The 144,179-nt window shown below is 41.8% G+C and overlaps 3 protein-coding genes and 1 pseudogene across 5 annotated transcripts in view; 3 read left to right on the forward strand and 1 right to left on the reverse strand.

Moving 5' to 3' along the window:
- The first annotated feature begins 17,727 nt into the window (after positions 1-17,727).
- LOC146577940 (NACHT, LRR and PYD domains-containing protein 12-like) lies at positions 17,728-51,727 on the forward strand. 3 transcript variants are annotated; one of them, XM_085268458.1, is made up of 11 exons: positions 17,728-17,840; positions 17,950-18,078; positions 23,703-23,821; positions 23,922-25,842; positions 27,587-27,763; positions 29,435-29,611; positions 35,393-35,566; positions 36,394-36,561; positions 44,508-44,681; positions 50,076-50,122; positions 50,271-51,727. In XM_085268458.1, the coding sequence occupies exons 4-11, from the start codon at positions 24,122-24,124 to the stop codon at positions 50,801-50,803; spliced, it is 3,171 nt and encodes a 1,056-aa protein (XP_085124584.1). In that variant the 5' UTR covers positions 17,728-17,840; positions 17,950-18,078; positions 23,703-23,821; positions 23,922-24,121; the 3' UTR covers positions 50,804-51,727. The 3 variants fall into 3 exon arrangements, with proteins under 3 accessions (XP_085124584.1, XP_085124585.1, XP_085124586.1); XM_085268459.1 differs by having other exon boundaries at positions 23,925-25,842; XM_085268460.1 differs by lacking the exons at positions 17,728-17,840; positions 17,950-18,078; positions 23,703-23,821; positions 44,508-44,681 and having other exon boundaries at positions 23,975-25,842.
- A 27,348-nt stretch (positions 51,728-79,075) lies between these two features.
- On the forward strand, positions 79,076-138,181 carry LOC146577941 (GTPase IMAP family member 8-like). The gene is made up of 5 exons (XM_085268466.1): positions 79,076-79,170; positions 79,333-79,395; positions 81,411-81,470; positions 125,726-126,913; positions 127,023-138,181. Exons 2-5 carry the CDS (start codon positions 79,365-79,367, stop codon positions 128,609-128,611), a joined length of 2,868 nt encoding a protein of 955 aa, XP_085124592.1. The 5' UTR covers positions 79,076-79,170; positions 79,333-79,364; the 3' UTR covers positions 128,612-138,181.
- Positions 138,182-139,636: 1,455 nt separating this feature from the next.
- On the reverse strand, positions 139,637-143,105 carry LOC146577942 (uncharacterized; annotated as a pseudogene).
- Positions 143,106-143,660: 555 nt separating this feature from the next.
- The window catches only part of LOC146577943 (uncharacterized), a 9,004-nt gene continuing 8,485 nt past the window's right edge, over positions 143,661-144,179 (forward strand). Inside the window, exons 1-2 of the mRNA XM_085267737.1 lie at positions 143,661-143,727; positions 144,084-144,179. The exon at positions 144,084-144,179 is cut by the window's right edge and continues 23 nt beyond it. Coding sequence (XP_085123863.1) covers positions 143,688-143,727; positions 144,084-144,179 — 136 coding nt within the window. The 5' untranslated portion in view covers positions 143,661-143,687. The remainder of the gene's footprint in view (positions 143,728-144,083) is intronic.

Here is a 144,179-nt window from a genome sequence, read left to right on the forward strand (position 1 = left end):
TATTAAGACGTTATCACCTACCACCTTCTGGTGTTGGCCAGAGGGGCCGATGGCGCGATATGGCAGCCTCGCTTCTGTCAGTCTGTCCCAGGACAGCTGTGGCTACACCTGTAGCTGCCTCCACCAGTGTGTGAGAGTGAATGAATAGTGGCATTGTAAAGGGTCTTTGAGGGTCTCGAAAAGCGCTATATAAATGTAATCCATTATCATTATTATTATTATAGGATATTATGGTCAACAGTATCGAATGCTGCACTGAGGTCTAGCAGGACAAGCACAGAGATGAGTCCACTGTCAGAGGCCATAAGAAGATCATTTGTAACCTTCACTAAAGCTGTTTCTGTGCTGTGATGAGCTCTGAAACCTGACTGAAACTCTTCAAATAAACCTCTGCAGATGATCTGTTAGCTGTTTGACAACTACTCTTTCAAGGATGTTTGATATGAAAGGAAGGTTGGAGATTGGCCTATAATTAGCTAAGACTGCTGGGTCTAGAGATGCTTTTTGAGTAAAGGTTTAACTACAGCCAGCTTGAAGGCCTGTGGTACATAGCCGATTATTAGAGATAGGTTGATCATATTTAAATTCAAATTGAAATGTTATTTGTAACGCACATAATCATACACAGTACGACATGTAGTGAAATACTTATTGCTGTGCAATGCCCAACTATTTAAGTACAGTAAAGAAATTTACAACATTTACAGATTGAAAATATAGAAATTTACAGTAAAAAACAAAATAATGTGCAAATAACAATTTAGGAAGTGCTAATAAGAATGCATGCAGTGACGTGAAGCATTACAGTCAAGTCCTACACCTTGTTCAGGGCCCGGACAGCGTGGGTTGGTGCTTCCTGCTTTAGCCTTTGTTTGTAAACAGGCAAAAGGAAGGTGGCGGCATGGTCCGATTTTCCAAATGCCAGAAGACACTGTGCTTTGTAGCAGTCCTTGAACAGAGTGTAGAAGTGGTCTAATGTCTTAGTGCTCCTGGTGGGGCTGGTGATGTGCTGTTATAGATTATGAAGTGTGTTTGAGATTTACTCTGTTAAAGTCTCCCATAATAGTAAGCACGGCGAAGTGAATGAAGTGCTTGTTGTTGTGTGACAGCCTCAGGTAGCTCAAATAAGGCAATGACCACAGTGAAATCTTGAGAGAGATAGAAAGGGCAACTTTTAATAATCAAAAGTTCCGGATTGGGTGAGCAAGAGCATGTCAGTGGAGAATTGCTTGCTCTGTCCCACCATTTGCGAGCTGCAAGACGTAGTCCAGTATCGCTGGTTTTAGCCATGTCTCACTGAAGCAGAGGTGGCAGTCCCGGATGTCTCTCTAGAATTAACTCTGGTCCTGAAGTCTTCAAGCTTGTTCTTGATGGACTGAACTTTGGGTAGCAGGATACTGGGCATGGGCGCATGATGTGCAAGGAGCCTGTAGCTTGTTACTGATGCCAGGTGCGTCCTTTGTTCTCTCTCAGGGTCCCCCTTGGCCAGGATGGGTCCAGAGTTAAACACCTTGAATATTGTAGACCAAGAGAAACAAGAGTATCTCTACTATAGCAGATTTAAGGCAGCTAGACCATAAAGAGCATATGGGAGAAGGACGCAACCCATAACGGCAATGCTCAGTGGCTAGTGGATCTGAGGGCAGACCACAGCAACCTCCCTGAACAGGGTCCAGTAACCATCACAGTGGCAGATATCCAAGAAAGGGTCTCCAGTATGAAGAGTTGGACAGCACCAGGGCCCGACATGGTTCACGCCTACTTGCTAAAGAAGCTGACTGCACTCCAAACCAAATGAACCAGCTGCTAGTTAACGAGAGACACCCGGAATGGCTAACCGAAGGTCGGATGGTCCTGATCCCCAAGGACCTGTTGGGATGCAGAGATTCTTTTATTGCTACCATATAATTTGCCTTATGAAGAATGTATTAATAACATGTTTCACAGTATCATTTATCAGTAATATTTCCTACAGGGCTTATATTGCATTGAATATGTCTGTCATCACATTGACCTTTCTATTTTTATAGGTTGAGTTCATTTTATACACAATGCATAAATGTGCTTGGTTAGAGTTGATGTTCCATTCTAGAAGGTTTTAAGCTTCACTGGTGAGAGTGTCCAGGTGATACATGCGGAGGGAAACTAGAACATAGAAGGATAACTGCAATGCATGCTTACAGTACATATAATACATATAATCTAGGAATAGGCCTGAGCAGAGGCCCCAATGTTTCCAGCTTCTTGTTGCAAACCTGTTGCATTTTATTCTACTTGGTAACAGATGAGCAAAGTCAATAATTAGCCTCAGAGACCCTGAGGGCTTAAGATTATTACCTTGTATGGAAGGTGTTATAGAAAAGAGAAGTTCTATGTCTGCTTATAGCTATTAAAAGATGTACAAGATGTACGATTAACTGTGACTAAGGTCTGGAACCTATTCTAATCTGTCATTGACGCCATGGGGGGGCGTGTACCCCACTGCTTTATAAGTATCCACAACATGTATTTTGGTCAGAAGACATATGTTGATGTTTTCTCCGGGCTGTTAATAAACTCATCGTTTGATTGCACTTTTCCGGAGCCTCCGTCGTTTGTTGTCTGGTCTAAAGTTGATCGATCTCGCAGCATTTGGTGGAGGATGCGGGCAACTGAGGATCAGTAGAACGAGGTTCAGGTGTTGGTTGTCGGCGGAGGTTCAGGCCGGATCAGTGGATCAGACGGCAGACGTCACGGTGATCAATTTGACTATTGGGCCCACAGAATAAAAAGGTAAGGCACAAACCTCTTAAACAGAAATTGTGCTGTATTGGAGTATAATTCTAAAACAAGTAGTCAAGTGGTCATCCGTTGATCTCTGTTTTGAGTTTTGTTTAAAATAGAAATCTTTATTTGCAACGAAAGTGAAACTTGAGAGAATTGTTGCATTCACGGTTCACTAGAAAAAAGCAGTACTGAGCTAAAAGTAACTTGAGACGTCGTTGATAAAGAAATAGAGAAGAGAGACTGAGTTGTGTGTAAGGAATAAAGGGATTAAGAAGTGTCTAAAGTCACGGAACCGAAGGATTCCACCCCCGGGAAAGACGTTTCCTGGGTATTAAACTAGGGGTGGGGCCCCGCTGAGACTTTGTGGCCTCAGATATAGCCCTGGTAATCGTAGAAGGATTATCTTGAGAGACACTTAATAAATACATGTTTTAAGAGTAAATGCCGGACAGAAGCTCCGAGGAATTGTGACATGTGTTGAGAATAAATACCAGACAAGAAGGTCCGAGGTGTTGATATATGATTGAAGAGAAACTCAGGCCAAGCCGTGAGCTTGAGGTTTTGTAGTGAAGTGAGCTGATTATTGAAAGTGAGAAGTCTGATAATAAAATACTGTGAGCGTGGCCGTACTGGAGATTGACCATCTACCAAGACTTGGGACCTTGGTTTTAAAATAGGTTATGATCAGAGGATCATTTTGAGAGACACTTATTTGTGAGAAAAGAGTAATACCGGACGCAGAGGTCCGAGGAGTTGACATGTGATTTAACAGACTCAAGCCAGCTGTGAGCTTGAGGGGAACAGTAAACTGAGTTTGAAGCAAGTCAAGGTTTATGTGTTGAAGTAATTTTGATAATAATGCAGCAGGGGCTGTAGTAGTTTCATCCGTATCTAGAGAAAGGCATGCTCATTTCGGGATTGTGCCAAATTGAATATTCACGTACAGGGGATCTTCTTTACATGAAATGTATATGTTGTGGTGAAACGGAAGAAACACCTTGTGGTTTTACAGTGGCTGTAGAAATAAGACGGTCAGACTTACCTAGCTTTTTGTTCCGGTGTTTCCTTAGATTTAGATGCTTGGTAATGTACAGAAGGCAGAGAGGGCATTTTCTTCCTTCTGCGAGCGTGCATTTAATGAGTTTGAAATTCAGTATCAATAGACAGGGTAGATTACGCGTTGCCGAATCAGAGAACGACTAGTAGCGTCTGAGGGGAGCTCCGCCGCTCCATATCCGGATCAGCTGTGATCCACGAGTTAAAGTTGAAAACAGGGACGTAAGAAACCGTCTGAAGTAATTAAAGTGCTGCTGGCTGCAGGCTGGCTGTGTGAGGCTTTTTAAAAGTCTCTTTTTCCTTTCTTTCCTCTCTGGCGAAAAAGTGCGCAGTTAAAAATTTGGGTGCGCCAGCACTGAAGGCCTCTTTAAGATTAAAAGAATAACGTTGCTTGTCTCCTGGTGATTTAAAAATAACAGGCCTTGCTGAACGGTGTGAGTTTGACTTTAACAGAAAGAGAAGAGAATTGTTTTTAACTTGGTGCAGGTCTAAGGTAACTGAACTATAGAACTGCGCAGTTTTTGGGTTGGCCCGCACTTCCTCTTTTTACTGAGGATCGGTCTACAAGTTGCATGAAGTATAAAAGCTCTGTGATTGGTTTTTAGAGCAAGAGTTGCAGCTGGTGTGGTGTGTTTATTTTGTAGCGCTGATAATTGTGGCTGTTTTGAGAATTTATGAAGCAAATGCTGTTCTGACCCAGTGCTGGTTATATCAAGCAGGGTACGAAAAGAGGAAGTGACTGCTCGGGCTGCCACAGCGCTTCTGACGAAAAGAGGAAGTGACTGTTCGGTGGCTGCAGGACATCTGATAAAGAAATAGGGAAGTCGCCTCAAGGAGCTTGCTAGGAGGAGTCATATAGCAGCCATTTTGGGGAAATCTCAGAGGAACCAAGATGAAGAGCTCAACTATGACATCTAGTGAACCAACGCTATATAAGCCACTAAATGATCAGCTGGAGGAGCTGAGCAAAGCCATCCACATGTCTTGTTCAAGAACAACTAAAGCAGCAGATGAAGAATTCAAAGCTGTAAGGAAATATGTGGAGAAATTATGTGCTGCCCAACAAAAACTTTGCAGGACAGACAGCCTCTATACTTGATCTTCAAAGAGGAAGTCCGACAGAAAACACCTGGTGCTGTCAGGATGTTTAAGTGACACAGAAGTTCAGAAAATCGAGTCAGAAATGTTTCTGTGGCTCTTGGTAAACTGATTTTGAAGGAAAATCAGTGTTTATTGTGCTGAAGTAACAGATCCGGCGCGGTCTGATGGGAAGAATCAGCTGTACAATTCTGAGTGTGCAGCTTTGTTGATATTAACAGAATCAGAATCAGAATACTTTATTGATCCCTGGGGGAAATTATTTTTTGTTACAGTGCTCCATTTTAAACCAACATTAAGACAAGACAGACAATACGCTAACTAAGAATAGTACAATATATACATATATATACATACATACATACATACGTCACTCATAAATAAATAGTTGGAAAAAGATCCGACGTGGTCTGAGGAAGAAATAAATCAGTGAATGGTTGATATACCTACATGAATTTTGGTGGATCCACTGAGGTCCAGAAAAATAATCAATGCAGACTGTGTTGGTTTGGATGTTGATAAATGATCCAGAAAGAATTGCCCTGCGTCTGTGTGTTGTTCAGTAACAACATGCGCAGTTAAAGTTGGGCGCTCTTCCTTACTCTTTTAGTTTCAAAACACGAAGGGTGATTGTTTCACTTTAAGGTTGGATTAAGAATTACTGTGTGAGGAACGGTTTCACTTTTGACTAGGGAGATAATATGCTTACTTTTGGGTCTATGAGAATTGCATTACAGTGAGAAGGGGATCTTCTGAATGTGCAGGCTGTTGGCTACTGTGAGACAGTGGAGAGAACTTACGAAGTTCCCTTCCTTCACCAAGTAGGAGTGGAAGATCTCGTAACATTCTGGTGGAGATGCCGGGATAAAAAGCGTGAGATCGGACGAGGAAGTCCGAGAAAAGGACTCCGTGAGTTGAGCAAGGTGTTTAACTGACTCAGGATTCAGAGAATCGAGTCAGCTGTGATCTTGAGTTCTAATGGTAAATTGATTTTAAAGGAAAATCAATGTTTATTATGATGAAGTAATTCTGAAGATATTACTAGATGTGCTGTGATACAAGTGAAGATTAAGTTGTGTACATGAGGATACACGATTGTGTCGATATTGCTGGATCGGCTGCGGTCCATTTGATAAATGAATGCTGACAAGAAACTGTTTTAAATCCTCACTGGCAGCGGTGAGATACATGTGCTGAAGATTACTGGACCAGGCGAGGTCCATTTGATGAAGTTCTTGGGCAGATAAATGACAAACAGTTCTTCAAGTGTGTGGAGAATTTAAAAAAAAGAAGAAACTGAACTTGCAGGTTCTCTGTACTGTGTGGACTCATATCAGAGTTATAAGTCCAAAGGTTATGCCCTGGAGGCCAAGAGTTGTGTATAGAGAAGAACATGACTTAGAAAAGGACATTTAATGTCACATTTTGTCTAAGATGGGGAGAATTGTCCCATATGTGTTGTCAAAGTATTTTTGCTTTTAAAGGTTTTATTATTAATATAATAATCAGCTAAGAGTGTTTATATTTCTGTTTTATACTCAACCAGCTGCATATTTTAATTATTAACTGTTTGCCTTCACATTATCTGTTAGGAGCAGGAAACCGCCACCCAAGAGTAAGAAACAACCTTGTAAGAGAACACGAAGTTTTTTGATAAACCACACCTGTTTTCTTGACGTGATAAGGATGATATTTCCTTTTTTGTATGCTTCATGATGTGTATAAATAAAGCCAGACTGCACCAAGGAGGTGTGAATCTCTGCTGAGATTTCACCCGTGCACATTAAACTGCTGAAGAGTCTGAGTGTCATTTCATTGCATCTGAGTACTTGTTAAAAGAATCTCTAACATGTGTTTATTTCTCTTCTCTTTTAAGAGGACGATGCAGTTACTGAGTGTTGTCTACTTCCTCTTTCTGATTCTTGAAAGCATGTTTGATAAAATACTCTTAGGAAAGCGTATTTTGAGTGATTCTAAGTGTGTGAATGCTGTGAGTACTCGATTTGAATGATTCTGTGTGATTTGTACAAAATAATAAATAACTAATAATAACTCATAGGCGAGTGTGTGAACAGAGGAAGTCTGAGAGAGAAGTGTGTGCGTAGGCAAACTGCAGAGTGTGTGCGTGAAAGAGGGTGTATTGTTTTTACATCAAGATTTAGTAGAACTAAAGTAGAACGTCACAAACAAACAGATAAAAAAGTAAAATAAAGAGAGAAAATAACTGACAATTACATTAATGAATAGAAAACACACATACACAAAGTGCCATATGTGAAATTATTCTAGGAAAGAATCAGAAGTGAGATAGTTTAATATAAGATGCAATGAAGGAAGCAGCTTACACTCCTTTAATTTCCAGAGCCAGTGTGTTCCCTCCCCTCATAGCACCCCTGCCCACTTGGCCCCCGTATCAGGCGAGTATGGAAGGCTGGTTAGCCCATGACGGGTAAGATCCCACCTCGAAACCCTGGGACAACCTAAGGCAGGCACAGTCACGATTACTCGGCCTCAGTCCCTGTGAGCTCAGACTCACTGGTGAGATGAAGTGAAGAAGATGGGACCTCAAGGGTAAAGCCGCTGGGCTGAGGCAGAGGGGGAAAGTGGCAAGTGGAGCCCTAACTTCTGGCTGAGGACAAGGAATGCTGTTATTCAAGGTGGGAAATCAGAATTTGGGTTAGTAAATTTGGGAAGGAGAAAATTGACTGTTTAAAGGCAAAATTATGAAGGAGTCTGACACACTGCAAAAGCAACATATGCAAATTCACATACACACAAACAGAAAATTCATTAACCTTATAAAGACAAGACAAGCTCATGGAGATTAATGCATAGACACTGATTAAACCTGGCTTAGAACACAAAGATACCCAATGAAGATCAGCTTGCTATTTGTCTGAGTGACAGAATGGTGTGAATGGTTAATAGAATACACTTGAGTTTGAAGCTGAGGAATAACTCAAAAGAAGCTATATGACAAAGGGAGTTATGGAAAAGAAACGGTGATTAAAGTAGTTTTAAAAGAGTGACAGGAAGAGAAGCCAACCCCCAGGTAACTCAAACAAAGAAAGATGTATTAATATAACATAAAACAGAACTTTGACCTTGCAAGGTTAATATGTGTGCACGCCATATAAACATTGGAAGGTGTGATGGAAAAATGAATACATTTAATAAAGAAACGATATTGAACAATAAATAGAATATTTTAAAGTAGTGACTGTAAATTAAACTAAAGTGAATCAATGGGTGGTGAGGTGTGGAGCTTACCATGTGTGGCATGCCATCACAATTGCCCACATGAGCCTTGAGGTCCTCTGGTAGGATGAGAGAGTCCCCAGGTGGAGCACCCTCAAACACCCCACACAGGTACTCCAAGAAGGCCAGATACTCTAAACTGTCATTTGGTGCATTAGCGCAGACAACAGTCAGGATTCATTCCCCAACCCAAAGGTGCAGGGAACAAATTCTCTCATCCACCAGGAGAAACTCTACCGTACAGGCAGCAAGCTGAGGACATACTAAGATACCTACCCCAGCCCAACTCCAAACTGCGACAGAGTCCAGCCCTTCTGTAGAAGACTGGTTTTAGAGCCCAATCCATTTGTTAAGGTTTGGGCTCAACTGGCCAGGCCCCATGGGGTAAGGTTATTTTGTTAATACCGTCGCCCTGAGAATCTGTATTTAAGTCCTCATCTCCACACCTATGACACATGTCACTGATTCAGTATCATTTTGTGTCTGATGGTATTCCAATCACAGAAGAATCCATTCAGAAAATGTCAATCCTAACTAAATCCTAAATAATCCAGATGAAACAGACCAGAATCTCCTGTTAAATGTCCTTAATAAGTTACTAGAACATGTGATGAGACTCACTGACTCAGTGTTTACAGTTGGATCATGGAGCAGAAACAAACTGAGAGCTCATTTCAGTTTCTCTGTTTGCTTACTGTCACGGTCTCGCTGGCAGACCGTGGGGATGTGGGGAAAGGAGGACCCAAAATGCAGGACTCTACAGTGCAACAGTGTTTATTTACAGTGGTGACAATCCAAACAACAATAAATCCCCCGTGCGATCCCAACTCCCGTTCCGTGTCTTCTCCTTTATCCCGTGCTCCGTGCTCAGTCTCCGTTCCCTGTGTACTCTCCGTGTGCTGCCTCCTGGTCGCCACAATTCCTCCTGAGGACACACGCATACAAAAAGCAGCCGTGAGTACAAAACCTAACAGTAGACTTGCACTAACCTTGCACATGGATTAAAGACTGATGGGAAGTCACTCAACGATCCAGCGTCGAGGAGCTCTCAGCCACACTGTTTTGAAGCTCCTCTGACGAGGCTTGATCGGCGCCAGGTGTGTGTGGATTCCTGGGTGGGACCGGTCAGCTGGCAGGGCCACACCCACCAGGCCTAAAAGTGCCTGCCACGACTGCACCCTCACATACACATAAACACCTGACAGTACACCAACACGGACAACAGGACAGCAGACACAACCATAATAACAATAACCACAATAATAATGATAATAACTACAATAGCAGTCCAGACTGCTCACGGACCCTGAATCCCCGGAACTGGGTCCGTGACACTTACACAACCCAGCTGAAGGACAACAGGGTGAGGAGGACAGTCACATGATGACTGATTCAACCACTGATCAAAGGTTTCTTTGAAATCTGATAGTCTGACATGTAAAGAAGGCCTGTGTCACAAATGTGGTGCTTAAAAAGTGTTTCTGTGCACATGAATCCTTGAGAAATTAAACTCTGTGTGGTTCTTTATTTCTGTACCACGGAGTTTAACCGCTCTCATTTCATATCACTGCCCTGCCCACTCTCCTTTATCAAACAGACTCTCAGTCTCAGCATGTTAATGTGAAACTTACATTTAAATCATCGCTGGTGTGCCACCAACTTCCCCTGCACCTGCGCAAATAACCCCACCCTGTCACCACATATTTCACCTCTGCTCTCAGGCTTTACTTCACAGGTGAAGGTAGAACGTGTGACTGGATCTATAGACTGGAAACAGAGAAACTGTGAATGTTTGGAGTATAAATATTTAAACTGCAAACAAAGCAAACAGTGTGGGTGTGTCAGAGCTGATCTGGGATCAGTGTGTTCACTCTGCAGCTACAACAAGATTTCATGTCAAAAAGTGAACTTTACTCTAAAATAGTCTGACCACTTTGAAGGCAACATTGAATAAAAAGTACAAAGACATTTTATTACACATTCAGTAAAGTCTGTACAAAGATCAACATCTATGAAAATGATGGTGTGATTTGATTTCTCTTTACCAAAGGAACATTTTTCTTGTTTCCATGAATCATTGATTAAATTACTCACTGTAGTTAAATAAAGTGATTATAAATTACAGTTTAATACAAAGGTTGATATTTAAGATCAGCTTATAAAGAAGTGAAAGTAACTTCTGTTCATTACACTCTCTGTTTCCTGTTTTTATGTATGAGCAGCAAAATAATCTCCGAGGTCTAAAAGTCAAATCAGTAAAGATGACATCATGTGTGTGGCAAACAGGTCTGTAGTAGAGATGAACATTCAACAGGACAGACAAAAAGAAGAGGTCAGTCACATCTGAACACAGAGACACACACGGGGACATCAAATGCAAATTTAATGTAAATGAAAGAGGAAGAAACCAGAGAAATGTTCCAGTGTCCAGTCAAATGAACTCGGCTGCTCCTGCTGAGCCCCTCCCACCTGTCCTGCTGCCTCCTTCCAGGAAGCAGCTCACCTGTGTGTCCGTGTTTAGTGTCCAGGTGTGGAGTGGCGCTTGTTGTTGGTGTGAAGAAACTGTAAGTTTGCTTCGTTTCCTCCTTTAACAGTTTGTCTTTAGGAACTTTACTGTTTGTTCAGCTCATGTTGGATTTATTCACACAACAAACTGTGTGTTTGTATTTCCGGTCTCTCCGTTAAAGTCAGTGTGTAATGTTTTCTAACCAGGCCGAGTGTGTCCGCCATTTTTTGTTAGTGTGTGATCAGACTCCGGGAGTCGGACCAAACACATTGAATGTGGTCTGAGCTCGGCCGGAGAGCCTCTGAGCTCCGGGTGTTTATATTTACAGGGACAGCAGGATATTACTTAATATTTAGATATATTTGCTTACATTAATATTTAGGATAGAAGTGTGCTAGATACAGATTCAACATGGCGGTCTTAAAAATACTGCGCCACAAACAGTTGGCTCCGCTCCAACAGGAAGAAGTTTTACAGAAGTTATTGTAGTTCACTAAAACTGAACTCACAACTAAAACTAGAGCTCAAAAAGTTCAAACAGAAATAAAAACTAAACACAAAAAATGAAGCTAAATTATTGATAACAATAAATGAAATTAATTTGGAAGATTAAACAACGTTTTATAGGAAATGTCCTGTTAGTGTTTTTTAGTTTGGCTAAAAAAAACAACAAAAATGAAAAACGTGCCTCATTATTTTTCAATAGACATTTATTTATGACAATGAAGGCTATTCTATTCTATTATTTAGATGTTGGATGTGAGTCACGGCTTTCAGAGTTCAGTTTGTAATGGCTGCATTAATCTCTGACACAGACCCTGAATACATAATAAATAAAACTAACATCTAAATTTAAAGAAGCAAACAAAACCTGATTAAACTGTAATATAAAGTATAACACCTGTGCTGTCTGTGGATATGTTTTGGGCTTCAGCCATCACAGACGTTCATCAGGACTCTGTGCTTAGTTTCTAGCCAGTCCTTGGTGGATTTGCTGGTATGCTGACTTCAGTCTAGCCTTAATGTTTCTCGTGGCGATCGTGGCTCAAGAGTTGGGAGTTCGTCTTGTAATCGGAAGGTTGCCGGTTCGAGCCCCGGCTTGGACAGTCTCGGTCGTTGTGTCCTTGGGCAACCAGTCATCGACACATTCACACACTGGTGATGGCAGCTACATTGTAGCAAGACACTTCCCCCGTTGCCTGCTGGTGGTGGTCAGAGGGCCCGGTGGCGCCTGTGTCTGGCAGCCTCGCCTCTGTCAGTGCGCCCCAGGGTGGCTGTGGCTACAATGTAGCTGCCATCACCAGTGTGTGAATGGGTGGATGACTGGATGTGTAAAGTGCTTTGGGGTCCTTAGGGACTAGTAAAGCGCTATACAGACCATTTACCATTTTCTCAGAGAGCAGCGGTTTTCTCCTTCCACAGCTCCTGTGAAAGTCAAACTGGTGTAGTCTCTGTCTGATAGTAGAGTTGTGCACTTTCACATCGAGCCAGAGCCTGCTGTAGTTCCTGTGATGACATTTTAGGATTTTTGATGACTTCTTTGAGCATCTTGCACTATGAATATGCAAGAATATGCTTGGACGGTGTTAAGGTTCAAAATATTGGGGATGGAGACAAGAGAAAAAACCACAATAACAACACTGGTCCGGCCGGGTTGAGTCAAACGATGATTTAATGATCACACACGTGGGAGATGGACACTGATGCAGACAGCCTCAAAATCTCAAAATGGTGGAGCATTGCTCAAACTTTTATAACCTCTGGTGCCTCCACCTTATCATAAAAAGCCTAAACATTCACATGCTCTCTCTCACACAGCGCCTAAGCTACGACCTTGGCTCCCTGTTTATCTGCTCCTGCTGAAATGGGGCAGAAAACTCCAGCACACTCTGTTCTCTTCTACTCAGACAAATTAGACAATAACCTTCTGCGAACAGTATTTCTTATAACTCAGCAATATAATGCATCATAAAACAATATCATTCATTCACAACAAGTCAGCAATTTAATGTAATGCAAATCAGTTTAACTAATGCAATAGTTATCAGCTTCTTCTAATTCAGGAGAATAATGCAAACTAAAACTACATAATAATTCACAATCTTTAATTAGGGGTATAACATGGCATAAAATAATATCATAATTTTACAACGGCCAGACCTGGGCATGGTGGCAGTTGTTTTGAATGTCCACCACTTATAAACAATCTTCCGGATGGTGGAAGGGCTGATGTCAAATTCTTTTGAGTTGTTTTTAAACCCCTTACCAGTCTTTCTGAGGGCATCACACAGCTCTTTAGATCTCACCATGGCGCTCACTTCGACAGTCAGGAGCACACCAAACTCAATCTGAGGTTTAAATAGGGCTCCTTTAAAATGCTGGGTAACAATCTACTGATCGTGTGCACCTGACGTGATGTCTAACCAGTTTAAGTAGGATGACACGTGGGGGTGTACTAATTTAGTCCTTACCAGAAATTGCATTCTTTCTAAATTACATTTCACATAAAGTTTTAAAAAGGATTTTCTTATTTTTTAGTTGTTTAGTTATGTTGTTTGGATCCCTCAGTATGATTTTAATTGATATTAAATATCTATATGTCCAAATATGTTGTACAATATACAGGTTTTCATAGGGTGTCCTAGTTTTCTCATGTGACTGTCCTCCGATGAGTAATTTAGCCAGTAAATGTTGGATCTACTTCAACAGGGAGTCATTATCACCACCAGTCTATGACAGTACACAGAGGTGGTTGCTTCTGTTATTCAGACTGACGTCTTTAGACCGAACAAAATGATTATATTACTGGGAACATGAACAGACATATGAGCTGTCAGGTATGTCAACAGGTGAAGTCAGATGTTGAGACAGAAGAAAGATGTTGCAAATAAATTGTCATGAACTGTGTGGAGCAGGCAGGACTGTGGCTCAAAAACATCCAGCTTTATTGCGTGAAGGAAAAATAAATACAACACTCGACCAGGATAAAACACAAAACTCAACTCACAAACGAACACACAGCCATGAGGGAGGTCGCGATGCAGCACAGAGGGAGACACACACATAAATGTGGGCAAATGGGGACGGCAGCACAGCTGAAGGTGAGCTAACTTACAAAACAGGCAAACAAAGCTGAACAGGAAGCACACCAGACTACCAAAAGTAAAACAGGAAACACTATGGCGCAGCCTAACTCACACAAGAGGTTGCTTTTGTGTGGAAAAGACTTTCAGGGTTAGGGAGATAATGGGAGGAGACAGCGAGGCGATGTGGAAACGGTTAATGGAGACGAAATTCAAATTCAAATTTTATTTGTCACGTACACAGTCATACACAGTACGATATGTAGTGAAATGCTTGGACAACTGCTCGTGACCTAAAGAAAACAAAAAAAGGAAAAGGCTATGAATAAGATAGGAAATAAATATGAAAAATTAAAAAGGGTAAATTTAACTAGGAAGGAATAAAATATAAATTAAGGTTAAAAATGAAATAACTGTACAACACAAATTAGAATGAAGGGTAAATTTAACTGGGAGAATAAGATAAAATATATAAATTAAAGTTGAAAATAAAATAACTGTACAACAAAATACACAATATAGAACTATATAAGAATGTATGAAGAAATCTAAATATAAATAAATATATACACAATGACAGCAGCTGTACAAGTATTAACTGGAAATGAAGAATATAGTGACCAGTGTTGTGCAAAACCAAAGTCCAGAAAGTCCAGTGTGTGTGTAAGAACCATATGTGTGGGTCAGTACTGTGTGGTGGTGTGATTGAGAGACCGTATCGCCTGCGGGAAGAAGCTCCTCCTCAGTCTCTCTGTGTTGGTCTTCAGGGAGCGGGGAGCGGAGACAGAGTGAGGAGAGATTGAAGCATCAGGAGAGACATGAGAACAAACTCAAGGACATAAACACAGAGACACAAGGGGAACCAAAGAAGAATATTAGAAACTCAAGTCAGACTAACCTAAAGACTGCTAATGTAACTAAAAAAATGGTTTAAAAATAAAAATGCGAATGAGCCGTACTCTAATGTATTTCTATATGTTAAAACCAAGTAACACTTACTGATTTCTGTTTGTACACAGACATGATTTAAGTGACAAGTGCAGACGTCAGGACCTTATTAGTGTTTGACCCCAGCTCTTGGTCTCTCACAGATACAGTGTAACAGACCTGTAAAAGACCTTTCTATAAGATACAGTGGGGCAAAAAAGTATTTAGTCAGCCACCGATTGTGCAAGTTCCCCCACTTAAGATGATGACAGAGGTCAGTAATTTGCACCAGAGGTACACTTCAACTGTGAGAGACAGAATGTGAAAAAAAAATCCATGAATCCACATGGTAGGATTTGTAAAGAATTTATTGGTAAATCAGGGTGGAAAATAAGTATTTGGTCACCTCAAACAAGGAAAATCTCTGGCTCTCACAGACCTGTAACGTCTTCTGTAAGAAGCTTTTCTGTCCCCCACTCGTTACCTGTATGAATGGCACCTGTTTGAACTCATCATCTGTATAAAAGACACCTGTCCACAGCCTCAAACAGTCAGACTCCAAACTCCGCCATGGCCAAGACCAAAGAGCTTTCGAAGGACACCAGGAAAAGTATTGTAGACCTGCACCAGACTGGGAAGAGTGAATCTACAATAGGCAAGCAGCTTGGTGTGAAAAAATCAACTGTGGGAGCAATCATCAGAAAATGGAAGACATACAAGACCACTGATAATCTCCCTCGATCTGGGGCTCCACGCAAGATCTCATCCCGTGGGGTCAAAATGATCATGAGAACGGTGAGCAAAGATCCCAGAACCACACGGGGGGACCTGGTGAATGACCTGCAGAGAGCTGGGACCAAAGTAACAAAGGTCACCATCAGTAACACACTACAACGGCAGGGAATCAAATCCCGCAGTGCCAGACGTGTTCCGCTGCTGAAGCCAGTGCATGTCCAGGCCCGTCTGAAGTTTGCCAGAGAGCACATGGATGATACAGCAGAGGATTGGGAGAATGTCATGTGGTCAGATGAAACCAAAGTAGAACTTTTTGGTATAAACTCAACTCGTCGTGTTTGGAGGAAGAAGAATACTGAGTTGCATCCCAAGAACACCATACCTACTGTGAAGCATGGGGGTGGAAACATCATGCTATGGGGCTGTTTTTCTGCCAAGGGGACAGGACGACTGATCCGTGTTAAGGACAGAATGAATGGGGCCATGTATCGTGAGATTTTGAGCCAAAACCTCCTTCCATCAGTGAGAACTTTGAAGATGAAACGAGGCTGGGTCTTCCAACATGACAATGATCCAAAACACACCGCTCGGGCAACAAAGGAGTGGCTCCGTAAGAAGCATTTGAAAGTCCTGGAGTGGCCTAGCCAGTCTCCAGACCTCAACCCCATAGAAAATCTGTGGCGGGAGTTGAAAGTCCGTGTTGCTCGGCGACAGCCCCAAAACATCACTGCTCTCGAGAAGATCTGCATGGAGGAATGGGCCAAAATACCAGCTACTGTGTGTGCAAACCTGGTAAAGACCTATAGTAAACGTTTGACCTCTGTTATTGCCAACAAAGGTTATGTTACAAAGTATTGAGTTGTATTTTTGTTATTGACCAAATACTTATTTTCCACCCTGATTTACCAATAAATTCTTTACAAATCCTACCATGTGGATTCATGGATTTTTTTTTCACATTCTGTCTCTCACAGTTGAAGTGTACCTCTGGTGCAAATTACTGACCTCTGTCATCATTTTAAGTGGGGGAACTTGCACAATCGGTGGCTGACTAAATACTTTTTTGCCCCACTGTACGTGTATTCTAGCTAAAGTACTTCTGGATGGATGCAAACTGCATTCTGTTGCCTTGTACTTGTGATGTGTGCAATGACAATAAAGTTGAATTCTATTCTGTTCAGATTCTGATGGCACAAAGTTCTGCTCATATCACGGCTCCATCTAGTGGCCTGATAGCAGAGCAGCTGATGGCAGCTTCCTCTGCCTCACACTGCTGTCTGACTGCATCCAGCTGACACTGAGATGAAGCAGGAAAGAAGCAGCTGATGTTTGGACAGCACACATGATGGACATCAGTTGATGTGCACATGAAGGATTTGTGTTTCCTCTGCAGGTAGAAAGTGTGTGTGAGCTGAGCAGCATGGATCAGTGTGAGGACAGAGAGGAGGGAGCCCCTCCCTCTAAAAGAGCCAGAGAGAGCCAGACCAAAGCTCAGAGGTGAGATGACCATCTGTAACTGTCCATGACTCTTCTCCATGTCACAGCTCAGCACTCACATCACTGCTCCATCATTATTCACAGGAACCAGCCTGGACCTCCACCCAGCTCTGTGTCCTGTAAGAGTGGCTGGTCTAATGGTCACATCATTAATTTTAAAGTCCAGCCTGTGTCTGCTGCAGAGAGGTGAGCTGTTAGCAATGTAAAGTAACCTGTTTCTCTGTTTGGGATGATGAAGGTAATCTAAGTCTTCATCAGCTTCTGCAAATGAAAAACACATTTTTTTTCTCTAACAGGATCAAAGGGAGACCTGCTGGACCTGGACCTCCACCCAGCTGTGTGTCCTGTAAGAGTGACTGGTCTGCAGATCGTCCCATTCATTTTAAAGTCTCTGCTGCAGAGAGGTGAGCTGTTAGTAACAGGAACTCTTTGCTGTCACTTTGGTGTCTGATTTAAATGATCTGCTTGATGTTTCCTGGTCTCTAATGAATGAGGAATTCCTTTATTCTATAAAACATTTAAAACTCTTGCTGCTCACAGTGGCACCATCAACAACACAGATGCATTTAATGTAAGGTACAGGTATCTGTTTAAAAACAAATAGCCCTGCACAGTGTAAATGACTGTGTTTACCTCTGGGTGGCGCTCTGTTCTTGCACTGCTAACACTAGTTCAGATGATCCTTCTGCTCATTCGCAGCCTTTAAACAAGTTTCTCTTTGGGATGATGAAGTTATTTTGAGTCTTCATCAGCTTCTGTGGCTCCAAATGGAAAAACACATTTTTCTTCTGTGACAGGATCAGTGGGAGACCTGCTGGACCTGGACCTGGACCCAGCTGTGTGTCCTGTAAGAGTGACTGGTCTGCAGATCGTCCCATTAATTTTAAAGTCCGGCCTGTGTCTGCTGCAGAGAGGTGAGCTGTTAGCAACGTAAAGTAACCTGTTTCTCTGTTTGGGATGATGAAGGTAATCTAAGTCTTCATCAGCTTCTGCAAATGAAAAACACATTTTTTTCTCTAACAGGATCAAAGGGAGACCTGCTGAACCTGGACCTGAACCTGGACCTCCACCCAGCTGTGTGTCCTGTAAGAGTGGCTGGTCTGAAGAGCGCTTCATTGATTTTAAAGGCCAGCCTGTGTCTGCTGCAGAGAGGTGAGCTGTTAGCAACATGAACTCTTTGCTGTCACTTTGGTGTCTTCCACCTGTCCTCCTCCTCTTGCTCCACACCTCCACTTTAGTGGTCACAGAGGGACTCGGAGCTGCTTCTGAATGATGGTGCCTGTGTTTCAGCAGACTGCTTAGCCTCAGCTCCAGAGTACAGAGCTGCTAACACTGCTTTTATTGACACTTTTAATCTGTTTGTGAAATCCTTTTTCCCACGAACCCACAGAGTCTGTCATCGTTTGCCTGATTTGTCATAACTAACTGCCCCTTCTTCACCCTGACCTGTCGTGTTTGGCTCTGCAGAACTAAAATACCAGCGTAAATCCTGCTGCTTTTACACACGTACTTACATAACGGTCAGCGATTCTTTGCACACTCAGCCTCTCACATGTTTAAGCTTGCTGCGAGAGATTTCACTTGTCGCGTTTGAATAGTAAGCTAACGATTGATAAGACGATGTCAGAGGAATTGGTGCACAATTAATCTGTGACTCACCAATCAGTGCTGCTGCTCTCTACACACAGTTCGTGCGATTGCAAAGTGAAAGCAAAAAACAAGCGCAAATTCAAACACGATTTCAATATGTCACATATTGACAGTGGCTCACCGATGACGTAATTACTCAGCTACATTTGTGAAAGAATGCAAAAGCATTGACATATCTTTCCTTAATATGACAGCCCGATTATGGAGTGCCAGGACTGCTATAATGAATTAATTAAATACACCAAGGCAAGGCAAGGCAAGTTTATTTGTATAGCACAATTCAACAACAAGGTGATTCAAAGTGCTTTACAGAGACATTAGAAACAAGAACAAATAAAAAGCATGATTTAAAATTGATTAAAACAAGCAAATAAACTAACTAACTAATTAACAAACAAACAAACAGACGACAGTATATAAAATCAAAACAGATAAAATCAGAACAGTAGATAAAATCAGTAGTTAAATGTAAGTTTTGAAATTTAAGCTTAAAAGTGTGGATTTGGTGCTTTATTCAAATGCAGCTGAGAACAGGTGAGTCTTCAACCTGGATTTAAATAAACTGAGTGTTTCAGCTGATCTGAGGCTTTCTGGGAGTTTGTTCCAGATATAAGGAGCATAAAAGCTGAATGCAGCTTCTCCGTGTCTGGTTCTGACTCTGGGAACTGATAAAAGACCGGATCCAGATGACCTGAGGGATCTGGAAGGTTCATACTGGGTCAGGAGGTCACTGATGTATTTTGGTCCTAAACCATTCAGAGCTTTATAGACCAGCATCAGAACTTTAAAGTCTATCCTCTGACGGACAGGCAGCCAGTGTAAAGACCTCAGAGCTGGACTGATGTGGTCCACTTTTTTGGTCTTAGTGAGGACTCGAGCAGCAGAGTTCTGAATGAGCTGTAGTTGTCTGACTGATTTTTTTAGGTAGACCTGTAAAGATGCTGTTACAGTAATCAAGCCTACTAAAGATGAATGCATGGACTAGTTTTTCCAGGTCCTGTTGAGACATCAGATCTTTTATCCTTGATATATTCTTGAGGTGATAGTAAGCTGATTTTGTTATTGTCTTAATGTGTTTTTCTAAGTTTAGGTCTGCATCCATCACTACACCCACATTTCTCGCCTGGTTTGTGGTTTTTAGATGTATAGATTGAAGTTCTCTGGTGACCTGTAATCGTTTTTCTTTGGCGCCAAAGACTATTACCTCAGTTTGTTTTTGTTTAGCTGGAGAAAATTGTGGCACAACCAGTCATTGATTTCCTCAATGCATTTACCAAGAGCCTGTACAGGGCCTCGGTCTCCTGGTGACACATGTGATATATATTTGTGTGTCATCTGCATAGCTGTGGTAGTTTATTTTGTTGTTCTTTATAATCTGTGCCAGTGGGAGCATGTAGATGTTAAACAGAAGGGGTCCCAAGATGGAACCTTGGGGAACTCCACATGTGATACTTGTCTGCTCAGATGTGAAGTTACCTGTTGATACAAAGTATTTCCTGTTTTCTACGTATGTTTTGAACCAGTTTAGTACAGTTCCTGAAAGACCTGTCCAGTTCTCCAGTCGTTTGAGTAATATGTTGTGGTCAACTGTATCAAATGCTGCACTGAGATCCAGTAAAACTAGGACTGACATTTTTCCACTGTCTGTATTCAGACATATGTCATTAAACACTTTGGTCAGAGCGGTTTCAGTGCTGTGGTTCTGTCTAAAACCTGACTGGAAGGCATCGTAGCAATTATTCTGTTTTAAGAAGTAATTGAGCTGTTGAGAAACTGCTTTTTCAATGATCTTACTTAAAAATGGGAGATTTGAGATCGGCCTGTAGTTGTTCATTTGTGTCTTGTCAAGATTGTCCTTTTTCAGTATAGGTTTGATTACAGCAGTTTTTAGTGGTTCTGGAAACACACCTGATAATAAAGAAAAGTTGACGATCTGTAACAGGTCTGACTCTAAAATCTTTGAGACCTTTTTGAAAAAACTTGTTGGCAGGACATCTAAACAGCAGGAGGAGGAGTTCAGTTGACCTAAGATGTCCTCCAGGTCTTTGCTGTTAATAGGTTGAAACTGTTTCATGGTGTTTAAACCGTTTTTTGGTGGACACAGTACATATCCTGGATCTGCTGTTGATGTACCAATTGCTTGTCTAATTTTTTGGATTTTTTCAGTGAAGAATTTGGCAAAGTCATTGCAGGCCATGGTCGAATGAAGTTCAGCTGCCACTGACACAGGAGGGTTTGTTAGCCTGTCAACTGTAGAAAATAAGACCCGAGCATTATGGCTGTTTTTAGTGATGATGTCAGAGAAGTAGGACCTCCTTGCACTCCTCAGTTGTAAATTATAATTGTGAAGTTTCTCTTTATAAATGTCATAATGAACCTGGAGGTTTGTTTTTCTCCATCTGCGCTCAGCTTTCCTACACTCTCTTTTTTCATTTTTCACCAGTGTGGAGTTTCTCCATGGAGACTTTTTCCTTCCAGAGATAACCTTCACCTTAATGGGAGCAATAGTGTCCATTACATTTAACATGTTAGCATTGAAGCTATTGACGAGCTCATTGACTGACCCTCTGGGCAGGTCAGGTGTTAATGGGAAGACCTGGTTAAAAATTGCACTACTGTGTTCAGTTATACACCGTTTTGTGATCACTGCTGTTGATATATTTGTGTGGGCTGAGATTTTACTTTCAAAGAAAACACAGTAATGATCAGACAGGCCCACATCAGACACAGTAACCTTTGAAATGCTCAGGCCTTTGGAGATCAGTAGGTCAAGAGTGTGTCCTCTATTATGTGTGGCCTCTGTTACATGCTGAGTCAGCCCAAAGTTGCCCAGAGTGTTACTCAGGTCTTTAGTCCCTTTGTCCTGAGGGTTGTCCACATGGATGTTAAAATCCCCAGCAATAATTACACAGTCAAAATCAACACAGATCACAGACAGCAGTTCACTGAGGTCATTAAAAAAGTCTGTGCAGTATTTGGGAGGCCTGTAAACATTAAGAAACACAACTTTGGATGGGGCCTTCAGCTGTAAAGCCACATATTCAAAAGACTGAAAACTTCCAGGAGATAGCTGCTTACATTGAAATGATTCATTAAATAAGACAGCGACCCCTCCTCCTCTCCTGCTCGCCCTGACCTCACTGATAAAACTGTAGTTAGGAGGGGTCGTCTCGATGAGAACAGCTCCACTGTTACTTTGGTCCAACCAAGTTTCAGTTAAAAACATAAAATCAAGGCTGTGCTCAGTGATTAAATCATTAATTAAAAATGTTTTCCCAGCTAGAGATCTAACGTTTAATAAAGCCAACTTAAGTGTTTTAGAGGTATTACTTGTCCCCTCGTGTTTGGGAGCAGTCTGTGGCACACAAGGTATGTTTACTATGTTTAAAGATCTTTTAGAGTGCAGCTCTCTGTGTTTTGACCAGGCCACATGTCTCCTGTCACCTAAAAGTACAGAAATTTTAAAACCTTCTAGTAAACAGGGTCCCAGCTTCTCCTGGGAAAAGTCACCACTGCCATAATCCTCGCAGCCCGGACCCTCCACACATCACACATCAGACTGCGGAGACAGGGCATGAAGAGGAACTAAGGGGGGCGAGGCTGGGCAATGTGACTTCGATTGCTCTGTTGAGGGTGGGGCTCGATGGCGAACCTTTGGCTGCTCTGGTGGGGGGTTTATGGGGGACAAAAAGGGATTGGGCCGGGGGGTAGATCTGAGCCCAGCATTGACCCGCTCCATCATCTCCTCAGTGAATTTCAGGTGTGGGGAGGAGGGAGAAAGGGAGGGGGAGGAGGGTGATGGCCTGTCAGGGTTTTGGTCGTTGGTGTTGTTGAGAGAGTTGGAGGCAAATAGGGACCCCTCTTCTTGCCTCAGATGTCTCTCCTTTCTGAGGCTCTTCCCGGGTGGGGGCAGATGGAGCTCCTCCTCAAGGTTTCTGCTGGGCTTTGTCTGTTCTTGGAGTACTGTTTGTTCCTCTTTATGAGATAACTCCTCGTTTATCTCAGCCTTGGCACCAAGCACAGATGGATGACGTATGGAATAAAACAAGTTGGAGGTGAACAGTTTCACCCCTGACTTGTTAAAATTAAATCCATTTGCTTTAAACAGATGCCTGCGTTCCCAAAAAATATTAAAGTTGTCGATAAAATGCACTGAGTGGTCAGTACATGCTGATATAAGCCATTTATTCAGTGTAAACAACCTGCTGAATCTCTCGTCTCCTCCTCTGACCGGCGGTACAGGTCCACTGATGAATACAGCTGCATTCAGAGAGTTTACAGTATTTAATAATCCAGTAAAGTCCCGTTTCAGAACCTCCGACTGTTGTTTGGACACATCGTTTGACCCTGTATGCAGAACAATGTTTGTCACAGTTGGATATTCATCTGCAATTTGAAGAATTCTCTCCTTCAGGTTGTTGACCATATCGTTAGGAAAGCAGAGGACTTTAGTGTTCTTACTGCACATCCTTTGTACATCCTTTACGGCAGAGTCACCCACAATCAGAGTTTCAGGCCTAGCCTTTAGCTTTCCCTGTGGCCTTTCACTTTTCAACAGATTTTCAGACCTTATTTCGCTGCTTTTAGATGGATGGTTGTCCGATATAGATCCAGGGTCCTTTGATAGTGACACCATTAAATAATTAATTTAATGTGGCAATAATTAATTAAAATTGGAATTAATTAATTAAATAAATAGTTATGACACATTTAATTAATCATTGACAGATTTAATTAATTATTGACACATGTAATTAATTATTTAATGATATATTTATTTATTTCATTTTGGCAGTCCTGGCGCCTGGCTCTCATCATGAAATAATTTTATCTGTCAGCCTCACCCATCAAACTCAGGGGGCGGGGTTAACGCTTTCCTAAAGGCTACATAACTAATGCTCAGCTGGGACAAGAACTACATGTTGTGTTCAATCAGAACAAAGCAGCAAAGACAAAGATGTTTGGACCTGTGTGTGTTTGATCCTGCAGCTGGAGCAGCTGTCAGAAACCACATCTGTAATGTGGCTGACAGCTGGGACACTGTTTACATTCATACATGTTTTAGCTGCTTAGCGTTTATGCTGGAGGGGAACCTGCTCACCTTGGATATGTTTCTGGTTCTGCAGACAGTGCATCTGCTCATACTGGGACCAGTCTGCTTCATCAGGAGACTCGTCCTGTCCCCAGTGTGGAGAAAGATCCAGAGCTGGACTGCAGACAGCCAGTCAGAGCAGCTGTGTACAAAGTAAGACTGAACATCTGTCTGCTGATGGACTCATTTCTGAAACTGGACTTCTTGTTGTTCAGACATTGAAGAGTTTTCTTTCTGTTTTTCTTTCTTTCAGCAGATGTTGGTCTGCAGGAGGTTTTAGATGAACATAAGATCAGTCTGAGGAGGAGATGTGAACGTGTGACTGAAGGAAGTGATGAAACAGGAAGTAGAACCCTCCTCAACACCATCTACACTGAGCTCTACATCACAGAGGGACAGAGTGAAGAGGTTCATACCCAACATGAGGTGAGGCAGCTGGAGACAGCTTCCAAGATGGACGCCCTCCATGACGCTCCAATCAGGTGCCAGGACATCTTTAAAGCCTTACCTGACCAACAGAGACCCATCAGAGTGGTTCTGACCAACGGCGTGGCTGGTGTTGGAAAAACCTTCTCAGTGCAGAAGTTCACTCTGGACTGGGCAGAGGGCTTGGAGAACCAACATGTCAGTGTGGTGGTTCTGCTTTCATTCAGGGAGCTGAACCTGATCAGAGATGAGCAGTACAGTCTTCTGGAGCTGCTCCATGTTTTCCATCCAACATTACAGAAGGTCTCAGCAGAGAAGCTGGCTGTCTCTCAGCTTTTGTTCATCTTTGACGGCCTGGATGAAAGCAGACTTTCATTGGATTTCACCAACAGGAAGCTGCTGTCTGATGTCACACAGAAGTCATCAGTCAGCCAGCTGCTGACAAACCTCATCCAGGGGAATCTGCTTCCCTCGGCTCTCGTCTGGATAACTTCCCGACCTGCAGCAGCCAATCAGATCCCTCCTAAATGTGTTGACAGGCTAACAGAAGTACGAGGCTTCACTGACGCCCAGAAGGAGGAGTACTTCAGGAGGAGATTCAGTGATGAAGAGCTGTCCAGCAGAATCATCTCCCACATGAAGACATCCAGGAGCCTCCACATCATGTGTAGAATCCCAGTCTTCTGCTGGATCACTGCTACAGTTCTGGAGCACATGTTGACTACAGAGCAGAGAGGAGAGCTGCCCAAGACCCTGACTGACATGTACTCACACTTCCTGCTGGTTCAGACAAAGAGGAAGAAGAACAAGTACCACGAGGGACATGAGACGAGTCCACAGGAGCTGACGGAGGCTGACAGGGAAGTTCTTCTGAAGCTGGGGATGCTGGCGTTTGAACATCTGGAGAAAGGAAACATCATGTTCTACCAAGAAGACCTGGAGCAGTGTGGTCTGGATGTGACAGAGGCCTCGGTGTACTCAGGAGTTTGTACAGAGATCTTCAAAAGAGAGTGTGTGATCTTCCAGAAACCAGTCTACTGCTTTGTTCATCTGAGCATCCAGGAGTTTCTGGCTGCTGTCTACATGTTCCACTGTTTCACCAGCAGGAAGACAGAGGTGCTGCAGAACTTCTTGGGGATAGACTGGAATGAGGAGGAGTATGTTGATGATGCAGGCAATTCTTGGAACGAGCTGAATAACTTAGAGTTCGGTGGTGTTTTTGATTTTGATGGGTTTGGTCGTAGAAATGGAAGAAATTTCAAATCTCTGGATGATTTCCTGAACAGAGCCATGCAGAAATCCCTCCAGAGTAAAAACGGCCACCTGGACCTGTTTGTCCGCTTCCTTCATGGCCTCTGTCTGGAGTCCAACCAGAGACTCTTAGCAGGTCTGCTGGGTCAGACAGAGATCAGTCCAGGAACCATCCAGAGAGTCATCAACAACCTGAAGGAGATGAACAGTGAAGATGATGTTGATTATGTTGATGATGAAATCTCTCCTGACAGAAGCATCAACATCTTCCACTGTCTGATGGAGATGAACGACCTCTCATTATTTCAGGAGATCCAAGAGTTCCTGAAGTCAGAGAACAGATCAGAGAAACTCTCTGAGATCCAGTGCTCAGCTCTGGCCTTCATGCTGCAGATGTCAGAGGAGGTTCTGGATGAGTTGGACCTGCAGAAGTACAACACATCAACAGGGGGACGACTGAGACTGATTCCAGCTGTGAGGAACTGCAGAAAGGCTCGGTGAGTCCAGATGTGATCATTAACATCATTGATCAGTGTTGATCAGTAGTGTAGTTCTTCAGATACACACAGCACTAAACGACTCTCAGTAGTTTCTCAGATAAAATAATATTTTGTGTTGATCAGAAATGTGTGTGTGCACTCAGCATGATGCTGCTTTGGTAGTCGTACGCTGTGTGTTGTAGACTCACATCTACATGTAGTACCTGTGTGGTGTCATTAGGGGGCAGTATTTTAATCTGCTGCTGTTGGTCATTCAGACGCTGCTGTTAGACAGAAATAAGAATCTGTGGAGAGCTTCTTTGTAGTGAACTCTGATGTTACAAACAGAACAGACAGAACTACAGACACACAGTTTAGTGGCACAAACATGGGGAGTGAGGATGAAGGTGCTGAGGAAGACTCTGGTTCAGTGTGATGTCCTGATGAGTGACAGAGCTGTGGTTCAGAGTGAGGCTCAGAGGTGAACCAGCTGTGCTCTGCCCACAGTGGGACAAACTGAGTGAGAAGACTCTGCAGACATCTGAACATGTGTCAGATGTGTGAGCTAACGCTGATGTGACAGCAGCTCATGGATTCACTCTCATTCCTGCTGCTGCTCCTAATGTCTGACTTCATGTCCTCATTAATCACAGAGCTCATTGTTCAGTGTTTAGTTGTTGCTGCTGAAATGTCGTCCCTGTTTCCACTGATATTGATCCTGTTCAATGACACGTTTCACATCAGTGAACATGTTCTTTAGGACGTCCACTGACATGTTTAAGTGTCCTGCTGGAAATCAAACCATCCATGAAATCCATGAAAAATCCTTTTAGTGTTTCTAACTTCAGCCTCTGTCCTCTCTCTCTCTCCATCCTCCTCACTGCTGCTTTCTCTGATAATCACACAAACATCGTATTCAGCTACAAAATAACACAATAACATCATCTGATCATCATTATTATAAGAGCAGGATCCATGTTTGATATCAGAGTAACACACTGCTTGGTTATGTGCAGTCATCATCAGTGACTGGGTCAAACAGAAGCTCTCTGATTGGTTGCTGACCTTGGTCACCTGTTTCTGTTGCTCTCTCTTTGCTGTCTCCATCCTCTCTCTCCTCTCTCTCCCTCTCTGTCTTTGTACGTCACTCAGGTCCAATGGAAACAGTGACCTTTACAAACAATCAAAGACGAACTGATCCATGTCAGGTTATAACAACATATAAGTGAAATCAGCTCTGATATCAGCAGCTGTGAGTTCATCATTATTGTCCAGTGATGAGATTTCTGCTCCGTTTGGTAACAGTCAGCAGGTTTTTCCTGCGTGTGGACGTGAACAGTCGTACCTGACAGCAGGTAGCAAACAGAGATCATCTTTCCAGCTGGAACTCTTCACTGAGCTCAACTCATTCAAATGTTCAAAACAGGAAACAGTCCAAATGTGTGTCTTCACTCTGACTCTGGATCAGATCTCAGTGACAGACTGTGGACATTATGGAAGCCTAAATGTGACACCATCTTCCTCCTTCATCTGCAGATTAAAGCCAAACAAAGATTCTCATTCAAAGTCTGCAGGTCTGAGAGAGACTCAATCACTGTGTCATGTCAAACACAGTAAGAGGAGCTGAAGCACAGATGTGAAGAGCAGATGTTCATCAGATTATGACCTCACTCTGTTTTGTCTTCATGTACATTCAGTCTGTGTTTATAATGCAGACTTTCTGCTTTTATAATAACACATTTTATATTTTCTATCATCACAGACTGACTCAGTGTGGACTCTCAGAGACTCACTGTGAAGTTGTGGCCTCAGCTCTGAAGTCCAACCCCTCCCATCTGACAGAGCTGGACATGAGTTGGAATGATGGCCTCCAGGATTCAGGTGTGAAGCTTCTGTGTGCTGGACTGGAGAGTCCAAACTGTCGACTGGAGGCTCTGAGGTGAGTTCACTGACTGCAGCTGTTGTTGTTTTTCTATATTTCAGGTCTTTGATGTTTGAAACTTTCTTTAGTTCCTAAATGTTCAGGATGTGTCTGGAGACAAACATGAAGAAGTTTGAGTGCTTTCAGAAAAGTTGTGTCTTTCCAAACGACTGAACAACAGTTTTTCCTTTTGGCTCCAAATACAAGTGACAGACTTGAGCAGGGTTCATTTAAAGGCTGACAGAGGTGGAGTGGTGACGGGGAGATGTTTGACAGGACAGTGTTTCAGCCTCCACAGGTTCATGTTGTGCTCCATCAGTCAGTGAAGATGAAGTCAGCACTGATGAGGCTGTAGACCAGGGGTCCTCAATCCCAGTCCACGAGGGCCGGTGTCCCTGCAGGTTTTAGATCTCACCCTGGGTCAACACACCTGAATCACATGATTAGGTCATTACCAGGCCTCTGAAGAACTTCAAGACATGTTGAGAAGGTCATTTATCCATTTAAATCAGCTGTGATGGATCAAGGACACATGCAGGGACACCAGCCCTCGTGGACTGGGATTGGGGACCCCTGCTATAGAGTGTGTGAGGGATGTGAATGAGGATGATGAAGATCTGATGATAGCAGATAAAAACAGGCTGCAGAGACTTTGAGCTTGTGTGGAAACAGAGAGAAAAGAAAGACATGAATGTCAAAGCTAATGAAGGTGAAGTTAGGAGCTGTGATGATGTTCATGTATCAGAAGCTGATCTGGCTGCTACAGAGACGACCCACACAGCTGCTGTGGTGAGGTGTGTTAAAGCAGAGGAACACAGAGCAGCCCAACACAGGCCCAAACATGACAGCAAAGCAGGACTCAGAGACTGTGAGAGGATTTCAAACAGAAGCTGGAGAAGAGAAAGGACTCTGTTGGACTACAGAAAGCAGGCAGCTGAGACCAGTCGCAGTGTTTCCATGGAGCCCAGTCAGAGAAAGGACTCTGAACATCAGGGTTGTCCTGCTGATCCAAGTCCAACACTGAGTTTGTCAAAACATGTTTGTCAATCATTTTTTTTGGTTTCTGAGGAAAATGATTCAATAACTTGCTGCTAATACACAACATTTCATCATGTTTCCTCATAAGCCTCTTTTGTCTGACCATTTGATCCCATTTGAATTTGCAATAAAGGATCCACAGAGTTTGGTGACAATAATGACAGTAGATGTTTGTGTGCTGGAAGCAAATGAGTGTGTGATGTTCTTTCAGTGTTGCCCTTTGTAGACGCTCCCTGAGCACTGGTCTCACAGCCAGCTGCACATAGAGACCAGTGTTGTTAGTCCAGGTCAGAAGATGACTTGTTGGAATGAAAATGAGCTTGTAGTTTGTCTGCTTTAATAATGTGACTGGGAGATGTTGGACTTCAAATAAGTTTCTTTTTTCTTCACGCTTCACCTTTAAAGGAAAACACGACTTTTTCAAGTCTTTGTCCTGTTTTTATGATAAACGTGGGACTTGAATGTGAAACATTCAGTTTTTTCTCTTGTTGTGTTTGTTTGAAGCTGCTTCCTGTTGGCTTCAGCTGTTTGGAGTTTCCATTTTCTGAACTTCTACATTCTGAACCTTCTTCAGCTCTGAACAGATGATGAAACACTGAATGATTTCAAGCTCTTTGTCTAATAAACTTACATCTTTCATTCTTTATACAGATTGAAGGACTGTGGTTTGTCAGAGATCAGCTGTGATTATCTAGCAGCAGCACTGAAGTCCAACCCCTCCCATCTGAGAGAGCTGGACCTGAGTAAGAACAACTACCTGCAGGATTCAGGAGTGAAGCATCTGTGTGGTTTTCTGGAGAGTCCAGGATGTAAACTTGAAACTCTGAGGTCAGTCAGCATGTTTTAGTTGTGCTGAGATGAATAACAACAACAACAACAATCATATTTATTTATGAGCACATTTAAATACACATTACAGCGGTATACCAAAGTGCTTAACATAAGAGACAGAGAAGTGGCACGAGTATTATAATGTAATATACAGGTCAATGCCACTAATACACAGGGGTAATATAAAATATAATAAAAGCACAAGGCATTAAAAATATGTATAAAGGAAAAATAGGGTCAGTGTAAAAGTCAGGTGCGAGCATTAACAAGCAGGAAAGGCGAGATTAAACAAATAGGTTTTTAACCGTGATTTAAAAGATTGGATGGAATCGGACGCCCGGATCACAATCGGAAGGTTATTCCACAACTCTGGTGAAGCCAGGGCAAAGGTCACCTCTAGACTTCAGCCGAGATCCAGGCTGCACCAAGAGTAACTGAGCAGACGATCCTAATTCTCTGGCAGGAACATACGATTTAAGGAGTTCCTTAAGGTAGCTCGGTGCTGTGTTGTTGGTAATTTTAAACGTAAGCAGCAGTATTTTAAATTGGATGCGGTATTTATTGGGTAGCCAATGCAGGTCAGCTAGAACAGGGGTGATACAGGCAAACTTCCCATTTCTGGTCAGAATGCGTGCCGCAGCATTTTGGTCCTTCTGCAGTCTATGAAGGAGGGCAGAATGAAGACCAAAATAAAGTGAGTTGCAGTAATCCAACCTTGAGGTCACAAAGGTGTGGATGAGCTTTTCCAGGTCCTTATGCAGAACATACTGCCTAGAATTAGAGATGAGACGGAGTTGGTAGAAACTAGATCTAACTACAGCAGACACTTGTTTATCGAGTTTGAACGAGCTGTCAAGCAACACGCCCAGATTGCTAACAGTGTCAGAAAGGGAGCTGGTAAGGGAACCAAAGGCATCACGAAGTTGGCCACGAGGAACGTTGCTGCCAAACCCCACGATTTCAGTTTTCTTGTCATTTAGGATAAGAGAGTTTGCTAGGAGCCATTCTTTGACCTCGCGCATGCACTCTTGGAAACAGTGTAAGGACAAAGCAAGATCATCATTTAGTTCAAAGTAGATCTGTATATCGTCAGCATAGCAGTGGAAAGCGGTGCGGTATTTCTCAAAGATTGTGCTTAGAGGGAGCATATACAGTGAGAAAGGAATAGGGCCCAACACAGATCCTTGAGGCACGCCACAGCAGACAGGTGCAGCGGAGGAAGAGCAAGTGCCCAGGTTGACAGAGAAGAACCTATTGGAGAGGTATGATTTAAACCAATCAAGGGCAACACCTTTAATGCCTACAGTGTGCTCAAGCCTCGCTAATAAGATGTTGTGATCCATATCGAAGGCCGAGGATGAATCCAATAAAACTAGGACCGCAGAGCGTCCATTATCAGCAATTAGAAGAAGATCGTTAAGGACTCTAAGCAACGCTGTTTCAGTGCTATGATGTGGTTTGAAGGCAGACTGGAATTTATCATTAATGTCGTTCTTATCCACGTAGGATTTCATAAGATAACTGGAGTTTATCTTTTCTCCACCTCCTCTCATCGCGGCGACACACACATCGTAAGGCGCGTGTAGAGTTGTTTAACCAACATTGAGAATAAGTTCTAGGGCGCTTCATTTTAATAGGTGCAACAGTGTCAAGGATAGAGGAGCATATGGTGTTGGCAAAGTCCTCAGAGATGACCGAGAGGCAGAACAATCAAATGTAGTGGATGCAGAATTCAAAAAAGAAGCAGAAAAATTTGCCACAGTTTCAGCATTAACTGTACGCATAGGGCGAAGGAGGGCCTCAAGGTGCAGTTCAGTATTACCCAAGTCAACATCAAAGATGACCGGGGAGTGGTCAGAGAACCCAGCATTGTTTATATCCTTGATGCAAATGTCCAAGCCATATGAGAAGACCAGGTCAAGGGTATGGCCTTTAGCATCATACCCTGGCCTTGGGTTGGTTCATTAACCCACTGAATGAGGTTAAAAGATTCAGTTAATGCAAGAAAATCTTTAGATAATGGGTCGTTCTTACAGCAGACATGTATATTAAAATCACCAGTAATAAGAACACAGCCATATTTAAAAAGAACAGATCCTAAAATGTCAGCGAGTTCAGAGATGAAAGTCTTGTTGTATTTAGGCGGACGATAGACCACAACACACAGAGTAGTCAAAGAGTCAGTCATCTCCAGTAGCTGTGCTTCAAAGCTAGGGTAGGTAGGGAAGGTAGCAGCCAAACTTTGTTTTTAAAAACCGAAGCTAAGCCACCACCTCTGCCAGTGAGCCTCGGCGAGCTACAAAAGACACAGTCTGCAGGGAGAAGCTCAGAGAAGGGGATGAACTCACCGGGACAAGTCCACGTCTCCGTCAGGAGTAAAACGTCCAGTCCCGCGGCGAGGAAAAAGTCATTTAAAAGAAAAGCCTTGTTCGCCAGCCACCTGACATTAAATAAAGCCATCCGTGTGACGCTGAGGTTGTTGTGATGGATGCCACGACCGGAAGATGTTATCCAGGACCGAACAGGGAGGCAAGCCACTGGAAGGGCTGGGTAGGTTTGAAAACCAGCGGGGCAGATCCAGCGGTGGCTCAGCAGTTTAGCATCAGGGCGGCCTCTGCAGGAGGGGATAAAGCGTAGAATATCCCGGCTTGCATATGGATAATCCGTAACCTTGGCTTTGAGGTAGGCCTTAAAACAGACGCGAAAACCACTCCTTTTACCCCGTTTCCTGTAACGTTTCCTGTGCAGGTTGGAGTGAGGTAGGCAGTACATACTGGTGAGGGAGTCTGGCCATAGAGGGGTGGCATCACCCAGGGTCCAACATGGATCCGGGCGATGGGAGTAAGAGAATCGGAGATTCAAAAGCATATGTCTGTCGTAAGTTATTAGTGCACAGCCACCTAGTGAGCATAAAACCAAATGCAAAACAGTAAGGAGTACTAAGCCAAGGCGCAGACGAGGATGGCGTGCCATACACACCGGCGCCATCTTTTGGCATGATGTGAAAGTTGTGCTGACATTGTGAATTCAGGTCACAGCCTGATCACAGCTGGGACACTGAGAAAATCTACTGACCCTCTCAACTGAAATCATTGTGAAATATAATTCCTTTATTAGAATTAAAGTTTAGACTCAAATAAAGTTTCTATTCTATCACAGTAATGCAGTATAAGGTTCGGTTAGCAATATTTCAATAAAAAGAGGTGGTAGAAATGTTCTTCAAGGAGCTACTTTTACTTTTCTACTTTGAGTGCATTTTAGAGCCAGTACTTTTTAGTACTTTCTAGTATCTGTACTTCTATTGTATTCTATTGTACCACTGAACGACACAGGAAATCATTCCTGCCTGTGGCCATCTCCCTGTACAACGCATCCACTTAACACACTGTTTGCTGCTACAACTACACATGTTTCTTTTCCAAATATTTATTTATAAGTGACTTATGTATGTATGTATGTATATATATGTATATATTGTACTATTCTTAGTTAGCGTATTGTGTCTTGTCTTAATGTTGGTTTAAAATGGAGCACTGTAACAAAAAATAATTTCCCCCAGGGATCAATAAAGTATTCTGATTCTGATTCTGATTTAAGCAAGGAACGTCGGTACTTTTGCCACCTTTGTCTACTACTGACAGTGCTGTCATCATTGTGACTCCTCCTTCCAAAGAATTGCTTTAAATGGTTGCCTTACCTTTGTTATCACACCCTATGATTTCTGCATTTTGATTTCAACAACTGCTGTTATACTTTCAGCAGGACTCAGGCTGATATTATACTGATCCACACTGAGGATCTTCATGGTAAAGTCTGTGTTGTTAGTCCAAATCAGATTAATCCAGTCACACAGGATGAGAATAATGCGATGAGAGTGACGCAGGTAAAGATAAGGTTAACAGCTGTTCCTCCTTTAATGTGTAGAGTCGACAAAAAAGACTGGAGAAATGCTACATGGCTAACCTGAAGCTAACCTGAGAAACAGTACTGATGATTCCTACAAAGTGTTTAGAGTGGAGTTTGGTAGTACTGTGTGTGCACAGATGGACAAGCCACCCTCAGTAGTACTGACATGTAAGAAATGTGTCGTCATGACTACAACTAACCTAAATCTAAGTGAATAATTCTGTCTGAACCCGAACAAACTGGAAATGAAAGATATGGAAAAAACTCAAATAACTTCTGTGAGCGTCTCTGCTCTAAAGTGTTTCTGCCACAAAGAGCTGAAGGCCAACTTCTCCTACTGCTTCCTTTGGCCAAACCATGACATCAGAGCTAGGTGATTGGTCAGTTTCATGATGGTCCTGAAAGAACATTAACGATGATGTTAATTAATTCTGATGTACAAACAGCAGCAGCACAGTAAGTCTGCATTTGTCCTGCAGTTTCAGTCCAACACTGAGAGTCTGTTACTGGAGCAGTTTGGTCCTCAGCACTTAAATGACCACCTCTGGATGTTCAGTGTTGAGAGTGTAGAGCGGTCGAGCTCCTGAGGAGCAGCCTTTAACAGTTTAAACTGATCCAGGATCTGTTTGTTCCTCCAGCTCCCTCTGATACAGAGCTCCCCAGGATATCTGCTTTATCAAGAAAACTCTGAAAGGTTTGTCCAACAGAGCGGGAAACATTTCAGAGAATATCTCTGAAGCAGAAGCTGAACATAATTGAACAAAACCAACAACAAAAATGTTATTCATGCAAGTAGAGCTTTACAGTACTCTTACCTGCTCAGTGTAAACGCATTGATATATTTTCCATGGCAGAAAGCAGTTCTGGTAACCATTTCAATATGATTATTAAAGACTTGTTTCAGAGACAGGGATGATATGAACAAAGTTTCTGTCTCTAACCTTTTGGACAGACAACACGTTTTTGTTTCCTGAGCTCCATCAGCTAATGTTATCAGTGCACCTTATTTCCTAAGAAGGAGTTGGATTGTTAGAGGAAAGTCACAAGTATCACTGTGTATCCTCTTCATTTAAGTGGCAGATCATGTTGATTCTTTATGATCGCATTACTTTTAACAACTAGCAACAAGCAGAAACAAATAGAAGTTAAACAGTAACTGACCAAAAGACCTTAAGGAACCCTCATTGTGTTTTTCATTACATCTAAAACTACTTGTTGAAACTTAGAAATGTCTCCCCTTTGGGTATAATGGAAACCAGTCTACAACCTTATCTGTTAAACTAACTGGATCATGAAGTCTTAAGATGTCCAGATCTACCGAGTTAAAGGTAGCAGTGAGATGAAGCAGGACTGTGATGAAGTCACAAATCTCTGACTTTCTTTAAAACAGAGATTAAAGGAAAACATTTGATTAGATTTTTATTGAGACTATATTTTCTTTATTCAGACTGAGTCAAAGCTTTTTGTTCTAGAAGACAAACACATTGTGATTACTCTAATATTAGATCATGTGTTCAGCTGTTTGGAGTATGTTTCGTGTCTGAGCTGCCTGCTGTTTGTATCTAAGCTTTGATTTGACTTGATGTCAGCAGCAGACTGATGTGACGATGAACAAATAGATTTAAGTTCTACTAACGTTTTCAATTCTTTTACGTGATTCTGTGTTGTTGGCGGTTTGTGTGGTGTGAAGGTGACTTGCTGCTGGCTGCGAGGCAAACTGCCCCCCGGGAATAATAAAGTTTATCTCGACTTTGACCTTGTTTTACAACAACAGAATGATGAGTGTGTCTGATCATGTTTGAGAGAATCTCCCTGATGAGTACAGATGTGAACGAATTAGGAATTTATCTTCATGTTTTGTTCTTTATTCAGATTGTGTGGATGCAGTTTGTCAGAAACCATCTGTGGTGATCTGGTTGCGGCTCTGAAGACCAACCCCTCCCACCTGACACATCTGGACCTGGGTGAAAACAACCTGGGGGGTTTGCATATGAAGCAGCTCAGTCTTTTCCTAGAGAGTCCAGACTGTAGATTGAACATCCTGAGGTCAGTATAGAGTAACAGCGGCACTTTCTCATAATTACATTTAACAATTTAAGCCTGAGGCTACAGTCCCACACACCAACATAAATCCTACACTAATGAGGACACACACGATCTTTCTCTTACTATTTCGGTGTGAACACAAACCTGACAATAGAAAGCAAAGCTCCTAGGCTCAGGTGTCAGGAGGTAGAGCAGCTACCAATCAGAGGGGTGGTGGTTCGATGCCCGTCTGCTCCAGTTTGCATACCTAATGTTGGGCAAGATGCATCCATCGGAGTATGAATGTGTGTGAATGTTAGATAAAAAGCACTTGTGTAGGACAAGCATAGAAAAAAGTGCTTTGATGAGTCAGTGAATGAGGCAAGTTGTATAAATATGCTTTGAGCGCTCAGCTGGAGTATAAAAAGCACTATATAAAAACAAGTCCATTTACCAAAGATGAAAACCAGCACAAAGAGACTTTAAAACAGTCGAAAGCTGCCTAGCTGGGGTCCCTTAAACCACCTGATAAACATTCAAGTGCATGCAAAGCTGTGCCATGGGTCCTTTACGTCACAATCTGAAAAAGGTGTTGGAGATAACATTTTGTATGACTTGATCACAAGAGTTAAGATAGTTTCTTTACAACTTTCCTCAGAGTTTTCCACCCCTGACCAATCCCCTAGATGTTGTTGTTTCTGTTCAGTGGCCCTGAAACACTATCGTGTTACCGATTAATGAGAAGGTCTACATTCTGAACCTCCTTCAGCTCTGAGCAGATGATGAAACACTGAATGATTACAAGCTCACTTCGTCTAGTAAACTTACATCTTTCATTCTTTATTCAGACTGGCCAACTGCAGTCTGTCAGAGATCAGCGCTTTTGTCTCAGCACTGAGCTCCAACCCCTCCCATCTGACGGAGCTGCACCTGAGTGGAAACGACCTGCAGGATTCAGGAGTGAAGCCACTGTGGGGTTTTCTGAAGAGTCCAGAATGTCGACTTCAAATTCTGGGGTCAGTCACCACGTTTTAGTTGTGCTAACAATAAACAGCAGGCTAACAAGATGCTGACCGACAGGTTTCCATTAAAGGTTGTAATTTGTATATGAAAAAGTGCTTTGGCTCAGCAGGGATCAGCTTACAGGTAGAATCCAGCTGCTGGATGGGATTAGCATGTCATAGCTATCTACCAAACTGCTAACTGGGGGATTTCAGGCCATCTATGGATCATTCTTGCTAACTGTTTACTCAGCTTAGGCTCACAGGGCTGCAGCCTGTGCCCCAGCTGTCATAGGGCAAGAGGCGTGGTCCACCTGCACAGGTGAGTCCATCACAGGGCCAACAGACAGAGAAGCACTCTCTCACATCCACACCTACAGCCAATGTAGAAGCACCAATGAACCTAAGCAGCATTTCATTGGACTGTGGGAGAACATCCAGCCTCCACAGAAAGGCCAACAAGCTTCAACCTACAACCTTCTTGCTTTAAGGCACTAGTGCGAACCACTTTTCCCCATTTCAGCCCAAATCCTGCATCTTCCTGTTTCTGACTCCAGGCCAGCTCCACTAACACTTTCTCATCAGACACTGCCACCTAGTGGAGGAAGTCTTAGTTCCATTAGAAGCTTCAGATTACAGTTAGTTCCTTTACAAAGAGGTGGAGGTGGTGGGGCCACAGCACCATCATCACTGAGTGCCATAGGACACTTAACCAGAGGTGGGTCGAGGAGCCAAAAATTGTACTCAAGTAAAAGTAGCATTACTTTAAAATCTTATTACTCAAGTAAAAGTGAAAAGTAGTCGTCAAAAAAGTTACTCAAGTAAGAGTAAAAAAGTACTTGGTGAAAAGACTACTCAAGTAGGGAGTAACTGTTTGAAATGTCCGATTTATTTTATAAATAAAAGCTATCAAACAAAAATAAATAAATAAATATACAAACTTTAGTATTTTCAACAGGAATATTTGTAAAAACATCAACAAAATAAGGCACAACAATTCTAATGTCCAGGTTTCAGTTTTTCACAACATGAAGCTTTTTTCACCAAAACCTGCAGTAAATAATATACCGTATTTCCCGGACTACAAAGCGCACCTGAATATTAGCCGCACAAGCTAAAATCAGGGGAAAATCCTGTTTTGTACATACATTAGCCGCACCTGACTAAAGGCCGCAGGTGTTTCAATGTTGACTTATCATATGTAAGAGAATATGCACAAAGGGAATTGTCAGGAAAGAGATGGCTGTTTGGAGACACACCCCTTTTATTAATATTTTGAAAAACAAGTTACGGGTACATATTTGCATAACCTTTTAGGTATATGTACAAGTAGCGGTAATTACAAGTAGGAAACATGTACTGTGCTTCATAAATGAGTAACAAATGTAGTACATAACAATAACCTACAGCACACCAGAAAAATAGATTCAGACTACCTTTTAGGCTCAGGTGCAGCGACACGGCTTTAACAAGAAGAAAAGTCAGTCATTCACCACCATCTTCCTGCGCACTAAAACCACCAAAGTCCTCTTCTCCAGTGTCGGAAACGAACAGGCTCAGGATGGCTTCGTCATCCACTCTCAGCTTCTTTCCTTCGTTGTCACTTTCAAAACCAAAGAAATCCTCGTTGTCAGTGTCAGAGTCGAACACCCTCAGAAGGGCCGTGGCGGTGTCCTCCTCTCCATCATGCAGCATTCAGCCCTTCGAAATCCGTTGGTGATCATTGATGTTTTCACACTTTTCCACGCTGTCAGAATCCACCGGTGGAGTTGAGCATAACTTGCTTTTCGCATTGTTTTTCGCGCTACTTGTACGGCACTATGTTGTCTGGCGGATGGACACGTGACCAACACACCACTCTTGAACCCCGATACTGTGTGTCTGATCACATGCCCTTCCGCCAGGCAACGTAGTGCCGTACAACAGCGGAACAAACAAAACAAATCGTCTTACGATATGACAAAAATCATGGACAATCCATAGAAAAGCCGCACCTGACTAAAAGCCGCAGGGTTCAAAGCTGGTGCAAAAAGTAGCAGCTTATAGCCCGACAATTACGGTAAATATATAAACAGTGCAAACAATTTCCAGTGACAAGATATGCTGTAAACTGGAGAACTGGTGCCAGAGGAACAACCTCCTTCTAAACGTCAGTAAGACAAAGGAGCTGATAGTGGACTTCAGCACTAAGCAGGAGAGGAACTACCAGACCCCCGTCATCAACGAGTGCCCAGTGGAGAGAGTGGACAGCTTCAAATACCTCGGAGTTCACATCACGCAGGACCTGTCATGGTCCTGTCACATCAACACCGTGGTGAAAAAGGCCCGACAGCGTCTCTACCACCTCAGACGCTTGAGAGACTTCCAACTGCCCTCCAAGGTGCTCAGGAACTTTTACTCGTGCACCATAGAGAGCATCCTGGCGGGAAACATCTTAACCTGGTTCGGGAACAGCACCATGCAGGACAGACGAGCTCTACAGAGGGTTGTGCGGTCAGCTGAGCGCACCATCCGCTCCGAGCTCCCTGACCTGCACTCAATCTACAGCAGGCGGTGCTGGACCAAGGCCAGGAAGATGGTGAAGGACCTCAGCCATCCCAACAACAGACTGTTCTCTCTGCTGAGGTCAGGAAAGCGATTCCGCTCCCTGAAGACCAACACAGAGAGACTGAGGAGGAGCTTCTTCCCGCAGGCGATACGGTCTCTCAATCACACCACCACACAGTACTGACCCACACATACAGTTCTTACACACACACTGGACTTTCTGGACTTTGTTTTCACTTCATCACTTAAATCACTGCTGCTGTTATTGTGTATATATTTATTTATACTTCTTGTGTATTTTGTTCATACATTCTTATATAGTTCTATATTGTGTATTTTGTTGTACAGTTATTTTATTTTCAACTTTAATTTATATATTTTATCTTATTCTCCCAGTTAAATTTACCCTTCATTCTAATTTGTGTTGTACAGTTATTTCATTTTTAACCTTAATTTATATTTTATTCCTTCCTAGTTAAATTTACCCTTTTTAATTTTTCATATTTATTTCCTATCTTATTCATAGCCTTTTCCTTTTTTGTTTTCTTTAGGTCACGAGCAGTTGTCCAAGCATTTCACTACATATCGTACTGTGTATGACTGTGTACGTGACAAATAAAATTTGAATTTGAATTTGAAAAAATTTGAATTTGAAACTTTATATTCATCTTTGCTCCAAATGGCACAGCAGCCTCAGAGAAAACAGAGCGAGGCATCTTCAACATGTGTTCATACAAGGCAGCTCAGGTTACCATAAGTTGTATGGGTGTGCATCTATTCCTGCATATTCAGCAAAAATGTGCCCTTTCTTCACTCACTGAGGAGATGGTTCAGCTTCAGCAGCAGTTTGCTCTCAAGGTTCTTTCTGTGAAGCTGTAACTGTTCAGCAGTGAACAGGAGTCCTGCATGACTGAGACGTCCTTCACAAGCTCCAGATGCAGGAAGAGCTGTACTGATTTTGATCGGCAGCTTCTTGATGTGAGGAACGCCATGCAATAGATCCACACCTCCAGTGACATGAAAGGTACCTCTCCAGCCCTGCTTCTGGCTTTGCTGACCCCATGGATCCATCATCTTAGTCGTTAGGCTGCTGTTTGTGCTGGCCTCATCCAGCTCTGAGTCCAGGTGATGTCTGATGAAGTGGAGACCTGTGGAAAGATGTTTTCAAAAGAATCAGGTCTGGTCATTATGGCGCTGTATACACTGCCAAGCTGCAGATGTTTGGCAAGAAGATTCGATCACACTGGAGATGTTTTTACTAACTCTTGTAGAAAAACAAAATCCTGTCATTCATATCCTGCACAAACAGTTTGCAATGAATTCCAGATCAAGTTTAAAATAAGAAGGTGTGCAAGGCTAAGCAGTGCTCGCCAATAGATCCTCCTGTTTGGCTGTTACTCTGGGATCTCCTCCATACCTTCTTCATGCCCTGGAGGACGGGGCTGTGGCCCCCCCACACCCTCTAGCAGATCATTACATGAAGGAACCTTTAAAAACAAGCGCGTCCATGCTCACAGGTGTGCACACGGGTGATCACACCCACAAACTACACCCTTTTTGGCTCCTACCTCAAAGCACACTGTGTTCTGTTGATCTTATGTGCTGCACAATAATGTTTAACATTTAGTATTTACTGTCATATTCCCATATATCATTGTGATGTTGTTTATTCTATTACTCTTGTTCTCTTCTGCTTGTTTTCTTTGTTCTTTCTCAGCAGGTGATCCAGGTGATCCATAGATGCATTTTTTTTCTGCCCATTCTGTTGGTTTTTGTTTTTTGCCCTTCTCCCCCGTCCCTCTTCTCAGCTCTTTCTCTTTCTTTCTCTCCTTCTTTCCCCCAGTCAAGTCTGTCCCGTATTCAGCAAGTGACAATAAAATAAACAATAAAAGGTGAATCAAATGGACCATTACGGCAAGGCTGGGATGGTCAATTTGGTAAAGTAAATCCGTTGGGCATCTTTCTTTCTTTAGACAATAATTCTGATGCAAAAGAGCCAAACAGGACAGGCAAAAAAAAAGACTCTCAGCCAGGTTCCCCACAGCACTCCTTTTATTGTGGTTACATGAATATGCATAGGGTCATTAACATATAACATCTTACATAGGTATACATGTGAACAAAGAATACTGTGTGTGTGTGTGTGTGTGTGTGTGTGTGTGTGTGTGTGTGTGTGTGTGTGTGTGTGTGTGTGTGTGTGTGTGTCCATAAAGACTTCCCTAAACCTGCTGGTCTCCAGCAGTTCATCAAACCAAAGGCACTTAGACTAAGACAGATAAAGCTACGTTCATCCTACCATAAAACAATAAGACAAGGTACCACCTCTCTCGTGCTCCCAGAGTGCTCTCTAATGCACACAAAGTTTGCAGACTATCAAGGATCAAACCTCTACCAATCTACAACTAATTACAAAACTCTAAGCATATATAAGTAGATATTTCTAAGCATAAATGACAATCAACAATACAAAACCTAACAGGTGATAGTGTGGCCTGTGTAGGTTGTCTTCAGGTTCTCTGCTTCCTCCCACAGTCCAGAAACATGCATGCTGGGTTAACTGGAGTGATTGTGAGCATAAATGTTTATCTGTCTCTGTCCTAGCTCGGTGTCTACCTGGCTACATCACCGTGGTTACTGATGCTGAACCCATAACCTGGTCTGGATCAGGTTATGTTCAGAGTTTGTGTTTAAAATCGACTGAAGTGCCTCGTTTTCACTGATTCTTTCATTTACAGAAAGCTTTAAGTGTGATATAGATTCAGTCATATCTGACTAATGTCAGTGAATGAGGCCCAGCTGTAAAGGAGTTTAGGCTCCATGCATTCAGCTGGTGCTGCAGAAAAAGTAGAAATGTTTCTGTTTGGTTCTAATCTGCTGCTGAGTCTCTTTTACAAAGATGGAACTGTAGCTAGTCCTGCTCATGTAGCCAGTTAGTAAAAACTCAAGTCACCGTCAGACACAGCAGACATTTAGTGATAATCTCCCTGTATGTGGTCTTTTAGCACCTCCTAGTGGTGAACATGTGGAGTGTTGTTAGTCTGTGCTGTGTGACAGGTGTAACTATTGAGTAAGACACACTCAACATGCTGCATGCTGGTAGCTTAGCCACAGCTCAGGTGTGGAGAAGCTGAAAAAGAAGGTTTTCTATTTTGTAAGAAGGAAAAAACTGAGAGGACTGAGTTAAATAGAGGCTAGAGAGTAACACAGAGCAGCCACAAAAGCTGCTCACACAGTTTAGACAGTTTAGCATCAAATGTTCTACTGAGTTAGATCCCAGCTAACTAGCACACCAGCTAACTAGTACACCGGCTATCTAGCAAGCCAGCTAAGTAGCAGACCAGCTGACTAGTGAACCGGCTAACTAGCACATTGGCTAATTAGCACACCAGCTGACTAGCAGGCCAGCTGACTACCGAACCGTCTAACTAGTACACCAGCTAACTAACACACCAGTTGACTAGCGAACCGGCTAACTAGCACAGTAGCTAAATAGCGCAGCGGCTAACTAGCACACCGGCTAACTAGCAGACCAGCTAACTGCAGCCACAGGCTGAAGGACGATTAAATGTAGTGGAGATATCAGGGATAACACTGGTGTGTCTGATTCACGACAAATAAGATGAATAGATAAGTTACATATCCAGTTAGATCCATACGTCAGTATAGCTAACATAAAGTAGCTGAAGATAAAACACAGAAAAAAATTAAAGTGATTTTCCTGGCCTGGGATTTTATAAAAATATTCTGCAGTGCATCAAAAACGAAAGAAAACCATTAATCAACATATGAACGTTACCTCTGACGTTACAGCGGTTTTATTAGAGACACGGCTAAGCGTTTTGCATTTTGCATAATTTTAAAAAGTTTAAATTTGTTCAGTATTGAACGGCAGAAATTAGGTTTTCTTTTCAGAAGTAAGTAAAAGGAAAAAAAACAGCGGCCGACAGCCTGTAAATAACGGTAGACTTATGCGGAACAAGCAAGCGAATAATACCCACCCCTACTATCCTATCAGTGATCAGAGTACTGTAGTATACTTCTACTACATAAACTATACAAACTGAACGGCATTAGTGTGACTTTAAGTTACCATCAGTACAGACGAACTGATGGTAGTTGGACAAAATAAAGGCTTTGCAATTATTGTGAAGGGCTTCCGCTTAAACTAAGATCAGCTGATTACCTCATAACAAATTGTTTGCTATAGAACGCAGCGCCCACTCTTCATTAATATCATGTACTGTAACTCCCAGGTAACCATGGTTACCCAGCCACGCCCAGTAGTCTCCTGAGAGACCAACAGCTGGTGCACGGTGTAACGCCGTGGCTTTCGTAGTCTCTCCTTTTTCTACAGCTCATGTGTTCTTCTTCCAAATTAGACTTTGGTGACAAACTGATATGATCTCCATGTTTCCTTTGTTGGACTGTGGGCGAGTGTCAGAACTGAATGTACTGAGTAACATGTAGAGTTTAAACATGTGTGAGTTCCAGTTTTAGAGCTCTAAAGTGCAGCTATCATGTTAGGAATATGTGAGGAATAGACAGGAACACTGAGCACACTGAGGTCAGATCTTTATTTTACCACTCGCTGCATTCTTGATGTTCATGAATTCAGCAGGTTCATGATTGTCTGCAGCATTAATCTCATATTTCCATTAAAGTGTTGAATTTGACTGATGTTCTTTATGATCTCTGGCACCAGTTCATCTGTAGGCTGAGCCCAGTCCATCCATTTAGTGAAATGATGTTTAAAGGTCTCCTTGTTCTGTGAGCGTGCACAGATCCTGAAGCAGGAAGCCTGGGTTACAGAGAAATGATCATCACTGTGATGATGCTCATCATCTCTGACTGGGATTTGAGGTTTTGTCAGAGCAGCAAAGAAAGCCTGGCTATGTTGGACTGGGTGTGGCAGCAGCTCCCAGTTTGAGTTCAGGAGACAGACACCCTCTCTACTTTGAAGATCAGCTTCAAACTTTCCTTTTTGATAAAGCTTATAGTTCGAGCTGGATCAGGTGACCCTGAACCATCCCTTAGTTATGCTGCTATAGGCTCAGGCTGTTGGTGGACTTCCCATGATGCTCTGCTTTCTTCTCCCCTCTTTTCACTCCTGATGCTTTTATATGTCACTACTGCATGTCCTTAACTTTTGTCTTCTCTCTCCTTAGTTTGTGTTTTGTTCTTGTCTCTCTGAGCTCATCTCTTCTCTTTCCCCTCACCCTGCAACCAGTCATGGTAGATGCTTCTCCTGGAGCCTGTTTTCACTGGGAGGATCTTTGTGTCAAAGGGAGTTCTTCTTCCCACCATCACCAAGTGCTGCTCACAGTGGATTGTCTGATGTTTGGGGCTTTCACTCTGATATTGGAGGCTGTTACCTTACTCTGTTAAACAGCTTGAGATGTTTTGTGTGTCTGCAGTCTGTCAGGCTGTCTGATCACAGAGGAAGGCTGTACTTCTCTGGCCTCAGCTCTGAGCTACAACCCCTCCCACCTGAGAGAGCTGGACCTGCGCTATAATCATCCAGGTGATTCAGGAATGAAGCTGCTGGATGATGGACTGAAGGATCCAGGCTGGAGACTGGAAACTCTCAGGTATGGAGAGAATGTCTGATAGAGAAGGAAGAGCTGGAAACACATAACCGTATTGGCATTAGCTGCTAAGAATACTTAAGATTAGTTGCTCACATTGTTTGAAACCAAAGGAAAACCGTGTCAGCATTAGCGGATAATACTAATTCACATTAAATTAGCAGTTTCTGTGACGGTGACCTACTTACTGTATTAGCATTGGCTGCTAATGGGTTTTCACCTTAATTTATCAGTAGGCGCTAACGGCTGCCTACTTAACATTTGCTGCTCACATTGTATTAAAGCTAGGCATAACGGTATTAGCATTAGGTCCTAATGAATTTTCACCTTAAATTAGCATTAGTCGCTAATAGTGAGGAGTTAATCCTTAGCATTAACTCCTTACATAGTTATAATGCAAGGCAAAAGGGCATAAGTGTTAGCTATTCACATAGTTAAAAAGGAAGGGGAAATGATGTTAGCGTTAGCAGATAATGAAAATTCACATCAAGTTAGTATTAGCTGCGAACTGTGCTAATCAGAGCAGTTAACACTCAGTGTTGCCAACTCCTCAGTAAGGAAAATCGCTATTGGCTGTCCTAAAAGTCGCTAGAAGTCGCTAAATGATGTCATCGCTTAATTTGCATAATTGATCATGCTAATCTAATTGTAACCTACGTTGTTGGAGAGAGAAATAACATCGTGGAAGAGACATAAAGTGAGTTAAAAACGTCCTAAATGCATTTAGAGTTTATTTAGGGGCGATCGTGGCTCAAGAGTTGGGAGTTCGCCTTGTAATCGGAAGGTTGCCGGTTCGAGCCCTGGCTTGGACAGTCTCGGTCGTTGTGTCCTTGGGCAAGACACTTCACCCGTTTCCTACTGGTGGTGGTCAGAGGGCCCGGTGGCGCCAGTGTCCGGCAGCCTCGCCTCTGTCAGTGCGCCCCAGGGTGGCTGTGGCTACGACATAGCTTGCCATCACCAGTGTGTGGATGTGTGTGTGAATGGGTGGATGACTGGATATGTAAAGCGCTTTGGGGTCCTTAGGAACTAGTAAAGCGCTATATAAATACAGGCCATTTACCATTTACAAATTAAATTTCTTTTAGCAATTATTGTTTTTTTTTAATGTCACAATTCCAACCCTGCTCCTCTGGTGGAGTTACTTTGTGTGTGTGTGTGTGTTTATAAGTAGTTTTAAACCTTGTGATCCACAAAACAGCATAAGAGTAAAAGAGTAAAAGAAGAACTGACTGCGTTACAGCACCCGCTGCTTGTTGAGAGTCTTTTTTTAGCGACTTTCTTTAGAAAAAAAGTCGCTAAGGGGTCTGAAAACTCGCTAAATATAGCGACAAAGTCGCTAAGTTGGCAACACTGGCTGTCGGCTGGACTGAAGGATCAAGGCTGGAGACTGGACACTCTCAGGTATGGAGAGTGTCCTCTGATAGAGGAGGAAGAGCTGGAAACATTTCCTGTCCTTCACTTCCTGTTTGTTTCCTGCAGATGAGACACGAACAATCACACATGCAGGAATATTTTCACACACAGACACACTAAGTACATAGATATTTATGTAGGGGGTCTCCAAGGAGTCTGTTTGCAGGATCATTTAGGTCACAGGTGTACCTGAGATAGATGCCACTGTGTACCTAATAAAGTGTAAGCCATGTGTATGTTTCCCATGCTGTATGTCCACAGTGATAGTGACAGAAGTATGAAACAAGGCTGTGAATCATTTCAGTCTGTGTGTGTGACAAAGACGCAGACAGGAGCAGCTAACATTTGGAAATGGAAGCTTAAACTCTACATTCACAGCTGAATTTACAATAAATTTGTTCTCAAGTGCACATTTAGCAGCTAATGCTAATACTGTTTTCCCTTGCTTTCTACAACTTGAGCAGCTTTTGCTAAGTAGGCCACTTTGCTCTGCTAAGGATTTGTGTGACCATCATAGAAACTCTGATAAGCTAATGCTGCTAAGCTAATGCTGTTTATGGGCCCTGTTAGAATCAATATTTCATTCTCATTCTGTTGTTTGGGAACAATATTAACGTCTCACATTATTAGAACACAAGAGAAAAGGGTAATAGCGTTAGCTACTAATGTTTATTTACCTCAAATTAGCTTTAGCTGCTAATGGGAGCCTACTTAGCATAGACCCTTTATATCATTACAATGCACGGGAAAAGAGTTACTCATGGCAGCCTATTTAGCATTAAGGTCACATCATTATAACACAAGAGAAAATGGTATTGGCATTAGCTACTAGTGCTTATTCACCTCAAATTACCTTTAGCTGCTAATGGCAGCCTACTTAGCATTGACTCCTGACATCATTATAATGCAGGGGAAAAGAGTTACCATTATCGGATAATGCTAATTCACATCACCTTCTGTCATTCTTACAAAGCAAACAGTATGAACATTAGCTGTTAATGGTTTTTCATCTCAAATTAGAATTAGCCACTAATGGCGTATTGTTAAAAAGTAAGAAAAAATATTGTTAGCATAAGCGGATAATGCTAATTCACCTCAAATAAGTATTAGGTAATAACGGGAATCTGCTTTGCATTAGCTGGTTATCAGGCAATAAAATATGGTATTAGCATTAGCTGCTAATTTTAGCTGAATTTCCTATTCAGCTAATTTCCTATTCAGCTAAAATTAGCATTAGCCACTAGTGGCAGTCTACATAACATTAACTCCTCACTAATACAATGCTAATTTACATCAAATTAGCATTAGCTGCTAGTATTAGCTTACCTAGCACTAGCTGCTCACATTATTAAAAGGGAAGGGAAAAGTTTTAGCGTTATCGGGTAATGCTAACTCGCATCAAATTAGCATTAGCTAATAACAGCAGCATTCTTAGCATTAGCTGCTCGCATTGTTATAATGCAAGGGAAAAGAGTTAGCATTACATTAGAGTTAGTAAAATTCACGTCAAATTAGCATTAGCTAGTAATGGCAGTCTACTTAGCATTAAATCCTTACATCGTTATAATGCAAAGGAAAATAGTTAGCATTATCTGGTAATGCTAATTCACATCAAATTAGCAATAGTTATTAACGGAAACACACATCACATTGTTAAAATGGAAGGAAAAATAGTATAAGCATTAGCTACTCATATTGTTAAAATGTAAGAAAAACATTGTTAGCATTAGCGGATTAATTAGTATTACCTAATAACGGCAAACTACTTAGCATTAGCTGCTCACATTGTTAGAAATCAAGACAATATGGTATTAGCATTAGTTGCATATTTATCTAAAATTAGCATTAGCCACTAATAGTAGCCTATTTAGCATAAACTTCTTAATGCTAAATTAAGTTAAGTAATGCTAAATTGGCTTAACTGAAATGAAAGTAGTGTTAGCATTAGCTGCTGATATTGTTAAAAAGCAAAACATTGCTAGCAGTAGCGGATAATGCTAACAAACATCAAATTAGCATTACCTAATAATGGCCGCCTTCTTAGCATAAACTGCTCATATTGTTTTAATTCAAGGGAAAAGAGTTGGCAAAAACATTGTTAGCATTAGTGGATAATGCTTATTCACCTAAATTAGCATTAGCTAATTATGGCTACGTACCTAGCATTAACTACTGATATTGATTTAAAGCAAGAAAATACGGTATTAGCATTAGCTCTAATGCTTTTTCATCTTAAATTAGAACTAGCCACTAATGGCATCCTATTTAGCATTAACTCTTCAAATCGCAGGGGAAAACTCAAAATTGAATAAAAAAAGTGTTCACATTAGCTACTCGTATTGTTAAAGAGTAAGAAAAAACATTGTTAGCATAAGCGGATAATGCTAATACACCTCAAATTAGTATTAGCTCATTACGGCAACCTACTTAGCATTAGCTGGTCACATTGTTATAAAGCAAGAAAATATGGTATTAGGATTAGCTGCCAATTGCTATTCATCTAAAATTAGCATTAGCCACTAATGGCAGTCTACTTAGCATTAATTGCTCACTAATATAACGCTAATTCACATCAAATTAGCATGAGCAGCTAACATCAGCCAACCTAGAACTAGCTGTAAACATTGTTAAAAGGGAAGGGAAAACGATATTAGCATTAGCTGGTAATAATTATTCACCACTAATTAGAATTAGCCACTAATGGCAGCATACTTAGCATTAACTCCTCACATTGTTAAAAAGTAAATGTTAACATTAGTGGATAATGCTAATTCACGTCAAATTAGCATTAGTTAATAATGACAGTCTATTTAGCATTAGCAGATAATGTTGACCTTGGCCCACTGGAAAAGTTCAGAACTAAAGATTTAGGAGTGTTTCTCGATAGCTCTTTCTCATTTGAGAAACAAATAAATTCTGTTATTAAAACCAGCTGTAAGGTTTATATTGTTGATTGTCATTTATGCTTAGAAATATTTACTGATATATGCTTAGAGTTTTATAATCGATTGCATAATGATAGAGGTTTGATCCTTAGCAGTCTGTAAAGACTGTGTGCCTTCCAGAGTGCTCTGGCATGCACACACAACTTGGGGTCATGAGAGAGGTCGTACCCTCTCTTACTGATTTATGGTGTAGGAGGACACCTACTCTGTATCTGCTTAAGTATAAGAGGCCTTTGTTAGGGGGACCGCTGGACTCTTAGCACCAGCTTTGGGGTCACAGGGTCACATCTGGAACACACACCTACACTATGCACAGACTGGTACTCTTTGTTCATACCTGTGTAAGACGTCATAATGAACTTGTGCATATTCATGTAAGCTCAATAAAGAGCAGTGTTACGAGGGAGCAGACGAGAGCGACTGAGGTCAAGTGAAGGAACGGCGCTGTCACAGTTCTCTCCCTCATCAATTGTCTGGTTCCAGCGGTGGGTCTGTGCTAGACGACCCATCAGCAGCTTTTTCCACTGGTTACCAGTACGTGGTAGAATCCACTTCCAGATCTGGTTGTCTTTAAATCTGTGAATGGATTGGCTCCATCTTATCTCTCTTTAACAAAAGAATCCAAGTGGAGCCCTCAGGTCTGCAGATAAGCAGCTTCTGACCAGAACTAGACGTAAAAACAGAGGTGAGCTTTATCGATGGCTGCAGCCAAACTCTGGAACAGTCGCCCTTCACATCAGGTCGTCACCAACACTGGACATTTTTAAAAGCCGGTTGGAAACACATTTGTACTCTGTAGCTTTCAATCCTGACCAGTCTTTATAGTCATTACTGTGTATGTTTCCTATTTTCTCTCTACTCTGTGCAGCACTTTGGCTCAAGCTGTTTTTAAATGTGCTGATAAATAAATGTAGATTTCTTTGAATAAAACAGTGGAGCCGAGCTTTGAGCTCAGTGTGTAACAGTGTGTGTGTGAGAGCCATGTAATGTCCATGTGTGCATGCTGACTGTGCTGCTCTGACCCCCCTCCTCCTTTCAGGGTGGAGCCTGCTGGAGTCCGATGGTTGAGACCAGGTCTGAGGAAGTGTAAGTGTGTTTTTAATGGGATTCATGAAAACAAAGCAGCACACATTCAACCATCTTCATCATGTCAGGAGTCATCATCAAAGTGTCAATCAATGAACAGATGATGGATCAATAACTGCAGCTGGATTGTGTTTGTTCTCTCCATCAGATTCCTGTCAACTCACAATCGACACAAACACAGTGAACACAAAGCTCCAACTGTCTGACAACAACAGGAAGGTGACACGTGTGTGGGAGGTTCAGTCATATCCTGATCATCCAGACAGATTTGATTACTGGAAACAGCTGCTGTGTAGAAATGGTCTGACTGGTCGCTGTTACTGGGAGGTCGAGTGGAGAGGAGACGTTTATATATCAGTGGGTTACAGAAGCATCAGAAGGAAAGGAGACAGTGCTGACTGTGTGTTTGGAAACAATGATCAGTCCTGGAGTCTGAGGTGCTATAATGATGGTACTCGTTATGTCAGGCACAATAACAGATCAACACCCATCTCCTCCTCCTCCTCCTCCTCTGTCTCTAACAGAGCAGCAGTGTATGTGGACTGTCCTGCTGGCACTCTGTCCTTCTACAGAGTCTCCTCTGACACTCTGATCCACCTCCACACCTTCAACACCACATTCACTCAAACTCTTTATCCTGGGTTTATGGTCTGGTCTGGTGCCTCAGTGTCCCTGTGCTGAGTGGAGTGTAAAGAGTGTCTCCTGTTACAGAAACACTCTGACTGTTGAACAGATAGTTCAGTCTGTACATGTCTGTCTCTTTCACTCACAAACACGTTTTCAGATTCATGGATTCAATCAGTTGATGTTTGAAACTCTTCTAAATGATTCCTTGTAAACTTCTTCCTCTTCAGTCCTTTCAGTCCATTCACCAGCTCTCACACAACATCAACACCAATGATCCACGTCCTTATAAACCTCTGAATCAGGTCCTGAAGCAGTGACGTCCTGAGTGAAGACCTCACTGATCACATGACTCTGGTCACCTGGACTCAGTGTTTCTGAAGCAGTGTGCTGGGTTTTTAAAAATACGTGGCTGCTGCCTGATGTTGGGCCCACAGAGGAAGACGACTCACTCGCTCTTCTTCACTTCCTCCTTAAACATGTGGAAGGAGAGCAAAGTGCTGCCAGACTCTTATTTCTGACAGGAACAGAAGAAACCACAGCAAACTGGTCCAGTTCTTCATCTTCATCACGATCTGTTTATTTCTGATGGTGTCTTCAGTCTGAGGTTTGAAGTTTCCATGTCTGTGTGATGTGTGGTGTGAAGGCTGCTGGTTAAACTGGGACGCACTGAGTGCTCATAGAGATGCTCCATGAGTCCCAGTACAGACTACAAACATGGTGGAAACTTAGCTGTGATATCCACACACTCTGCACGTCTGTGAGTAACTGTGATGAAGATGTGCAGAGATCTGTGTCCAAACAGGAGAAAGACTGTAAAGACTCTTTGCTTCTAACAGCCTCTGTTAACATATGTGAGGCTGTTTGTTGTTGTTGCCATGGAGCTTTGCACTGTTTGGGTCAGCAGGTCATGTGATCAGGTTTGTTCTGCTGGACGATGGTTCAGTGTCAGGTTTGTTTGCATTCATCAATAAATATCTAAATCAATCAAAGACTCCATGTTTGTTCTTTCATCATGTGACCTCTGCTCATCCATCTCTGTGAGTATCAGGATACATTTGGTTCATAATACACAGAAAAATCAGAGTTATTACCTGTAATAAATGTGAAAGATTCCTGCAGTGATAACCAGGCAGGACTGAAACACATCCAAGCTGTCACCACGGTAACAGCACCGCCCATCCACAGGTGAGGGGAGGAGCAAAAAGAGGGACTTTGACCATTTTATACTAAAAACACTCAACTAATGTTTCTAACATGAAACAAATAAGCCCACATTAATGTGAGCGTTTATTAAATAATAATAATCATGATTTCCTCCTGATCTCATTTCCACAGCAGAGAAAACTGTGGTGTATATTGAGGTGGAGGGTGTGGTCTGTGGCTCAGGTGTAGAGTGAGGGTGGGGTGCACCACAGCAGCATGGTGTTTTTGTCCAGATGAGCCCAGAGAAGAAACACGAGTGTTCACAGACATCAGAAGCTCAGAGAGGTGAAACATGAGGTTGGAGTCCTGGTCAGCATCCAGAGCTGCTGTGAAACCCTCATGACCAGAGATGGGCAGTAACGCGTTACATGTAACCTGTTACATGGAGGTGCTGGAGTTCACCTCCATGTAACAGGTTCACACCTGAATCTGGGCCCGGGGTGCCAGAGTGTTCAGGGTCAGACGTGCTTCAGGTGCACGAGTGCTTCAGGAGCTCAGCACAGTGTGGAACATCCCATCACTGCTGCTCTGGAGTCAGCCTGGATGAAACACCTGTGAGGCTCCACAGTGAGCGAGCACACCTGCACTTTACAGCTTCTCATCATGTCACTGTTGTAAAGTTAGACTGCTGTGCAGACTGTTAGCTTCACCAACAAGTTTAACCTTCTTTCTACACTTAGCAACATTACGCTGTGTCCATGAAGAATGTAGATATGAATTTTGTCATGATCCTGGGTCATGTTGACCTAGGGTTGCCAACCGTCCCTTAAAAAACTGAATCGTCCTGTATTTAGAAACAAAAGTACACGTCCCGTATTGAGCTAATAAGGGACGCACTTTGTCCCGTAATACAGTGAGAATCAAAAGTAGTCTATAAATGTTAATGGAATTAACGCTTTGTTGGAAAACATAATTCCCAGCCCCTCTCCTGCTTTGTGACCAATGAGCTGACAGCACACTTATGACAATTCGAATATGACAAGTCAGATTACCGCTCATCTCATTGGTCGAGGAAAGGTCGCTTACGGAGAAAATACCGGAAGACAACAGATGACCACAACAAGAAGCATGGCCAACAGGGAAACAAACGCCGACACTGCGGTGCAAGTCTCGGACGACAGTACACCTAAAGCTGGGCAAACACTGTGCGATTTTTTCAGTCACGTTATTCAGCTCCTGCTCAAACTGTACGATTGACTCGCAGGGGTTAGAAGTTGGTAGGTCACGATGCAGGGTCTCACCCGATGCTCTGATGCGACCTGAGTGCTCACACTGTGCGTCCATAACATGAAGGTTATAACAGAAAATCTCTCTCTCTCTCTGTCTTTCACTCACACAGACACACCACCACCATCAACTTTGCTAAATTGCTAATGAAAAACATGATCAGCTGTGATTGAGCAGCATGTAAATCCAACTATTTCCACGGTTGTTGTGGTCGTGATAATTTTGTGAGGCCACATCGAAAAGGCTCGGATGAGCTTTCCAAAGTTCTACAAGTTGTGCCTCCATCGCTTGTGTCCAGATCACACGCTGCACAGCCGTGCTGCGCCGTCTTTTTCACCGACGTTTACGTGTTTGCACGTGAGCAGTGTGAGCGGCTGTGGTGACACCCTCACGAGCGATTGATGATCGGGAGCTGCTCGAGGTATTAATCGCTTCTCGTTACCCCACGTATACTAAACGATGCACGATGAAGGCCAAAATCAGGCCGATCACCAAGTCGGTCGCACGACTCAAAAATCGGCTCAAAATGGGCCAAAGATCGCACAGTGTGAGCCCAGCATTAGAGCAGCAATGTTTGTTCCCCTCAGAGAAAGAAAAAAAGGCTGCAAAAGTACAGGGAGGACTGGGAAAAACACCTGGCTGGGAAAGTGCACGATAACACCTATAAAGCGCACTGCACTGTGTGCCGGCGCACTTTTTCCATAGGCATGCTTCTAATGGTGGGCACATGAAGAACATGAGGGGCGTGACAGCTCGGGGAACCCTTAACCAATTTCTTGTCCACCAGGCCACGGCAGAAGCAGATATGGTATGTAAACACTGGTTTGTTGTTTAAACCCTCTGGTTAAGGTTAATATGGGCATGTGCAGTGAATATCAGCGCTATGTGGCCAGAAGTGTGATAATATCATTTATTTTGTGTAATAAACAACTGCAAGGATAGATGATTACAACAAATAGATGACTAATACATAAAAGTAATACATAGATGAATAATGATGATGAGTTAAGATGCGTAACCATGGGAACAAGCGGGTTTACAAACAGGAGCAGCTGATTAGCTTTAGAAAAGCTGAAATAATACCTCAACTGAAGCCGATTGTACTAAATGCACACAGACTGACACACACCAAGAAGCTTTGCTGTGCACACAAACAGCAACACAAAGACTCAATCAGGACCTGCTGATAGTTCAGTGTTTGTCTGTGATGTCTCTCACACTGCGTCCAAACATGGCTCTGTTTTACCCCGAGCTGCTCAGTGCACACAAACCTGGGGGGCCACCCGGCCCATCAGCCATCACATCTGCCCTCACTGATGCAGTGAGTCATCATAGTCATCAATCTAATTCTAATGAATAATAAACAGGTGTCATGTAATCCTGTTTGTAGTTGTGTTCATGTACATTTGTGTTTCTACATGAGACACTTTGCACCTTTACTGTGGATCAAAAGCATCAAGCTGCAGGAAGTGGAGGTGAAGATGAGCCTGAATGGTCACAGCGGACATTTCTACATGATGCAGTTAAATGCTGCTGTTTCTTCATGTGTGTGTTGCTGTTTGAATGCAACAAACAGTAAATGTGATCAGCTTCATTCAGAAACAGAAAGCTAACATGTTTGCTGATGTCCTGTCCGGGTTCACAGCTGCTGTGTCTCTGTGCTCTCTCACAGCTGTGTCCTACAGAGGAAACACAGTCCAGTCCCTCCAGAGGTTCACAGACTGGACCTGATGTTCCTGTACAGGCTGCCTTTACCTGCAGACCAGAACCTGCCAACAGAAAGAGACTCAACATGTTTCATGTGTTTGTCAGTGTTTCATTTGTGATTTCTGACTGAAAACAGCTCATTATGACCTGAACTTTAGGAAACATGATTATCTTTCATTAGTTATTAGCTTCACAATCAAAATCTGCTTTTCAGCCCTCAAACATTTCCAGTTGCTGTTAAACAGAGCAGGAACTTCTCACACATCCTTTCCAAACATCCTGCTTTTACTTTGGATGCTGACATCATTTGACTTTGGAAACAGAAACTACCAGGGTCACATGATCAGTCTGGCTCTAAGCTGGAACTGATGCACAAATTGATCTGAGACCTCTCAGTCCGTTCTGTCCTGGGTTACAGGGACGTCTTTCCTGACTCAGCCAAGTCCTTCACTCGTGTCTCTGCAGCTGTTCGGCCTCTTTAGACACATCTTTCACCAGTTTTCTTTCCAAAGTCTTTGAATCTTTGCTTCCTGCCTCTGCCAGGTCTGTGTGTAGAAGCATGTGTGTTACTGTTTGACGTCTGTTCATGAATCCTGCCATGTTTAGTTCAATATAGTGACGTGCTGATCTTTACCATGTTGTTCTGTAGTTTTGATCCCTCTGGATTCAAATGATGAACAGATCAGTCCTGTGTGTCCATGGAGCTGACACGTGTCACCCTGACACAACTCTGAAAGCACATGAAGGAAAAGCTCCACCAACAACTTTTCCTTCATCTAACTGCACATTTGTTTCTGTCTGTGTACAAACTGATGTCTGTCCCACTTCAGACTGGATTCAGCTCCTTCAGGTCAAACCTTCTTGCATTCACTGCAAAAACAGAAAAGTCGTCTGACTCTCAGACTGAGTCCGAGTAAAGTTCACGTGCTGACATACAATGTCAGGGTTGTCACTCAAACACAGTAATGTATCACACATACTTTCATACTGTTCTTAAAAGTAATGCATTATCTTCATCAGTTACTGGTTGCAGAAAGTCCTCTCCCCTGCAGCCGACCTTGCTGAGCCTGGTTAGTGAAGCGAATCAGTGCTTCTTCCATGTTTGTTGCAGCCTCTAACATGACGACATGTTCAGCAGATGTCTCTGATATGGAGAACACACTTCAACATCTGCAGCAGATTTGGGATTTTTGTGTCTTTTGTTGCTTGATAATCTTGTGAGAAGTGTTTGATGAAGCAAACACAGACAGTAGATACAGAAGCCCTGAGAACAGAGTGGAGGGTAACCCAAAGACACAAGCACAGCTTTATTTACACAGCACCAAATCACAACAACAGTCGACTCAAGGCGCTTCATATCGTACAGTCGACCCTACAATAAACCATACAGAGAAAAACCCAACGACCAGGCTACTAGTTACTGAAAGACTGCTTGTGCTTAAAGTGCTTTGGCACTCTTTGGCAGTATTGTAGACAATGTTAAACTTATTCATCTCATCGGCCTCTGACGACCTGTTTGCTGCTTCCTGCCATCTCACTGCGTCCTGTCGGCGCTCTGTGTCCACGTCTTTGTGTGGAATCTGTTTACCTGCTCTCATTTACTGTTTTTGTCACGGTTGATGATGGCCAACCGTGGGGATGCGAGGAAGGAGGACCCAAATGCTCTGTGATGAAGACAGTGCGTTTATTTACAGTGAGGTAAATAACCAGTACACAATAAATCCCCGTAGCTCCCTGGACTCCCGTGTCTCTCTCAAACGTCTGTGCTCTCCGCTCCCGTGTTTCCTGTGCATGCTGTCCTGTTCTGCTCCTCCTGCAGGGAAACAGCAGAGGCAGCCATCAACACAACTCCCACGGGCATACACGACCTGCACGACACTACACTAGACACCAGAGGTGTGGACTCGAGTCACGTGACTTGGACTCGAGTCACGTGACTTGGACTTGAGTCATTCATTTTATGACTTTAGACTTGACTTGAAAAAATGTTGTAAGACTTGTGACTTGACTTGAACCTGTTTACTTGAAAAGACTTGATATTTTACCCAAATCTAAAATTTAACATACATATCATATAAAAAGTGCGGACCATTAGTTCTCTTCATTCATTCTTACCACACTCCGTACGTATGTGAGCGTGAGCTGTAGCACAGCCAATCAAATTAACCAGATTTAAACAAACGCTCGAGCCAAAAATGCTCCCAAGAGTAATTTCTTTCAGGTACATAAACTACGAAGTAGTAAACAAAAAACAAAATGCAACATACAAAACATGCAAGAAGAGAATCACAGACGGAGATGGAACAACTTCCTACTTGGTCCGACATTTGAAGTTGCATAAAGAACGGTAGGTGCTGCCTTTTTTTGCTACGATGAGATAGCGACTTAGCTAACTTCATCTTATTAGCAGATGTTCTCCGGCTACGTTGATGACACTGTTTGGCTTTAACATGTATGATATGTTTGTCATGCTATTTTAAATCCGGTCCTACCAGCGCATCCAACAATAACGTGCAACTTGTTAGCTCAGAATTTAATTGAATGGTGAGCAGGGTCTGTTTCAGAAAGTGGGTTTTGTAGCTGTACTCAGGGAAGAGAGGTTCTCCCCGTCTCCTCCCCATCATGGTTTAGACTGACAAATATTTATTTTGCATAATGTCTGAGCCAGGGAAATGTTGTTTTGGTTAGAAAATCTGGCCCACCTCAGTGTGTAATTGAGTAGTCCTGCTATACATGGCCCTTTTCTTCTGTCTTTTATGTCAATACATCAAATAAAATACAAATTGACTACGATGACCTGGATGACTGAGAACCTTCACAGACATGTTGTATATATGAAATTTATGGGGGACCACAAGAACCAGGCGCATCGAAATAAAGAATTCTGTGCTTAAATCATGAATTGCAGAATAAATTTGTAAATTCATTTTTGAATTCCATGTTAAAAAACTGATTTTTAAAATGGTGATTCCACTCCTCATTTCAATCCCTTCACTGTTGATCACAGATTAGCTCAGGGATTAACATTTGGATTAGCAGCTGGATTTGCAACTTTACTTTAAAAATCCTGCTGCATGTAAAGAGCTCTCTGACCGGTTGGACAGACACAGGCCGGCTGCCTGGATTTCTCCTCACTTCTTGTTTGTGCTGACAGCTTTGCCCTGCTTAGAAGTGTGTGTGTACAAAGGCCGCTCAGCCTCAGGATTTACACTCGGCCCGACACGCATGTGAAGAACAAAGAGACCCTGCAGCAAAGCAGAACCTCTGGCTGTGTGCCTGTTTATTATTTCAGTATAGATGATGGAATATGACCAGTCTGGTGTCAGCCTGCTCCTCTGACAGCGCCTCTCTGTGCTGCCCCCTGCTGGCTCTGGTCATTACTGACTGAGTCCTTGCTGCCACTTTATTAGGTACAGCTTGCTAACACAGCCTCAGACCTGCTTTAAATCTTCATGGCTCAGATTCAGCGAGGTGCTGGAAACATCCCTCAGAGTCATGTGATCAGTGACGTCTGCTTCAGCACCGACAGATAAATAAATAAATAAATACTTTTGTATTTCTATAGCACCTTTCAAGACAGAATCACAAAGTGCTGCACATAAGATTACAAGTCATAAAAAGATTTAAAAAGAGAAAATAAAACAGGCAAAAAAATTAACCAAAGCAGTTTTAAAAAGGTGAGTTTTGAGTTGTTTTTTAAAAACAGCTACTGAGTCCACAGTTCTTAATGTTTGGGGGAGAGAGTCCACAGTGTCGGGGCCACAGTGGCAAAAGCTCTACCACCCTTAGTCCTCCTCTTAGTATTTTTTAAAGCAAGTAAGCCCTGATTAGATGACCTCAAAGACCTGCTGGGGACATCGGGCTGTAGCAGATCAAAGATGTAGGCTGGTGCCAGTCCGTGCACAGCTCTGTAGGTCAAGACCAGGATCTTAAAATTGACTCTAAATTTAACAGGAAGCCAGTGTAACTGAGATAACAACGGTGTCACATGTGAGTACTTGGAGGATTTTGTCAAAAGCCTAGCTGCAGCGTTTTGCACAACCTGCAGACGATCCAGAGAACCTTTGCTTAGACACACCAGGAGACACCAGGAGATGCCGGACTAGAGCAGATACTGAAGGACCCGTCCCATCCTGGCAACAAACTGTTCCAACTTCTGCAATCTGGTAGAAGGTTCAGCATCATCCGGGCAAGGACAGAGAGACTCAAGAGGAGCTTCTATCCCCAAGCCATCCGTGCCCTAAACACACACACCCGCCCTCTCACATCATCTATAACTGACTGAGTCAGGACTCTTCCAGACACTAAACCCAGGAACAATGTACACTTCAAATGTACATTTGAAATGTACATTGTGTACCCCCCCCCATTTTTGCACATGTCGAGGAGCGTGTCAGGCTACATTTCACTGTGTGTTATACTTGTATAACTATGCATGTGACAAATAAAGAACCTTGAACATAAACAGCAAATTACAATAATCCAAGCGTGACGAAATAAATGCATGTATAGCAATCTCCAGTTCAGAGCGAGATAAAATCGGGCTTAGCTTAACCACATTTCTTAAATGATAAAAACAAGACCGAGCCAGAGATTTCACATGCCCATCCAATGTGAGACTCGAGTCAAAGGTGACACCTAAATTCCTGATAGAGGATTTAACACAGAGTGAGAGAGGACCGAGGGCTTTCACTATCTGCGATAGAAACCTATCAGGGGCGCATACGAGGACTTCGGGTTTCCCCTCGCTGAGTTGGAGGAAATTTGCAGCCATCCAACGTTTGATCGAATCTAAGCAATCCTTCAGACGCTGAAGCTTAGATAAATCCTGGGGCTTAAAAGAAACGTACAACTGTGTTTGGGGAGTGCGACTGTCTGTGCAGTGTCTATTTGTGTCTGTCTACACGTTGGGTGAGTGCCGAGTATTTGGTGGTGTATATGGGGTGGGAATGCACGTCTGTGTCCGTGTGTGCCTGTTCGTCTGTGTCTATATGTCAGGTTGGGTCTTAGACTCCGCCTCTCTGGGAACATCTCAGGCCCTCTAAAGTACGGAGGCCTATCTCCCCTCACCACACTACCTGCCGGTGGTTGATGCCCTCAGACGTTGGTGTGTTGGTGGTCCTTGTCGTCTGGGGCTGGGCGCTCATGTATGTACCGGCTCACTCCTGGTGGCCGATTGGTGGGGCCTGGCGGCTGTGGCCCGGCTGGGCCCCTCCCGGGGGGTGGGATGCCCTCAGGCCTCTGGCCTCTGGGTCTGAAGCTCGGTCCTCTCTGGCACAGCTGGCTGCCGGCAGAGCCCGCGGGCACGCCACTACAACCCCCTCTGGCCTCTGCTCCGTAGCTGCGGGGGGACCTCTCCTTTGGGGCTCTACTCAGCTCTTCCCAGGAGGGTGGCACGGTTCCTCCCCTTTGGTGGTCCTCCTCGGGTCCTTGTACTCTGGGGCCTCTGGATGTCTGGAGTTTTGATCTCCTCCATACCTGCTTCATGCCCTGGTGGACGGGGCTGTGGCTCCCCCCACACTCCCTAGCAGATCATTACATGGAGAAACCTTTGGAATACAAGCATGCTGATCCACACAGGTATGCACACAGGTGTACACACGGGTGTTCACAGACGCGGACTACAGCTTTCTTGGCTGCTGCCTCAAAGCACACTGTGCGCTGTCTATCTTGCGTGCTGCACAATAGCGTTTAATATTTAGTATCTATTGATATCTACTGCTAGCTAGTTTATTGTGATGGTGCTGTTTTTATTATGTTTTTATTATGTTGCTCTTTGTTGTTTGCTTTCTCTTCTGTTGTTTTCTTTCTCTCCCTCTCTTTCTTTCATTCTTTCTCCCTGTCCTATCCCCCAGTCATGTCTGTCCCGTTTGTAGCAACTGAAAATAAAATAAATTCATAATTATAATAAAGGTCAATCAAATGGACCAATATGGCAAGGCCATGATGATCCACTTGGTAAAATAAATCCGCTTGGCATCTTTCTTGGCCTTAAGACAACAATTCTGATGGCTATAGATCCAAACGGGACAAAAAAAAATAAAATAAAATAAAAAAGAAACGTACAAGTGAATATCATCAGCATAACAGTGATAAGAAATGTCCTCAAAAGAGCCCATTATATGCTGGAGGTGGAGAAGATAAATTAAAAACAATAAAGGCCCCAAAACTGACCCTTGAGGGACACCATAAGTAAGGGAGGTAGAGGATGACCTAAAATCGGAGACCGCCACAGAAAAGGATCGGTGATGGAGATAAGAGGAGAAGCACTCTAAGGCAGTTCCAGATACACCAACCCAATTTTTCAGCCTTTCAATGAGGATGTGATGGTCAACTGTGTCGAAAGCTGATGTGAGGTCCAACATGAGTAGAACAGAGCATTTACCTGCATCATTATTCATCAAGATATTGCTTGAGACCCTAAGAAGAGCTGTCTCCGTGGAGTGAAATCGACGAAAACCGGACTGAAACCATGTTTATGTAGAGCTGCCATAAGTTGCTGAGCCACAACCTTTTCTAGAAGCTTAGTAATTAACGGTAACTTAGAGATAGGTCTGTAGCTGCTCCAAAGAGAGGGGTCAAGCTGAGGTTGTTTTAAAAGTGGGAGAATAGCAGCGTTTTTAAAGTAAACCGGAACTATACCAGACGCCAGTGAAGAGTTGATTAAAGTGAGCACACATGGGCCAATAGACTGGAAGACATTTTTGAATAATGATGCAGGTATAATGTCAAGTAAACAGGAGGATGCTTTCACTGAATTCACTAATTTTACCAGCTCAGGTAGTGAAACAGGAGAGAAAGTATCCAAGATAACGGGCCGGGATGGGGTAGAGATCGAGATAACAGGTGCTGAGTGTGTAAAATTCATTCTCACGTTATCAATTTTTGCGGGTCGTCCAGCCCTGGCCGTGAGGTGTCCCTTATTTATTTTTCAGGGAGTTGGCAACCGTAGATGAACATCATTCAGAGAACAGCTTCCAGCTTCTTTTGTTCTGCTACAGTTTGGATGGATTTGCATTGCAAACAGACTGAAGTGGATAGGGTCAGGAGGTCAAAGGTCAGAGCTCCTGTGGGTCTGAGGGCGGCCTCACGCTGGAAAAGGATGAAGGAGTCTGACCTGAGCCAGTGTTTGACATGAACACATCAGCACTGCTGTCAGTGAGCCTAACGACAGCCGTTAGCATCATTTCAGTGTTTCAGTCATAAAAACACTTCCTGTCTCTGTGGTGGTTACAGTGACATCATGCAGTTTGTGCTTTGACCTCCAGAGGGCCTCTCTGTTACTGTGTGCAGCAGCCTGTGTCACTCATGCAGTCATGCACTGCGGTCTCATAAGGAAACTCAGCTTTTTGATATAAAGTTTTTCTTGTTCATATATATATACATACATACATACATTGGGTGAATGTGCAGTAGTAGCAGCCAGCAGGTGAATTCTGTACCTTGTCTGGACTGTTGTGGGAAGGACTCTGTCCTTAGTTTATGGTGTTTAACACTTTTGCACCACAAGGAAAAGGCCGGACGGTGAACGCGCTTGTCCACAAAGCTGAGGTCAGCAGTACAGCCACCTCCGGGTGGTCCGGGCAAATCCAGGTTTTGATTGCATGATTTTTTTCTATGAAGTGTGTAGAAACTGAGGAATGCAGTAAAGAGAAGTGTGTGTGTAAGAAGTGCTGTGGGTGTGTGTGTGTGTGTGTGTGTGTGTGTGTGTGTGTAAGAAGTGCTGTGGGTGTGTGTGTGTGTGTGTGTGTGTGTGTGTGTGTAAGAAGTGCTGTGGGTGTGTGTGTGTGTGTGTGTGTGTGTGTGTGTGTGTAAGAAGTGCTGTGGGTGTGTGTGTGTGTGTGTGTGTGTGTGTGTGTGTGTGTGTGTGTAAGAAGTGCTGTGGGTGTGTGTGTGTGTGTGTGTGTGTGTGTGTGTGTGTGTGTGTGTGTGTGTGTAAGAAGTGCTGTGGGTGTGTGTGTGTGTGTGTGTGTGTGTGTGTGTGTGTGTGTGTAAGAAGTGCTGTGGGTGTGTGTGTGTGTGTGTGTGTGTGTGTGTAAGAAGTGCTGTGGGTGTGTGTATAACCGAGAGTGATGGACAGAGATGTGTTAAAATGTGGACAGAAGAATAAGAGAGGGAAAGTGTTAATGAGCAGTGATGAAAATGATATTAAATAAATGTTTTAGTGTGTTAGCACAGGTGGCTGCGGAACTGGATCAGCGTCCTCCACAAGCACAGCGGCCGGAGCAAAATGATAGATCAACATAATTGGAACCACACCAGCCTGTGTTTTGGCTGAATATTACACAGCTTCACTCCATGTACACCTCACGATGAAGAACAAGCTTCGAGGGCAATCAATCTCTCCCTGAAGAGAAAATGCAGTTCGAGAGCAACTGCGTCGACTTCAAGACTCAACAATGTGAACACACAGCAACACTGCCCTAAACCTTACAGGGTTCAGCAGCATGTACACATGCCATAGTGGATGGAAGCATGCGCTCCCAATCACAAGCTGGGAGGTTCACCAGCGACATCAATGTGTGTGAATGGACTTGAGAAGACTGTCTGAGTTTCACATTTGCTATACTGGGAACTGAAATGGCAGACACTGAAAAGAGTGAAAGACAAAAGGCAAAGCTGAAGAAGAACGGCCCCCTGGGCCTCTGACACGCCACCACCGTGAACTGCTGCCGATGCAGGAGAGAGACAGAAGCTGTGAGAAGTGGGGAGAAGAGAGCATAGAGGTCTGTTGCTGTTAATGTGAGAACACATGAACATTGGGCTGGAAAACTGTGGCCGGCTGTCTTGTGGAGGTTGAGTCCGTAGGATCGCAACAAAGGTAAAACTAAAACACACAAACACACATAAACAGAGAAATATGAAGGAAAGGCAGCTTTGAGGACAAAGCCCTGCTGAACCTGCAGCTCCACTGCACACACAGCCATTAACCTGCCTACTAACACACACACATGCATTGAACCTGCCTACTAACACACACACATGCATTGAACCTGCCTACTAACACACACACATGCATTGAACCTGCCTACTAACACACACACACACACACACACACACACATGCACACACACACACACACACACACACACACACACATGCATTGAACCTGCCTACTAACACACACACAGCCATTAAACCTGCCTACTAACACACACACATGCAATGAACCTGCCTACTAACACACACACATGCAATGAACCTGCCTACTAACACACACACATGCATTGAACCTGCCTACTAACACACACACATGCATTGAACCTGCCTACTAACACACACACACACACACACACACACACACACACACACACACACACACACACACACACACACACACATGCATTGAACCTGCCTACTAACACACACACATGCATTGAACCTGCCTACTAACACACACACAGCCATTAAACCTGCCTACTAACACACACACATGCAATGAACCTGCCTACTAACACACACACATGCATTGAACCTGCCTACTAACACACACACATGCATTGAACCTGCCTACTAACACACACACATGCATTGAACCTGCCTACTAACACACACACATGCATTGAACCTGCCTACTAACACACACACATGCATTGAACCTGCCTACTAACACACACACATGCAGTGAAGATCAGCTTGTTATCTGTCGTCAGTGTTAAAATTGTGCAAATTTCACAGACACTTGTTATCAAACGCTGAGTGTATCCACTGCTGACAGTTAACTCTCTGGGTTGCAGGACAACAGTTTAACTTTTGTGGGAAAAATTCTGGTTTGACCAACCAGTGATCAGACAATAAGTTTAGTTGTTGATATAGTAAATTGTCAAATACTTTCTGCTTGATTGGTGCAGCACAAGTAATTTACTGTATGAAGTAAATTCTCTTTTGTCATAACATGTTGAACACGCATCTCTGTTGTCCTGTCAGCTTAGTGGGTTAATAGCTGATATGCAAATTAGCTGATTGTTACTAGATGAGGGAAGGATGACTGGATTATAAAAGAAGTGAATAAGATGTAGCAGAGGGTTGAGTTTCCTGTTTCTGATGTGTGGCTGAAGCTTCACCCAGATATACACTCTGATTACATGAGACCAAACTTGTTTTGTGAAATACCTGACAGCATGTTACACGTTTTGTGTTTGGGGAAGAAAATTCACATTCCAGTGATAAAACATTGATATGAAGTGTTAGGAAGCTTTTAATGGTGAACATTAGTGATGTTTGAACTGTGCAGCTGCTCATAAAGAAAGTGTGTGTTTAGCAGGTGGAACTAGGTCAGTTGGCCCCAGACTTTCCAGAACTGTGTGATATTCTGGAGCACTTGTGGGCAACCAGTAAATACGATGTGGGGAAAATGAACAAAACAAAAAGACTCTTAAGCCTGATTTCAGACCATGTAAGCATCAGTTGTTAATTAAAGCCAGAAGCAGTGACTGCATGGCAGGTTCCAACCCCTACAGCCTGTTATTTCACCTGAAGGCAAAACTTTTCCTTTTTCTGGTAGATTTTGGGGTTTTTGTTTTAGTACCGGGCTGATTCTGCCAGTTAGGTTTAGGTTGTTTTTCTTTTTTCTAAGAGAAAGACTGGGTTTTTTTTACACTTAGACATGTTCTGAACCGGGCCTAATATGTTTTTTTGTTGGGTTTTTTTGTAACAGTGCACTTAGGAAAAAACCTGCCAGGTATCGCCCCTCTGGGGTGATATTTTGTGTGTTGATGATTTAAAAGCAGGCCTGCAAGATGGGGGGCAAAAGCGCTATAAAATACTCTAATTGAGAGCAAATATAAGGTGAGTTTCTCTAGATTACAATTGGATTCTGAGAAAATTCACCTACCTGCCCACATGGAGAAGATATATATAAATCTTATAAAGTTTGTATCTGTCTTGTGAAACTTGTATGAAAAGCATACAAGAGTGAAAACAGATATAAGATCCCTTAAAAAATTATATAATGAAACTTGTATGTTTTGGATACTTACTAAAACAATGTATGAAAGTAATGAGAAAGTGGCCACTTTCATGAGTAATCACATAAGTTTTTACTATTTCTTTTCCGTATGGGCAGGACGTTGACCATATTAGATGGTAAATCCTGTGTTTAAAAGGATTGTAGTGATTCAATCCATTTCAAAGCAAGAAGAATTGTTTTTGTTTTTGGAATGACGAAATATTGTTGTCAGTGGATACTTAATTTGTGCGCGGTTTTCCACTATCAGCAATGATCCTTATGAATGCATGTGACTAGATGAATGCATGTGACTAGATGAATGCATGTGATTGGTATAAATGCAAGTGCAGAGGACTGTGGCTGGACTGATGATGTGGACTAAATGTGACTGACTTGAAATTGAGACGACAGTAACTATTTTAGAATTAGTCACTTCTAATGCCTAATCCACCCAAACAGTGAAAAGGGTGGATGTGTGTGTGTTTGTTTGCTTGTTTTTGCAGAAGCAGGAGGATGACAGACCAGGGGTCCGTTCTTCGTACCGCGCTAAGTGAGTTAGCTGGATTTGATTGTTGACGATTTCGCGTGATCCTGGATCAGTCGGTTCCCCGAAGCTCATCCGGGACTTGCTGTCATAGCAACAGAGCCGTAAGCGTAAACCTGCTCGGGAGCAGGTTTACTTTATGTAAACAGGATTAGATCGCAGCCACGCAGGTATGCCCGCGTCATTCATACGAAAGCAACAGCGATATTCCACCACTGTTTCACCATAAATAAATAACATCAATGTAACTAAAGATAATGCAGCACTTGATCCTTTTATTGATGTCACACAGATACATACAGGTCATTTCCTAAAAAAGGGAAATGTACTATTAACATTCTATTACATGTATGTGATTATTACAGATGTAATTCATATTTCACAGTAGTAATAGTAAATTACTTCATGTAATCAAGATGAGAGACCACGGCTATAAAAGCGAAGGTGGATTTGGGAAGTCTGTCGCAGCCATGTCCTGTCCGTATACGCGAGCCACCCATTGTGGAAGGTGCAAGATTGATAAGGAGAGTCCTCAGAATTCAGCGTATATTGCGGGATAGACAGGATCCTTTAGCTCAGCGCGACAGTGTGCTCATAGAGAGATATCGATTTTCCCGTGAGGATATTATTTACTTATTAACCAACTTGTTGACGAGGGGGTGCAGGACCACCACCTGTCTTTTTTTGCTCTGCCCTTTTCTTGGTTGCTGTTATGAACAAACAAACAGATTATTTCAGGGTCTCTTTCCAAGAGACTAAAAGCAATATAAGTGATAAATATTACCATTCTGTAGAATATTCTTATATTTCACTTTTACTTGTTCCCATGTTCTAGTGGGTCCTGTTGTGGCTCTAATGTGAAAGGGGATATAATATAACATATTATAATATAATATAATGTAATATAATATTGGATAATATGGTGTGATATGATAAATCTACCCTACCGCCTACTGGTGTTGGCCAGAGGGGCCGATGGTGCGATATGGCAGCCTGGCTTCTGTCAGTCTGCCCCAGGGCAGCTGTGGCTACAACCGTAGCTGCCTCCACCAGTGTGTGAATGTGAGAGTGAATGAATAGTGGCATTGTAAAGCGCTTTGGGTGCCTTGAAAAGTGCTATATAAACCCACTCCATTATTATTGTTATTATTAAATTACTTACGAGTTTGATTTGTCAGCAACTTCCTGCCAGCCCTCTCTCCTTGCTTTTGCAGCCTTTGCAGTGTTCCCTTGGGTTCTGATTAAACTCTGAAACTCCTGAAATCCCTCACTCAAGAGTTCTTGCTCTGCTGCCGAAAAATACCGAGCCGAGCGCGCTCCGTCGACATTTTCTCCGACCAATCAGAGGGTTGCCGATCAATGTTTCCACTATCGATGCGTAGCCCCTTTTACGACACCCAGTGAACTCACATTACTGCGTCCAGCTGTACTAATCGTCAACAGCAGGTGTGTTCGGGGAACCGGATTAGCGCGCTCACGGTTAGCGCGATGGTTTGGTCTTGGATGTTTCATTTGATCTTGGATGTAGTAAGCGACGTACGAAGCACAGGGCCCAGAAGAGGAGAGACTTCATGTTTACATGAGTGTGGGCAGACTTAACCCTTAAGCTGCTACTTTTCTGTTTTACTGATTTTGTGTGAAAGAAACTGTTTTTACTGGATGCTTGTTGCTTATGGTAACACACTGTATTGTTGGAAAATGTCAAATGTTAGAAGTTGGCAGAAAACATAGCGGCCTTGAAGAGCGTGCAGAGAAGGCCAGCCCACATCAGCAGCAGTTAAGCCATGCTCTGATGAACGGCTTTCACCCAGCCACTGCTGACTTCATGAGGAAACAAAATTTTAATCAAAACACAGACGAATGCATGAATTGGGCCCGCCATGTGCAGGAAGTCACAAAGCTCTGACCATAGATTTGATTGAGGTGGATAAATGCTAAAAGTAGTGAGGTTGCACCTCCACATGACGACAGGGTGGATGCATCTATGTGTGTTTCTCTGTTTTTAAAGGAGTGGAAAGATGACAGCAACATCCCAGGTTGCGTGCTCATTTAACCTTTTAAATGCCACTTTCTGTGTCTGTGAATTTACCAGCGGAGTGTTATTATGACCTAGTATTGCCAAATGCAGAGGTCACTGTGAGAAAGTGTGCATACACCTGCGTGGCGCTAACATTTACATTCTCTTTTCTACAGCAGAGGGTTCATCATGTGATCTGATCATGTGATTGATAGCAGGACACACAACTGGTTAATGTTTTTTCTCACAGGATTACTGGGTTTATGTGTGAAGGCAACTGTGATTACAGGTTATACATTGGTTATGCAATTACACTATGTTGTTGAGAAAATGTTGGAGAACATGTGAATACAGTGTCAAACATGTTTGAAACCAGTATTACCTCTTTTACAGCAGAGCGTTAACTTTATGATCTTTTTGCAGCACCTCTGGAATCTGTTGATCCAGGAAAAACCTCCAGGGTGCTTCATATGTTTTGCTAATGTTTGTTTCTCTCTAAGAGTGCTCGTGGAGGATTCAGCACAGACACAAACAGACATAAGTGAAATGAAACAGGTTGTGCAGTGACTACAGAACATCTTACTGTTGGGCTCATTATCATATCACTGTTGAGCTCATAGTGTGAAAGCACGTGAGTGACATTACTTAAGAAAAGGTTACGATAGTTTTGATTAAACACATGGGGTGATTCATGATTTGGGTAAATTATGGCAACAATAGTGTTTTTAATTATCTGGGGAAATAAACTGCACATGGCACACTTGTGTCTGTGGTGTGGGATGCCTTATTGCTCCTATGACCCTACAGCTGTTTGCAAGTGTGAAGTTTGTATTTACTCACCCATTTTGCTTTCTATGTAATTGTGGTGTGGATGCAAACTCCAGGCAGAGCAAAGAGTTAGACCAACTTAACATGACGTGAATACTAATTTTATTCTCTAACACGGGGTTTACAGGGCTGGAGGAGAAGCCCTGATGTTGTCTGAGAAATGATCTAATTAACCTTTTCTTTTGTTATTCTCCTAGTTCTGATGAGTTGACTCATGGGAGAGACCATGTGTCAAAAGGAGGAATTCCAGGTTTAACATGAAACAATACTTTTATTGTTTTCCATGATGATTTTGTCCATGGCTTTTTACTGTGATTTGTGGGATAACAGTTCATTGCAGGTACTAAACCTCTACAGGGGGTAAGTCCATGTTCAGATAAGCTTTTGATGATCTATAAGTAAACTTCACTGAACTGAAAGGAAAATGTGGTTTGATGATGGTTGATATATTTTCCAAATGGTTAGAAGTTTTTCCTTCTAGTAAGTAGATACAGGTGCAGCAGCCAGTGGCGTGTCCAGCGGGGTGGCCTGGGGGGGCACAGGCCACCCCCACAACCAGACTGGCCACCCCAGGTGCCACCCCAAAGCTAAAACAATAAAATTCAATGAAATGTCAAATGTTCGATTATGTTTTCACAGTGAAGCTCAGATATCCGAGTGTAAGTGAATGCAGCATCAGCTTCTGCACTATGAGCATCACGTTAGCAAAGGTAGGAGAGCCAAGCAGAAAGACGGCACCGCAGGAAACAGTTTTTCAGCGAAAGATTAACAGGTTAAGATAGCTGGACAGGCCATCGGACATACCGGGCAAATGCCCGGTGTGCTGATGACTTATTTTATTTATTTTTTTGTAACGACATGAACAATGAGAGGTGGTGGATTGGCCAGATGCAGGTCGATGTGTAAAAATAAGTCAGTTGTTTGGTGGTGGCTATGACGGAGCTTCCACAGAGGCAACAGGTGGATGAGGGAAGGGGAGGCAGGAGCAGAGACCCGAGGCGGCCACCAGTCGGAGTGTCAGGTGAACTGAACTTCAGGTAAGAAGTTATGACCTGCAGTCTATCTGGGTCAGATATAAACCAAGTTTAGGTGGAGTTTATTTTAGTTGTGCTGACTTTTTACTGTCAGTTGCAATAACTCGTACTGCGTGCTAGCTAGCATGACGGAGTTTTTATACAGCTGGGTGGGTGCTATGATGTTACTGATAGTGAACTTTATTTTATTCATAAGGTTAGTTAGTAGAGTTGCCAACGGCTCCTTAAAATATGGAATGGTCCCTCATTCAGAGAAAATATTACACGTTTGTATTGAGCTGAGAAGAGACGCGGTTTGTCCCGAACTTTAGCTAGAATGGAAAAAAGGCACAAAGCTGGATTTATTCTGTCTTTATGCTGCACAGCTGCCTTCTCTCATTCTCTCCCCTGCCTCTCCTGTTGCTACTTCAATCATGAAACTCATCAATGATCAGCTGATCGTCTCTCTTGTTTATTTATCGCCCACTTTGCGCCAGAAAGAGGAAACCAGCAGATGTCGCGCTAAACAACAGCAGCACGTTTGATCAGCTGTTGTTAGAATTTATTTAATATTAATTTCTAGTATCAGCTGATGTTTGCTGGAGCCACAGCTGTAAAGCTGCTGGTCATGATGTTGGTTTGGATATGTGGTGAGAGGGAAACATGAAGATGAAACCAGGAGATGTCCTTACTGAATCATCAGAGCTGTGATGGAGAAACAGGTTTACCTTTTAGGTGACATGGATGAGTTGAAGTTATGAACTGTTTCTGAGAGACAAATAACACCAGGATCCTTTTTTATGTAGCTGACAGCTGGTAACTGTGCAGGGGCGGGTCTAGCAAAGTTTTGCCAGGGGTCCATGTAGGGCATTAACAGGGAGAGGGGGGCACAAAGATATACTTTTCTTTCTTATTATCATTTCAAATATTTAGCTTTTATTAAATAATTATCTGAATCTTACAACCAAAGTTTTTATCTGACGTAAAATGTATAGAAATCATACATATACCAACAAGACTGTACATCACTGTCACAACAGGGTTTGTTTTCAGTCAAAGGCTTTATGGCTTTAATACCTGGTGGGCCGGTCTGTAGTGAAAATGCCCGATTTTCTGTCCCAGTCCAGCCCTGCAGGTTAATACTGGCAGTGTCACCATGCCAGCTGACTGGATTTCATCATCAGCCAGTGTCGTTCTTTATCAATATTACCAAAGTTTACCATAAGGCAGCATAGAAAGTATTTACTTGTTTCCAGGTTTCATTCAAATGTTAGTCTTTTCATTTGTTTCCCCACTTTTTCCTGTTTCAAAATCAACACCAGTTTGTGAGAAGATTATCTTCTTTTTTTAACAGGCAGATAAAGTTTTGCATTGGCTAATTTGTCAATTGTATGTTTAAAATGTTCATATTTTAATATTCAAAAATGTTTTTGCCCAAAACATATGTGCACTATATGTCAGTAAAAATACTATGCAAATACTGCTGTCCTTGAATGCTGAGTAAACACTGACTGATTGTATCTCTTGTACTTTATCAACGCAGTATCTAAAAACTTTGCACCGTAGTGGTTAAAATCTCTTTCTAATAAGAGTTAAAAGTGCATTTGGTTATTAGGTTTATAGGATTATTGAATTATGGTGAACGGTTGGTAGATTTGTTTTTAACATTATCTGCCAATTACATCTGCCACCCTTCTCCAAATCTGTGCCCCTACCTGGCCCCCCCAACAAACATTTCTAGACACGCCACTGGCAGCAGCCAGAGTATTGCTGGAAGAAATCATCCCAAGGGTGGAATCTCCAGACTGGGATTGAGACTGGGTGCTGATCAGAAGTCTTCAGAGACCCAGCGAGAACTAGGAAACACTCATGCCAAGCTCCAACTCAGCGACTGCAGAGCAGACTCTGTGTCACCCAAGAGGGATCAGCGAATGAATGCAGATAACACCTGCTTAAACAACCAATCAGTTTCCCTGGAAAGCTTAGTATGTTTTTAGGTTAAGGAGGTCGTTGGTGTGACGTTAATAATCATTTTATAAATGATATGCATTCACATAACTCTCCGAACATCACAAACTCCGTTAGAGTCCTGAGCCTGAGTAGAAGTGATTGGAGTAATTATAGCATGCACGTTTTACAGCAACTTGTGCGCATTTTGTAGGGTAGGTAGACTGATTATCTAGCATGTCAGTTCCTGATGCGTACGTGCATTAGGCCCTCATTGTCTGAGTAAACATAGTAACAATAGTTGTGAGTTCTTTTGACATGTGTACTCAGCTTTGACATGTTGTTTGACACCGTAAAGTAGGATTTTGGGTTCATCACATTTCAACGATTGATTTTGATAGGTCTCAAACATGCTGGAAGCACCTAAAAAATGAGGTTGTTCTTCTAGAGTTAAATGTGGTTGTTTTGGTTTCCCCAATCACTGCTGTGGGCACAGTAAAGATGATTGTAAATGCCTTTGAGAGGGTTTACACTGTGTAAATGGGTCTACAGTAGTAACGAGTACAGCACAATGTACTGACTGATAGAGAGGAAAGATCAATCTCTCTGTTGTAAATGTAGCTCAGAAGTGTTTGATATATGTTGGCTGTGTGGAAATTCATGGCTACTTCTGGGTTTTACCCCAGACTTTGGGAAGCACTAACTTTGTGAGACGTCGTGGCCCTTTTTACACATGAGCTCTGGTTTCCATTTTATCAAGATATTTGCTAATAAATAACTTTTACTGTCAGCTGACCAGGAGGGCAAAGTGGTAGCAATCATGTACAACAATGTGTATAACCTCACACATTTTTCCCAAACTGAAACCAGATCAGTAAAGTAGATGAGATGTCAGTGAATAAAGCACAGGGGCAAGTTAAAGTAAAGTCTAATTTATTTATTGGTTTAGGGCTCAGAAAACAAAGAATCACATGTTGAAATTAATGCACAGGAAACATCAAATTAGTATTTCGTCAGGGAGAAAGGACCCAAAATGCAGGAGTACGATGCAACAGGGAGCACAGGAAAACACAGGGCTTAAATACACAGGGAGTAATCAGGGAATGGAAACAGGAGGGGAACACAGCTGGAAGAAACCACACCCCACGAGACAGGCGAAACGTGACCTGAACACACCCACAGAACCAACAAAAGATTATTAAATCCTTGAAATCTTCCTTCCTCAAAGGTTATGATGATTTTCTAAAAAACACTTGGTGGAGCGTTTCAGTCTGATTTCATCAATAATCCAACTCAGTACATCCCATCCACGCAAGCATGTGTTACCTGCTCAGCTGATCTTTAATGATTCGATGTTAAAACTTTATTTTTAAACAACTAAAGCTTTTAACTCCAGGGAATTTTGCTCATTCGGGTTACTTCAGGGTTAACCCTGAGTTTTCTGTCCTACGGAGCTGGTTCACAATCGCAAACAGCTGCAGCTGAGAGAACATAAACTCAAACTGTCAGGAGCAGGTTATGTCTTTTAAAGCGTGCTTTCAGTGACATATTGATTATCTGCTGGGTGAAATGTGTTCATGTGATCAGAAAATGATTCTGCTCTGCTGATGAGTCTGTTCCACTGCCACAAACATGAAACACACACCTCGATACCTGTTCAACCAACCACACCTGTGAAATAAACAGCCATACTGAGCGTTGATCGCTTTTTACAACAGGATTGTATTTTACTGGTATTTCTTTTATACTCCTTTTTTATTCCTAATGTCTGTTGTGTTGTAAGGACCGTTTTCTGTGGAAGATGGGGAAACCCTGGGTTAACTCAAGTTTATATCTGTTTATCCTGATAAGTAAAAATAATACTAATGAAGGGTGATCAGGCCTTTCCTCAAGATCTGCCCCAAAAACAATCAGAGCTCATATTTGCATAATTACTTTATTTTTTATTCAATTACTTTATTGTGTACTTCAACTTTCAGCGTTGCAACGCTGAAGTTTGTCATGCTGGATTTAATGGTGACATTAATATCTGTGTGAGTCAGATCATAGCCATCAGCTTTTCCTCTGACAAACCCTCTCTCAGGAGTGCGATACATCTTATGATAAAGAGCACTATCACTGTTTGTTTCCCCGTCAAAGACTCCGACGGCGCACCAGTTAGAGTGCAGGCCGTAGTCAAAAGGAACCGAGAACAGGACGGCTATTTTCTTATCAGCTCTGTCTGCAGCTGTATCGTAGAGATCGTAGGTGAAGACTCCAACAGATCCTCGCACTGTGCCGCCAGTCTTAGAGAACAGAGCGCTGCCACATTCAGAAGGCCCAAGTTTTGTTGGCAAAGGGATTTGGCAGAGTCCGCTAACAAGATGCAGACTAGTGAGGAAAAAGAAAAATATGAATTAATATTCTTATTCCAACAGGACCCTAACTCTCATAATGAGTCAGGTGGATGAGTTTGTTTAGAGAAAGAAACATGGACAGGGCTATTGCTGCTGAGATGACAACATCATATCAGTGTTCAGAAGAAATTTACTGCTCGTCTATTCAATTCAATTTTATTTATATAGCGCCAAATCACATCAAAAGTCGCCTCAAGGCGCTTCATAGATACAGAGAAAAACCCAACAATCATATGACCCCCTATGAGCAAGCACTTTGGCGACAGTGGGAAGGAAAAACTCCCTTTTAACAGGAAGAAACCTCCGGCAGAACCAGGCTCAGGGAGGGGCGGGGCCATCTGCTGTGATTGGTTGGGGTGAGAGAAGGAAGACAGGATAAAAGACATGCTGTGGAAGAGAGACAGAGGTTAATAACAGATATGATTCAATGCAGAGAGGTCTGTTAATACATAGTGAGTGAGAAAGGTGACTGGAAAGGAAAAACTCAATGCATCATGGGAATCCCCCGGCAGCCTACGTCTATTGCAGCATAACTAAGGGAGGATTCAGGGTCACCTGGTCCAGCCCTAACTATATGCTTTAGCAAAAAGGAAAGTTTGAAGCCTAATCTTGAAAGTAGAGATAGTGTCTGTCTCCTGAATCCAAACTGGAAGCTGGTTCCACAGAAGAGGGGCCTGAAAACTGAAGGCTCTGCCTCCCATTCTACTTTTAAATACTCTAGGAACAACAAGTAGGCCTGCAGAGCGAGAGCGGAGCGCTCTAATAGGGTGATATGGTACTACAAGGTCATTAAGATAAGATGGGGCCTGATTATTTAAGACCTTGTATGTGAGGAGCAGGATTTTGAATTCAATTCTGGATTTAACAGGAAGCCAATGAAGGGAAGCCAAAACAGGAGAAATCTGCTCTCTCTTTCTAGTCCCTGTCAGGACTCTTGCTGCAGCATTTTGGATTAGCTGAAGGCCGCTGTCTTCCTTCTCTCACCCCAACCAATCACAGCAGATGGCCCCGCCCCTCCCTGAGCCTGGTTCTGCCGGAGGTTTCTTCCTGTTAAAAGGGAGTTTTTCCTTCCCACTGTCGCCAAAGTACTTACTCATAGGGGGTCATATGATTGTTGGGTTTTTCTCTGTATCTACACTCAACAAAAATATAAACGCAACACCTTTGTTACTGCTCCCATTCCCCATGGGATGGACGTAGAGACCTAAAATTCATTCCAGATACACAATATAACCATCCCTCCCAAACAGTGGTCACAAATCAGTCCAAATGTGTGGTAGTGGGCACATCTGCTATATTGAGATAATCCATCCCACCTCACAGGTGTGCCACATCAGGATGCTGATCTGACATCATGAGTAGTGCACAGGTGTACCTCAGACTGCCCACAACAAAAGGCCACCCTGGAATGTGCAGTTTTTTGCGCTATTGGGGGTCTGGGGTCCCAGAACCGGTCAGTATCTGGTGTGACCACCATTTGCCTCATGCAGTGCAACACATCGTCGCATGGAGTCTATCAGATTGTCAATTGTGGCCTGTGGAATGTTGGTCCACTCCACTTCAATGGCTGTGCGAGGTTGTTGGATATTCGTGGGAACTGGTACACGCTGTCGTATACGCCGGTCAAGCACATCCCGAACATGCTCAATGGGTGACATGTCCGGTGAGTATGCTGGCCATGCAAGAACTGGGACATTCTCAGCTGCCATCTGCCCTGAACAATGTGAACCATGATTCATCCGTGAAGCGCACACCTCTCCAACGTGCCAGACGCCATCGAATGTGAGCATTTGCCCACACAAGTCTGTTACGGCGACGAGCTGGAGTCAGGTCAAGACCCCGATGAGGACGACGGGCATGCAGTTGAGCGTCCCTGAGACGGTTTCTGACAGTTTGTGCAGAAATTGTTTGGTTGTGCAAACCAATTGTTCCAGCAGCTGTCTGGGTGGCTGGTCTCAGACGATCTTGGAGGTGAACCTGCTGGATGTGGAGGTCCTGGGCTGGTGTGGTTACACGAGGTCTGCGGTTGTGAGGCCGGTTGGATGTGCTGCCATATTCTCTGAAACGCCTGTGGAGACGGCTTATGGTTGAGAAATGAACATTCAATGCACGGGCGACAGATCTGGTTGACATTCCTGCTGTCAGCATGCCAGTTGCACGCTCCCTCATTGCTTGTGGCATCTGTGGCATTTTGCTGTGAGACAAAACTGCACATTCCAGGGTGGCCTTTTGTTGTGGGCAGTCTGAGGTACACCTGTGCACTACTCATGATGTCAGATCAGCATCCTGATGTGGCACACCTGTGAGGTGGGATGGATTATCTCAATATAGCAGATGTGCCCACTACCACACATTTGGACTGATTTGTGACCACTGTTTGGGAGGGATGGTTATATTGTGTATCTGGAATGAATTTTAGGTCTCTACGTCCATCCCATGGGGAATGGGAGCAGTAACAAAGGTGTTGCGTTTATATTTTTGTTGAGTGTATGAAGCGCCTTGACGCAACTTTTGTTGTGATTTGGCGCTATATAAATAAAATTGAATTGAATTGAATTGAATGCTTCGAGGGAGGCCTTCCCGGCTCTCTGCGAAAAATTTCTAAATCATTTTATAGATAAAATCTCAGTGTTAAGAGCCCCACATTCTCCGGCAGTAAATCAAGCCCCAGTTTCCGAATGTTCAATGGTTTTTCAACAGTTTGAACCTGTGTCATTCTCGACTTTAAAGGAAATAATTAATAACCTGAGAAGCTCAAATTCTTTGCATGACATTATTCCCTCTCGTATCATTAAGGATGCAATGAATACAATCGGGTCCTGCATCTTATTTTTAATGAACTCATCACTGTTATCTGGCTGTATTCCGACTGTCTTTAAACATGCAGTCGTGCAACCTGTTATTAAGAAAAGCAGCCTCGCCTCTGTCAGTGCGCCCCAGGGTGGCTGTGGCTACAATGTAGCTGCCATCACCAGTGTGTGAATGGTAAATGGTAAATGGTCTGTATTTTATAGCACTTTACTTAATCCCTAAGGACCCCAAAGCGCTTTACACATCCAGTCATCCACCCATTCACACACACATTCACACACTGGTGGTGTGTGAATGGATGGATGACTGAACAGAGCTGTCTCAGGAATGGCAGCAGGCTGGTGTGAGCGCATCTGCACGCACAGTGAGGTGAAGACTTTTGGAAGATGGCCTGGTGTCAAGAAGGGCAGCAAAGAAGCCACTTCTCTCAAAAAAAAACCCCCATCAGGGACAGATTGATCTTCTGCAGAAAGTATGGTGAATGGACCGCTGAGGACTGGGGCAAAGTCATATTCTCAGATGAAGCCTCTTTCCGATAGTTTGGTGCATTTGGAAAAAGGCTTGTCCGGATAAGAAAAGGTGAGCGCTACCATCAGTCCTGTGTCATGCCAACAGTGAAGCATCCTGAGACCATTCATGTGTGGGGTTGCTTCTCATCCAAGGGAGTGAGCTCACTCAAAAAATTGGCCCAAAAACACAGCCATGAATAAAGAATGGTACCAAAACACCCTCCAACAGCAACTTCTCCCAACAATCCAACAACAGTTTGGTGAACAACAATGCATTTTCCAGCACAATGGAGCACCGTGCCATAAGGCAAAAGTGATAACTAAGTGGACTAACTAACGAATTTGGATTTGAATTTGGATAAACGGACAATATAATTATAAAAGAATCTGTAGGTAACCAGTAACTGCAACTGCCAGATCAAGTAAGTGAAACATTATTTTTGCTCAAGTGCAAAGTCAGATAAAACAAGTACTTCAAAACTGTACTTAAGTACAGTAGTGGAGTAAAAAGACAGAGTCACTGCCTGCTTCCTTTCATTTAAAATAATTATTTAATTCCTTTAGTTTTGAGGTTTAGAACCATCTCCTCTGTATGGTTGTGTTCTAGTGCCAAATATTAATAAACCAGAACTCTGATCTGGTATTCAGAAAATTTAATCTCAGAGAGGTCTGAAACAATATTAAACAATCTACTCAATAAACTTTGATTTTCTTGTATGAATTTGACTCTTGTTTTTTTTTCTTCCTTGCCATATTACTAATATTACATTACCAGGAAGAAATAGCTTGTAAGTATAGTTTACAGTCAAACTGCAGGTCAAAGATCAGACTGGTTAGAGAACTGCTGCATGTAACTGCCAGATTCTGGTAAATCATTTTCAAAAGAAAAGAGGGAAGGGAATGAACTTGATTATAAGTTGTGTATCTATTAGTGTTCACTTTAATTTTAATTTTAATAAGGAGAGTTCTTTTGGAAGAACTGATCATGATTTTTTGAGATAAAAAATGAATGCATTTGGCGATTAGACTGATGACCCATTATGGCAGAATTGAATTCCACAAAGTGGAGGATCATTGCCACCCAGCCTGTCTACGCTAGTCATAAATGGCCATAAATTTCATTATCTGATAACATTAGTATTTCCAGTCAGGTTCCTTGTTCTTTCCTGACACGCTTTTTTGCATTCACTCAGATCTCAATGTCTCATTTGTTACTGTCTGGGCTGGACTTTTTTGTTATTGGAGGCAAAATGATGCATCTAGACTTTCTGGTGAGTAAATTTAAGATAAACTGAGTGAGTTGTGAGTTACACAGCAACATTGTAAAATAAAATGATCAAATACTCTTTAATTACATACTTTTACGTGGTTGTACTGGTATGACTTAATTCAAACTTGTTTGAAAAAAGTTTGTGTTGTTCTTGATCATCCAGGTCTTGGAATAAAGAAATATAATAAAAACAAGATGGCAGATCAGCACTTCAATACTTTTTCAGGTACGTGCACCTGTCCGCCATTTTGAAATGAAAATAAATTTAATTTGTCAAAAAACTATATGACATAATTCTTTTGTGTGTTTTTGAGAAGATTTCAAAATTTGTCCTTCAGTTCTTTACTGTACCAACTACTGATAAGAAATTCAATGTCAGTGTCCACAGTCCAAATAAAGATAATCAAAGATGCTATAAAACCATCCAAGCAACCAACATCATTTACATCACAATAGTAAGGTTTTAAGAACTGTCCCTGATTATGCCAAGATATATTGAGATGTAATGCATTTATATTGTTACCTATATTACTTTGTGAGGACCTCTGGAATACTTTATTTTACTTTGTTTCCACAAATAGTTGGAAAAAAATGTGCTTTTAAGCAACTTCAAACGTTTTTAGACACTTGTGGCATTTGTGAAGAGTTCCAGCCTGATTTTAAGTCTTATCACAGTACTGAGGCAACACTTTTAAGGGTTTTTAATGATCGTCCTTAACTGCCGCCTTTGACCCAGTTGATCATAACATTCTTTGATCAAGGCTTGTGTTAGGTTTATATTGTTGGATTGTCATTTATGCTTAGAAACATATAATCATATATGCTTAGAGGTATATAATCGATTGCATATTGATAGGATGTTTGATCCTTAGCAGTCTGCAAAGACTCTGTGTGCCTTCCAGAGTTTTCTGGCATATACACACACATCCTAAGGTCATGAGAGAGGTCATACCTTCTCTTACTGATTTATACTAAGGGAGGACACCTACTCTGTATCTGCTTAAGTATAATAGCCCTTTGTTTAGGTGGACAGTTGGGCTCCTGTTAAAGAATAGTTGACACAGAATGTTCTTACCCTAATTGAAAACAAGACTGAAGTTACTGTTTTCGTAAGTCAAGCCCCTTTGGATACGTTAACTGATCCCCTCGGCCCTCTTGCTTATCATCATTCCCACACTGTAAGAAAAATGAGTGTTTTTAGATAGCTCCTTTAAATTAGAGAAGTAAGTGTCCACAGTTGTGAAGATCTGATTTTATCAGTTACGTGAAATTGCTAAAGTGAAGCTTTATCTTCCTCATAAAGGCCTAGAAAAACATATTCATACCTTCATCACCTCTAGATTACCCTATTGCAGTTCTCTTTATTTGGGTCTTGAACACTAATCTCTCCATTGCTTGCAATGCTGCTGCACGTCTTTTAACAGGTGTTAGAACGCATGATCACATCGCTCCAGTTTTAGCTACTTTAAATTGGCTTTTTGTCCATTTTTGTATTGATTTTAAGATTCTTTTACTCACTTTCATGTATGGCGCCCAGCTATTTAAGCAAACTCCTCAACATATAAAAACCCAAAAGACCACTGAGACAATCAATCAACCAATCAATCAAGATCTTTGTTGTCAATACAACAATATACACAGTATACACCGTATCAAAATGCCATTTCATCCCAAGTTCCCCACGGTACATTTATAACTGTCTATGTACAATAAACAAGACCGGACAAAAGACAATAGAAGTGATGCAATAACAGTAAAGTCAGATGTTGTGCAGCTGGTATGAAATATTAGGTTCAAGTTATGGCCAGGATACTGTGGACAGGACAAAATGAAGACGTGGAAGATGTCAAATGTGCAAATTTAAAATAATGTAGATATACTTTTTGTACAGCGTCTTCCCAACAGTCTTACAAATCCTGTCTTAAAACTTACTTTTTTAATTAGGTTTTTAATTTTTCTTCAGTTCTAGCAGCATCAAGTTTGTTTTTGTGTTAAATATATATTGTATTTACTTCATCTCATTTTTCTGTATTTGTTTTTTTTAATTTTCTTTATTAACTAACTTATGAAGCAGTTTGGTCAATTTTCTTGCTTTTAAATGTACTATAGAAATAAAATTGACATTGACAACAGATTAAACCGGGCCCAAAGATGGGTACTGCTGTCATAAGATGGCTTATTAAAAGTGCATATATGAATAATTGATTAATAAACAAATGTACATATTTTGTGTTCCCACAGTGTCCGACGATGTGCAACCAGAGAGGCGCAGACGCAGCTTCGAATTTTTGCCACCTGATTGTAAGTAAATCTGGACTGAGTCAGAATTTTGAATATTTTCACACGATCTGACATAGCAGCATCTGGTACAGCATCTGGTATTACAGTTGTTAGTTTGATTTCGCAGCCTGAGATCATCTAATCAAAGGCTGTTGGTAGCCCCACCAACTCGTTTTAAGACCAGAGGAGATCTTTTAGAGCGGTGGCCCCCAGGTTGTAGAATGCTCTCCCTCCATCATTACGTTGCCTTGATTGTATTTATTTTTTTAAAAAGCAGCTTAAGACTCATTTATTTAGATTTGCTTTTAAATAGATTTGTGCTGTATGTTTGATTATTAATGTATTTTATGTATTTCTGTTTTTATATTACTGTGAAGCACTTCGTGGTTTTTATCCTGTGAAAAGTGCTATATAAATAAATTGATTTGATTTGGTGATCAGGTTGGAACTCTTAGTTCCAGTGGGGAAATACAACTTCCAAACTGATTTCCATTGTTTTTGTTTGTTTGCCTTTTTTGTTTTTTGTGGACTGTGATCACCTGTTAACAGGTATACCATCATGGCTACTTTCAACCCTTAGCCTTTGTGTAAAAGTCAAATAGCCTAGGCCTAGGTAAGTGAAATGGCCTATGTGACCTACGGTAGCAAGGTGGTAGCACCTTTCTATGTTTACAAGTTCTCCCTTTGCATATGTAGGGGGTGTCCAAATTTATACCCTGAATCCTCCTGAGGCCGCATTTGTAGGCCAATTATGTCACAGGAAAGCGATGAGGCTGTCCAGATTTGTAGACTCCTCCACATCGGCCGACAAATGAATACTCCTTTTCCCTAAATTTGAAGGATGTGTCAAGTGCATTCTTCGTGGCCCACCATAACCCAGAATTCATAGCGAATTCCACAGCCAATTCAACCTTCCGACAATGGCGGCAGCTGTTCAGTTTAAATATTACTCTTATTATTCTTTCTGGGTCACAAAATAAACTATATATGATATTTTCAGGTGAGAATGTAGCTGTGTAAACTTCAAATATCTGCTCAGTTTTGTCAAGACATCCCATATTTGGAAAAAGTGCTCAATGTTTTTGGAGATGTCTGTTACCCACCATCTCGATAACTGACCATGTCAAGGCTCACTAGAGCCGGCGAGAACAGTGAACTCCCGGCACATCATTTTCAGACCCTCTGCGGTCTTTTGCTACTCAGATTAAATATGATATATAAGTTACTTTGAAAAAAGCCAAACAATAACATTTTTAAGTTATCTGTGTTTTATTTGTCCGTGACTTAATCGGTTTGGCTGAGATTACAGCTGAATGACCGTCAAACAGAAAACTGATTAAACAGAAGCGTGAGATGATCGAGAATTTACAGCACTGTCCTGTTATATTTTAGATAGCAAGGAGCAGATGGCTGTGTTTATTAAACTCCACCGAGACAGCTGGTGACACAAATCTGTAGGCTAGACCTTCCAATTTCACAGCCGTCACAACCAGTTTCAAGCGAATTTTCACTTCCAGCTTACCCGGCTTTCCGAGGACCCAGCCCATGTACACCGTGAAGGCCGATTCCTCAGGAAGATGCAGCCTATGAATTTGGAAATGGCTGCAGTTCCTTAGAGTGCTCATGTTTCTTACTTTCTCCTATCTGGTATTCTCACTGCTTTTAAGAAAACAGAAAGCATGCATAATTTATTTTAAAAAAAATTACCACACATATTCAATTAATGTTCAAAAGGTTAAATTCAAAATTCAGTCACAATTGCAAACTTTTAAATTGTCAGGTTACCAAACAATAATTAATTAATTAATTAATTAAGCCATGAAACAAACAAATCTATAATCTTTTTTTTCTTCAGTTTCTTATAACCTTCTCCAGGATGAATTTACCACAAATTTTTAAAGACATTTATTTACTTTACACATGCTCCATCCACTTCTCTCATTGAGAGAGGCCAAGGGTTTCCAGTGCTGTCAACAAGCATGCATTCTACATGACACAGCATGTCTTTTAGAATTAACTGGAGTCATCAGCAACAGCATAGAGCAGTCATATCTCAAATCTAATAAAAGAAGACAGGAAAAGATCAGTAAACATACAACTTCCCCAAACAAAAGCACAAGTGAAACATAAGTAAAATGACATGTAAGAGTTTGATGTAATGTGGGCAGTGCCGGTCACGATGTTATACAGTGGTTGCTCGCTATAACGCAGTTCACATTTTGTGGCTTCGCTGTTTTGTGGATTTTTTTTGTCCAATTTTGCATGCTTTTTTAAAATTTATTTATTTTTTACAGTGCATTGTGTTCTGCGTCCTGGTCGGCTGTAGACCATTGTCAGTCAGTCTCCTCTGTGCCAGGTCTCCTGTACAATACAGAATGCATTCAGCTTGTCAAATTTACATAAATCTTCCATCACTAGCAGTGTGACCCCGAAGTGCTGTACTGTATTTTTTTAAGTTTTCTCCCCAACAAACACAACAATTTTGACGAAACGTGTTGCACCGTTAAGGGCACCTGTGGTATCACCCAAAAGGCAGAGGAAGATGCTAACCATCGCACAAACAGTTGGACTTCTGGACATGCTAACTGAACACTAAGAAAACCAAAGAAGTCATTGTCTACATCAGGAGGCACAGCACTGACTTAGCACCCCATACATCAACATGGAGTACATGGAGAGGTTCCACACCTTCCCGTTCCTTGGTGTCCTCATCTCCCCTGACATCTTCTGGACAGACAACATCTCAGCATCTTCCTGAGGGTCCTCAGGAAGTACAAGCTGAACTCCAACCAGCTGCTGACCTTCTATTGCTCGTCCATTGAGAACCTGCTGACATACTGCATCACAGTATGGTACGGCAGCTGTACTAAGTTGGTTTCAGAGAGTAGTCAAGGCAGCACAAAAGGTCATCGGCTGCCCTCTCCACTCCCTGATGGACATTTATTCCACCCGCTGCCTCAGCAGAGTAACAGAAATCATCAAGAACAGCTTTCACCCTGGTTTCAACCTATTCAACCTGCTACAGATGCATAAGCACAAAGACCAATAGACTCAAGACTGCTTAGAAGAAAGATGAGAAAAAGAGAGCTGATTATTAGCTCATGAAAACACAAAACAAAATCACCTGACAGGTTTTCTCTAAGTGCACTGTTACAAAAATAATGGGCCCCTCTCAAACATGTCCATGTTTCCTAAAACTCCCTCTATTAAAAACAAAAACAACAACAACCCGAACCTCACTGACAGAATCAACCCATCACCACAACAACCTCAACAACCTTAAACACACAAGTATTGCCACCACATAATTTCACCTCCTCAATACACCGAAAGTCTTGTTAAAACCACACAATTTGCACACAACAATCACCTCCTTTATGCACTTTAACATACTTAAATTCAGCATAAAACATAACCCCCTTACGACAACATATAATCACTAAACTATGAATTTCCTATCCAAATCTGCACTCCTCTTCTCTGCTATGCTTCCTCTCCTGAAAGCCTCAGTCACCCACACACACAGGAAGCTTCTTCGTCACCAGAATCAGAATCAGAATCAGAATCAGAAAGGGGTTTATTGCCAAATGTTGAGCAGGTTTACAACATTAGGAAATTGCTGCGGTGCTTCAGTGCAAACATACTGTCATAAATAGCACTTAAATAGACATGAAAAAATAAAAGTAGGGATAAGAATTAAAAGTGCTATGTAGAAAGATATATACATGAGTGCAGGTGGTGATCAGTGCCAAACATGGAATGATGCAGTGAACACAGCGTAGGGTCATGTGTTAGTGGTGGGAACAGTCATACGGTTATTGTTCATGTGTCCAACAGCAGAGGGGAAGAAACTGTTCTTATGGCGAGAGGTTCTGGTGCGAATGGACCGGAGCCTCCTGCCTGAGGGGAGCAGGTCAAACAGACTGTGTCCAGGGTGAGAAGGGTCAGCTGAGATCCGAGCTGCACGCCGCAATGTCCTGGAGGTGTACAGGTCCTGCAGAGATGGGAGTCTGCAGCCAATCACCTTCTCAGCAGAGCGCACAACACGCTGCAGTCTCTGTTTGTCCCTGATAGTGGCTCCAGCGTACCACACGGTGATGGAGGAGGTGAGGATGGACTCGATGATTGCAGTGTAGAACTGCATCATCGTCCGTGTTGGCAGGTTGAATTTCTTCAGCTGCCTCAGGAAGTACATCCTCTGCTGGGCTTTCTTGATGACGGAGGTGATGGTGGGCTCCCACTTCAGGTCCTGGGTGATGGTGGTACCCAGGAAGCGGAATGAGTCCACAGAGGTGATGGGGGTGTCAGTCAGGATGATGGGGGGGAGTGGGGCTGTGTGCTTCCTGAAGTCCACAATAATCTCCACTGTCTTCTGGGCATTCAGCACCAGGTTGTTGTGGCTGCACCAGGACACCAGACGTTCAACCTTCCTCCTGTAGGCAGACTCATCCCCGTCAGAGATGAGCCCAATAACGGTGGTGTCATCTGCAAACTTGATTAGCTTGACAGACTGGTGGGTGGAGGTGCAGCAGTTGGTGTACAGGGAGAAGAGCAGAGGAGAAAGAACACAGCCCTGAGGGGAGCCGGTGCTGATGGTCCGGGAGTCCGAGACATTCTTTCCCAGCCTCACATGCTGCTTCCTGTCCGTCAGGAAGTCAGTGATCCACCGGCAGATGGGATCAGGCACATTCATCTGGGAAAGCTTGCCTCGGAGATGGTCTGGAAGGATGGTGTTGAAGGCAGAGCTGAAGTCCACAAACAGGATCCTGGCGTAGGTTCCTGGGGAGTCCAGATGCTGCAGGATGAAGTGTAGGGCCATGTTGATGGCGTCATCTACAGACCTGTTGGCTCTATATGCAAACTGCAGGGGGTCCAGGAGGGGGGCCGTGAGGGTCTTGAGATGGGAGAGAACCAGGCGCTCAAATGACTTCATGACCACAGATGTCAGAGCCACGGGTCTGTAGTCATTTAGTCCAGTGATCCTAGTCTTCAGTGCTGTTCCTATGTATTTTGTTAATGTTCAGTGCGTGTAAGCTGCTTTCTTCATTGCCTCTATATGTTATAATCAGGTTTAATTCATGCATCGTTTCACTGATTTCTTAATTCAAAACTATCTCCCTTCTGATTCTTTCCAGAAATAGTTCCACATGTAACACTTTGTGTATGTGTGTTTTCCATTCACTCATGTAATTGTCAGTTATTTTCTTTCTTCATTTTACCTTCTTTAGTTTTCTGGTGGACATCTCTAAACACCATCATGAGTTCAGGCTTTCGTTTCAATCTAATTATACCCTGTATTCTTACAGTCAAACTCGTCCGGCTTCACCTCTCACTGGTCCCTGTCCTCTTCTCTCAGTGTCCTTTTATTGTCTTGAATTCTCCAGCAAACACAGTCCGTTTCCTTTCTGTTTCTCTTCAGTATTTTCCTTCTGGATTAAGTCCCAGCCTGGCAAAATATCACATTCAGTGCCTTTAAACAGTCATATCACACTGTTCTTACCAGCCTGCAGTCCACCGTGCATGTTTCATCACGTGGTTTCTTCTTCTCTGTTGATCCTTTCACTCGTCTCTTGCAAAATTACTCCAAGCATGGCAAATCTGACAATCAGTGTCCAGTGCTTTACCACAGTTCTTTATCCCTCTGTCCAACTGCCCAGCCTGTAATGTATAGTACATGTTGCATCACGTGCTTTTCTTCCATGCTGCTGGTCCCGTCAGTTTGGTTTCAGTTGCACTGCACTTCTGTTTCTGCAGGCTAATCAAACTTATTTTGTATTTACAATCTACAAACCCTCTGTAATTCTACTAACTTTTGATCTAAAATGTAGCATCATTCACACAATGATTTCATAATCCTCACACACACTGCATTTTAAATAAACTAAACTCTTTGCATTTGTCAGCATTCACATCACAGCCTTCAACGTGCTCACTTTCAATCCTGCAAGACGCGGAGATGGACATCTCCTTCACCTACTAACTAAATTACCATATCAACATACAATTACTAAAATTCAAACTGAAATACACCGTCTGTTTTAATAAAGTCAAAGAGTAAGCGGGTGTACCAAGTGTATTTACTTATGTGTTTTTGAACTGAAAGAAAAAGAAACTCAAACTTTCATAACATCACTCATGCATCTCTTAAATTAAAAACACTTTCAAACTTTAAAACATCCTACTTTGCATCAACAAAGAAATACCTCTCACACCTTTATTCATCATTCAAAACCTTCTACTCACCGCATTCACACACTTAAACTGTGACAGGAGTTCAGGAATATACTCAAAACACGCTTTCCTAAGAGTACTTTAGACATGCTTGTCATAATCAGAAAGAGCAAGTCAACAAAAACAAAGGAAAAAACGATTGAAACCTCCATTAATTCTCACAGCACACACAAGAAATTGAAAAAATAAAACACACCAGCAACTATTGCTGGAGAGAAGTTACTACTGAAAGTAATATGTTAGTCTTAAGTATATACAGTGCACTCAATATATTTATATATCTACATCCAAACTCAGTCAATTACTATACATCCACTACGGCAACTCAAAACTTTATTTATAGCCCTCTAATGAACATAAATGACATCTTAAACACACACTCAACAATGTTTGCAGCAGTATTTGTAAAACCAACTGTGGCTTAAACAGTTCACTGATTACTAATTTGCATTTTCACACTCACACACACTCCGTCTAAAAATAGCTCCAGCAACTGTAGGAAGTGTCAGACATGGCGTGCTCCTTCCTTGAAGAGCCAGTAGATGTTGAAGCCCAAATTCTCCGCAGAGCTCTCCGCCGGGAGAGAGTGATTAGAGCGCGTTTGGACATTTTATCATTTCCTGATGATTTTCTGTGTGAACGTCACCGTTTTTCAGCACAATCTATAATTTATTTGAATAACATCCTCAGGCCTAATATTGCTCATGTGACACATCCTCTCAGTTCTGTACATATTATTTGTATCGCACTTCGGTTTTTTGCAAACGGGAGCTTTCTGTATAATATTGGTGACGCTGAGCACGTTTCCAAGGCTACCGTCTGTCGGGCAGTCAGGAATGTTACAGTTGCACTGAAACGTCTCCTGTACTCGTTTGTGTTCCCCGGTCATAGACCCACAAGATTCATCAAAGAGGGATTCCACAAAATTGCAGGTATCAGGATGAACAAAACTTAATTCATGATGTGGTGATACTTGAACTACTACTTAAATTTTACATTTATTTTCAGGGTTCCCAGGCGTGATTGGCTGTATAGATGGCACTCACATTCCAATCATTGCTCCTTCAGTAAATGAAGGAGACTATGTGAACAGGAAGTCTTTCCACAGCATTAATGTACAGGTCCATAGTTCCCTGTAGCATTTCAAACTAACAAATTATTTCATTATAGTAATGGATGCTAATTTGTGTTCTCTGCACTGTGAAGATCATATGTGATGCTGCCAACATTATCACAAATGTGGAAGCCAAGTGGCCAGGCTCTGTGAGTGGTGGTGGTGGAGGACCACCACCTGTTTTTCGGGCCTCTGCTTTTTTTCTAGTGGCTATAACGGGTCACATTTGAGCATACAGAGTAAGCAAATATGTACTTGTAATGTGCTCAGATAATTTCAATAAGTGCTTACAGACAGAAAATTAATGTAGGTTCTAACTGCAATTGATTTACATCGGACAAACAGACCAAGCACTATGGCTCATAATACAATTACACCTTACCTGTTTGGACTATATTTTTATATTTCATTTTTACTTGCTGCCAGGAACGTTTGGGGCCTGTTGGGTTGCACCTGTGCTCACATCACATCACAAAATAAAATGTATAAAATAACAAATAAAATATAATAAATAACGTGTTAAATGGGTGGAAATCCCTAGATCAATGTTTAAATTAACACTCACGCATTGACTCTGTCGGCTATGTTTTGCCATGCATGCTCCCTTTTTTTGCAGCTGAGGCTGTGTTACTTTTTTTCTGCAAAATTTGCATGTTATCGGCATATGCTGCCATCAGAATTTCGGCCTCAAGCGCTGTGAAATACATTGACCGCGCCTTCTTTCCCTCCGTCTCCATGGTGACTCGCTTAATCTGTGCTCCACTAATCAGGGCTTTATGTATCCTCGTGCGCGCGCTTAACTTGGGGTTAAAGCAAGTTGATTGAACTACTTGTTATCAGCCTTTCTGAAACCGAATATTCCGAGTTGGACAGTTCGGGGTTACTCAACCCTGAGTATCGTTTTTCACTCTGAGTTTTCTAAACCGGCTTCCTGAAATAGGGCCCTGGTCATAACTTCTTACCTGAAGTTCAGTTCCTCTGCCACTATGACCGGCGGCCGCCTCGGGTCCTCCCCTTTCCCTTATCCACCTGCTGGCTACCGCCAAACAATTCAGTTATTTTTACACATTTGGCAGCGTCTGCCTGAAGGGCTTGTTTCTTTTTGGCCCTAATTTTTTCTGCACCTCCTTTCCCTTTTTGTTCTCCATTTTCTTTAGTTCGTCTATAAGATTGCTAAACAAGGGGGAGGGTGCATCCGACCTCCTCGGCTGTAATTGGTCCAGCCCAGAGTTGATCATGACCAATTGGCCAATCCAAAACCTTTCATTATTTATACCCTTCCAAAAAAAAAAAAATCGATCGGCCCATAAAAACAAAAAATCGCCAGCGGCCCACCGGGCAAATGCCCGGTATGCCCGATGGCCAGTCCAGCTATGAAAATAAACATTGTCTTCGTCTTCATAACAGATGTTTCCTGTCAACCTTTCTGATTAGTGCTTCTTCAAAACCGCAGACAATGATTCTGCAGTGAGCGAGCACTTCTGCAAGCTCACAATTACAAGCAAACATGAGATGTCACGACCTTACATGGCACTCTGTGTCACCTCTCACCTACTAACGCTCACTAACTGTATGTGTGTCTCGTCCTTAAATGCTCTCTCCTCTCACCCGTTGCACTTCTGACCTTTCTCCAGAACAGAGGCTCATCCTTTTTTTTTTTTTCTTTTTTTTTTGTTTCTTTTCTTTTTTTTGTCCCGTTTGGATCTATAGCCATCAGAATTGTTGTCTTGAGGCCAAGAAAGATGCCAAGCGGATTTATTTTACCAAGTGGATCATCATGGCCTTGCCATATTGGTCCATTTGGTTGACCTTTATTATAATTATGAATTTATTTTATTTTCAGTTGCAAACGGGACAGACATAACTGTGGGATAGGACAGGGGGAAAGAATGAAAGAAAGAGGGGGAGAGAAAGAAAGGAAACCAAAGGGGAGAAGAGACGGTGAGAAGGGGGGGAAGAGAGAAAAAAAACAAACAACAAAAAAAAATCCTGGGTCACCTGTATGGAGAAAAAAAACAAAAAAACAGAGGAGACAGCAAACAACAAAGAGCAACATAATAATAGAAAAAAAAGCACCATCACAATAAACTAGCTAGTCATAGATATCAATAGTTACTAAATAATAGACGATATTGTGCAGCACGCAAGATAGACAGCGCACAGTGTGCTTTGAGGCAGCAGCCAAGAAAGCTGTAGTCCGCGTCTGTGAATACCCATGTGTACACCTGTGTGCATACCTGTGTGGATCAGCATGCTTGCATTCCAAAGGTTTCTCCATGTAATGATCTGCTAGGGAGTGTGGGGGGCCACAGCCCTGTCCTTTATGGTATCAAGCAGGTATGGAGGAGATTAAAACTCCAGACATCCAGAGGCCCCCAGAACACAAGAGACCAAGGAAGACCCACAGAGGGGCAGCTGCGCCACTGTCCCAGTAAGAGCTAAGGAGAGTCCCAGATGAGGGCTCATTCAGCAGCCGTGGAGCAGATGCCAGGGGGAGTTGCAGTGACGCGCCCGTGAGCTCCGCCGGCAGCCAGCTGTGCCTGAGTGACCGAGCCCCAGGGCCGAGAGGCCGGGGGCACCCCACCTCCGAAGTGGCCTGAGCGAGCCCCAATAAGCGGCCGCCAAGGAGTGAGCCGGTGTGTACCCGGATGCCCACCCCCAGATACAAAGAACCACCAACGCACCGACACCTGAGGGAGTCCGCCACCGGCAGGGGAAGTGGTGGTGGGTGGAGATAGGCCTCCAAACCTTGGAGGGCCTGAGGTGTCCTCAGAGAGGTGGCGTCTGATACCCAACCTGACATATAGACACAAACATATAGGCACACACAGACACAAACATCCATTCCCACCCTCATGCTCTCATGTGCACTTCACACTCAACCGACGTGGAGACAGACATAAAGAGACGCTGTATACACGATCACACTCCCCAAGCGTACTCTACAAACCGGGTCTAGGTACCCTTGTCCCTGGAGGGGGGAACCGCACCCAGACCCAGGTGGTGTTACCCTTTTCCCTGCGGTGGGGAGAGGCAGACCGCCCCGACTCCGCAGCAGCAGGGAGGCCCCACACCCCAGACTGCAGCCGGACGGCCAACTCCTCCTAGCCCCCTCGCTCCAGCAGGCCGCAGAGAACGGGGGTGAGAGAAGACTCCAAACCTCCCTCCACCCGCTCATAGTAGTGTTGATGCATGTGTGTTCTAAGGTGCAATTAAAACCCAGGAGGGCATGGAGCTACCTGCCAGAGAGCAGCAGGTAAGCGCATAGTCCCTCCTGCTAGCCCTCAATGTCTACGTGTATTTAAAATTGAGTGGTGGGCAACGATGCCAGGGGTGGGGTGTACACCCTGATGGTAACTTGGACTCCGTGTATCGTGCCCACCCCCAAGATCCTATATGTATGTGTAATGAGGGTGTGAGTAATGTGAGTGTCTAAGTTGTGGGATAAAATTGAGGCAGAGGCAGCCAGAAGGGGACAGGGGGGGGGGGGGGGGTAGCCTCCTCTGCACCCTGGTGACATACCCCTACTCCAAGGCCCTGCATGTGTGGGTGGTTGTGGTGGAGCGGGAGGAGGGAGGCAGCTGGAGATGGGGAGGGAAGGAAGGGAGGGGCAGGTGACCCCTCCCTGGGGCCAGCTCCCCCACTGACCCCAGTAGGCACTCCCATACTCCGCGACCCGCCAGGGAAAAGGGGGCCCAGGCCCATCCAGACCGGGACCCAGCGCAGCAGCGCCCCCCGGCCCCACAGAGCTCGAGACAGTCCACCCAACCCCACCACAGAGAAAACTGCACCCACCCCACCATCCACTCGTCTTCCAGACTACATGAGACAATAGACGCCCAGGCTGAGATCTTCCTCCACCTCTCCTGTATCTCCCCCTCCTGCAGAGAGTTCCTGAGGGGAGGAAAGCTCCTGCAAGGTGTGACAATCTCCCCCACCGGTTGAAGAGCCCCACAGGCGGCTCGACACACCGGCGGCACCCTGCGCCAGGGATGGGCCCCCATGCACCCACCCGCCCACAACCCCGGCAACACACAAACCAGGACCCAAGGCCCCGAGGCCCAGCCAGGGCCCCGGCCCAGAGATGGAGCGCCCCCAGTATTTTGTATTGTATTAATTGCAGACTGGGATTTTTAATCAATTTAAAAGTTTTTAAGCATACCTGAGACCAGAAGTTTTGGTCTAAACTGACTGATAAATCTGCTTCCCACTTTGCAATAGGAAGGGATATTGATTCATCTAATTTAGAAAGTGTTCTATATATTTTAGATAATAATTTGGGGGATTTAAGAGTAAGGAAATGTGCCGCACTTGGTGGTGTTTGTAATTCAACTTGACTGAGGTTAAATTTCTTTTTTATTATGGATTTAATTTGTTGATATTCTAAAAATCTTTTCTTGTTGATCCCATATTGTGCAACTAGTCTGTCAAGTGGGATAAATTCTGTTCCCTCCAATATATGTTCTAAGTATTTAATTCCTTTACAACTCCATTCTGGGAAGTTAATCATATTATTGTTTTGTAATATGTCAGGGTTATTCCAGATAGGTGTACGTTTGCATGGGATTAGTGAAGACTCCGTTATTTTTAGAAACTCCCACCATGCTGTCAGAGAGAAGCTGATGTTGATACTTTTAAAGCATTCATGTCTTTTAATGTTTGAGCTAATAAATGGTAGGTCTGAAATCTCTAGATCCTTGCATAGTGCCTGTTCAACATCTAGCCAGGGCTCATCTAGGAAGGTATGTTTTGACCATTCTGAGATGAACTGAAGCCTGTTGGCTAAGAAGTATTGGTGAAAATTAGGCAGATCTAATCCTCCTCTATCCTTGGTTCTTTGTAGCGTTTTTAAGCTGATACGCGGGGGTTTATCTTTCCAAAGGAATTTGGAAATATATGAATCCAGAGATCTGAACCAATCTTGTGATGGTTTGTTAGGGATCATCAAAAATAAGTAATTTATTTTTGGCAAGATCATCATTTTTATAGTGGCGACCCTTCCCATGAGTGATATGGGTAAAGATTTCCATCTAGTCAGATCGCCTTCTACTTTCTTTAGAAGTGGGATGTGATTTAATTTAGTTAAGTCTGAAAGCTTAGGAGAAACATTAATACCTAAATATTTAATATTTCCGGATTGCAGTGGGGCAGAGGAAGAATTATGGAAGGAGCAGTTAATGGGGAGAACTGTAGATTTTGGCCAGTTAATTGAATAATCTGAAACTCTTGAAAACCAGTTTATTAGAGTAATTACCTCAGAGAGGTTGGTTTGTGTGTTTTGCAGAAAAAGCAACACATCATCCGCATAGAGACTGATTTTATATTCTATGTTCTTACATTTTATGCCCTTAATTGTTGTAGCCTGTCTAAATGCTGCTGCTAGAGGTTCGATAAAAATTGCAAAAAGTGAAGGGGAGAGTGGGCATCCCTGCCTGGTGCCCCTCAGGAGACAGAAGCTGGAGGATGTCTGGTCATTTGTTCTGATACGAGCTGTTGGGGAATTGTATAATATTCTTATCCAGTTTATGAAAGAGTTTCCAAAACCAAATTTGTGTAAAGTTGCGAATAAAAATTTCCAGTTAACTCTGTCAAATGTTTTTTCTGCATCTAGAGATAATATTATGGTTTCAACGTTTTTATTGTATGAGTAGTCTATTAAATTAAGTAATCTACGAGTGTTTGTTGAGGAGTGCCGACCTTTTATGAAACCAGTTTGGTCAGGATGAATTAAGAGGGGGGTTATTTTCTCTAATCTCTTTGAGAGAGCTTTGCAGATTATTTTAAGGTCTACATTTAAAAGAGAAATTGGACGATAGCTTGAGGGAAATAAAGGGTCTTTGCCTGGTTTTAGCAGGAGACTAATGTTGGCAGAGTTCATATTTGGTGGTAGTCTGCCATTTTCCTCGATTTCCTGCAACATTCCGTGGAATACTGGTGCCAGAATTGTCCAGAATTCTTTGTAGAATTCTGCAGGGAAGCCGTCTGGACCTGGAGCCTTATTATTGGGCATACTTATCAGGGCTTCCTGGAGTTCACTTGGCGTCAGTGGCGAATCCAGTTCCATTGCTTGACTGTCTAGTAATTTTGGGAGAGTTACGTTGTCAAGAAACCGATCAATTTCATTTTTAGATGGGTTTATTTGTGGTGAGTATAAAGTTTCATAGAAGTCCCTAAAAATGTTGTTTATTCTTCCAGGATCATATATTGTGTTCCCCGATAAATCTTTAGCAGCACATATAGTTGTTTTTTCTTTATTTATTTTTAGCTGGTTAGCTAGAAATCGACCTGATTTGTTACTGTGTTCAAAATTCTGCAAGCGAAGTCTTTGTATAAGGAATTGTGTTTTTTTATTAATAGTTTCATTTAATTCTAGTTTTGTTTTGCATATTTTGTTCAATGTTTCCTGATCTTGGTGGGACGCGTAGGCTTCTTCTAGTGATTTGATGTTTTTTTCTAATTCCTGAATATTTTTGTTTTCTTCTTTCTTTTTATGTGATGAGAAAGAAATTATTTTACCTCTCATCACAGCTTTCCCTGCTTCCCATAGAACAGAAGCAGATATTCCGGGAGTGTCATTAAAGTCTAAATATGAAGTCCATTCCTTTTTAAAATATTTAATAAAGTCTTCATCTTTAAGCAGTGATGTATTAAATCTCCAGTTTTTACTTGGCGTAGTATTATTCTTGTGCATTAGTTTTAAAGATACAGGAGCATGATCGCTGACAGCTATAGGATGAATCTCAGTGTCTGAAATGTCACACAGCAGTGAGCTGCTGACCAAAAAATAATCCAGACGAGAGTAAGAGTGATGAACATGCGAGAAAAAAGTATATTCCTTACTGGTGGGGTGAAGGGAGCGCCATGCATCGCGAAGGCCAAAGTCGCTCATATACTGTTTGATTATATTTGTGGACTGCCAATTGCGCTGAGTTCCTGTTGTGTTGAGCCTATCCATTTCTTCATTTAGTCCAAGGTTGAGGTCACCGCCACGAATGAGTGCGCAATCGAGGTGTTCAGAGAGTGCACTAAAAAATCTGTGGAAGAATGAGGGTTCATCAACATTTGGACCGTATAAACTTACAATACATAGTTTTTTGTTCAATATTGATAGTTTAATAATTAGAAATCTACCCTCTGGATCTATAACTGTATCGAGTACTGTAAAATTAACATTTTTATGTATTAAAATTGCTACTCCCCGTTGTCTAGAATTATAACAGGCTGCAAACACGTTAGGAAACTCAGGTGTTTTAAGTTCGTTTAAACCTGTGACAGGTCTGTGAGTTTCTTGTAATAAAACAACATCTGCCTGTAGTTTTTTAAGCTGGTTAAATATCTTTAACCTCTTTCCTCTGGAGCCAGCTCCATTTACATTCCATGTGACAAACCTCAGAATGCCCATAATTGTGTGTGTATGTCTAATGATGTACGCTGGGTGTTTCGTTTAGACAGGTGGAGAGAGTGTGGAAACATCCCTTGTTTGTAAATAGAAAGAGAAAAAGAAGTGTGGTGAGAGGCTCCATAAGTCTGACTATGTGTGTGAATATTCACTAATATGAACAAGCGTGGCTTGCTTATGTGTCCTGCAAGTCTGTGCGTGCTGTGAGGCTGTTGTGAATGTGCTGCCGTTGAGCTGATGTGTTTGCGTGATCGTGGTGTGAAAATATGGAGAAATAGAGGGTGTTGTTTGTAGGTGAGTGGGGAAGTGGGTGATCACAGCAGTGAAAGACAAGAGAAAGAAAGAAACCACATGAACTGTGAGCAACAACAAAAAAAAGAAACGAAACGGAAACATTCCAATTAAAGTAATGACGGAGGGTGACGGTGTTATATCTGCTATGACATCATATTGATATTACTAGGTTAAACAAATGTTAAAGGAGAAAGTGTGAATGAATAAGAAAAGAGTGTAGCGGGTTCTTATCTGGAGTGCAGTCAGTATAACCACGGTGTGGTGCCGGGGTCGCGGTACAGCTGTCCGTCCACGTAGAGCCGGTCCACAGCAATGACAGCACAGGAGCCTTTCTGGATGAAGCTACGTCGAACTGGGAACAGGACCTTGCGTCGTTCCAGGATCTCTTTGGGGAACTGGTCGTTCACGCTGAAGTCCGTTCCTTTCAGCTCTCTGCCGCGACTCTTCACCTGTTCCTTCTGTTTGAATTGCCCAAATTTGGCCACGATAGGCCGTGGTCTCCCGGTCCGCGACCGAATGCCCCCCAAGCGATGTACTCTATCGAAGTTGATGTTCTTTACGGTGTCCTCCGGCAGCTTCAGGTGGATTTTGATGAAGCTTTTCACCGTTGCCTCCGCATCCTCTCCGGTAGATTCTGGAATACCAGAGAACACAAGATTATCTCTCATGCTACGGGCTTGTAGATCGATAACGGACTCTTTTATTTTTTTATTTTCAATGTTTAGCTGGGTCACGTTATCGGTGAGAGATTTAACCGACTCCCGTAGTGTGGCATTTTCAGCGGCCGCTGGCTGAATTCCAGGTGTAAAATCTCCACCAGGGCCAGCCTCGCATCGAAACTGGACAATCGCTTGTCGATTGACTCCAGGATGTCTGCGATGTCTTTGCCGGCAGGCGATGTTGTACCGGGGGAGTCTGCCGGGCGACATCTCTTCGATGACGGCGTCTCAATTTTGGTCGGGGAGGATGTACTCTGGGCCTTCTTCATTACTAAATCTTGAAAACAGCGGTCGATGTAATGGCATAAAATAATTATGATATTATTTTATGCCATGTTATACCCCTAATTAAAGATTGTGAATTATTATGTAGTTTTAGTTTGCATTATTCTCCTGAATTAGAAGAAGCTGATAACTATTGCATTAGTTAAACTGATTTGCATTACATTAAATTGCTGACTTGTTGTGAATGAATGATATTGTTTTATGATGCATTATATTGCTGAGTTATAAGAAATACTGTTCGCAGAAGGTTATTGTCTAATTTGTCTGAGTAGAAGAGAACAGAGTGTGCTGGAGTTTTCTGCCCCATTTCAGCAGGAGCAGATAAACAGGGAGCCAAGGTCGTAGCTCAGGCGCTGTGTGAGAGAGAGCATGTGAATGTTTAGGCTTTTTATGATAAGGTGGAGGCACCAGAGGCTATAAAAGTTTGAGCAATGCTCCACCATTTTGAGATTTTGAGGCTGTCTGCATCAGTGTCCATCTCCCACGTGTGTGATCATTAAATCATCGTTTGACTCAACCCGGCCGGACCAGTGTTGTTATTGTGGTTTTTTCTCTTGTCTCCATCCCCAATATTTTGAACCTTAACAGCTTGGGGGCTCGTCCTGTGGTATTGGGGTGGAATTTAAAAGTTTGGACGGTCCGAGGTTGTCGAACGGACAGGCACGAGCCAGTGGTCTGATGTGAGTGGACAAAAGCCGGCTTATCTAAAGGTAAGGCACTACCTGTTGAATTATTTCCAAAATGTGCCAAATTGGATATGACTAAATTAAAGTCTACTCACTGAAATTACTGGTAGAGTGTCTGTTTTGATTTTGATGAGAATCACCGTGTGTTATGCAGTTAAAGTTGCTTAAGAGTATTTAATGAAGTTGAAGAAATATGAAACTGTTCCCAGAAGTAACAGAGAATGTTGGGTTTGAGTCCCTGGATATTGAGCTGAAGGCTCAGGTAGTTTGGTAGGGAAATTAGGACAGAAACTGTTCCCAGAAGTAACAGAGACTGGTTAATAGTTTTACAAATTAGGTCAGAAACTGTTCCCAGAAGTAACAGAGACTGGTTAATAGTTTTACAAATTAGGTCAGAAACTGTTCCCAGAAGTAACAGAGACTGTTTAATTGGTCGTAAAAAAGTTATCTTTCTTCGGTGAGACCCGTTATGGTAAAATTTCTCAAAATCGGTTAGGTGAAAATTATTATAGGACGGCAGCCCAGAAGTCTGCTAAGAAGCACATAGCCCGGGGGTTACGCCCCCTCCTGGCCGTGGACGCGCGGTCTTGACCTGTCGGCGAACAGGGTTAGTTCAGTTTGGCTTAACTGTGGGGTACAGGGCATCCCGAAATAAGCTAGGAGTTAGAATCTCCTCACCGTTTTAAATGGTGTCATGTGCTTGTTTGGACAAAGTTAAATTGAGTTAGGGATTTAGAAGTTAGGTCAGAAACTGTTCCCAGAAGTAACAGATACTGTTTGATTGATTACAAAAAAGTGAGACTTTCTTCGGTGAGACCCGTTATTCTAAATTTTTCGAAATTTGTTAGGTGCTGAATCTGTCAGGCCTGTCAGTGATTGTAAATATAAGACGTCTTTGTAATATAAAATAATAGAGTTTTGTCTGAGCTTTGTGTGACCCTGTGTGTGACGACAGCGCACTGCAGCGCTGCGAGCTATTTTTAGACGGTGTGTGAACATGTAAATGAGCTGTGACGCGCACAGAGGACTTTGCTTCCTGTTTAGCGTGTTTTTGAGTTTTATAATTTTGATTTGCAAACAATGATACATGCCTGTAAGTAAAACGCTGATTTTGCTGGTTATGATACTACAAATAAGGTGTTGAATGACTAGGGTGTGAATGATGTTGGAGTTTAAAGCGGAAACTCAGAGAGGAGTGTGTTGGGAGACTGGCATGTAGTCTGCAGTGCAAAGGTGGGCGTCTTGCCTGCTAGTCTATTTAACAGTGATGAAAATGATATTAAATAAATCTCTCAGTGTGTTGATATAGGTGGCTATGGGGCTGGACCAACCGCCCCCACAAGCACGGCGGCCGAAGCAAAATTATAGTAATGGAAACCAAACTCAGCAAGAATCAGCAGCTGTGGAAAAGACAGCAGCTAGCAGAGAATTAAAGGAGAAATTAAGAGAAGTTTTACACATAAAATTGCGGCCAACAGACTTGTGGAGGTTGGGAAGGCGCCTGGAGCATCACAACAAAAAGGTGAAATAAAAACACACACAAGCAGAGAAATGTGAGAGAGAGGCACGTGCTAGAGAAATGCCTCGTTTGAGAAAAAACGTTAAATTAGCCCATGTACAAACGCACATACACGCAATGAAGAAACAGCTTACACCCATGAACACGTGAAGATTTTCCAGCAAGTTTAAAGCAGTGAAGCTTAACATACACCCGCCGTTACACAATAAAGTTTATCCACTACTAACAAATAAACCCTCTGGGTTGCAGGACAACAACTTAACTTCAAAAAAAAAAAAAAAAAAAATCACAACCAGTGATAACACGACAAATTTAGTGGTTAATAAAAGTCAAGTTGTGACATGTTTTCTTCTGATTGATTAATACAAGTGATTACTGAATGAAAGAAAATTCCATTTTTGTGCTTTAAACATGATCTTAAGAATTTTAACATGTACCTGTGTTGTCCTGTCAGCTTGGTGGGTTATGAGAGGATTATATGGTGAGAAAAAACAAAAAAAGGGGGAGAGAAGGCTGACACAGGGCCTGGTCCCGTTGTTTTTCCCCTCTCTGAGTAACACAGCCAATACAACATGATTTTCCTGTTCGTTTGTTTTTGTTTTTGTTTTGTTTTGTTTTTTCTCTTTATGCTTGATTACAGGCTGCTTTGTCGGCCCGGAAAAGCCGAGGCTGACCCTGGACTCCTGCTCTCCCCTCTACCATCGTTGCTCTCTCCTTTACCATCTTCGATGTGACTCTGACCAAATGCTAAAGCAGCTGGACCCACAACAACTTGAAACTGTCAACAGTGCTGCAGGAAAACGATCTCAGGCAGCAGAGACGGAGAGAGTTAAATCCAAGGCCCGTTTCACTACACGGGGAGATTTCTGTCAGCGTCTTTTCTTTCTGAGAAGACTGAGAAAGGCACGGCTCCCACCACCGATTCTGACTACCTTATATAAAGGAATTATTGAGAGCATCCTGAGCAGCTATATCACTGTCTGGTTCGGGAACAGCACCATGCCGGACAGACAAGCTCTACAGAGGGTTGTGCAATCAGCTGAGCGCACCATCCGCTCCGAGCACCCTGACCTGCACTCAATCTACAGCAGGCGGTGCTGGACCAAGACCAGGAAGATCGTGAAAGACCTCAGCCATCCCAACAACAGACTGTTCTCTCTGTTGCTGTGTACGTGACAAATAAACATCTGGATTTGGAAAACGAGGCACTCGCAAAGCCACCAGCATTGTGCCTGATCGGACACACCCCTCTCACACACTCTTCACACTCTTGCCATATGGAAAAAGACAGCTTCAGCTGACAGAGCTTTGATGAGACGCCCATTAAGCCCGGAGGAAAAGTGAGGCCGAGCAAAACCATGCTGACCTTAACCACTCTGCATTAAAACTGTGCAGGACAGTGACGGACCAACAATGACCATCGGGCAGCAAAAAGGGCGGGCCAGAGACAGGAGGAGTAACTGAGGTCAGGAGGCACCTCAGAATGGACAAAACACCAGGAGAAAATAAGCTGAAGGCACAGGTGTCGGGGCTCGGCCAGGAGCTGACCTCTGAGAAGAGCCGAACAGCAGAGCCGCAAAAGGCCGTGGAGCAAAGCAAGGAAAACATCAATGGACTTAAATCTGATTTCTACGGAAAAGACTCTGAGGTTTCTGCCCTCAATAAGACCTCGAGGCATCAGAGCAGAAACTGAGCATGGCCCAGGAGGAGCTAGCTGAAAATCGAACCCATCAGGCTTGGAGTCCAAGACACCGGACTTGAAATCAGGCCGGAGCATCCTGGAGCTAGATGAGCAGTGTGATTTGTCCGGTCTGCTATGGAGCGAACGTTAGGGGGATGGCTTCCTGTCGCCTCTGCCGTCCTCCGATCGCTCAGCGTCCTGGGCTGCCCAGCTCCGGACTGAACGCTCGGGCCGAGACACCCAAACAACCATGGACTCCATTCCCCTGGAATGGGACCACGACTACGACCTGAGCCGTGGGCTTGAAAGTGCAAGCAGGGATCCCAGAGAGCCTTGAGGCCTGTGTTAAACTAACAGAACAAAGATTGAGGTCTTCCACTGGGGAGGTGGAAGCTGCAGACTCTCCTATACACCTTCTGGATGTCAGCCGTTCCACCTGCAAACAAACGGACAGCAGTCGCACTTCTGCAAGCAACAAACGGACATCCAGACAATTGAGCTGCGTATCAAAACCCTGAAGGAAGACCGAAGCAAAAGGGTCAAGTTAAGGAGGAGCGAAAAAAGGAGAAGATGCTGGACACTGGAGAAAAGGACTGCCTCAATTGGGGCCAGAACCAGTATGGACAGAACTCTGAGCAGCAGCACCAATGGATGCAAACAGACTGAAAAGGAGGAGGGCAGGACCCAGGGCACGCTTCAGGCCGTGGTTTACCCAGAACACTACAACAGGAAAGTGATGAACACAAACACCCACACAAACACACACATCTACATGCACCGACTCAGAGTGAAAAGAAACATACATATGAACATATGCACTCGTTGATTGAGGGAGAAATGACACACACACACACACAAATTAAAATGTTGATTCAATGAACTGAGAAGTGATCCACACACACACACGCTGATGCAATGAAGAATGCTTTACTAACAAATGCTGCACACAAACATCCAAATACGGAGTTGGTTACAACAGCAAGAACTGATTGATTATTTATTGCTTAAATGTATTTCATGCCACGCAGAGGGCATTTGTGTAGATTTAGAGGACATGGTCTGAAGCACTTTGATAATGAAAACAATGTCTGTGCGTGATGTCTGTTTATGGCTCAAAGCCTCCACTGAATTGTTTACTGTGCTTCACACAGTCTAACAAGGAGCAGTGGTACAGAGCGAAAATGATGAATGAATGGTGTGAGTTTTATTTCGAAGAGATTATGAAAAGGTTGTGTTGATTCAACTTAGTTGTTTACGTTTTTGCCAAAGTAAAGAGTTGGTGTGTAACTAGTGTCCACTATTGAGTCAAGTAAATCCAACATGTTTTGTTGGTGCAAAAAGGAGTTTTGGTTGATCTTTGGGTTTTGTTTGATACTAGGTTGATTCTATCAGTGAGGTTTGGATTGTTTTCTTTCTCTAAGAGAGAGAAAGATGGTTTTATGCTTGGACATGTTTGCAATGGGCCCCAGTATCTGTTATCATATGAGTGTTTAATTGGTTACGTCTGTGTTTGCTTTCGTTACAGTGCACTGAGATAAGAACATCTGAGAGGTGTGATCCACCGGTGGTGATATTTTGGTATTTTGTGAGCTCCTGATTTAACAAATCAGCTCTTTAATCCAGGCCTGAGAGATTGAACTTTAAAGCCCTATAAAATATTCTTATTGAAAACAGTCGCAAAGTATTTTTTCTCCATGATTATAATGAGCTTGGGAGAAAATTCACTTATATGGGACACTGATCCTGAAGCCTAAAAGGATTGCAGCGAGTCAATCCAGTCCAAAGAAGGAAAAACAAACAAGGAGCTGTTTCCTTTAAAATGATGACGTCATCTTGCTGGTGATGGAGCCTCGAATAGGCTGCGCGTGAGACTCCATTATCAGCAACTTTTGGTATGAATGTGTGTGGATGTATGCATATGACTGACGACTAAAAGTCATGGACTGACGACTAAAAGTTTAACTGACTTGATACTGAGACAAAAACGGTGCTGACTTTAGGATTATTGAATGTCCACAGACAATTCACCCAGCCTGTAAAAGAAGGGTGGATGTTTTGTTTTGCTTTGTTTTGTCTGCAAGAACAGAAGAATGACAGAGACTAAAGAGCTGTAGCTTCACAGCAGTGTGAACTGCAGACTGAACCCTTTGGTTGCTAATTTTGAGCTACTGATGTTTGCATTAAGGAAATTGTGTTTTAGTAGCTGTGTTTTAATTAAGGTATTACATTATATTGTTGGGAATATTAAATGCTAAAGTGAAGAAAAGGTTTGATCCCACTCATGACTGAGCATGTTATTATTAACCATAGTGGGTCACTATAGAGAGTCAATTAATTTTAGAAAAAAAACAAACAAACAAAAAACCCTCCACCGAGGTCTATGAATAAGAGGGGAATGATAGACAGCCACACTCAAAATGGAGATATGTAATGATAAACACTGGTCCCCGTCTTTTGGGCGCTCTCTTGAAGTAGTCAACAATTTAAAAGTAAGATAAAATAACAGGGGCATGTGCTGAGGGGTGGTGCTGCACAAGAACAAGAGTAAAATAAAGAAAACATTGTTTTTAGTTTTGAGAAGTGCAAATTAAAATGTACCATTACACTCAGAGGATCAATATGAAGCTTGATATTTGTTAATTTTGAATGAAGTACATGACTGGTGACTGTTCTGTCCTGAGCTTTTGTTTTTACAGCACCCGCTTGATCACACCAACAGTTTCTCGCCACCGAAGAGGGGTACTTGCGAAAAAATAAAGAACGGGGAGGAATATCATCAAAACTGGAAAAAGGTAATCCCCAAAGGGGGTGATAATGCCATAACTTTCACTATGGTCAAATTCTCAAAATTTGACCCTCAAAAATTCTTCAAACATTTAGACACAAAGTGGAGATTTAGATAAATATAATGTCGTAAACCACATAAGCATGAAGTATTTGATTCAATAAGATGGTGAAATAACAAGCAGCAAAAGGTTGATCATGTTAATGGTGTTTATTCAAGGGTGCAGAGGAGATTATTATTATTAAAGACAACAAATGAAATAACGAAAAGTAGAAGTGGAAAAATTTGCGTTAACGGTAATAAAATCAAAACAAAAAGGAATACTAACTAGAACTGTACTGAATGTTCACAAAACTAACTAAAATTAACTGGATTTATAGCAAAATGTGTTTGGTTGCATTGATGTGTGCGTGCCCTGCTGTAGTGAAATTAAGGTAGTACGTTAGTCGAGTCGTCTGTGTTGCTGCTTCGTCCACGCGCAGAATCAGGTCAGGAAAAGTCGGGAGACAGCGCCAGAATAGAATTGAGGATGATTTTAATATGACTGTTTTGTAGACATAACAAGAGTCTTGTAGTGGAGAGGGACGTAATGTCCTCCTGAGACCCAGAGAATAAGAAAAAAACAGGGAGAAAATATTTTCGTTTTTTCTTTTTTTCTTTTTTTTTTCTTTTTTTCTTTTAAATGAATCAAGTGTTATTAAAATAACAATCTCATAAGATGAAGATCAGGGACCAACCCAGAAGTCACTGACACTTCACTAGCTGTAAACTATTGGTTTAGGAATAAGTGATGGCACTGAACTTTCTATTTCACAAAAGTCAATTTATTTAGGATATCTGAGGAAGTACTGATTTTATTTGGAGACACAAAGGAACATTTGGCACTTCCCTCATCTCACATCTGTTTCATTGTTGTACCCAATCATTCTACAACTGAAATGCCTTGGACTGCTAACCATTTCAGGCAAGTGGAGTGAACCATATTTTGCTAGACTCTCATCAGATTGGGGCTTCCTTTTATTGATCTTTGGAGAGAAGTCTTCATTACTGGTATTATTCAGGTCTTGTTCACATGTTTGTCCCAGGTTTCTCAGCTAAGAGGAGCTTAAACCCCAGATACTGTGAGTTCTTTTCACACATTGAGATCACTGATAACTTTCAGCAACGACGTGATCTCGTAGAAACAATTAGGTGTTATGGATTCAACTATAATTGCGACTCTTATTTTTTACTTTACTGGAAAATATTTCTGCATTTTACCCATATTTTATTTTTAACTCAAAATCAAAATTCCAGATTCTACTACATGTTGGTTTTGCACCAGATAGGATGACAGATTTCAGGTGGCCCTGTGTCTTTCTCTATTACATCTGCCACTGCATCTCGATAATCTTCTCTGTGGCTTTTAGTGGGTCCTGACCCTCTCATATTTTGAAAAATCTATGTTTGAATCTCCCTTAATAATTGTGTTAAGAATTCTCTCCGCCTTTGTCAAAAGTTGGGTATTAGGAAAAAGTGAAATAAATATAAATATAAAGTCCCAATGTGTAGAGCACACATTAATAAATTAGTCATGTTCCCTGTGAAAGTAAATGAGCCTAATTCTTAAAGACCCCTGAAATTATTTACCAGATGTTTATTTTTTGAATAAAATAAAAATCTGAGTTTAACAAAACATTTTAATTGTAAATATCAAGCTTACCTTTCTTTCTTCCATAAAATGTGCTTGTGGGCACGCCAGCCATTTTGAAAAGGTGGGAAAAACAATTGGCAAGGCCACACCCCCACATATGGGATATAATTTTAAAGGTACTGTTGTCCTCTCTAAGAAACATCAGGACTTAGAGGAGTGGCAAGTAGAGTATGAGAGCTACAAGCAAAAAACTAAATGTGTACTACAGTGCGCAAAAATGAATTACTGGGTCATCAGGGGGTCTTGAGGGACATTTATAAAACAAAAAATCCCACAAACCTTAAAAGTGCACTTGAAAAGCTCACACAAGAAGGTTAACCTAGCTCACCTAGAAGACCTCATCAGGGGGAGCACGCTCCCCCTCTTTGAAGAGCTCACCCACTTAACTCGCATCCCAAGAAAATAGCTAACCCCAGATAAGGCAGCGTGATGTATCCCGAGATAACAGGACTGGGACATCTAAATAAAGGTGTGAAACAATCGCATGGAAAAGGTTATCAATTGACTTCAACCAAAATTAGGAACACTCGGTGCGGCAAGAATTAATAGCTATTAGTCTCAACATCCAAGGATAAGCAGAAGAGCATGATTGATATGATGGAACTGAGAGTTTGTTACACTTAACTTTTGCAAAACACAAATAAAACTAAATTGAAACTAAGGATTTTCAGAAAATAAAAACTAGACTAAACTAGCAAAGAATTGGTAAAAACTAATTACAACTGGCAAAAAATTGAAAATCTGGAGTCGAAACTAAATAAAAGATAAAACCTAATGAAAATGGCGAAACGTTTAAAACTCTGGTGCAGAGATTGGCAAATCTGACCAGGAACGTTATAAAATGGATTGTCAGAACAGTCAGCGTTAAAGCCACATTTGACAGTACATACTAGGATGGCATTGGACATCTTGGGGGTGGAAAGGGGTTGGTGTGACCAAGGTGTGGTTTGGCTTGTCGTATGTATATTTGAGATCATATGGCTCTGGATGGACCAGTTACCAGGGCATGGAAGGAGGACAGACTCATTAAAGGAGGAGAAGGAATTTCCTGGGATTGGAGATCCTCTGGGTGAGTGGTTGATTAAAAGCATGCATAAAATAGAAGTTATCTGTTGTTATTGATTGGTAATAGATTGATAATTGGCCACATTTACAGCTGTATTGACTTGTTGTGGACGTAGTCGACTTCAGGTTTAAACACTCTAATTAACAGGTTGAAAATAGTGACATTAAAGGAAGAGTATGCAGCACCACCCTGTCAGACGCCAGTGAAGGTGGAGCTCACTGATGAATCAGGTGAGCTGGATTCATGGCTGATTCAAAACTAAGATCCCCCTGCTGTGGTCAGTAAGGGGAGAAAAGGGGGAAATAAAATCAAGAATTAGAGAGGCATTTATAAACGTTTAGGTGTCAATGTCAGCATTATTATTGTATGAGAATCATGCAACAAGCATTGCATCGATGATCATTTATTGAAGCTTTTGACCTTATACTAACATCTGTGTTCCTGTGATTGTTATAACTTCTGATGAATCTTCCATTTACAGGTGTTAGGATAATGATATAATTTTTCATTGCAGGTGTAACCATGATCATTTTTATACATATTGCAACTTGTTGCTCATTGTAGAGTTGTGCTCAAGTTAATAAGGGTTAAAAGCTACAGTCAGCGCGAATGTCTGACTGATCTATTGAGGGGAAAGGCTTCGAGCATGGAGGGCCGCACGCGCTTACAAAACACTGATATCATGTTATTCTTTGTGATCTTTTCTTAAATTATGTCTTTAAGGTTAGTTTAAATAGTGGCAGTTAATTAAACGAGATTTATTAAAATATTAAATACCTGAGTCAGAACGTTACACGCGGATCACCTTAAGAGTCTGGGAAACTTTGTAGCTGCCTAACTTTTTTTGAATGTTCTAGCTCCGTTGATTTGACACATTGGAATGTGTCAAAAAAGGGGGGGAAGGTTGAGCTTTAACATCAAACCAGGATTATTTGAACATTTTATAACTTCATTTGTGTCTTTAATAATTTAGGAATGGTAAAGCTTAAGCTAATAGCGGTCCGAGAAGACGGACCTTTTAGAGAATCAGTGAAAAAGCATAAACTATCATTTTCATGTTTAATCATTACTCATTGAAATGAACTGAATAGCGTTTAGAAGATTTGTTAATTTTTTGTCTTTTGTTAAAAAGAGGGGTTTCAATAATTCTCAGACACACCTTGCAAATGTGCTTATAACGAGTTGGCACTCGGCCTTTTGAAGGTCAGAAGCTTCGTTCGGCGTGACTGTCCGGACTGATAAAGTGTAAGAAATGCCTTGAGTGCGGAGGGCTAAATGCAAACATGCTTACACACACATAAGATATGATTAGAATAAGTCCCTGGGACATTCTGAATGTTTAGACCAATTCTGAATCACTAGAAGGTCAGTAGATAACAACATTAGATTATTAGGGTTAGGAAGAGAGGTGTTTTGGTTTTCTGTCTCTTACAGAGAAAGGAACAGACACCAGACGAGGTCACAGAGATGCGAGGACCCTCCGTAGCAGAGTCAGACACAGTGACTGCCGAGACATCAACTGGGTCCAAGGGTCAGGGCGTTTGGGCTCCAGCTAGTCACCACAAAAGGATGGATCCCATAAACACAGCAATAACCATGAAGGGGTTGGCGGAAATCCGGGAACACCAGACCAACGAAGTTCGAGAGGCTTTTGGGCAAAAAGGGGACACCTTCCTGTTCCTTTTTCTGGAGAATACACAGATCGTTGTTTGAAATAGGGGCAGAATAATCCCCTGATCTGTGTCACGACTGAAGGGTTGTCTAACCCCTGAGGTTGAAGTAAGAAGAACAGAGGATCACCCAACTGGACGACACTGGTAGCTGCAGCAATAAAATAAAGGTTAAGAGCTCTTTGGACAGAGGTTCTAGTCTACGTCTGAATGGTATAAGGGAACACCAAATAAAACTGTGGGAGAACAGGGGCGTGTCATCTGGACCTGCTATCCTTGTAGTAATAGTTTGTCTTGCACCTGACTTGCGCAAACACAGAGGTCATCTTACATATGGTTTGCCCGTCAGGGGGACAAAGGACCTCAGGAGTGAGAAGAGATGAACCCGGCCACACTGGGCTACAGGGTGTTTGTGAGGTCATTATTCTAATGACCTCATCAGGGGGAATTGTAAAATTATGATATTATTTTATGCCATGTTATACCCCTAATTAAAGATTGTGAATTATTATGTAGTTTTAGTTTGCATTATTCTCCTGAATTAGAAGAAGCTGATAACTATTGCATTAGTTAAACTGATTTGCATTACATTAAATTGCTGACTTGTTGTGAATGAATGATATTGTTTTATGATGCATTATATTGCTGAGTTATAAGAAATACTGTTCGCAGAAGGTTATTGTCTAATTTGTCTGAGTAGAAGAGAACATGCTGGAGTTTTCTGCCCCATTTCAGCAGGAGCAGATAAACAGGGAGCCAAGGTCGTAGCTCAGGCGCTGTGTGAGAGAGAGCATGTGAATGTTTAGGCTTTTTATGATAAGGTGGAGGCACCAGAGGCTATAAAAGTTTGAGCAATGCTCCACCATTTTGAGATTTTGAGGCTGTCTGCATCAGTGTCCATCTCCCACGTGTGTGATCATTAAATCATCGTTTGACTCAACCCGGCCGGACCAGTGTTGTTATTGTGGTTTTTTCTCTTGTCTCCATCCCCAATATTTTGAACCTTAACAGCTTGGGGGCTCGTCCTGTGGTATTGGGGTGGAATTTAAAAGTTTGGACGGTCCGAGGTTGTCGAACGGACAGGCACGAGCCAGTGGTCTGATGTGAGTGGACAAAAGCCGGCTTATCTAAAGGTAAGGCACTACCTGTTGAATTATTTCCAAAATGTGCCAAATTGGATATGACTAAATTAAAGTCTACTCACTGAAATTACTGGTAGAGTGTCTGTTTTGATTTTGATGAGAATCACCGTGTGTTATGCAGTTAAAGTTGCTTAAGAGTATTTAATGAAGTTGAAGAAATATGAAACTGTTCCCAGAAGTAACAGAGAATGTTGGGTTTGAGTCCCTGGATATTGAGCTGAAGGCTCAGGTAGTTTGGTAGGGAAATTAGGACAGAAACTGTTCCCAGAAGTAACAGAGACTGGTTAATAGTTTTACAAATTAGGTCAGAAACTGTTCCCAGAAGTAACAGAGACTGGTTAATAGTTTTACAAATTAGGTCAGAAACTGTTCCCAGAAGTAACAGAGACTGTTTAATTGGTCGTAAAAAAGTTATCTTTCTTCGGTGAGACCCGTTATGGTAAAATTTCTCAAAATCGGTTAGGTGAAAATTATTATAGGACGGCAGCCCAGAAGTCTGCTAAGAAGCACATAGCCCGGGGGTTACGCCCCCTCCTGGCCGTGGACGCGCGGTCTTGACCTGTCGGCGAACAGGGTTAGTTCAGTTTGGCTTAACTGTGGGGTACAGGGCATCCCGAAATAAGCTAGGAGTTAGAATCTCCTCACCGTTTTAAATGGTGTCATGTGCTTGTTTGGACAAAGTTAAATTGAGTTAGGGATTTAGAAGTTAGGTCAGAAACTGTTCCCAGAAGTAACAGATACTGTTTGATTGATTACAAAAAAGTGAGACTTTCTTCGGTGAGACCCGTTATTCTAAATTTTTCGAAATTTGTTAGGTGCTGAATCTGTCAGGCCTGTCAGTGATTGTAAATATAAGACGTCTTTGTAATATAAAATAATAGAGTTTTGTCTGAGCTTTGTGTGACCCTGTGTGTGACGACAGCGCACTGCAGCGCTGCGAGCTATTTTTAGACGGTGTGTGAACATGTAAATGAGCTGTGACGCGCACAGAGGACTTTGCTTCCTGTTTAGCGTGTTTTTGAGTTTTATAATTTTGATTTGCAAACAATGATACATGCCTGTAAGTAAAACGCTGATTTTGCTGGTTATGATACTACAAATAAGGTGTTGAATGACTAGGGTGTGAATGATGTTGGAGTTTAAAGCGGAAACTCAGAGAGGAGTGTGTTGGGAGACTGGCATGTAGTCTGCAGTGCAAAGGTGGGCGTCTTGCCTGCTAGTCTATTTAACAGTGATGAAAATGATATTAAATAAATCTCTCAGTGTGTTGATATAGGTGGCTATGGGGCTGGACCAACCGCCCCCACAAGCACGGCGGCCGAAGCAAAATTATAGTAATGGAAACCAAACTCAGCAAGAATCAGCAGCTGTGGAAAAGACAGCAGCTAGCAGAGAATTAAAGGAGAAATTAAGAGAAGTTTTACACATAAAATTGCGGCCAACAGACTTGTGGAGGTTGGGAAGGCGCCTGGAGCATCACAACAAAAAGGTGAAATAAAAACACACACAAGCAGAGAAATGTGAGAGAGAGGCACGTGCTAGAGAAATGCCTCGTTTGAGAAAAAACGTTAAATTAGCCCATGTACAAACGCACATACACGCAATGAAGAAACAGCTTACACCCATGAACACGTGAAGATTTTCCAGCAAGTTTAAAGCAGTGAAGCTTAACATACACCCGCCGTTACACAATAAAGTTTATCCACTACTAACAAATAAACCCTCTGGGTTGCAGGACAACAACTTAACTTCAAAAAAAAAAAAAAAAAAAATCACAACCAGTGATAACACGACAAATTTAGTGGTTAATAAAAGTCAAGTTGTGACATGTTTTCTTCTGATTGATTAATACAAGTGATTACTGAATGAAAGAAAATTCCATTTTTGTGCTTTAAACATGATCTTAAGAATTTTAACATGTACCTGTGTTGTCCTGTCAGCTTGGTGGGTTATGAGAGGATTATATGGTGAGAAAAAACAAAAAAAGGGGGAGAGAAGGCTGACACAGGGCCTGGTCCCGTTGTTTTTCCCCTCTCTGAGTAACACAGCCAATACAACATGATTTTCCTGTTCGTTTGTTTTTGTTTTTGTTTTGTTTTGTTTTTTCTCTTTATGCTTGATTACAGGCTGCTTTGTCGGCCCGGAAAAGCCGAGGCTGACCCTGGACTCCTGCTCTCCCCTCTACCATCGTTGCTCTCTCCTTTACCATCTTCGATGTGACTCTGACCAAATGCTAAAGCAGCTGGACCCACAACAACTTGAAACTGTCAACAGTGCTGCAGGAAAACGATCTCAGGCAGCAGAGACGGAGAGAGTTAAATCCAAGGCCCGTTTCACTACACGGGGAGATTTCTGTCAGCGTCTTTTCTTTCTGAGAAGACTGAGAAAGGCACGGCTCCCACCACCGATTCTGACTACCTTATATAAAGGAATTATTGAGAGCATCCTGAGCAGCTATATCACTGTCTGGTTCGGGAACAGCACCATGCCGGACAGACAAGCTCTACAGAGGGTTGTGCAATCAGCTGAGCGCACCATCCGCTCCGAGCACCCTGACCTGCACTCAATCTACAGCAGGCGGTGCTGGACCAAGACCAGGAAGATCGTGAAAGACCTCAGCCATCCCAACAACAGACTGTTCTCTCTGTTGCTGTGTACGTGACAAATAAACATCTGGATTTGGAAAACGAGGCACTCGCAAAGCCACCAGCATTGTGCCTGATCGGACACACCCCTCTCACACACTCTTCACACTCTTGCCATATGGAAAAAGACAGCTTCAGCTGACAGAGCTTTGATGAGACGCCCATTAAGCCCGGAGGAAAAGTGAGGCCGAGCAAAACCATGCTGACCTTAACCACTCTGCATTAAAACTGTGCAGGACAGTGACGGACCAACAATGACCATCGGGCAGCAAAAAGGGCGGGCCAGAGACAGGAGGAGTAACTGAGGTCAGGAGGCACCTCAGAATGGACAAAACACCAGGAGAAAATAAGCTGAAGGCACAGGTGTCGGGGCTCGGCCAGGAGCTGACCTCTGAGAAGAGCCGAACAGCAGAGCCGCAAAAGGCCGTGGAGCAAAGCAAGGAAAACATCAATGGACTTAAATCTGATTTCTACGGAAAAGACTCTGAGGTTTCTGCCCTCAATAAGACCTCGAGGCATCAGAGCAGAAACTGAGCATGGCCCAGGAGGAGCTAGCTGAAAATCGAACCCATCAGGCTTGGAGTCCAAGACACCGGACTTGAAATCAGGCCGGAGCATCCTGGAGCTAGATGAGCAGTGTGATTTGTCCGGTCTGCTATGGAGCGAACGTTAGGGGGATGGCTTCCTGTCGCCTCTGCCGTCCTCCGATCGCTCAGCGTCCTGGGCTGCCCAGCTCCGGACTGAACGCTCGGGCCGAGACACCCAAACAACCATGGACTCCATTCCCCTGGAATGGGACCACGACTACGACCTGAGCCGTGGGCTTGAAAGTGCAAGCAGGGATCCCAGAGAGCCTTGAGGCCTGTGTTAAACTAACAGAACAAAGATTGAGGTCTTCCACTGGGGAGGTGGAAGCTGCAGACTCTCCTATACACCTTCTGGATGTCAGCCGTTCCACCTGCAAACAAACGGACAGCAGTCGCACTTCTGCAAGCAACAAACGGACATCCAGACAATTGAGCTGCGTATCAAAACCCTGAAGGAAGACCGAAGCAAAAGGGTCAAGTTAAGGAGGAGCGAAAAAAGGAGAAGATGCTGGACACTGGAGAAAAGGACTGCCTCAATTGGGGCCAGAACCAGTATGGACAGAACTCTGAGCAGCAGCACCAATGGATGCAAACAGACTGAAAAGGAGGAGGGCAGGACCCAGGGCACGCTTCAGGCCGTGGTTTACCCAGAACACTACAACAGGAAAGTGATGAACACAAACACCCACACAAACACACACATCTACATGCACCGACTCAGAGTGAAAAGAAACATACATATGAACATATGCACTCGTTGATTGAGGGAGAAATGACACACACACACACACAAATTAAAATGTTGATTCAATGAACTGAGAAGTGATCCACACACACACACGCTGATGCAATGAAGAATGCTTTACTAACAAATGCTGCACACAAACATCCAAATACGGAGTTGGTTACAACAGCAAGAACTGATTGATTATTTATTGCTTAAATGTATTTCATGCCACGCAGAGGGCATTTGTGTAGATTTAGAGGACATGGTCTGAAGCACTTTGATAATGAAAACAATGTCTGTGCGTGATGTCTGTTTATGGCTCAAAGCCTCCACTGAATTGTTTACTGTGCTTCACACAGTCTAACAAGGAGCAGTGGTACAGAGCGAAAATGATGAATGAATGGTGTGAGTTTTATTTCGAAGAGATTATGAAAAGGTTGTGTTGATTCAACTTAGTTGTTTACGTTTTTGCCAAAGTAAAGAGTTGGTGTGTAACTAGTGTCCACTATTGAGTCAAGTAAATCCAACATGTTTTGTTGGTGCAAAAAGGAGTTTTGGTTGATCTTTGGGTTTTGTTTGATACTAGGTTGATTCTATCAGTGAGGTTTGGATTGTTTTCTTTCTCTAAGAGAGAGAAAGATGGTTTTATGCTTGGACATGTTTGCAATGGGCCCCAGTATCTGTTATTATATGAGTGTTTAATTGGTTACGTCTGTGTTTGCTTTCGTTACAGTGCACTGAGATAAGAACATCTGAGAGGTGTGATCCACCGGTGGTGATATTTTGGTATTTTGTGAGCTCCTGATTTAACAAATCAGCTCTTTAATCCAGGCCTGAGAGATTGAACTTTAAAGCCCTATAAAATATTCTTATTGAAAACAGTCGCAAAGTATTTTTTCTCCATGATTATAATGAGCTTGGGAGAAAATTCACTTATATGGGACACTGATCCTGAAGCCTAAAAGGATTGCAGCGAGTCAATCCAGTCCAAAGAAGGAAAAACAAACAAGGAGCTGTTTCCTTTAAAATGATGACGTCATCTTGCTGGTGATGGAGCCTCGAATAGGCTGCGCGTGAGACTCCATTATCAGCAACTTTTGGTATGAATGTGTGTGGATGTATGCATATGACTGACGACTAAAAGTCATGGACTGACGACTAAAAGTTTAACTGACTTGATACTGAGACAAAAACGGTGCTGACTTTAGGATTATTGAATGTCCACAGACAATTCACCCAGCCTGTAAAAGAAGGGTGGATGTTTTGTTTTGCTTTGTTTTGTCTGCAAGAACAGAAGAATGACAGAGACTAAAGAGCTGTAGCTTCACAGCAGTGTGAACTGCAGACTGAACCCTTTGGTTGCTAATTTTGAGCTACTGATGTTTGCATTAAGGAAATTGTGTTTTAGTAGCTGTGTTTTAATTAAGGTATTACATTATATTGTTGGGAATATTAAATGCTAAAGTGAAGAAAAGGTTTGATCCCACTCATGACTGAGCATGTTATTATTAACCATAGTGGGTCACTATAGAGAGTCAATTAATTTTAGAAAAAAAACAAACAAACAAAAAACCCTCCACCGAGGTCTATGAATAAGAGGGGAATGATAGACAGCCACACTCAAAATGGAGATATGTAATGATAAACACTGGTCCCCGTCTTTTGGGCGCTCTCTTGAAGTAGTCAACAATTTAAAAGTAAGATAAAATAACAGGGGCATGTGCTGAGGGGTGGTGCTGCACAAGAACAAGAGTAAAATAAAGAAAACATTGTTTTTAGTTTTGAGAAGTGCAAATTAAAATGTACCATTACACTCAGAGGATCAATATGAAGCTTGATATTTGTTAATTTTGAATGAAGTACATGACTGGTGACTGTTCTGTCCTGAGCTTTTGTTTTTACAGCACCCGCTTGATCACACCAACAGTTTCTCGCCACCGAAGAGGGGTACTTGCGAAAAAATAAAGAACGGGGAGGAATATCATCAAAACTGGAAAAAGGTAATCCCCAAAGGGGGTGATAATGCCATAACTTTCACTATGGTCAAATTCTCAAAATTTGACCCTCAAAAATTCTTCAAACATTTAGACACAAAGTGGAGATTTAGATAAATATAATGTCGTAAACCACATAAGCATGAAGTATTTGATTCAATAAGATGGTGAAATAACAAGCAGCAAAAGGTTGATCATGTTAATGGTGTTTATTCAAGGGTGCAGAGGAGATTATTATTATTAAAGACAACAAATGAAATAACGAAAAGTAGAAGTGGAAAAATTTGCGTTAACGGTAATAAAATCAAAACAAAAAGGAATACTAACTAGAACTGTACTGAATGTTCACAAAACTAACTAAAATTAACTGGATTTATAGCAAAATGTGTTTGGTTGCATTGATGTGTGCGTGCCCTGCTGTAGTGAAATTAAGGTAGTACGTTAGTCGAGTCGTCTGTGTTGCTGCTTCGTCCACGCGCAGAATCAGGTCAGGAAAAGTCGGGAGACAGCGCCAGAATAGAATTGAGGATGATTTTAATATGACTGTTTTGTAGACATAACAAGAGTCTTGTAGTGGAGAGGGACGTAATGTCCTCCTGAGACCCAGAGAATAAGAAAAAAACAGGGAGAAAATATTTTCGTTTTTTCTTTTTTTCTTTTTTTTTTCTTTTTTTCTTTTAAATGAATCAAGTGTTATTAAAATAACAATCTCATAAGATGAAGATCAGGGACCAACCCAGAAGTCACTGACACTTCACTAGCTGTAAACTATTGGTTTAGGAATAAGTGATGGCACTGAACTTTCTATTTCACAAAAGTCAATTTATTTAGGATATCTGAGGAAGTACTGATTTTATTTGGAGACACAAAGGAACATTTGGCACTTCCCTCATCTCACATCTGTTTCATTGTTGTACCCAATCATTCTACAACTGAAATGCCTTGGACTGCTAACCATTTCAGGCAAGTGGAGTGAACCATATTTTGCTAGACTCTCATCAGATTGGGGCTTCCTTTTATTGATCTTTGGAGAGAAGTCTTCATTACTGGTATTATTCAGGTCTTGTTCACATGTTTGTCCCAGGTTTCTCAGCTAAGAGGAGCTTAAACCCCAGATACTGTGAGTTCTTTTCACACATTGAGATCACTGATAACTTTCAGCAACGACGTGATCTCGTAGAAACAATTAGGTGTTATGGATTCAACTATAATTGCGACTCTTATTTTTTACTTTACTGGAAAATATTTCTGCATTTTACCCATATTTTATTTTTAACTCAAAATCAAAATTCCAGATTCTACTACATGTTGGTTTTGCACCAGATAGGATGACAGATTTCAGGTGGCCCTGTGTCTTTCTCTATTACATCTGCCACTGCATCTCGATAATCTTCTCTGTGGCTTTTAGTGGGTCCTGACCCTCTCATATTTTGAAAAATCTATGTTTGAATCTCCCTTAATAATTGTGTTAAGAATTCTCTCCGCCTTTGTCAAAAGTTGGGTATTAGGAAAAAGTGAAATAAATATAAATATAAAGTCCCAATGTGTAGAGCACACATTAATAAATTAGTCATGTTCCCTGTGAAAGTAAATGAGCCTAATTCTTAAAGACCCCTGAAATTATTTACCAGATGTTTATTTTTTGAATAAAATAAAAATCTGAGTTTAACAAAACATTTTAATTGTAAATATCAAGCTTACCTTTCTTTCTTCCATAAAATGTGCTTGTGGGCACGCCAGCCATTTTGAAAAGGTGGGAAAAACAATTGGCAAGGCCACACCCCCACATATGGGATATAATTTTAAAGGTACTGTTGTCCTCTCTAAGAAACATCAGGACTTAGAGGAGTGGCAAGTAGAGTATGAGAGCTACAAGCAAAAAACTAAATGTGTACTACAGTGCGCAAAAATGAATTACTGGGTCATCAGGGGGTCTTGAGGGACATTTATAAAACAAAAAATCCCACAAACCTTAAAAGTGCACTTGAAAAGCTCACACAAGAAGGTTAACCTAGCTCACCTAGAAGACCTCATCAGGGGGAGCACGCTCCCCCTCTTTGAAGAGCTCACCCACTTAACTCGCATCCCAAGAAAATAGCTAACCCCAGATAAGGCAGCGTGATGTATCCCGAGATAACAGGACTGGGACATCTAAATAAAGGTGTGAAACAATCGCATGGAAAAGGTTATCAATTGACTTCAACCAAAATTAGGAACACTCGGTGCGGCAAGAATTAATAGCTATTAGTCTCAACATCCAAGGATAAGCAGAAGAGCATGATTGATATGATGGAACTGAGAGTTTGTTACACTTAACTTTTGCAAAACACAAATAAAACTAAATTGAAACTAAGGATTTTCAGAAAATAAAAACTAGACTAAACTAGCAAAGAATTGGTAAAAACTAATTACAACTGGCAAAAAATTGAAAATCTGGAGTCGAAACTAAATAAAAGATAAAACCTAATGAAAATGGCGAAACGTTTAAAACTCTGGTGCAGAGATTGGCAAATCTGACCAGGAACGTTATAAAATGGATTGTCAGAACAGTCAGCGTTAAAGCCACATTTGACAGTACATACTAGGATGGCATTGGACATCTTGGGGGTGGAAAGGGGTTGGTGTGACCAAGGTGTGGTTTGGCTTGTCGTATGTATATTTGAGATCATATGGCTCTGGATGGACCAGTTACCAGGGCATGGAAGGAGGACAGACTCATTAAAGGAGGAGAAGGAATTTCCTGGGATTGGAGATCCTCTGGGTGAGTGGTTGATTAAAAGCATGCATAAAATAGAAGTTATCTGTTGTTATTGATTGGTAATAGATTGATAATTGGCCACATTTACAGCTGTATTGACTTGTTGTGGACGTAGTCGACTTCAGGTTTAAACACTCTAATTAACAGGTTGAAAATAGTGACATTAAAGGAAGAGTATGCAGCACCACCCTGTCAGACGCCAGTGAAGGTGGAGCTCACTGATGAATCAGGTGAGCTGGATTCATGGCTGATTCAAAACTAAGATCCCCCTGCTGTGGTCAGTAAGGGGAGAAAAGGGGGAAATAAAATCAAGAATTAGAGAGGCATTTATAAACGTTTAGGTGTCAATGTCAGCATTATTATTGTATGAGAATCATGCAACAAGCATTGCATCGATGATCATTTATTGAAGCTTTTGACCTTATACTAACATCTGTGTTCCTGTGATTGTTATAACTTCTGATGAATCTTCCATTTACAGGTGTTAGGATAATGATATAATTTTTCATTGCAGGTGTAACCATGATCATTTTTATACATATTGCAACTTGTTGCTCATTGTAGAGTTGTGCTCAAGTTAATAAGGGTTAAAAGCTACAGTCAGCGCGAATGTCTGACTGATCTATTGAGGGGAAAGGCTTCGAGCATGGAGGGCCGCACGCGCTTACAAAACACTGATATCATGTTATTCTTTGTGATCTTTTCTTAAATTATGTCTTTAAGGTTAGTTTAAATAGTGGCAGTTAATTAAACGAGATTTATTAAAATATTAAATACCTGAGTCAGAACGTTACACGCGGATCACCTTAAGAGTCTGGGAAACTTTGTAGCTGCCTAACTTTTTTTGAATGTTCTAGCTCCGTTGATTTGACACATTGGAATGTGTCAAAAAAGGGGGGGAAGGTTGAGCTTTAACATCAAACCAGGATTATTTGAACATTTTATAACTTCATTTGTGTCTTTAATAATTTAGGAATGGTAAAGCTTAAGCTAATAGCGGTCCGAGAAGACGGACCTTTTAGAGAATCAGTGAAAAAGCATAAACTATCATTTTCATGTTTAATCATTACTCATTGAAATGAACTGAATAGCGTTTAGAAGATTTGTTAATTTTTTGTCTTTTGTTAAAAAGAGGGGTTTCAATAATTCTCAGACACACCTTGCAAATGTGCTTATAACGAGTTGGCACTCGGCCTTTTGAAGGTCAGAAGCTTCGTTCGGCGTGACTGTCCGGACTGATAAAGTGTAAGAAATGCCTTGAGTGCGGAGGGCTAAATGCAAACATGCTTACACACACATAAGATATGATTAGAATAAGTCCCTGGGACATTCTGAATGTTTAGACCAATTCTGAATCACTAGAAGGTCAGTAGATAACAACATTAGATTATTAGGGTTAGGAAGAGAGGTGTTTTGGTTTTCTGTCTCTTACAGAGAAAGGAACAGACACCAGACGAGGTCACAGAGATGCGAGGACCCTCCGTAGCAGAGTCAGACACAGTGACTGCCGAGACATCAACTGGGTCCAAGGGTCAGGGCGTTTGGGCTCCAGCTAGTCACCACAAAAGGATGGATCCCATAAACACAGCAATAACCATGAAGGGGTTGGCGGAAATCCGGGAACACCAGACCAACGAAGTTCGAGAGGCTTTTGGGCAAAAAGGGGACACCTTCCTGTTCCTTTTTCTGGAGAATACACAGATCGTTGTTTGAAATAGGGGCAGAATAATCCCCTGATCTGTGTCACGACTGAAGGGTTGTCTAACCCCTGAGGTTGAAGTAAGAAGAACAGAGGATCACCCAACTGGACGACACTGGTAGCTGCAGCAATAAAATAAAGGTTAAGAGCTCTTTGGACAGAGGTTCTAGTCTACGTCTGAATGGTATAAGGGAACACCAAATAAAACTGTGGGAGAACAGGGGCGTGTCATCTGGACCTGCTATCCTTGTAGTAATAGTTTGTCTTGCACCTGACTTGCGCAAACACAGAGGTCATCTTACATATGGTTTGCCCGTCAGGGGGACAAAGGACCTCAGGAGTGAGAAGAGATGAACCCGGCCACACTGGGCTACAGGGTGTTTGTGAGGTCATTATTCTAATGACCTCATCAGGGGGAATTGTAAAATTATGATATTATTTTATGCCATGTTATACCCCTAATTAAAGATTGTGAATTATTATGTAGTTTTAGTTTGCATTATTCTCCTGAATTAGAAGAAGCTGATAACTATTGCATTAGTTAAACTGATTTGCATTACATTAAATTGCTGACTTGTTGTGAATGAATGATATTGTTTTATGATGCATTATATTGCTGAGTTATAAGAAATACTGTTCGCAGAAGGTTATTGTCTAATTTGTCTGAGTAGAAGAGAACATGCTGGAGTTTTCTGCCCCATTTCAGCAGGAGCAGATAAACAGGGAGCCAAGGTCGTAGCTCAGGCGCTGTGTGAGAGAGAGCATGTGAATGTTTAGGCTTTTTATGATAAGGTGGAGGCACCAGAGGCTATAAAAGTTTGAGCAATGCTCCACCATTTTGAGATCAGAGGCTGTCTGCATCAGTGTCCATCTCCCACGTGTGTGATCATTAAATCATCGTTTGACTCAACCCGGCCGGACCAGTGTTGTTATTGTGGTTTTTTCTCTTGTCTCCATCCCCAATATTTTGAACCTTAACAGCGTCTAAACTCTCCCCGTTGTCCTCCAGGGTGTTAGAGATGATAGAACAGATGTTGTTAGTTATATGACAATCGATTAGTATATTTGGTAATATTGAAGCTTGAAAAACCTTTGTTAAACTCTAAGCTACCATTTGCTTTTTCTTTTTTTAAATTCCGCCAAATCTCCGGCGTCTGACGTCACCTACAACATGGGTCGCTTACCTTACTCGTCACTTCCGTCACTTACCGTCACCTTCTCAGTGAGACTCCCACAGAGGCTCATCCTTAGGTACAATAACCTAACTGAAACTATATGTACTATATTGAATAAATGTTTTAATCAAGAACCTCTACTAAAAGCTTAATAAAAAAATATAAAAGTATAAATGGTAAAATTATTTACCATAAAAGTATAAAAGACAATTTGAATAACCTAGTAATTCAAATAGCCTCGTCTAACCAGCTCCTCAGAATAACCTAGACTCTGCTCTCACTTCTGCAAATTCTCTGCAACTTAGTCTTTCTGAAAGACACACACACTGTTTAAAACGCTGAATACAATATCAATGCTGCAGATTATATTATTAATGCAATGGTAATGATGATGATTATTTAACAATAGCAGTAAAATAATTTCCCTGATCCACATTATCCTTCTATGCTCTAGTCTTTAACACAATAGATTGTGAAGTCATCGCGCTTCACAAAGCTTAAGACCCTCTGTAGACTAAGCAACAACTGAATGAGCACAAATACTATGCAATGTGTATAAAATACTTCTGGTCATACCTGTAATAAAAGTTAACATAATGGAACGATCCTTAAATGAACATCTTCAATAAACAACTTTAATGCAATATCAATACTGTGAGAAATATTATTAAATGAAATAAAGCTGTAAAGATTTTGTTATTAATGCAATTATAATGATGCAGGTTATATGGCAGCAATAAAATAATTTCTGTATCTCCACAAAACCCATTATAAACACTATTTTTCATTGCACGATCGTTATAACTAAAGTAGTGCCATCCTCCAAGTGAGGGTGACACTTTGGAGTCCGGGCCTTAAATTTGAAATTTTTTTCATTTGTCCACCAGGTGGCTCCCTTTTTTCTATATTTTAACATTGAATGAACTCAAGCCAAAAATTCTGATTTTGGGCGAGCCGTTCTGCTTTAAAAAGTGGAAAAAAAGAGTGGTGTTGTGTGTCACTATCAATGACCTTTATATTTTTTTAAAATATAAAAATATAAAAATATAAAAAAAAAGAGAAAAAGACATAAGCACACTTTTTTTTTTCAAAAGTATTTTCTCTTAGACGGCCACACTGCAATACAAACAAATTAAATATAAAAGCATGGACCAAAAGAAAATTAGATTTTATTTTTCCCTTCAAAATTAATTTTTAAATACAGCTGCGGTTGAATGACCTATGACCCAGAAATAGTCATTGATGGAACACCGTGGAAACTGCAGTTGTAAATAGACACGCATTGAGTAGAAAATGGAGCCTCTCCCATCTCACACTGTCAATGGATCATGTAGCGACAATTATCTGCAAATTGTGAGTGAAGAGGAGATCGATGGGAACAGCCACAGGATGATTTCGATAAACTGACGGAAAATGGCTTTGCTCCGGAAGCAGCGTACAGGTCTGACTCGCCGTGTGCCAAATTGCGCACAGTAAACAGTCCACGGGGCTACGAAAAGTGCTGATGTTTTCGTTTGAAAAAGTGAAAAATAATTATCATTACATTACCATTCAGTTTGAGGGTTACAACAAAAATTATTTTTTTAACCGTTAAGATGGCACAGTGACGTCACGACGACTTCCTTCCGGTCTATGTGTCTTTTTCCATTTTTTCCTCTGTTTACATCCCCAAATCCTCTAGTTTTACAGTCAACGACAGCAGATCACTTCTAAACGTCGATAATGAGGTTGCACATGTAATCTTGGACACCTTTAAACCCGACCGAGCCTGCCCGCCTGCCCGTCTATCGTTGTTCCCTGTGATCTTGTATTGTTATTTAGACAATTTTTAATTTTATTTTAGAACAAAACAAGGTAATAAGCAATTAGTGTAAGCAAAATATGATAAACCCGATATAGCACTATATGACATTTAGTGTGCTTTTGCCAAAAAATAGTAATGTATCAAAATGAATGTCAGTAGCAATCTTTGGACCATCCAAAGGCCTAATTATAATAACAATCAAATATTACTTCAAATGTATTTTTTGGAAAATATGTAAGTTTTTTGGTTTTTTCGGCTAAAAAAAACAGTGCGCTCATGTAACGAAACTGGGATTTAAAGGGTTAAAACCCCCGAAATATAATAAAAACTTTATATGAATATTTCAGGGAGAAGTAGTTTTAAAAGACTGGCTAATTTAAAGTGGAAAAAAATATTAATATATAATATTTTTATAGCCCTTTTTATGGTGTGGTCGATATTTGGCCTGAGGACCTCATAAGGATGTGTTTTTGAGGATCTTCCAACTAGTGCGTTAGCGCAGTTAGCTCGTTAACCTGTTGACGCCGTCCAGCCCCACGCACAGGGCGATCCGCAGTAACTCGTTAAGGGAGATTTGCCGCATTATGGCGTTAACGTCATTTTTACCAGATTAACGCTGACAGCACTAGTGGGAACACAACGAATATGACTGCACATTAACGCCGACATCATCTTAGTGCAAAGACAAGTGGAAGCAGACAAAAACAACAAGCACCATGCTACAAACTTTACCCGAGTCATTTAGACAGCCGTTAGCACAGGATTCTCCTTATGGGGACCTGATATGTTTAATATGCTGCTGAGAATATAGCCCAGAAGAAGCGGATAGTATAGCTTTTATTTTGGAAAGAGACATTTCTCTGTAATAAACTCTCTTTTCCAAAGATGAGGGATTTCTCCATCAGATAGACTTATCATTTTTTTTCCTGTTTCAGCAACATTAAATTTAAAAACTGTACTTTTGAGTTAAAATATTAATTTCAGTTCAAAATACTGAACTGAACCGAACCGTGAATTTTGTGTATCGTTGCAACCCTAGTATTATTTTAGGGTCTACCTTACAATATAAAGTGCCTCGAGGCAACTGTTGTTGTGATTTGGTGCTGTGTAAATAAAATTGAACTGAATTGAATTATTAGAGATAATTATTAGAGATAATACATATTTAAGATTGAAGCATTAATTAATGACAGGACTTCTTTGAGCAGTTTTTGTAGGGGTCTTAATTACTGAAAAGGAGTCTAAATGAATATCAATGGTACTAAAGGTAGTAGTAGATAATATTACATCTTTGGGATGATTATTGGTCATTTTTTCCTCTAATGGTTAAAATTGTATTTGTGAAGAAATTCAAGAAGTCATCACTAGTTAAAGGGATGGTCAGCTCAATAAAGCTCTGACTTTTTGTCAGCCTGGCTACAGTGCTGAAGAAAAATCTAGGGTTGTTCTTATTTTCTTCAATCGGTGATGAATAGTAAGATGTTCTAGTTTCATGGAGGGCTTTCTTATGAAGGAACCACGTATTTGTCCAGGCTACACAGTGATCTGCTAAATTTTTCATACATTATTTCCTCTCCAGCTTACAAGATATCTGCTTTAAGCTATGTGTGTGAGAATTATACCACGGAGTCAAGTACTTCTGATTTGAGGCCTTATTTTTCACAGCAGCTACAGGTAGCTGTCGTTTAGGTAGCTGCTCTGCTCTGTGTTTGTACAGGGCATTGAAAATGATAACAGTGGGTGGATTATATTCTTAAACTTAAACTTACACAGTATCTCACAAAAGTGAGATACATCTATTTTCAAAAGACAACCTCTGGTTATAAACATTGGTTGACCATGGCAAGGTTTGTTCTGAGTGGAACCTATATCTTGTAGGGACAGCTCCCCCACAGACCACACCTGACCACAACTGTTATATTTTCAGTTTCTATGTCATTCACACTGCTCCTCATCAATTCCCAGCACCTTAAACCAACCTTTCTGACACCACACCCTGAAGCCACTTCTTCATCCCTCCTCTGCAGCTGACCCACAAACCACATCCCGGCACAATAAAGGGATTTTGCATCGCAATCAACCAATTTTGTTAAATGGGTTTGATAGCACAAATAATATTCAAGCTTTGGTGAAAATAACATATTTGTTGAAATCCTAGTATTTCAGTAGTCACTAATAGGCTGGGTTTATTGTGCACGGATGTAGCTAGCTAATAAATCTTGCCAGCATTAACTGATAACTTTTACCCTTCTGTCTAAAGAACTTCTGGCTCTAACCAAAATGGCAACAGCCAAACTACCATAACAGAAGCATTGTTATCACATTACCTATATCTGTGTTTTTACATCTTTTTTTCATATTGCTAGGGACATGTTATTTCCTCTACAAACACAACTATGTATGTATGTATACAACTTTACACAAACTGTGAATAAGATTTTAATTTAATTTCTCTAAAAGAAGATCAGCTATATTTTCATTGTTCAAAGTTTTGACAATTGTCACTTGATGACTGAATGTGTCTGAGAACACATAGGTTTTTGTGTTTGTTATTTTTTTTCTTTACATATTATCATTTTCTTTCTCCTTTTGCTGTCTTTCAGATTCTGCATTCAGAATTGTGCTGTTCGGAAAAAGGGAGGACAAAAAGACTAAACTAGGAAACTTAATTATTGGTAACACAGGGAAGCATTTTGAAAAACATTCTTCAGGGGAGTGGTGTCCAGTTACCTATGGAGAGTGGAGAGCATATAGTTTAACAGTAGTTAAAACTCCAAACATCTTCAGTGGGTCTGGGGAAACTCTAAAAGAAGAAATTAGCAGATGTGTGAGTTTTTGTAAACCTGGACCAAATGTTCTTCTACTGTTACTTAAACCTTCAACATTCACAGAAAAAAAGAGAGAAAAACTAAACTTCATCCTGAGTTTGTTTGGTCAAGATGCCTTAAAGCACTCAATGGTCATCATGACACACGATTCAAGTGAAACTCAGTCTGTAAAGCAGCTGCTGGAGGATTGTGAACGAAGACGGTACAGAATGAGTGAAAATAACCAAAGATCATTAATGAAGGAGGTTAAGAACATTGTATATAACAACCAACAAAACTTCCTCACCTTCACTGAAGTGACCACAGGACCACAGCCTCAGAACATAAAACCACCTTTAAACCTGGTTCTGTGTGGGAGGAGAGCAGCAGTGAAGACTTTAGCAGCCAAGGCCATTTTAGATCAGACAGAGCTTCATCCAGCCTCCAACTCATCAGAGTGTGTTAAACATCAGGGAGAGGCTTGTGGACGTTGGGTTTCCCTGGTGGAGCTGCCTGCTTTGTATGACAAACCTCAGGAGGCAGTGATGGAGGAATCACTGAGGTGCATCTCCCTCTGTGATCCTGAGGGTGTCCATGCCTTCATCCTGGTCCTACCTGTGGCTCCCCTCACTGATGAAGACAAGGGAGAGTTAGAGACCATCCAGAAGACGTTCAGCTCTCGAGTCAATGACTTTACCATGATTCTGTTCACTGTGGAATCAGATCCTACAGATCCAGCTGTTCTTAACTTTCTAAAGGAAGACAAAGACATCCAGGAGCTCTGTGAGAGCTGTGGAGGGAGAGCTAATGTTCTCAATATCAAGGACAAACAGCAGATCTGTGAGATGTTGGATGTTTTGTATAAACCTCAGAGCTATACAGCGAAAACACATGCACATGCTCAAGCAGAAAAGGTCCTGCAACAAGAGAGACACATCAGCAGTCTGAAGGCAAAACTTTTGGAGTTGGAGTCAAAGAAAAACAGTCAGTATCCCACAGATGTACACAACTTTGTCTTATAGTCTGCTTTTCTGCTTCTACTTTCATAACTTAAACATTTCACATTTCAACTCCATGCCTTCTTCTTTTATAGGTGGTGAGAAAACACAGAGCCCAGAGCCTCTCAGGATTGTACTGGTTGGAAAGACTGGCTGTGGAAAGAGCTCTTCAGGAAACACCATTCTAGGAAGGAGAGAGTTTAAAGCTGAAGCTTTACAAACATCAGTCACTAAAAAATGTCAGAAAGCACAGGGTGAAGTTGATGGTCGTCCTGTTGTTGTGGTTGACACTCCTGGTCTGTTTGACACAACTCTGTCACATGAAGAAGTTCATGAAGAGTTGGTGAAATGTATCAGTCTTCTGGCCCCAGGACCACATGTCTTCCTGCTGGTGATACAGATTGGTAGATTAACAGCAGAGGAGAAGGAGACACTGAACCTGATCAGGAAATTCTTTGGGATGAATTCAGAAAATTTCACCATTGTTCTTTTTACAAGAGGAGATTCACTGGAACAGGATGAAAAGTCGGTGGAGGAATTCATTAAAATGGAACAAGAGGATTCCTTAGAGAAGGTGGTGTCTGACTGTGGAGGAAGATATCATGTGTTTAATAACTATGATAAACAAAACCAGAAACAGGTCAGCGAGCTGATAACAAAGATTGGGGAAATGGTGGAGAAAAATGGTGGTGAGTGCTACACTAACGAGATGCTCCAAGAAGCTGAAGCAGCAATACAAAAAGAAGTGGAGAGGATCCTGAAAACCAAGGAACAGGAGATGCAGAAAGAGTTTGAGAAACTTCAAATGCAACATGGCGAAGAATTAAAAGAAATGGAAAAACGGTTTGAAGAACAGAGGAAAGAAAAAGAGTCGGAGAGAGAACAAAGAGCTAAACGTCTTGAACAAATGAGGGATAAACTTAATAATGAGCGTGAGAGGAAGATGAAAGAACAAGAAAAAAGGGAAGAAGAAGATGCAAAGAAGAAAAACCTGGAAGAAATCGAACAACAGGAATGGGAAAAAGAGCTAAATGTTTTGCAAAAAAGAATCAATTCTACATTAGATGAGGAAAAGAGAAAGGAACTAGAGCAGAGTAAGGACAAGATGATAGAGCAACAGAAGAAGAAGAAAAGGGAACAACAGGAATTTTGGGAGAAACCTAAAAGAGAACACAAACGAAAGCAAGAGGAAGCAAAGCTCAAAAAGCTCCAAATGGATTATGAGCAGGAGAAAGTAAAGTATGAAAATGCCATAAAAATAGAAGACCAAAGCAGACAAGAACAAGAAGAAAAGGAAAGAAAAGAGTTGGAGGAAAAATATGAGCAGAGCATCCTTGACATGAAGAAACGATATGAAGATGAAGCAAGAAAGCAAGCTGAAGAATTCAATGAATTGAGGAAGAAATACGCTATGAACTTTGCAGGCCTGATGGAAGAACATAAGGAGGAGAAGGAGGCAATGAAGAAGCAGCATGAGAGAGAAATGATAAAGATAGGAAAAGAAAACAGAAAAAGTTTGAAACGGTTAGATGATCTCTCAAAGTATAGAGAAGAAATATTAAGAGAAGAACTTAAAAGACAAAAAGAAAAGCAGCTAAAAGAAATCGAGGAACTGAAAAAAAAACAGGAGCAAGAAGAGTCTCATTTCAAAGAGAAGTACAAACACAGATGTGTGATCCACTAATGATGCTTCTACATTACATTTTCTATATTAAAAACTATATACATATATACATTTCTATATATATATGTGTGTGTGTGTCACGGCCTTTAAAGTTCCAAACACAAAAAATAGTCCAAGAAAAAGGCTGTGGGTGGCAACAGGAGGTTTGCTTTAGAACGCACCTCTGACTTCATTCTTTAAAATTATATGGCGTTTATTTTGTGGAAAAATATAAACAAAAGTCAACCCAAGAATTTCTTACAACTTAATATTAAATGAAAGTTAACTTAATCTACTATAAGAAGTTCAAAAAGTGGTAAAAATAATTTTTTTTTAACTCTCTCCTCATCCCATCTGATATTTGGCAAACAAAAACATTTCCACCACACCCCTCCAGGGTGCTCTTAATCCCTTAATTAATGGGAGGGTCCAGAAGTTAATAAACCAATCACTTTTCTAAAAACTTTTCCAAAAGTAAAATAATTACAAATTTCCATAACAAAATCTAGGTAAGCATATTCTCACAATTTAAAAGAAAAAACAAAAATGAATGCAAATTACGATTCCTAAAGTTCAACAAAAATGGCCACAACATTCCAGCCCCTAATTCCTGTGTAACATGAATTATATCTGTCTAAGTGGCCATTACAAAATGCAATACCAATAATTTGCCAGTCTTGGCAGCCGGGGGTCAGTCCGCCAGGGCCTCCGCTCCTGGCCGCCACCCAGCACACAATGCACCCGACCCCTATGGCGCCTCCTGCGGGTGGTGGGCCTGCGGGAGGATGGGCCCATGTCTCCTCTTCGGGCCGTGCCCGGCCGGGCCCCATGGACTAAGGCCCGGCCACCAGACGCTCGCCCTCGGGCACCCTCCCCGGGCCTAGCTCCAGGGCGGGGCCCCGGTAACCCTATCCCGGGCAGGGTAAACTGTTCCCTCGATATTCTTTTCATAAGGGTCTTCTGAATCGCTCTTTGTCTGGTCCCTCACCCAGGACCAATTTGCCATGGGAGACCCTACCAGGGGGCAAAAGCCCCCAGACAACATAGCCCCTGGGATCCCTCAATAAAAGGGCAGTGGTACGGGAGGACGGACGAGAGCAACTGGGGTCAAGCGAAGGGACGGCGCTTTGTCCGGTTCTCTCCCGTGCACGAGTAACATGAAGAACTTGCCTACTTCGTGTCTTGCTTTGCGGTGTAATTATATTGTCTTCAACGTTCCAGCGAATAGGTTTATGCTGTAAACCTATCATTAATTGGTCCTTTGATGCCGAATCCCTGGGATCGCATTCACCGAGGGGGGGGGAGAGGCACGCTGAAAGACTGACGTCAGCCAGGAAGTTCCTGTGGATTCGCTGTCTGTCCTTCTCCTCGATGAATGGCGATCGGCGGGATTCAGGCTGATATTACACGCTAAGCAACGCCAAGTAAGTTTAAAGAGGCCGACTCTATAACCGTGTCGTTGTGCAGTCTCCGCCATTTTGTGAGGCGTTGAGAAGTTCGCTGCTTTGTGGAGCGATAACTGGGTTAGTGTCCCGAAAAAGAAGTTTTGGTTAAATCGCCCAAGGGTCCCAAGCGTCCGGTGTGTGTCCGGTTTTGAAATCGCCCTGGGTGTGTGTCCCGAGCGTCCCTTCATTGGGTTTTGTCGCGCGAGTGGGTGAGCGTCCCACAGCTGGGTCAGGGTCCCGAGCGGTCCGGTGTGAGTCCGGAGTAGGCCTATTTTGTGTTATTGTCATTTTCGTCGTCGTCTTGTTGTTGTTGTTGTGTGTGAGTGTGTGCGGAGCAGACCGCGTGGTGTGTGACGTCAGCAGTTGTTGTTGTTATTATGGGTTTCTAAGCAACCAAGAGTGAGTTAGAGGGAGAAAGACATTTGTGCTGGACTTTGCTCCTGGCAGCACAAAGTATTTATGTATAAAAGAGAGAGAGCGAAGGCTCCACAGCTGCGTGGGTGCACGCGAATGCGGTTGCGCGGGTTTCACGCGGACCTGAGCCGTGCGGTTAATCGCAGGCTTATGAATGGAAGAGATTCAAATGTTAGAAGTTTTCAGAAAACACACCAGCCTTGAAGAGTGTGTGGAAAAGGCCAGCCCACATCAGCAGCTGTGCTCTGGTGGGTGGCTTTCCCCCCACCCCTTGCTGACACAAAATGTTAACAGCCTGTGTGCCAAACCATAGACGTAATTGAGGTGGATAGTTGTTAAAAGTAATCTACATTAAGCTTGTGGTTGCTTAAATTCAGTACAATGACATGTGAGGTGAAGTGATATAGGTAAATATTTAAACTAATGAAGTGCATAGAGGCACTTGACCTGTGTGAAAGACTGTCGTCTTATTATGAGCCATTGTTGAGATATACAGCACGCCTGTGAAAACAACTAAAATGCTGAACCATGTATGAAACATCTAAAAGTACATGATGGAGAAGCTGCATTGAATATGAAAGTGTAAGACTTTGCCGCTGTGGGCAGAGCATGCAACTACTGTGTGATGTTACGTTGCAGTTTTTTTTTCTGAGCTGATGAGCAGGCTGCACATTATCAGATCGAGAGCTGTCTGAGAACTCCTCAAAGACAGGGAAACAGAGCTATGAGTGTGCAGCGTTTCCATGAGCAGTTTTTCTGCACCTTGACTCGTGTGTGTGTGTAGCATCAGCATCATGTTTTTGTTCATTTGTTTTGTTGGATTAAAAATAATTAAATAAACTGGTGATCATGCCTATGGATCACCATGGCACATATCTCCAGCCATATGGTTTATTTATGCAGATGAAAAAGTGAGTGTGAATGTGTCTGACATCACAGTGTTTTTGTGCACTGTGCAAAAGTAATTGCCTTTGATTGTGAGTGAGAGCGGTGATTTTGCGGATCACGAGCTATTGTAAAGAAGAAAAAAAAATAGTGAAAAAGAGACAAATTACATTGTAGACGAAGAAAACTAATCATAGGAAAAAGGTTTTGTGTTGATCAGCCGAAAAACAACTACAATGTCATTTTCTGCTTTTAAGAAAGGATTGTTCACACAAACACAGACAGAGAGAGATGTGTGATGATTAAGCAGTGATGACAATAATGAAAGTCTCTCAGTCTGTCGTTTACAGGTGGGGAACGGACCTGGATCAATCCTACATGGGTAGCAGTCGTAAGAAAATTATAGGTTGAAATCATTAGAAAAATTAGAAACACTCAGCCAGAATCATCCTGAACAAGCAAGCTCCAAGGAAACGAATCTCTCCCTGAAGACACCGAGTGCAGTTTCAGAAGCACGAGCATGAACATTTAACAGTGGACAGGAGTCCAAGAGACAATCTGAGCAGAGAGGTCCAGCAGCGCTGTGGGCAAACGGCATCAGAAAGAGAAGAACCACCATCTAGATTGGATGGATGGAGATGCGTTTCCAGCCAGCTGCAACCTCACTGTGTGTGAAGGACTTTTGAGAAGACTGTCTGAGTTTGACATTTGCCATGTTTGGAGTGAGATGGCAATAAAATAGACAGTGGGACAAATAGAGACACGGGACAAAGCTGAAGAAAACTGACTGCCATTGGACTGAAAAGTGGGAGAGAAGGAGAGGAGCAGAAGAGGACTGAGGCTGCTGTTTTAGTGTGGGCAATCAAATTAGGTTAAGGAATTCGGGGAGACAAGCGACTGCCTGGAAGTGGAGGATTGACACAGTGTCCAGACCACCACAAAAGGGGGAAGAGGACAAGCACTGAGGTATGCAAGTGTACTGTTAGAAAATGGAAAGGTGACACCACACATGCAGCTAATATCCACCAGAGATAACACAAGACCATACACAAAGTGTTACACATTAAAAGAGGGTATTTGTAGAAGGGGTTAACAACACACAGTGTGGTTGCCGATGGTAACCTGTTTCAGAAGATACATAAAAACAGAACATATATTAACCCTACTAACAATTCCAAACACAAAATAGCTTATGAAGATTAGACAACAGTTTAAGTGTGTGAGTCTGTTTATTATCTTGTCCAAGTCACCTCGTGTGATGTAAAGACCAGTGAAACTCATAGCACATTGCATGCTCTGCTGGATATACAGCTCCACACACATGCAATGAAAATTAGCTTGTTATCTTTCATCAGTGTAAAATAGTGTCAATTTAGCAGACACTTGTTATCAAATACTGAATTTATCCTAAAAAAAATTGACTCTCCAAGTTGCAGGACAACAATTTAACTTTTGTGGAAAAAAAAAATCCTGGTTTGACTAATCAGCGATCAGACAATAAATTTAGTGTTAAAATGGTAAATTGGGAGAAGCTTCCTGCTTGATTGATGCAGTACAAGTAATTTACTGCATGAGGGAAATTGTCTTTTGTGATACTATTTTGAACATGCTTTTCTGTCGTCCTGTCAACTTAGTGGGTTAATAACTGATATGCAAATTAGTTGATCGGTTTTAGATTAATGAAAGGTGATTAAATTCTAGCTCGAGTGAATGAGATGTGTTGGAGTTTGTTGTGTTGAGTGGAGACTCCAAAACACTGAGTTTCCTGTTTTGATGTGCGAGTGAATCTTGTATTTAGATACACAACTCTGAATACGTCAGAACAAACTTTTTATGAAGTGCATGACAGCATGTCACATGTTTTATGATGAAGGGAAAAGGAAAATTGAATAAAATAGATCTGTGGCCTAAATGAGTGAGAAGCACAGACCTGGTGATTAAACTCATAAGTTAATAAGACATTAGACTGTTGTGGGTTGTGCAGCTGATGGTTGGTTTGGAGTGAATCTAGCTGATGATTCTTCTTCTGTTGTGAAGTCGAGCCTGCCGATTAGTATGATGGTATGATGAACCATGCTAATGGTATGATTTACCTGAGATGAGGAGTTTGTGTCATGACTTAACAAGGCCTTTTTATTTTTGATACTTTCACAGTGCACTGAAAGTTTTGTTTGATAATCTGTTATTTTTCATTTTTATCTTTTGAACAGGCACTGATTTTGTTTGTCTATTTCTTTTCTTTAAGCAGATCTGCACGTCAGGAATCAAAAGTGCTATACGACCTGTCGAGAACGCCGTCACAAGTGACTTTTCTCCACATTAAAATGGGTTCTGGAGAAAGCCACTTATTTGGGACAATTATTAAATGAATGTCCCAGCCTAAAAAAGGATTCAGCGAGGTAATCCCGTCTAAAAGTTCTTTTTCTTTTTGAGATGACGTCATTTTGCTGGAAGTGGAAACTAAATGCGACGACAGGTTCCACTATCAGCAAAGAAAGAATGAATGAATGGAAATAAAAAGGAAAGCTGACTGACTGGTGAAAGAAACTGTGAGAAATTGTATACATCTGCGCAGCGCTAACATTTGCATTTTCTTTTCTACAGCATTACAGTTCTTCATGTGGTTTGATCACATGATTTATACCAGGACAACTGGTTGATGTTTTTCCTATTACAGGATTTTTGGGTTTATGTGTGAGGAAAACTGTGTTTACAGGTTATGAGTGGTGATGCTGTTACATTGTGTTTTGGGAAAATGTGACGGTTACTTTGATGATATGAATAACATATTTTCCACAGCAATGGATGGTTGATTTTATGGTGTTTTTATGGCACCTCTGGAACCTGTTGACCTGTGTCTGACCTCCGTCTGACCACAGTCAATGTGTATTGCTAATGTTTGTTTCTTTGAGAATGCTGTGGAGGATTCAGCTGAAACGGACAAGTGACATGGGTAAAACAAATAAGAGATTACGGTATTTATGGAATAGTTTATTATGGGCTCTTTGCTGGCCACTTTGAGCCCATAATAATAATATGTACGTGGAGTGACTTTGCTTAAGAGAAGTCACCGATTACATTAATGTTAACTGAGCACATGGGATGATCCATGTTTGAGGCGAATTATGGTAATAATAGTGATTTAATGATTTGAGAAAACCTGCACATGACACTTGTCTTGCCCGTGCTGAATGCTTATTACTCTTTTGATATAATTGTTTATACGTGTGAAGTTTGATTTTATTTCCAGATTTTGTGTATGCAGGCTCCTGGTGGAGCCAGTTTTTAAGACAGGGATCCAGGTTTGGTGAGTTGACGCATGGTTGTCCATGCGTCAAGAGGTGGGGTCCAGAATTAACATTAAACAATGTTTACTATTATTGTTGCAGTGATTTGTGTGATTAGCCGTTTATTTACAAGTATTAAATCTATGCAAGTGGTGCATCCATGTTCAGATGAGGCTTTGATGGCCTATTAGTGAAGTTCACTGAACTAAAGAATGTGGTTTGATGATTGTTGACATGCTCTCCAAATAGAAGTCTTTCCGAAACACAGGTGCAGCAGTGAGAAGTAGAAACATTCCAGGCATAGCCCAGGCAGTGGTTGAGGTCAAAGATCAAGCTGGTTGGGGCCCATCATGAAATCAGACCTTGGAGCCACAGCAAGGACCATGAAACTGCCTGCAAAATAGAGGAGAGGATCGTCCACAAGATGGGAGAAAGACTTCAGGAGGATCAGAGATCATCTTCAGCACAGCAGACAGGACACAGAGAGCTGTGCTACTAAGCTTCCAGGAGATCAAGAGGAGACTTCCCACAGCAAGATTTTAAATAAAATGAAAGATTCAATATTGACGCTGAGGAAGACAACTAAGGTGTACGACGTGCTCTGCCTTAAACCTTCAGCAGCGTTGGAACACGAAAACTCGAGGGATGAGGGAGCGTGCCAAGCTCCATCGACAGCACAGAAGGAGTTCGAGGATGACATCATGATTCTGTGAAAGCACAGGAACCAGAAGCTATGGTGGTGATGACAGCAGTTTCCTATGTGCATACGATGACACTCTGAAGGCTGCTGGGATCATAACAGCAGTAAGACAACCCTGCACCCTTTTCACAGAGGTGTTTCTCTGCAGAGCGTGGACAATGAAGGAGTCATAAATATCCCCCTCACAGGACGAAGGCTTGAATGGGGTAATGGGAGGCCATAAAACTAGAGTGCTGAGAGGTCTGCAGCTTTGGAAATAGCTGAGACCCATGTTGACAAACAACAAAACCAACTGGTATGTTTGAATGTCTATCCTACATACATTTGGACTCTGGTCCTGTGGACAATGAAACAACTGGAAGAGACATTTATGACGCCCTGCAGAACTCAAACCACTCTGCAGAGAGACATGTGATGTGCACACCCGGAGGAAGCACCACCAAGCTGAGATGTTTTTGAAAATGTTACTTTCTTAGTTTCACTATTAAATTAACAATTTCTTTGGTTGCTCGTAAGATGCAGTTTGCCATGAGATGAGCTCAATGAATGGGATAACTGCTAATACATTTGTTAAACTGTGTACTTTTTCAGTAATTTAGGGTGATTTGACATATGCTGAATATAACAATGTTTGCATTGAAACTGTCAGACATGAGGTATTCATAACTGGGAACTTTTCTAGCATAAAGGTCAAAAAGGGGGGAATGTTAGATTTTGTATTGTTGATTGTCATTTATGCTTAGAAACATTTACTCATATATGCTTAGAAGTGTATAATCATTTGTAGATTGAAAGAATGTCTCATCCTAAAGAGGTCTGTATTAACTCTGTGTAGCATAAAGAAGGGGTGCGTACATTCCTCTACACAGAGTGTCCTGGCATAGATCACACTCCCTAGGAGAGTTTATCTTTTCTTGTTGATTTATGGTATAGCAAGCACACGTATATCTGTTTAAGTATAAGAGCCTTTTGTTAGATGGACTTAGACGTCCTGGCACTAGCCTTGGGGAGTCTTCACAGGGTCACATCTTGACCTCACACACACACACACACACACACACACACACACACACACACACACACACACAGGCAAGGTACTCTTTGTGTGTATGTAGACGTCACATGTTAGTGAACTTATGCATATTCATGTAACCTCAATAAAAGGGCAGTGGTACGGGAGGACGGACGAGAGCAACTGGGGTCAAGCGAAGGGACGGCGCTTTGTCCGGTTCTCTCCCGTGCACGAGTAACATGAAGAACTTGCCTACTTCGTGTCTTGCTTTGCGGTGTAATTATATTGTCTTCAACGTTCCAGCGAATAGGTTTATGCTGTAAACTTATCAGATCCCTGGGACACACAAACCCCTCCACCACGATAAGGTAGTGATTCAAGGAGGAGCGGTTCGCAGCCGAGTGTGAAGCAGCGGGAATGAGGATCAGCACCTCCAAATCTGAGGCCATGGTTCTCAGCCGGAAAAGGGTGGAGTGCCCACTCCAGGTCGGGGATGAGTTCCTGCCCCAAGTGGAGGAGTTCAAGTATCTCGGGGTCTTGTTCGCGAGTGATGGGAGAAGGGAGCCGGAGATCGACAGACGGATTGGGGCTGCAGCTGCAGTAATGCGGACGCTGCACCGGTCCGTCGTGGTGAAGAGGGAGCTGAGTGTAAAAGCGAAGCTCTCAATTTACCGGTCAATCTACGTCCCTACCCTCACCTATGGCCATGAGCTGTGGGTAGTGACAGAAAGAACAAGATCACGGATACAAGCGGCAGAAATGAGCTTCCTCCGAAGGGTGGCTGGCCTCTCCCTTAGAGATAGGGTGAGAAGTTCGGCCATCCGGGAGGGGCTCAGAGTAGAGCTGCTGCTGCTCCATATCAAAAGGAGCCAGCTGAGGTGGTTCGGGCATCTGACAAGGATGCCCCCTGGGCGCCTCCTGGGTGAGGTGTTCCAGGCATGTCCCACCGGGAGGAGGCCCCGGGGCAGACCCAGGACACGCTGGAGAGATTATATCTCTCGGCTGGCCTGGGAACGCCTTGGTGTTCCCCCGGATAAGCTGGAGGAGGTGGCTGGGGAGAGGGAGGTCTGGGCCTCTTTGCTTAGGCTGCTGCCCCCGCAACCCGGCCTCGGATAAAGCGGATGAAGATGGATGGATGGATCGAATACCAATAATTTTCTTCAGTAGTCCATATATGTCTTCTTAAAAGGCAAAAAGAAAGGTCAATGTTCTATGGTTTCAAGTCTTTTTTTTTTTGCCCATGTGTTTGAATTGTGTGTGCTGCAAAAGGTGTATGTTGCATAATGAAGTGTCAGTGTAAATGACAGGGGTTCCAGAACTTGGCTCAGCTAGAGGCAAGCATTCATTGTTTCATCTGGATGGCCTCCACCAGGAGACATTTTGTTGATTGGCCTCTCCAGCTCATTTGTTTGTTGCTTGACTCAAAAATGGCTCTGTATCTGTTGTATCTGCCATGGTTTCAGTGATGTGTCCAATGGGCCAAGAATTTCTTGTTGCAGCTCCATCAACAATAAGAACAACATCACCAAAAAAAGTAAAGCAAAAATTCGTATGAATCTTGTTCCATTTTTGTCGTTCCTGCAACATAGGAAGGTATTCTTTCACCCACCTTTTCCATCTTTTGACAGTGTATAAAATATAATGTGCTTGTTTGTTAGTCACACTTGCCAGCCACAGCTCTTAATGCACATAACAGAAATGTTGTAAATCTTTCATCCTGAGATAAATACTTATACAAACATGAAGTTTATCATTTTGAAAAATTCATCGAATAAGTCTGTCTGAAGGTTGTATGGATATAATATAAATACTACATATTATAATAATACAATAAAAGAATTGCATAGTTCAGATAGATTTATTCTTAAGTCATAAATTTATGTAGTTTGAATAATAAAATGGTTTTGTTTCAGAAATAGAAATTATTTTGTTATTATTTTTGTATTAGAAATACAATAATTTAATATTGTTTTGCTGATACTTTTTAAATAAAGTTGTGCAAAACTAAAACTATAAATTAATCCTATACAAAGGTTATTAAAACGGTCATACATTTTGAATTAATTTAAAAAAAATACATCACTCTCTTGCTGTAGCTCTCAACCACAAAGTAGTATATTTGTTAAGAGTCTGTTTTTTGTTCATTATGAAAACTTAGCACAAAACAAATTTGTCTTTGGTTGATTGTTTCTTTGTTTTTGTTTTTTTGTGACAAAGCTTCTGGGAAATAAATCTTAAACCACTGGAAAAAGAGTTTAGTTCTCCTTTCATGATGCCACATTTTTAAGGAAAATGCATTTGTGGATCGAGCATCAGAGTTAAATAACCTGAGGTCTTTTGACATTTGTGCTCAAGAATTTTTTACTAGTCCCTTTTTGTCACTGCCATGCTGGAGCACCAGATTGTGGAAGATAACACTCAATAAACTGCAGTGGGTGGGGGTGGAGTGGCATCTCTAAAAGTGGTGTCAAAGAGGCAGAAGCTGTCCAAGTTAATTGAAAATGCTAGACAACACCTCCCACACTGCAAATTATCTGGTGCTTGCCATGATTTAAAATCCTATTTTTAGACAGGCCAGATTATTTGCCTTGTTTTAAAAAAAGATTTACTTGTTTCTAAGTCTGGATTTTAGATAATAAACTTAAATTGAGAATAACCATATAATTGTGTCTATATTAGTACAGAAATCCAGAAATGGGAAGAATAACTCTTAAAATAGCCTACATTAGGTCTCTCACCAGATGTCTCTCAAAATATCACTTGTTTCAAGATAGAGTGACAAACTCAATTTGCTTGATTTAGGAAATTCACAAAAGGCACCTGTTGAAAATATGATTTATTCAAAATCATGTCTGACTTCAAAGTTGTACATATAAGGGAAAAAAATTAACCACAATTTATGATACAAATCACATTTCAAAGACAGCTGTTTGTCCCAGCATGCCAGCATTATGTGGTACAACATTGACATTGGTTTAGCGAACATTTAATGACTGTCAACTGATATCATCACAAACTACACTAAGCCAATACTTGGTGCAACCCTAATCTTAAGGGTGATTTCTATGGGAAATAATATCAGAAAGACTGTATTTGATTGGCACAAACACACTGTCCCTAAAACTAATAGAAAAGTATGAAGTATAATCAATGAGCTCATGGGCTAATTCTGTAGCTTGAGCAACAATGGGCACAGTTACTTCATATGCCAATAAGTCTTCATTTAAATTCAAAGTTTCATAGCGTTGGTACTCAAAAGCAATAAAAGATGAGTCAATCAAAAAGATATCCTTTTTGATTGACTCATCCAAACACAGGGAAAGTGCCATCCACATCTGCAATAATCATGGACTTCCCAGCAATGTATTTATTGCCATTTAGAACATACCATTTCACTGAGACAACAGAATGCATGACATCTATTCCAAAAAATTCTTTAATTTTTTTCCTAACATATTCATTATTTTTAACAGCTGATACTGGCCCGAATTCCTTTTCTTTTGCAAAAATAGGATGTTCAGTGCCTATTTCATTTTGACAACACTCAAGAAATTGATTGTGGTTTGCAAGGGATTTACAAACATTTTTAAAATTTAACTTAGAAGCCCACTGTTTAAAATAGGAGTGCTTTGCCTCAAAGCGCATGCACATACTCCTTATTAAAGGTCCAAGGGATAAGATTTGACTGGGAAGATGCAACATATAATGTTGCTTAGGTATTATATTGGCTTCGGGAAAAAGTTGCTTGAACTGATACAGGTGTTCTTCAATCATACTTCTCAGTTGCAATACAGTTTGTAAAGAAATAATGGGAGCAAGAACTATTTGAACTATCATAATTAACTTTCTAAAAAATACAACATACTCTCCACACCATACAAAAGAAAAAGTAATATTTTTAAAAGAATTAGCATCTGTCCACAAGACTGTTTCAATTTGTTGTCGTTAGCCACTAAAGTGCCAAAGCTAATAGGACATGGTTTATCCCGTATTTCAAGAGGTGAGTAAGGAAAATTTTGAATGTCTGAATTAAACTTGTCTAATTCCAATTGTCCTGAGAGAATTAGGTGTTTTAATACAAATTTAACTTCCATTGATGCAACACCTTCAAAAATAACATGCATTATGTCCTGTGGAGTTTGTTTGATCAGGTCAAATGCAGGAACATCAACTAGTCTGCTTCTTCTATTAATTCCATAAGTAGTTTTGAGGGACGCTTTCAATAAATCTGTGCTTGCTTTATCTATTTCAAAACACTGCCTCATATGTTTCTCCAGAGTTCTTTGAACAAACTTCTTCTCCTCAAAAACACTTTGCATATCATCAAAGTTGCATTCACAGTGTCTACATTTGCTATAAGCCAGTCCCTTCTTTAAAGCCAGCAATCTCATGCTGGGCTAGCGTGTCTCCGCAAATGGCTATAACAGCACCAAACAATTCAATTTCACCATTTGACATTTCAATCCTTACGCCATTGTAAAGCAGTGATAGATCTTGAAGTATTCTTTTCAGTACAACATCAATACCCCACTGAGAAATGTCATTTGCTTTAGCAATAGCAAGAAGTCGTATTGCAGCTAACTTTGACCTAAATTTTGGATCAATATTTCCTAAAGTATAATAAAACATGACCAATTTGTTTGCAGAAGCATGGGACCCTAAGGGGTTACATATTTCAATTTCATCTGTGTACAGTATTAATTGCAATGCATTTGGCCTCTGAGAAAACAAGGGGTGAGATGTAAAGAGGGACCCGTCTCTAAAATCATAGAAGAATCCCTCTCTGCTTCTTTGTGGTGCAGTGTTCAACATGGTAAAGATTCTCTCATTAGTCATTAACTGCTTTAGACTTTCAATTAATGGTACATAGTAAAAACTTTTGTTCCTAATGGACATGACCCTTGAAAGACCTTGCTTTACCCAACATATCTTCTGGGATACTACTACTTCCTCTGCGTTGACTGGACAGAACATTTCCCCTATGGCTCTACTCTGTCCATATGCAATGGTGGAGAAAGGATCCATGAATTTATCAAATGTAGCCAAAGCCTCATCTTGAAGCTGAGTGGTTCCCTCGGCATTATCTTCAAACACTGTCTTCATTCTTTCCTTGAGCGTATCCAAAAGAACAGCCTGATACTGTTGCACTCCTGAGATGATATGTTTGACCGTTCTCTGTGAAAACACTTGAAACAAAAGTAACTTATTCTGCATTTATATAAAAAAATAATAATTCTGAATTCCATTATGAACAAGTAAGACATTGATTGCCTTATGTAATGTATTGATCCATTAAGACTATAACATACCTGTGATAAGTGGCACTGTTCTTGAACACTGATAGCAAAAGCTGCAGCAGATCTGGTAATATCATGTCTGGTAAAGGATGTTGTAGCAACAGCTTCTTCCTTTAGAGCAGAAAAACAAAGTTACTCCAAATTCCTGGCCAATTATAGAAATTCTTACATAACAGGTATAATCAGTTACACCTAATGATTGGTCCACTAAAAAACAAAGTGCATGACAGTGACTAGTGTTACAGTTGTGAATATTCAATATAATATAAGATAATATAATATTCATTCTTTGGAATAAAGAAAAAAGAAATGGAAAAGAAATCAAAGACAAAGAAACAATAAAAAAGGGGTTGTCCATTGTTTTGATGAGGCTAGGGATTGGATTCATGAGAATAAGATTTTATCTTTTTAAATAATGAATTTTTGTTCGCACTTAGATATTAGTTTCTTTACATGTTTGTTGTATTTATTAAATTATTTATGTATTTTTAAATCACATAATTTAGATTTGCACTTAGAATTTATGTTAGTATTAGTATATGGATATATTTTATTGTATGCATTTATTAATTTATTTAATTTTCAAGAAAATCATTCTTATCCATGTTTTGGCAGTATTTCTGGCCAACAGATTTTTTTACAGTGCTTCCAAATACTCTGTGACTTACCTGAAACCGTATTCACCACTTATAATTCCTACGAGATACCCAAATTGCTGCCACATTGAACGATTTAAGCGCGCTGAGTGTCTTTGATGCAAACTTCACCAGGAGACATGCCAGCCGCAGAGTGTGTGCCTTCTCCGGCTGCAGCATAGCCTGTACTATCTATACTGAACTGCTATTCTGTTTATTTATTTTTTATTTCATCCTGCAGGATGAAATTGTGATTTAAAATCCAACCATAGTGGAAATCGCTTGTAACAGTTTGAAGAACAATATCTAGCGGTATAATATCGCGAGATCTCGTTAAATTTCTCTTGATTAAAAATGGAGAAAAGGATTAAAAGTAATATAGGACCAAATACGAGGAGTTAGACATAGCTAAATTTGTCATCAGAAGCCACACTACATTTTATTTAGTTTAACACTTACCGTGATCGGGCTGTCAACACCCTGAGGCTCCTGCACTTCAGGCAAAGATCCACCAGTTGATATTTCCACGGTGCTGGTTGTTGTTGCAGTACTACAGTTGGCAAAGACTGAAACACCAAAATTTTCCGATCCTAATGAGTGGGATGTTGGGGGGATCCTCCATCCTCTTGGTGGGCTTCCATTCGTCAAATACAGAGGGTGCGTCCGTTTAATGTGGCGAAAGAATGAGTTAAAAACTCTGAAATCTTGTTCACAGCCATCTATTCCACAGTAAACCCAAAAATCCTGCCTTCGACCATGAGCTGCATTTATGTGGCTAAGGAGCACCTTCAGAGTTAAAGAAACAAAGATAAAACAGATCATACATCTCCAGAGCGCCATGGTGAACTGTTTTCGCGCTGTAGCAATGCAGCTTTACTTTACCGCTCTCCACTGAAGGCCACAGATGAGAGTGTGGGACCATGGGAAAGGTAGGTGATTTTAAAAATATATGTATCCTTAATTATCCAATTTTTCAGGTTTAAATTACATCAGTTATATTTATTTTTAGGCAATAAGTGTTTAAGACTGAATTTATATTTTTATTTTCTTTTTTTTACTTAAAGATTTTTAAATATAAATAATTTTCTGCATGCGCATTCTCAGTTCCTGTCGTGACGTTACTTTCACGCGGGACAAACTCTTTTCCCCTGCTTTGTTAACCATCAGGACAGTTACGAAGATCAAAATTATTTATCTAAACAAAGCGAACAGTAATTTAAGGTTGGTAACATTAAGTTGATTTGAAAAATACTATGGTACAACGGTGTTATTAAGATAAAGTCGTGTTTTGTGAGGGCTGCTGCTAGTTAGCAATCTAGCTAATGTGTTAACTTTAGCTAAATGATCTTATTTAAGCTGTAGGATATTTCCAGGTACTGTGAGTGGAGGCTTTGGAACAAACTAGAGAACTGCTGTCACGGCATGGACAAGTTTGATGATGCCATACTGTCTGTGTTGCAGGGTAAGTCTTATTTTTCAGTTATTTTGGTACGTTAGCTAAGCAGCCTTAGCATCTGTTAGCATCATTTCTGAAACTTAGAGCTAGGATTGTACTCCACTCTGAACTTTATCCACATTATAGCCTTGAGCTGTCTTTGCCTAAATAGACTTGGAACATCATTCTTGAAGACACCCAAAAATAGTTTTATTGCATTCCCAAATATTTGATAAACTGTTTTAAGTTTGACATTTTATCCTGTTAATATTACTTATTGCTAAAATACATTTACTGACAAAAAATGACCTCAATATGTAATAAGCCACGCCCAGGAAAAGAGAAATAAATATCACTTTTGAAGTTGTTTTTCTCTTTTACAGCTGCGAATATTGATGAGGAAACTTTGAGAAGCTTTACCCGGGATGACCTAAAGGATCTTTTTCCGGGCCATGAAAATTTCTTCCGTAGAAAGAAGA

Source organism: Mchenga conophoros, linkage group LG3, assembly GCF_057382185.1.
Source record: "Mchenga conophoros isolate Kocher_MC1m ecotype Shallow Benthic linkage group LG3, M_conophoros_male_GT1.1, whole genome shotgun sequence".
Classification (NCBI taxonomy): domain Eukaryota; kingdom Metazoa; phylum Chordata; class Actinopteri; order Cichliformes; family Cichlidae; genus Mchenga; species Mchenga conophoros.

Coding starts and splice junctions, on each gene's coding strand:
- LOC146577940 (XM_085268458.1), top strand. CDS start 24,122: ATGGACGCCCTCCATGACGCTCCAATCAGGTGCCAGGACATCTTTAAA. Junction 29,612..35,392: donor TGTAAACTTGAAACTCTGAG/GTCAGTCAGCAT, acceptor TTCTTTATTCAG/ATTGTGTGGATGCAGTTTGT. Junction 36,562..44,507: donor TGTCGACTTCAAATTCTGGG/GTCAGTCACCAC, acceptor GTGTGTCTGCAG/TCTGTCAGGCTGTCTGATCA.
- LOC146577941 (XM_085268466.1), top strand. CDS start 79,365: ATGGCAGATCAGCACTTCAATACTTTTTCAG. Junction 81,471..125,725: donor CGAATTTTTGCCACCTGATT/GTAAGTAAATCT, acceptor GCTGTCTTTCAG/ATTCTGCATTCAGAATTGTG. Junction 126,914..127,022: donor GTTGGAGTCAAAGAAAAACA/GTCAGTATCCCA, acceptor CTTCTTTTATAG/GTGGTGAGAAAACACAGAGC.